Source organism: Glycine max, chromosome 16, assembly GCF_000004515.6.
Source record: "Glycine max cultivar Williams 82 chromosome 16, Glycine_max_v4.0, whole genome shotgun sequence".
NCBI classification, from domain to species: Eukaryota; Viridiplantae; Streptophyta; class Magnoliopsida; order Fabales; family Fabaceae; genus Glycine; species Glycine max.
In genome coordinates, this window is record NC_038252.2 from 27,814,080 (window position 1) to 27,958,258 (window position 144,179).

At 32.3% G+C, this 144,179-nt stretch overlaps 8 protein-coding genes and 1 pseudogene across 8 annotated transcripts; 3 read left to right on the top strand and 6 right to left on the bottom strand.

The window, feature by feature from the left end:
- Positions 1-9,830: 9,830 nt before the first annotated feature.
- Positions 9,831-47,352, bottom strand: LOC102668188 (pleiotropic drug resistance protein 1-like; annotated as a pseudogene).
- Positions 47,353-57,408: 10,056 nt separating this feature from the next.
- LOC102668329 (receptor-like protein EIX2) lies at positions 57,409-62,772 on the top strand. The gene is made up of 2 exons (XM_006599903.4): positions 57,409-60,818; positions 62,554-62,772. Exon 1 carries the CDS (start codon positions 57,467-57,469, stop codon positions 60,779-60,781), a length of 3,315 nt encoding a protein of 1,104 aa, XP_006599966.1. The 5' UTR covers positions 57,409-57,466; the 3' UTR covers positions 60,782-60,818; positions 62,554-62,772.
- Positions 62,773-81,857: 19,085 nt separating this feature from the next.
- On the bottom strand, positions 81,858-83,813 carry LOC102669207 (uncharacterized). Its single transcript, XM_014768549.3, has 6 exons — positions 83,596-83,813; positions 83,430-83,504; positions 83,029-83,261; positions 82,699-82,917; positions 82,511-82,603; positions 81,858-82,157 (listed from the first exon to the last, which is right to left on the bottom strand). Exons 1-6 carry the CDS (start codon positions 83,729-83,731, stop codon positions 81,858-81,860), a joined length of 1,056 nt encoding a protein of 351 aa, XP_014624035.1. The 5' UTR covers positions 83,732-83,813.
- Positions 83,814-84,077: 264 nt separating this feature from the next.
- Positions 84,078-86,178, bottom strand: LOC100805683 (uncharacterized). Its single transcript, XM_006599263.3, has 4 exons — positions 85,560-86,178; positions 85,130-85,468; positions 84,932-85,031; positions 84,078-84,853 (listed from the first exon to the last, which is right to left on the bottom strand). The coding sequence occupies exons 1-4, from the start codon at positions 85,895-85,897 to the stop codon at positions 84,137-84,139; spliced, it is 1,494 nt and encodes a 497-aa protein (XP_006599326.2). The 5' UTR covers positions 85,898-86,178; the 3' UTR covers positions 84,078-84,136.
- Positions 86,179-95,957: 9,779 nt separating this feature from the next.
- LOC102668471 (LRR receptor-like serine/threonine-protein kinase GSO2) lies at positions 95,958-97,271 on the top strand. Its single transcript, XM_026126107.2, has one exon. It carries the CDS (start codon positions 96,131-96,133, stop codon positions 96,887-96,889), a length of 759 nt encoding a protein of 252 aa, XP_025981892.2. The 5' UTR covers positions 95,958-96,130; the 3' UTR covers positions 96,890-97,271.
- A 4,243-nt stretch (positions 97,272-101,514) lies between these two features.
- LOC106796444 (uncharacterized mitochondrial protein AtMg00810-like) lies at positions 101,515-102,594 on the bottom strand. Its single transcript, XM_014768724.2, has one exon. The coding sequence runs from the start codon at positions 102,592-102,594 to the stop codon at positions 101,515-101,517; it is 1,080 nt and encodes a 359-aa protein (XP_014624210.2).
- A 2,261-nt stretch (positions 102,595-104,855) lies between these two features.
- LOC102668860 (uncharacterized) lies at positions 104,856-105,599 on the bottom strand. Its single transcript, XM_006599905.1, has one exon. The coding sequence runs from the start codon at positions 105,597-105,599 to the stop codon at positions 104,856-104,858; it is 744 nt and encodes a 247-aa protein (XP_006599968.1).
- Positions 105,600-106,706: 1,107 nt separating this feature from the next.
- LOC102669000 (receptor-like protein EIX2) lies at positions 106,707-117,257 on the top strand. The gene is made up of 2 exons (XM_026126108.1): positions 106,707-106,953; positions 114,007-117,257. The coding sequence occupies exons 1-2, from the start codon at positions 106,707-106,709 to the stop codon at positions 117,255-117,257; spliced, it is 3,498 nt and encodes a 1,165-aa protein (XP_025981893.1).
- A 12,907-nt stretch (positions 117,258-130,164) lies between these two features.
- LOC100790481 (proteasome subunit alpha type-7) lies at positions 130,165-133,641 on the bottom strand. The gene is made up of 3 exons (XM_003547875.5): positions 133,279-133,641; positions 132,631-133,045; positions 130,165-130,605 (listed from the first exon to the last, which is right to left on the bottom strand). The coding sequence occupies exons 1-3, from the start codon at positions 133,449-133,451 to the stop codon at positions 130,444-130,446; spliced, it is 750 nt and encodes a 249-aa protein (XP_003547923.1). The 5' UTR covers positions 133,452-133,641; the 3' UTR covers positions 130,165-130,443.
- Between the last annotated feature and the right edge of the window lie 10,538 nt (positions 133,642-144,179).

Genomic DNA, 144,179 nt, shown 5'->3' on the forward strand with positions numbered 1-144,179 from the left:
CTATGTTAGTAATACTTAGATAGTATTTGTCCAAGCTTATTATTAACTCTTCTTATCCTAAAAGTAAAAGTTTGGCCAAACACTATTAGAAAATACACTTTCAACATCGGTTATTTAGAACATTCTACATCGGTTCTAAAACCGATGTTGAAAGTGACGATGTTGAATGTATGAATATTAACATTGGTTTAGGAGAACCGATGTTAACATACATATGACAACATCGGTTCTCTAAATACCCGATGTTAAACACAATGAACATCAATAAAAAAAGTGTATGCATGATGAACGTTGACATCGGTTTTCCAGTAAAACCGATGTTAATATGTTAGTTTAACATCGGTTTTCTAAAAAAACCGATGTTAATATATGCCCTTAACATCGGTTTTACTAGAAAACTGATGTCAACGTTGATGATGCATACACTTATTTGGTGTAGTTCTTTGTGTATAACATCGGTTAATTATAAATAACCGATGTTAATATTCAAATATTCACATCGGTTATTTATAATTAACCGATGTTAATGTACAATAGTTAACATCGGTTATCTACAGATAACCGATGTTAAAATACAAACGCTGACATCGGTTATACACAAAAAACCAATGTTAATATACAAACGTTAACATCGATTTTCTATTATAACCGATGTTGGTTAAGATATTAACATCGATTTTTGTTAATAACCGATGTTGTTTTCAAGTATTTTTTTATATATACTTTCTATTTTTACAGTAAACTCAAAATTGAACCTGTCAAATGCAATTTCAGGAGGCCCAATTCCCAGCAAATAAACATTTTATTCTGCTTTCAAGCAGTTTTAATGATAATAAACATCAAATAATTGATTTATATATTATAAAGAACAATCATCAAATGAATTCAATGTTCATGTTACATAGAAAATGTAAAAAATGTTAAAAAATGTCCTTAAATCCTAGGTCTGATCTCTAACTCGGAGATAAAACTGTGCCCACTGGATCCGCAATGCTTTTAATCTCTCAGGCTCCAATGGTCTAGGATCGTTAAAATACTGCATGATGAAATAAATCATATTAAGTTAATAATGTAATACAAATTATAAATAAATCGATTTTCTTTGAAATAAACTTACCGCTTCCCAATTATTTCTAAAAGTTCCTAAAATGATGGTGGACATCCAGTGCATCACATAGTAGTCGCACTCAGTAGTTCCTTTTTGTCTATTACACTAAATACATAATGAAATTTGGATATTAATTAAACAACTAGTGTACAGACACATAAAAAAATATATATAAGTGGAAGTTTTATGTAAATGACGTACCTTGACGACAATCCACCTAGCAGGAGCCTTTGATTTAGGCTGTGGAGCATCATCAAGACCCTTGATAACACTGTTCCATATGAGTAACAATTAAAAACTGGTGTTGTACGTTGAGGTATTACAATGCAAATGTATTGAAAATAACACTAACCTATTAATAAAACCCTTAAGTTAGTTGTCTGGCCTGTTATGCAATGAACAAAACCAGACAGCTAAGTGTTCCTTGGGTAGGATGACCACCATATGCCAGTGTCCGCTGCAGTGGAACCTAAAATGGGTTAGTACATTATTAAACATTAATTAAATTTTGTTATTTTGTGACTTACCCATTTAGGTAGGCTCCAAGATACACATCGCATTGTGAACTCTGCATCCAACTCTTTATGTAACTTTCAGATTCAAATTGCGATTGCCCAGACCTCTGAATGGACTGAGGCTCGAGGAATCCATAGATATCAGAATTCCCCGCTCGCATACATGTTTCAGTGAGATGCCTGTTTATGTTAAGTCAAAGTTAAATATTTATGAATTGAAAGTCATAACTTAGGTAAATAAAAGCCTTTTATATAAAGACTTACAGAATCCACAACTGTAACACTGATATGCTGAGACATTGACCACCGTGTGCGATTTCAGAGATGTCTTCGTGCTTTATATACAAGGGGAAATCTGGATTAACGACCCCGAACACGGTGGCATCCCATCTAACCTGATAAGGCCTCAAGAAAAGCTCTGGGATGGCCAATGTCATCAGATAAAGCGGATCATCGACCTCCGGATCGGGCTTCAAAGGTGGTTTTGGTGTAGACACAGCTACCTGTTCATGAAACAAAGTTAAATAGCCAAATTTGAGGCACGCTTAATGAATTAATTTAAAAAGAAGAAACATATAGTAAGGACAATAAGTACCTGGTGTGATAAAGACTTGACCAGATGTGTCGGCCAAGCAAGGAAGGTGTGAAGTGCCTGCCCCACTAAGGAAACCTCATCAGTGGGTACAGGAACTGGAGCATCTGCATCTTTAACCTCGTCCACACTCACCTTTACTTGGCCAAACAACAAAGAAGTGTTATCAACAAGAGTGGATCCCTCATAAACTCTCCCCATGGCAACCAGGCGGGCAGGATCTGCTTCTATGTACAAGCCGCACCTGTCAGAGTCACTCGTCTCAGGATCGTTTCCTGAGGGATCAACACAACTCCCTTTTGTGCTCACTCGAGGACCGGAGGGACCAGGACCAACCAGAGGCTCAGGAGGCACTGCAAGTCCCTGAGATTGCATCTGTGACTAAAGCTGACTGAAGGATGCCATGACCTGCCTTGTCACTTTCTCTGTGATGGACTCCTCTAGCTGGTCCCTAATCTGCTGGGTTAGCTGCTGTAATTCATCAATAGGCAGGGAGGAAGCATTGTGGGATGTCCGTGGAGCCGATCCAAAATATTGCTTGATGGTGACACCGGCTCCAGCAGCACAGACACATCTAGGGTGCTCTGGACATCCAATAGCAGCGGCCAGAACATCCTGACATCCATGGGGGACGAACTATCCCTGTGTGGCCTGCTCCTCAAACGAATCCTGCACAGAAAACACACAGTGGTACATGGCATTCTCAAAATATTCAAACATAATTGTAAGGGTTAGTTGAAAATGACTTACAATCTTCTCAGCGATTTCCTTTACGGCCTCAGTCGTCATCTCCCCTGTCTTCTTTGTGCGGGCCATCTTCCACTTCACGTGGCGTCTGACCGGGGATGGAGGGTCGATGACGCCATCAATACTTCCTAATTATGCAGCTTCCTGCAGCTTCTTCTTTGTTTTCTCAGTCAGGAGCTTATGCTCCAAATAATCATAACCCCCACGAGACAAAACGTGGGGGGCTGTATTCTGCTTCTGGATGGCCTGTGCCTTGATGCGCACATCCTGGAAAAATTAAATAATAATGTTTGAAATGGGTAGAATGAAGTATAACAACATCGTGTTTAATATGAAAAACAACTTAAATGGCAAGGAACATACCTCCCAAGAAGGGTCTTTGCGAGTCTGGCAAAACTGGACCCACTTTTCCTTGCTGATGCCGTATTTGTCACAGACAGTGTCCTCGACACTGTCCTGATCGGCTGCAAGGGGCCATTTCCTCGTGAGATCTGATTTAAACTGCCTTCATCTCTCCCCCACGGTCTGTAGTAACTTCCTTTTCGTCCTACTGTTAGAAGCCTCTGGGATATCAAATTCTGTCTGACAACATGAAACAAAGTTTATTTGTTACAATAATGAAAATTTTTGGCTATTAATTACACAAAATCAAATAAGAAAAGAGAAATACCTGAATATCCTCCCAAATCAGGTCCTTCTGAGCAGTAGGGACCTCCTTCCAGTTCTCGTAAGTGATGTCCACCTTATCACGTGCCATAATCCCCAAATATGTTCTTAATTTCTTCCTGTGAGTACCGTCGGCCTTCCCGGTAGCAGGATCAACATGCACCACTGGTCTTTCAACACCAGGTGGTCTAGTGGACAACGATTGTAAATGTGAGGCTTTGCGTGTCCGATTCACGGCAGACGTTATCCTTTGATTTCTCTGACCAGATGCACAATCAAGTGAATCATGATGTCAAAGAAAGCAGGGAGAAAATACATCTCCAACTGGCACAGTATAATTGCGGCCTCATTTTCCAACTCATCAAACATGACTGGATCAATGACTTTGCTACATATAGCATGGAAGAAAAAGCACAGGCGAGTTATCATTAACCTGACTTTGTTTGGCAAGATGTCTCATATAGCCACGACTAACAATTGTTGCATGAGCACGTGACAATCGTGAGACTTTAACCCTACAAGCTTAAGCTCCTTCAACTGCACAAGGCTCTTAATATTTGAAGAGTATCCTGGTGGAACCTTCACCTGACGAAGACACTGACAAAAACTTATCTTCTCCTTCTTGGACAAAGTATGGCAGGCTAGGGGCAAGTAAATTTTCTTCCCATCAGACTTTGGATGCAACTGTGATCGTATACCCATATCAGCTAGATCTTGACAGGTATTCAAGCCATCCTTCGTCTTGCCTTGAATGTTAAGGAGCGTCCCAATCACACTGTCACAAATATTTTTCTCCACATGCATAACATCAATACAATGTCTAACGTCAAGATCACACCAGTACGAAAGATCAAAGAAAATGGACCTCTTCTTCCATATGCAACTCTGACTTTTATCCTTCTTTTGGGTCTTCCCAAATACAGTATTCAGGTGTTGAACCCGCTGATATACCTGCTCACCAGTCAATGGTATCGGCGCAATATCATGCTCTTGACTTCCATTAAAAGCTTTTCTCAGTCGTCTGTAAGGATGATTGGGTGTTAGAAAGCGGCGATGCCTACTGTAGACTGTTTTTCTCCCATGTTTAAGTTGTATGTAACTTGTATTTTCTTCACAGATGGGGCATGCATGATGACCCTTAACACTGTAACCGTTGAGATTCCCATATGCTGAAAAGTCATTAATGGTACAAAAAAGCATTGCACGCATTTCAAAGGTCTCGTTGTGAAACGCATCAAACACTACAACCCCCTCGTCCCACAACTTTCTCAGATCTTCAACCAACGGACTTAGATAAACATCAATGTCATTTCCTGGCTGTCTTGGGCCCGATATCATCATAGACAACATCATGTATTTTCGCTTCATGCACAACCAAGGAGGCAAATTGTAAATTACTAGCAGAACTGGCCATGAACTGTGTTGAGTGCTTAAGGTGCCATATGGATTCATTCCATCACTGGTTAGTCCAAGTCTAAGATTTCTTGGCTCATTCCCGAAATCCGGATACAAACCATCAATCTTCTTTCACTGGGAGCAATCAGTCCGATGACGGACCATTCCATCAAAAATCCTTCCATTTGCATGCCATGTTAGGTCTTTTGCGTCGTCCTCGTTAGCAAAAAGACGCTTAAACCTTGGAATGATTGGAAGATACCACAAAACCTTTGTTGGCGGGCCCTTGTTGGAGTTTTCATTAGAACTACTTTCTTCTTCATCCTTCACTTTGTACCGTGAAGTCCCACAGATAGAGCATTTGGACATTTCTTGGAATTCATGCATGTACAGTATGCAATCATTGGGGCAAGCATGAATCTTCTGATACTCCATACTTATCGGACACAATATCTTTTTCTTCTTATAGTAACTTTTAGGCAATGTGTTGTCCTCTGGAAGTAGATTGTGCACTACCTCAAGCAGTGAGGTGAAACTTTTGTCACTCCACCCATACCTGGCCTTCACATTAACCAGACTTAACACAGCAGACAACAAGGTTAAGGAATTCTTGCACCCTGCATACAAAGGCTTCTTAGAATCACTCTGCAATCCTTCATACACAAGGGCGTGTGCTTGCTGGAAAGACTCTTGTCCAAGGTCACAAATCATGTCCTTTAACCGATCTCCCATTTCTACATCAAACGGTTCAGATTGGGACCCACTCTGCATATCTGTGACTTCACCATGCCATATCCACGTCGTGTAATTCTTCTTAATCCCATCACACAATAGATGGTCCCGTATGTCAACGAGTAATTGTCGTCTTCCATTCAAACAGTTGATGCAAGGACAATAATATTTTCCTTCTTCATTCAGTCAACCTCATATTCTAGGCTCATGCGACTTTCATTCATCCAACTTCGATCCATCTAACCAATTCCGTGTGTGTGTGTGTGTGTGTGTGTGTGCGTGTGTGTGTGTGTGTGTGCGTGTGTGTGTGTGTTTTCGTAAAATTTTACTGAAATCAACCTTTGAGAAAGCTATTGGGTTTGTGTTAGATGGGTGTGTGTGTGTGCGTCTGTGCGTGTGTGTATGTGTGCGCGTGTGTGTGTGTGTGTTTTCATAAAATTTTACTGAAATCAGCCTTTGAGAAAGCTATTGGGTTTGTGTTAGATGGATGCCCTACATCTACATTGCTGCATCATTGTTTCCCACTCTGTCATGAGTTCAAACCTCTAACCTGAAATGAAGCAAACCTTAGATCAACAAATTGAAAGTGGTTCGCTTTCATCAGAAATCAATAGCAGTGCTAAGGGAAGAGGCAGCAGCTGGTATACACGAGGACTGTTTTGTGAAACTACGGAGAATAAGGATTCCAACTAGGTTCGCGGTATTTGCGTGGAGATTGTTGAGAGACAGATTGCCGACAAAACAAAATTTGAGGAGGCGTCAAGTACAAATCACAGATATCCTGTGTCCGTTCTGCACTTCTCAACAGGAAGATGCATCCCACTTATTCCTACATTGCACCAACATACAGCCCATTTGGTGGGACACTATGACATGGCTGCACATTAAAGGTGCTTTCCCATTAAGCCCAAAACAACATTTCCTACAACATTTGGGTGTACAACTTGCTGGAGTAAGGATGAACAGATGGAAATACTGGTGGTTAGCCTTAACATGGTCTATTTGGAAGCTTAGAAACAACATAGTGTTCTCCAATGCCACTTTCAATGCTAATGCACTATTTGAAGATGCGACTTTTCTACTGTGTTCTTGGCTAAGGGGTTTTGAGAAAGGTTTCACAGTCCATTTCAATCAATGGGCAAGCAGCTTTACACAAAGCTTTTTGTATCAGTAGTAGCCTACATTGTTACGAGCCTATTTAATGTAAATTTCATAGCAAATATATATCCATACTCTGGTTCCCTTTCAGAATATCAATGTCTGATTGTGGAACCATTTGTATGGTCCTTTATGTACTATTAAGTACCTCTGGTACTCCAATTAATATATAGATTACCTTTGCTGATAAAAAAAAATTTGGAAGCAGAAGGGAGATTAAAAAGAAAAATTGTTTGTAACAATCAGCTGTTGGAAGAGGCCCAACAATTATGGGACTTGGGAACAACCATAGGCTTGGAAGTAGACACATGTCACTTGTGTTTTATTCAAAGCTTTGCAGATATGGAGGCCAGAGACGGAAATGAAGCTACGGAGTTGGGAGAGAGGAAAACTCATACATGAATATTTTTTTCCTACAACATTAGAGGGCTGGGCAGTGGCATTCACAAAATATATATACAGAAGGGCAGTAGATAAAAATACAAAAACATTCAACACTAACAATTAACAAGTTCTGAGAGCCAAAATCACAGCCAATACTTCAAAGATATCAGTCCAGTAAAAAAAGGTCATGTAGAGAGGCATCAAGATATCAGTTTCATGAAAGAAAGGTCATGTAGAGAGGCATAGCATAAGTTACAAATATACCAGTAATGCATACAACAACAATTTCAAATTAGTTTTCGAATGAAACATATAAATACCTGAGTTCGAGGCTTCAGCACAATTGACTTTCTAGCAATGACCGCAAGACCAGTTTGAATTTCGAAACAGCAATGACCACAGAATCAACAATGGCTAAAATCGCTCCCAATGGAATCTGAAAATACTATGGCAGCATAATTTAGTGTTTAGAAAATTAAATAAAAAACCCATTCGTATTTTTGAAAAAGATGTTATAAATGGAGATGAAAGCAGTAAAAGAACATATGCAGAGAGTAGTAGTCAGTGAGTGAATCAGATCCAGATTGAGGTCAAATTAAAGCCATTTTGCTGCAGCACTTCACTTTCACAGCTAGTTAGCTAGCTCTATAGCTATGGTAGGAGCACTAAAGTGTGTCATAATTGCCATGCCAGCCACTTGTCTGAGCAATGGTTTTGGTTTGAAAACAAAAAGTAGTGTAATGTAAAAACTAAGTACTAACTAGTGTGTGATTGCTCTTGTTGCACATGGCAGCTCTACATTGAGTGCATACACAGAAGCAGTGAGGGAGCTGGCATGTGAGATATTGGAGCTAATAGCAGAGGGGTTGGGGGTCCCGGACACTTGGATATTCAACAGGTTCATAAGGGATGTTGATAGAAAATGCAGCAGAGAAATGCAGCAAAGAAAATGCAAGCATAGCTCTTCCTTGACATCATTCCTTTCCCCTGTTGTCTTTCCTAAATGCAGCAGAGAAATGTAGTAGATTCAGCATGAAATGACCCTTTTTGAATGTGCCCTGAAACTTGTTTCTTTGTGGTATTCGTATTTAATTTGAATTAATGTATTAATTCTTTGTGGCTTCTGATCAATTTGAATTTTGTTATTTTGTGAAAATTTTACTGCAACAGGAGATAATCAGGATATTGAAGAAAACCTAGAGAATGATGTAACAAATTCATCAAATGAAAGGTAAAATGGTAACTTAAATACAGTCTGATGATTCTCATCATATATCCTTGTTTCTATTACTATTGTACTTAAATACAGTCTGAGGCAGAAAGCAAGGATTAAATGGCTTAAAGAAGGTGATAGTAATACAACATTCTTTCATAAAACCATAAACTTCAGAAGACATTATAATGCAATTCAAGGCATCTTCATTGATGATGTTTGGGTTCAGCAACCTAAAGTGGTTAAGGAAGAAGCTGTTAAATTTTTTGCTAGTAGATTCACTAAGGAAAGCTTAAACAGACCTACCTTGGATGGGGTCCAATTCAACAGGATTACTCACACGCAAAGGGAGGAGATGATTGCCCCTTTTACAGATCATGAACTTATGGAAGCTGTGTGGAGTTGTGGAGGAGAGAAATGTCCTGAGCCGGATGGATTCAACTTTAATTTCATAAAGGAGTTTTGGGGGGTCTTAAAACCAGAATTTAGGAGATTCGTGGATGAATTTTATGTTAATGGAAGCTTCCCTAAGGGCAGTAATGCATCCTTTCTGGCCTTAATACCTAAATCACACAACCCCCAGACGTTTAATGACTATAGACCCATCTCCCTCATTGGCTGTATGTACAAAGTAATAGCCAAATTATTGGCAAACAGACTTAGCAAAGTGATGGCTGACCTTATTGATGAAAGGCAATCGACTTTCATAAAGGATAGACACATCCTTCATGGAGCTTTGATTCTCAATGAGGTAGTAGAGGAAGCTAAAAGGTGTAAGAAGCCAGCATTGGTTTTCAAAGTGGACTTTGAAAAAGCCTATGACTCGGTTTCATGGTCATTTCTGGAGTATATGCTGGATAGGATGGGTTTTTGCCTTAAATGGAGAAATTGGATCAATGCATGTATGCAATCAGCCACTGTATCAGTCTTAATAAATGGTAGCCCTACAAAGGAATTTGCCCCCTCTAGAGGACTAAGACAAGGGGATCCTTTAGCTCCTATGCTTTTTAATATTGTAGCAGAAGGCTTGACTGGTATGATGAGGGTGGCAACAAACAAAGATTTGTTCAGAAGCTACTTGGTTGGGAAGGAGAAAGAGCCTGTAAATATTCTGCAATATGCAGATGATACAGTGTTTGTGGGTGAAGTTTCATGAGACAACATAATTGTGCTGAAGGCAATGCTTAGGGGTTTTGAAATGGCATCTGGATTGAAGATTAATTTCTCAAAGAGCTATGTGGGGATATTTAGAGATGATACCAGTTGGGTTCATGGTGCAACTCAGTTTTTGAATTGTAGGCATATGGTGACACCCTTCTACTACTTGGGGATCCCTATTGGGGCTAAACCATCTAGTTGTATGGTGTGGAACCACTGATAAAAAAATATGAAGCCAAATTATCCAAATGGAACCAAAAAACTATATCAATGGCAGGGAAGGCTACTTTGATTAATTCAGTTTTAACACCACTAATCAAAAAATATGAAGCCAAATTATCCAAATGGAACCAGAAAACTCTATCAATGGCAAGGAAGGCTATTTCTATTTTTAACACATTAAAAACTCAAACATATAAAATAAAAAATATATAACAAACTAACAAAGATAAAGACAAAAAAAGGAAATATAAACTCACCTCAGTTGGTGCTGCTGCCCATCATTTCACTCTCACAACAAATAGGAATCATGTACCTACATGGAAGAAATAATCACACAACACACAATGATCAGAATAAGCAAATACATATAATTAAGCATGATACAATATCAATATTCATGGAAGTAACAATGACTTGTCAAAAATTTGGATGAAATTCAATATGTAAATCAAAGCTTTGTCCCTGAAACCCTCTGTGTAAATCAAAGCTTTATCCCTGAAACCCTCTGTGTAAATTTGACAACCTCGTCTCTCCCTTCCTGAAAACCCATTAAAAACTGCCTAACCCCCCCTATTGTTACTCCATAATTTATTCTGCAATAACTACTTAAGGCAGTTACATATGGTCCTAAATCACTACAGATTCAGTTACTATTAACCCTTTGTGCCTAACTAGGGTTTCGAAACATCACAACAGAGACATACCTTTGATGGAAGCGCAGACACGTCCACAAACGTGAACTGACAATGTGGTTGCAGTCACGGAAGCACAACCCAGTTTGTGACAAACACGAACTCAGGCAGAAGGAGAAACAACAATAACGCCCTGGGAGTACCCTTTCCGGGATTCTTTCCTTTCCTACTTTTCTTCGACTTGCGAAAGTGAGAAAATGTTAAAACGACGAACGCCCAATGTTAAAACGAAAGGACGTACCTCAATGGATAAGTGGCAAAGACGATCTCGAAAAACACGATCTCCACAATGTGGTTGCAGTCACGGAAGCGCAGACGACTTTGACACAAAGACGATCTCAGGCAGAAGGAGAAAGAAGAAGAACGATAAGGTTCAAGCGCGCGGGTTGTGAAATTTCAGAAGTTTAATATATAATGATAACAACATTGGTTTTTTAAAAATAACCGATGTTAGCATCAACTACGTAACATCGGTTATAATAAAACCGATGTTAACATCGACTCCATAACATCGGTTTTTACAAAACCGATGTTGACTAAGTGTACTTATTTACAAAAATGCCACCGCGCTTTTGTTAACATCGGTTATGTGAATAACTAATGTTAAAGGTCCGATGTTATATGTAAAATTTGTAGTAGTGAAACACTCAAAATGAAAATGCTTTTGCACCCAACATTTAACTTCCACCATTACATACTGATAATTGCTAAATAATTGTGTTTTTGATAATAAAAAGTAAAGCAAAACTGTCTTTAAAAATAATTATTTGTGCTTAATTGTTAAGAATTGATATTTTTTTTCAAATATTGACTGCAAATATAAAAACTGGAGGGACTAAAAGCAAAAAGTTGTAGAAATATATAACAAGGAAAAAAAGAACTTAACATCAGGCCTAGCCCAAAGGCTCACTGAGCGCGCAGCACGTGTTGAGCGCGAAGGAAAGCACTGGCACTAAGTGCGCAGCACGCACTAAGCGCACAAGACAGGACTGATGCTAAGCGCGCAGCATTCGCTAAGCGCAAAAATGAGCACTTGAGCTAAGCGAGCAGAGTGTGCTAAGCGCGTGTACGATGATCCAAGTCTATTTCAACAGCTATAAATAGAGAGTCAAGCCAAGGTAAAACACACATCAAGTCTTAGAGCACTCTCATACCTATCCAAAGCCTAAGAACTTTTCCTTAGGGAATTCTTTTCTCTCTTTCACCATTTTCTCTATTCCCTTCTTCCATCCCCCCTCTTCCACCAATTCTTATACCCCTATTCCAGTGTAAGGCCCTCAATGGCCATGAGAGACTAAACCCCAAATTAGGGTCTGACAAGCCTAAAAAGCCAAAGCGATGTTTGATGTACTCCCTATTTATCAATGCAATAGGTGTTCTCTATCTTATTATCTTTTCCATTTATATTTCATGCATTATTCATCTTTACATTATGTTAGGGGTTAGGTGCTCGATAGAAGGTAACTCTTAATAAAAATATAAAAAAGATATGTACGCATCAGTTTTAGGGGTTAGGCGTTCGACAAATGATAACTTCTAATAGAACAAAAAGAAAAGACATCATAAGAAAATCATTGATAGACATAGGATGATAACTTTATGCCCATGCATTCAGGTACACATCTAGAATCAAGGCTTCATACATTTTATCTATTGAATCTTTGCAAAGGCATTTGGAAGATATGTAGGTAAAATATGTTTGTCATCATGAGGCATCAAAGACAAGTAATTGAATAGATGTGGGTAGGATAAATTCACCTAAATTGATAAAGAAAAATCCAAAACTCATACATCCTAGGCAAACAAGGCATGTTAGGTTCTAACATTCCTATTCCATCGAATTCCCTACTTAATTATTTTGCTATCTACTATTTATAATTTTCTGTTATTGTTTACTATTCTTTCTTCTACACCTCTCTTTAATTATTTATTTTCTTATAAATTGAAAAGTATACAATAAAAATATAACACAAAATTTCTGTGAAATTCGACACTCGGACTTTCAAGTTTTACTACTTGGACATTTGGTTTACTTGTCAAACTGTTAACACATAATGTAGATAAATATAACAAAATTCAATCTTAGTTTTACTGACTTATCACATGACATAATAAAATATTGGAGCATATATTCACTGCCTAACATGTTGTTTATTTTATATGATATTATTGTTTTTTTACCAATAAAAAAGATCTACCAATAGAAAATATCTATGTATTATGTTAAGTAATTTCAAATTATGTTTTATTTATAATTAAAAAAATGTATTTTCTTGTCTCAATCAAAATAATTGAACTTAAATTTTAATTGATCTTGGGTTTCCTTCACTTTCCAAAGCAATCCCTTTCCATGTTGGGAATCTTCCTATCTTGCATACTCTTAGACTTGTTGACAGTTTTGATCTTATGGTTAACGATGCAAAGTGGCTATCTTCTCTCTCTTCCTTAACAAATTTTGGCCTTGATTCAATGCCAAATCTTGGCTCCTCTGGTCACTGGCAACTAATGATTGTTGAGCTTATTCCATACTTAAGAGAGCTGAGACTAGTTCGTTGTAGTCTTTCAGATCATGATATTTCATCATTGTTTCGTTCTCATTCCAACCTTTGTACTTCTCTTTCCATCCTTGACCTCTCTGATAATATGTTGACATCATCAACATTTCAATTGTTGTTCAACTATAGTCATAATCTCCAAGAGCTTCGTCTTCATGGTAATAATATTGATTTGTTGTCTCCTCTCTATCCAAACTTTCCCTCCCTTGTGGTCCTTGATCTCGCTGTTAATGACCTGACATCATCAATAATTTTGGGAAATTTCAACTTCAGCTCCACCATACAAGAACTTTATCTATAAGAGTGCGGTTTTACTAATAAAAGTTTTCTTGCTCCATCTACTTCCATAAAAAAGTCTTCATCTTCTCTTGTCACCCTTGATCTCTCCTCTAATCTATTGAAATCATTGGCTATATTTCACTGGATTTCCAACTTCACCGCCAATCTTCATACACTTTTTCTTGATCATAACTTGTTAGAAGGTTCCATTCCAGATGGATTTGGGAAATTAATGAACTCTCTTGAAGCTCTTACCCTTTCCTCTAACAAACTGCAAGGTGAGATTCTAGCTTCTCTTGGAAATATATGCACATTACAGGAATTAGACATTAGCAGTAACAACTTGAGTGGGAAAATTTATAGCATTATTCAAAATTCTTCAATTTTGTCATCTTTTAGGAGATTAGATCTTTCCAATAATAAATTAACGGGTGAAATACCAAAAAGCATTCGTTTGTTATATCAGTTGGAGAGTCTTCACCCAGAGAAGAATTATTTGGAGGGTGATATCAACAAATTGCATCTCACAAATTTGTCCAAATTGATGGAATTAGACTGAACAGACAACTCATTGTCTCTAAAGTTTACTACTTCCTGGATTCCATCTTTCCAAATATTTCATTTGGGACTAGGTTCTTGCAAGTTGGGACCTAGTTTCCCAAGTTGGCTCCAGACTCAAAGCCAGTTAAGCTTTCTAGATATTTCTGATGCTGAGATTGATGACTTTGTACCGGATTGGTTTTGGAACAAGTTACAGTCTATAAGTGAGTTGAACATGTCTAACAACAGTCTCAAAGGTACAATTCCAAACCTACCAATCAAGCTTACTGATGTTGATAGATTTATAACTCTAAATTCAAATCAACTTGAAGGTGAAATTCCTGTTTTTTTATCACAAGCTTACATGTTGGATCTTTCCAAAAATAAGATTTGGGATTTAAATCCATTCTTGTGTGGAAAAAGTGCAACCACAAAAATCGACACATTGGATTTGTCAAATAATCAAATAATGGGACAGCTGCCTGACTGTTGGGAACATCTAAGTTCATTAGAATATCTTTATCTAAGTGATAATAAATTGTCAGGGAAGATTCCACAGTCCTTGGGTACTCCTTGGGTACTCTTGTTAATTTGGGAGCTTTGGCCTTACGAAACAACAATTTAACTGGAAAGCTACCACTCACATTGAAGAACTGCAGAAGTTTATATATATTAGATGTGGGTGAAAATTCTGTCTTGTACAATACAAACATGGATTGGAAAAAGTCTACAACAATTGGAAATCTTAAGCTTGAGAGTAAATCGTTTCTTTGGAAGTTTAACATTTTATTTTTCATAAACTAATTTAAAAAGGATTGTATTTATAAATAAATAGAGTTTTAGAAAAAAATATGAGATTTTTATAATTAAATAAATAAGGAGAAATAACTTTATTAATTAAAATAATGGTTTGAGAGAAAATAAAAAAGATATTTTATTTATTCATTTGATAGTGAATAAAATATAGATTATTTTTATAAAATAATAAAAATAAATAAATAGAGTAAATAATTGATTACAAGTACCCTAACTATAAATAGAGACATGTTAGATTAGTTTTGACACTCCCAATACCTCCTCTTTCTCTCAATTTTATTTTCCCCGTTTTTCCTCTCAAAATCCTCTCTTTTCCCGCATACCACCAAATCTGTCTCAAGAAAAAGACGATCTTGGACTCATTCATCGTTAGATTGTTGCAAAATTTAAACACCAAGTTCACAACTCAATTCCTAGCATTCTCATCGTTGGGAATTGCAAAAAGATGTCGAAGCTGAGTGAAATACACTTCATATCGTAGCCTTTTCTTTTCCCGCAGAAACCCAAAACTGTCCCAGTAAAACTATGATCCCGGTTTCGTTAAGTATTGAATTGTCATGAAATTTTGAGCTGTGGTTCGAAATTCAATTCCTCACACCTTCACCATTAGGATTTGCGAGATAATATTTGTGGAGAGAGAAAACGAAATCTCACGAAGACAGTACAAATGGAGGCTTCAATCCCTTCTCATTCTCTCTAACGTTTGGGAATCCTAACAGAGCAACCGGAGGAGGAGCTCTAGATAGCATCAGAAACATCACAATTCATAACGGAGAACGCTTGAGCGACTACATCGAGATAAGGAATGAGTTTATCACAATTGAGGTTAGAATAAGCATGGGTAGGGATCCTTAAAAAATTAAATTGGATTTATTTTGAGATGTTTATTAAATTATAATTTTTCCTTTATTATTATAAATACATTATTGATGTCCTAATGCAAATTAGTTGATAAAATAGAGTGATATTGGTGTTTTTATTTTTTTTTATATCTATGATTTTGATTAATTGGTTTTGATATAATTGTGTGAAATTATTTGAGGGGTTTTACTCTCCATGTTGTGTGTGACACCCTCTACCCCTCACATATATATTAATAAAGGAATAAAAATTCAAATATTAATTAAAATTATTTTTAAAACATTTTTAAATACAAGCCTTTCAAATGGGTAAAAGGCTCACATTCACTTTTCTAACATCATCATAAATTTTTTCTAAATAAATAATAAATTCACTTCGGATCAAAGAAGGCCATCTAAGTTTCATACAATTAATATAGAACCTATATCCTAATGTCACATCCTATCAGAGCATGGTGTTCCCGTGTCCTCTAGCACGAGGTTCTTCATAGTCATCCACCTATTCATCTGCTCCCCCGAGCACAAAGTTCAAGATCATCACAGGATCCAAACACAAACAGCAAACCGGGAATGAGTTATCACATTTCTAACTACTAGAGAGAAACAACACAACATATAGTAGCCAAATACAGTTTACTTAGCATATCTCACATTATTTCATCACTTTGTCATTCATCAATCACACTTTTCATCCATCAATCACACCTTTCAATCATCAATCACAATACACAGGAATCACACACTCCGATCAAGACATAATAACACATCAATTTCATAATAAACAATTAGCAAGCGTATGCAACAGTTATGCTAAGACTCAAGCCTATATGCAATGTGGTACCATGTCAGTAAAAAACTTCGTCAGGCGCCTAGGAGTACATGACAAGACAAACCACACAATAGTAAGTCAAGTCACTCTCACTAGGTAATATCATAGGGAGACCAGTCAGGGTCACAGTGTTTTGCGAGAATGCTCCAACCATATAGGATCAACATAGGCTTAAAGGAGCACTCAAACCGTGTGACCCCCAAGGCCTACATTCCGAAGAGTCCGTCAGGGCCTCTCCCTCCTGATTCAGGTCAAACCCAAAAAACATTTTAGCACACAGACTCTATCTATGAACTGTACAAAACGCACGACTCCTCAATTGTTCTCAAAATAGTTTTAACTCGTCGCCCTAAAAGGGACTTAACATTAATTCGTCGCCCTTAAAAGGACTTAACATTAACTCGTCGCCCTTAAAGGGACTTAACATTAACTCGTCGTCTTTAAAGGGACTTAACATTAACTCGTCGCCCTTAAAGGGACTTATAATCGTGTGATTATACAATTCATAGTTCATACTCAATGCACACAATATCTCAATCACATACATACACAATTTATCACATACACTCGATCTCAATCACAATGGTATAATATCAAAATAGCATGTTATCACGCCTCATGGATCATATACACTTTACTTATGAACTATGCAATACACACATTTACTCAATTGTTTTCAAAATTATTTTAACTCGTCGGGTTCCCATAGTGGATCCCATCACAATACTCGTCGCCCTTAAAGGGTCTTACGATTGTGTGATTGCACAGTTCATAGTTCACAACTCAATACATACATCTCATCTCAATACACATGTATTTCATCATCTGTCACATGTTCCATTTATCACATACGCACAGTTTGAATCATCATTTCATAACTTAAACATAACAATTTATACAAAATATTTTATCACAACATGGGGTGTAAAACCTCTAAAATAATTTCTCACAATTGTATCAAAATCAATTAATCAAAATCATGGGTTAAACACAAAGACATCAAGAGCACTCAAGTTTATCAATCAATTCTCATCAGGACATCAATTGGTACATAGAACACAATAATATTGTATTTATAATCATAAGGAAAAGTTATAATTCAATAAACATCCAAAAATAAACCCAAATTTAGTTCTCTAAGGATCCCTACACATGTTCATTCTAACCTCCAATTGCGATAAACTCATCTCTTACCTCTGAGCGGACTCACGTGTCTTCAGCCAGCAATAGTAACATCTCTAGCGGTTTCCTGAGATTCCTTTAGTTATTCCTCCGACTGCTTCAATAGAATTCCCAAACGTCAGAGAGACGGAGAAGAGATTGAAACCTCCACTTGTACTGTCTTCATGAGATTCCTTTTTCTCCCTCCACTAATATTATTTCAAAAATCCCAACGGCTGAAGTTTGCGCAATTGAATTTCGAACAACATATCCAAATTTCATGAAAATCCAACGGTTAACGAAACCGGGATCGTAGTTTTACCGAGACAGTTTTTGGTTTCTGTGGGAAATTATAATGACACAATGCGAAGGGTTTTCCTCTAAGCTCAGATATGATTTTGAAATTCCCGACGTTGAGAATGTTTGCAATTGGGTTGCGAACACGGAACTCAAATTTCATGACGATCTAACGGTGAACAAGTCCGAGATCGTCGTTTTTCTGAGACAGGTTTGGTGGGCTACGGGAAAAAGAAAGGGTTTTAAGAGGAGAATGGGAAAAACGAAAATGAGGTCAAAGAGAGACATCTGACTTAACATAATTATTTATACCTAGGGTATTCAGTATATTATTTGCTCTATATTTATTTATTTATTTATTTTATAAAAACAAACTCTATTTTATTTTCTATCAAACAAATAAATGAAATACCTTTTTTATTTTCTCTCAAATCATTATTTTAATTAATAATTATATCTCCTTATTTATTTATTTATAAAATCTCATCATTTTTCTAAAACTCTATTTATTTATAAATAACAATCCTTTTTAATCTAGATTACAAAAATTGGGATGTTACATTGTGATAAACTTTTGGTTATAGATTGTTATATTAAGATTATGAAATGGTGATTCAAATTGTGAGTATGTAATAATTTGAACCTGTGATTAATGGTAAAATAGATGTGTATTGAGATGTGTGTATTGAGCTGTGAGCTATGAACTGTGCAATCACACAATTGTAAGACCCTTTAAGGGCGATGAGTATTGTGATGAGATTCACTGTGGGAACCCAACGAGTTAAAATGATTTTGAAAACAATTGAGTAGTTGTGTGTATTGCATAGTTCATAGATAAAGTGCATATGATTCATGAGGTGTGATAACGTGTTAATTGAGATTATACCATTGTGATTGAGATCGAGTGTATGTGATAAATTGTGTATGTATGTGATTGAGATGTTGTGTGCATTGAGTTGTGAACTATGAATTGTACAATCACACGACTATAAGTCTCTTTAAAGGCGACGAGTTAATGCTAAGTCTCTTTAAGGACAACGAGTTAATGCTAAGTCCCTTTAAGGGCGACTTGTTAATGTTAAGATCCTTTAAGGGCGATGAGTTAATTCTAAGTCTATTTAAGGGCGGCGAGTTACTGCTAAGTCCCTTTAAGGGCGACGAGTTAATGCTAAGACCCTTTTAAGAGCGACGAGTTAATGCTAAGACCCTTTAAGGGCAACGAGATAAACTATTTGAGAACATTTGAGGAGTTGTGTGTTTTGTACAGTTCATAGATAGAGTCTGTGTGCTAAAATGTTTTCTAGGTTGGACTTGAATCAGAAGGGAGAGACCCTGACGGACTCTTCGAAGTGTAGGCCTTGGGGGTAACCCAGTTTGAGTGCTCCTTTAAGCATATGTTGATCTCATATGGTTGGAGCATTCTCGCAAAACACCGTGACCCTGATTGGTCTCCCTATGATCTTACCTAGTGAGAGTGACCTGACTTGTTAGTGTGTGATTTGTCTTGTCATGTTCTCCTAAGCGCCCGACGTGATTTTTCACTGACATGGTATCACATTGCATATAGGATTGAGTCTTAGTGTATATGTTGTATAACGCTTGTGTATTGATCGATATTGATTGACTTGATGACATTGTGTTTTGATCCTTGAGTACGTGAATGTTGTGAAAATGAATGAAATGTATTGTGTGATGATGTGATATTGGATGATAAAGTGATGAAATGATGTGAGCTATGTTTAAGTAAGTTTTATTTTGTTTTTATGATATTTATACCTACATGTTGTATCGTTACTCTTCATTAGTTAGGAATGTGATAACTCACTCTTAGTGTATATTCGTGGGAGCAGATGAATAGGTGGATGACTATGAAGAACCTCATGCTAGAGGACACGAGAACATAATACTCTGATAAGATGTGACATTAGGGTATAGGTTCTATACTAATTGTTTGAAGTTTTGGACGTCCTTGTTTTTGAGCCAAAGTGAATTTATTATTTATTTAGACAAGTTTTATTGTGATGTTAAAAAGGTGAATGTGAGTCTTTTATCTTTTTGAAAGGCTTGTATTTAAAAAAATATTTTAAATACTTTTAATTAATATTTGAATTTTTATTCCTTTTATTATTAATATATATATGTCAAAAGGCACACATATTGGCTTTAGTAAAACCAACTCTTCTATTTCTTTAGTTCATGCTTTGAGTAATGATTATTTTTCTTATTGCAAAGAAATTATAAATGGCCTGTTCTGTTTAGAGATTTTTTTTTTTGTTGTTTTCAAATAACTTCCTGCAAAATTTAAACCTCTTTTAATAATGCTTAGATTTATGTACTTTTTTGCAATGGCTAGCTAGATTTTCAGTTTCAATTAGTTTATTACTGAAATTCAGTCTTTAACTTTTCTCTATCACCATTAATATTTGTATTCTGAATTGTAGCACAAAGTTTGTTGTTTATGGCTGATTAGCTTCAAAATTGCAATCTTGTATGAAAGCTTTATGGATTACTAGATGTGTAGGATATTTAGTATTGATGTTTACCATGTAATGTAAAATCTCTGTTTCAACGAAACTTTTTGGTTTGATTGTCTTTCATTGTATAATGTATTGTAATTTTATTTTGTTTCAGTGTGGCCATGATTGCCATTAAAACAGATTTTGAGAAAGGTTGAAGGAAGTTATGGTTAGAGTGTGACTCCTCTTTGGTGGTTGCTTTTTTCAAATCCCTTCATATTGTCCATTGGCAATTACGCAATCACTTTAAGAATTGTTTGCTGCTGACACATGAAATGGACTTCGTTACTTCTCACATCTTTAGGGAGGGGAATCAATGCGTGGACAAGTTGGCTAATTTTGGTATTAACTCACAGGGTTTCTTATGGTGCATCCCTACTTTTCTTTCTGAGCAGTTTGCTAGGATAGGGCTTGCCCAATTATGGATTTTCTTGATTGTTGTAATCCTTGTTTCTTCAGGACGGATATTATCCTCCTTTTACGTGCTTCAAATTTTTATTTTTTAATAAAGGGGCATGCGGAATTTGATTGAGAGTGTCTTAGCTGCCAACTTTGTTGGGATCTATGGCTCTAGATTGATGTTTTTCATGTCAGTATTCAGTAAAAAAAATAAAATAATTAAAATTGTATTCCATCTTGAATAATGATACCTGATAGTAGTCTGTCACATTGAAACTGATTAACCAAATTTGTACATGTCAACAAAAATGCGAGACGTCCAATAATGATGGTTGATCATACTAGTGTGACAACGTCCATTGAATTTCAACTTCATGACCATGTTCGTGTGCATATTGCAGATGTTCTGCTAAAAACCAAAACAGAGCATTAATTGACATTTGCATCCTGCCTTAATGCTGCTTCAATGGCAAGACAACAATATTGTATAATCTCGCATTTGCGTGAGTTCGTAACTGTTGCTTCTATGGAAAAGACAATCATAACAAGGATAACGCCCCATACAACTATAGCTATACCAGAGGCTGACCTTATCAGTTGTAAAAAGCAACTGTTAAGAAAGGGTGGGGGTTGAAGCGATTGGTAAGAATGTTTTAGTTAGTTGATTCTATTGTTAGCTACTCAGTTAAGAAGCCTAACAATTATAAATAAGCCTTAGATGACTAATGTAAATTCCTAATTGTGTGTTGCGGATAAACATTGTTTGTATTGGGATTTTTCTTTTCCAGACTCTAAGGAAGATGATGGTTTTCTGATTTACTGCTCTTGTTGAAAGGCTATCACAGCTGAAACGATTCAATTGATAGGCAAAGGAGGAATTAAGACTCCTGCTTTTTTATGGAGAATGAGTTTAAAAACGAATTTTTACAGTCAGAATTTTATGAGGTGTATGATTTTGGAACAAAGAGGCAACAAATTATTTTGACACCAACGTATCTAACTGGACTAGCATGTCATTTGGTGGAACACATTCAAGGTCAACAAGAGTTTGTTTTTTGCAAAAGAATTTTCAGAAGCCCTTTACTTTGATCAATTTGAGCATTTTGGATTGTAGAGGCAGAAGATAGGGGACAGGTGTCTATATAGTTGCTTGCTTAATTATGTTGTTGCAATGTTTAGTGATTATATTACTGCAATATTTTCTGATAATAACTTATCTTTGTAAAGATCAAGAATCATAAACATATTGATCTATTCAATTTCTTGGTTTAGTCAAAGATAAGTTGTCCGTTGCATGAAGAATTCTTACGATTATGATCTTTTTGTAACTTAACTCTCCAAAAATAATGAGACAGGCATATTTAAGAGATAACTGTTGGATATATAATAAGTTGCATATTGGTGGCTTAGGAAATTAAAGGATGCAAAAGTAAGATAATCATTAGTTCAAAGTTTCAATGAATTTTAATTTAAACATACAAACCACTTAAGTTGAAAGCTCGCTAACACATTCACTTTTTCACATTTAAACAAGGGTTCAATGTTCAAACATATCTAAGATAAAATTTGAAGCCCAAAATAGTGAAGAAAAAAATTACGGACGTACGGGCAAAAGAAGGCTCAATATATATATATATATATATATATATGTCAAGCTTAAAAAATTAAATAAAAAAATAGATTTGAGACCTCTGAAACTTTAAAAAAGAAGTAGGTACAAATCCAGATAATAAATAAAAGAAGCTTGGTTGCTTAAGCTAGAGATTGAAGGAATGAGATTGTTGGTGAATAAATCTCACATTTGTGGGTTAGAAACAAACAAATTAAAGGGTATATAAGTAAGAGGATGATGTGTTTAAAGCGTAAAGCTAGTCATTTTTAAATAAACAATCTAATAATTAAAGCTTAAACCTAGTAACATACACTTTTTATTACTTTTTGAAAAGTGTCCAAACATAAATTCTAATAATTAGTAACCATTATATACCTAACACATCACATGCATGTATTATTGCAGACATATATAGCTGATAGCTGCCGCTCGTTTTATAACTGTTAAGTGCCTTATCTTGTTGAATCATGCCTCTATCTAGTGCAAACATGTACACTTGCTGCTCAAGCTGTTTAATATTTAGGCATTTCTCATCGGGTTCAACCTTTGAAGAAATATGATAGATAAGTTGAGATATATATATATATATATATATATATATATATATATACACGCGCGTAGGGGATTTTACAGTTGTGTATCAGCTTTAATTTATAGCTTGTACTACTTATTAGCCTCTGGATATGCATCTTGTGCTTTGGCTCCTTGGCAATTAAATGTTTTGCTCATAGAATAAAATAAAAAATGCACGACACCTTTAATTTATTCTGCCAGGGAATAAACCATTTCTTGTTTGAACGAAATATATATAGCTATGTTTAATTTCTTCACAATGAAATCATGATTATATAAGTATAATGTAATTTTGATTGAAAATGTTATGTGAAACTCATTAACGTGGCTCAAGCTTATTGGGTGAAGAAATGCTTATAAAATGTGACAATTTCATATAAAATTATATTTCGAAGTGGATCAGTTAGTGATTAGAAGGAGGATTAAATAGTCACACACAAATTCACTAGGTCTTTTTTGCACAAATAAAAACTTCCTTTTGATATTTTATTTTCAAGTTACTGTATATGGAAATTAAAAATTTTAATTAGGAGCAAGACTTTTCATCTTAATTACTCAGATAAAATAGATAATCCAACAAAAAATCTCTAAGTTATACAAATGTTCTGTTGCTTCTGAAAATTGCTGCTGGAAATTAAAAAACAAAACCTATTATTACATATTCTGGTTTTTGTTTCAATAAAAATAAAGTCTAGCGCCCGAAGGTTGAAATAGTTGTAAAAAAAATTAATATAAGATCAGAGTTGTACTTATATAAAATGAGGTTTTCCAAAACTTAAAATATGTATGCAACATGTATAAGCAATTTAGGAGCAATAACTCAGAAATTTATATTAATTGGTTCATCCCAACCGACTACACACTTATAGGATTTTCCTCTAAGATCAAACACTCTTACAACTAGTATTCTTTCTTTTGAAATCTTCACAATATCCTGATATTCTAAACTTCTACAGGTTCTACTTAGTATTCATTGCTAGCTTTTGTAGTATAAACTACAACTCAGTATTTTAATGTTGTTAGATCAATTAATATATTTATTACGTCAACAATTTCAAATTTACATATAAAAAGGGTGGATGAAAATCCAGCGTTTTAATTGAATTGAAACAAAAAATAAATCCTTAATTGAGTTGAGTTTATAAACTAAAATATCTCACTTGAAAAAATGATGCCATTAGAGTGTTCAATCTATATACACATTAATACTATGTCTTGTCTGAAACCCAACTCCCAACAATAATGGCATTAGAATGATCAATCAATAGACATATAGTATTAATTAATACTGCCTTCGGAGGACTGAAATATATATAAAAAAATAATGAATGTTGAATTTAAATATAAGTAAATTTAAATTATTTTTCTTTTATTTAATAATATGTCTTTTATTTAATTAGAGTTTTATTTTTATCAATCTTTTTTGGTCTTATGTAATTAATGTAAAGGATACTTTAAGAAATGAATTAATCTCTTCATTCCATTATAATTGTTGTATAAAAAAAATTATTTCAAAATAACTATCATTTTATCTTTTCATTATAACATTAAGTCTTTTTTTTTTTTACTTATATCCCTTATAATATTAATTAATGATGAATAAAAAAATCTATAAATGAATTAATTATTATATAAGGTTAACTTTGTAAAGTTATTGTTCTTTTTTTTTATCTATTTATTATTTGAGTAAATTACACATGTCTCCCTTGAAATTTAAGTAAATTATACATGTTATTCTTTTATTTTTAAAATCTATATAAATTTCTTAAATGTTATCTAAGACATTTAACATTAACAAGTCATGTGTGTTGACAATTTTAATTATAAAAAATTAAAATATATTTTTCATCTTTAATATACGAAAATGTTTAGAATCCGTCATTGTAAAAAAATTATCTACTTTTTATATTTGTAAAATTTGAATCTGTTACTTTTTACTTGATATTAAGGTTGGGTATATTTAAACCTACACATATATTATTATAAAAAGTGTCAAATTTTTAGAATAATCTAAGATGAAAATTATTTTAAAATTGAGAAAGAAACTTTTTTATTGAGATTATCAAAGATTAAAATAGTTGATAATAAATTAAAAAACACTGTTTACAAAAAACTTGTTAATTGTTAATGTTATGATAAGTTATTTGACTATAAAGTTAACACTGTTACATCAGTTAATATTATTATTTAGTAAAGACTTTTGACCCATTAAAATTTAGATTAAAGACTAAAAATATAAATTTTTAAAAAATAGCTATAAAAAGATTGCAAAAGCTTCTTTTTTTTTCCATATATATTTTCATACAACTTAACGTATGACCTACAATATATTTAGTTTTAAATGGATACATCAACAATAGCTATAAAAAAAATTCCCATATAAATTTTTAAAAAATAGCTATAAAAAGATTGCAAAAGCTTCTTTTTTTTTCCCATATATATTCACATTTTATTATCATTGAGATGTCACTCTTGCGATAAAACTTAACTTATGAAATATTATCATTTAATAAACTAGGATCGCCAGATTTAGTTGCTAAGTGCATAACAGTCTTATGATGAAAGTCACGGAAAAGATCTTCAAATGGGCACATAGTTTGGTATTGAGAACTATGTGTAATATCTTTTTCTCAACCTTTCAGCAAAGTTTCGGGGACGAAACTTCTTTTAAGGAGGTGGAATTGTAACATCTCAATTTTCATAAACTAGGTTAAAAAGGATTGTTATTTATAAATAAATAGAGTTTTAAAAAAATGATGAGATTTTATAAATAAATAAGGAGATATAATTATTAATTAAAATATTGATTTGAGAAAAAATAAAAAGGGTATTTTATTTATTTGTTTGATAGAGAATAAAATAAAGTTTTTTTTTATAAAATAATAAATAAACAAGAGTAAACCTAGCTATAAATAGCGTTAGGTCAGTTTTCACACTGACGGTGCCTCCTCTTTTCCTCATTTTCGTTTCTCCCCTTCTCCTCTCAAAACCTTCTCTTTTTCCCGCAACCTACAAAACCTATCTAAAAAAAATGACGATCTCGGACTCATTCACCGTTGGACCATCGTGAAATTTGAGCACCACCTTTGCAACCCAATTCCGAGAATTCTCACCGTTGGGAATTGCAAAAACATGTCAGAGATAAAAGAAATACCCTTCGCACCGTAATTTTATCTTTTCCCGCAGAAACCCAAAACAGTCTTAGGAAAACTATTATCCCAGTTTCGTTAACCGTTGGATTTTCATGAAATTTGAATATGTTGTTTGAAATTCAATTGCACAAACTTTCACTGTTGGGGTTTGCGAGATAATATTCGTGGAGGGAGAAAAAGGAATCCCATGAAGATAGTACAAATGAAGACTTCAATCCCTTTTCATTCTCTCTAACGTTTGGGAACCCTATCAGAGCAACCAGAGGAATCTCGGGAACTTGTTAGAGATGTCTCTATCGCTGTTGGAAGACACGTGAGTCCGCTTAGAGGTAAGGGATGAATTTATCGCAATTGGGGGTTAGAATGAACATGTATAGGGATCCTTAGAGAACTAAATTTGGATTTATTTTGGGATGTTTATTGAATTATAATTTTCTTTTTATGATTATAAATACAATATTATTGTGTTCTATGTACCAATTGATGTCCTGATGAGAATTGATTGATAAACTTGAGTGCTCTTGATGTCTTTGTGTTTAACCCATGAATTTGATTAATTGATTTTGATATAATTGTGAGAAACTATTTCAGGGGTTTTACACCCCATGTTGTGATAAAATCTTTTGTATAAATTGTTATGTTGAGGTTATGAAATGATGATTCAAACTGTGATTATGTGATAAATTGAACATGTGATGGATGATGAAATACATGTATATTGAGATGAGATGTGTGTATTGAGTTGTGAACTATGAACTGTGCAATCACACAATTGTAAGACCCTTTAAGGGCGATGAGTATTGTGATGGGATCCATTGTGGAAACCCGATGAGTTAAAATAATTTTGAAAACACTTGAGTAGTTGTGTATATTGCATAGTTCATAGGTAAAGTGAATATGATTCATGAGGTGTGATAACATGCTATTTTGATATTATACCATTGTGATTGAGATCGAGTGTATGTGATAAATTGTGTATGTATGTGATTGAGATGTTGTGTGCATTGAGTATGAACTATGAATTGTACAATCACACGACTATAAGTCCCTTTAAGGGCAACGAGTTAATGCTAAGTCCCTTTAAGGGCAACGAGTTAATGTTATGTCCCTTTTTGGTCATCCGATTTGAGTGTTCCTTTAAGCCAATGTTGATCCCATATGGTTGGAGCATTCTCGCAAAACACTGTGACCCTGACTGGTCTCCCTATGATCTTACCTAGTGAGAGTGACCTGACTTACTAGTGTGTGATTTGTCTTGTCATGTACTCCTAGGCACCCGACGTGGTTTTTCACTGACATGGTATCACATTGCATATAGGATTGAGTCTTAGTGTAAATGTTGTATAACGCTTGTGTATTGATCGATATTGATTGACTTGATGATATTGTGTTTTGATCCTTGAGTACGTGAATGTTGTGAAAATAAATGAAATGTGTGGTGTTGTGATGTAATGTTGTGCGACAAAGTGGTGAAATAACGTGAGTGATGCTTAAGTAAGTTGTATTTTGTTTATATGATATTTATACCTACATGTTATCTTGTTTCTCTCCATTAGTTAGGAATATGATAACTCACTCCCTGTGTGCTGTTTGTGTTTGGATCCTGTGATGATCTTGAACTTTGTGTTCGGGGGAGCAGATGAATAGGTGGATGACTATGAAGAATCTTGTGCTAGAGGACACGAAAACACAACGCTCTGATAGGATGTGACATTAGGATATAGGTTCTATATTAATTGTATGAAACTTAGACGGTCTTGTTTGAGTCAAGATGACTTTGTTATTTATTTGGACAAGTTTGAATATGATGTAAAAGAAAGTGAATGTGAGCCTTGTACCCCTTTGAAAGGCTTGTATTTAAAAGTGTTTTAAAAATACTTTTAATTAATATTTAATTTTTTTTATTCCTTTATTAATATAATGTGAGGGTAGAGGGTGTCACAGTATTCAACATTTACTTTCTTATGTCTGAAATAAACATACAAAAAAGCATTTTGTTGGGAAAAACATAAATTAAAGTTAGTCTTTATTTTCTACGTTAATTGGGACTAAAATTTTATGTGCCAAGCAAAAATCATTCCACCTGGCCTATCTAACAATTTGAAGTAAGCCAAGTTTTTAATTTGAAATTTTGTATGTGCAACGCTTGGAATATAAACTACATGGACATTTTCTTCTTTCCGAGAGCACGTATGCTAAAAAAATGTGTAGTTTAATTATAAAAACATTAATAATAGGAGTCTAATTAATAAAGAAATAGACTCGTGAGGAAGTGTTTATGTGTGCGGGAATGTTTAATATATATTCAACTTTTAATACCGATAAAAAAAAGTTTGAAGTATGTATATTTTTGCAGAGATATTTCAACGACTAGAAGCATCAATTCAATTACTAAATTGTCATCAAGACAAGTACATAGTTTTTAATTTGAAACACTGCGTTTGATGCTTTTACAACATAAGATGATCAATGAAAAGTCGCAAAAAAATTGGGGAGACGCCAAGTGATATCAATATTAGTTTAAAATAGTACCTGCAGGCTTCTGCAACAACTTGTACCTGTGTTCCATCACCAACTTCCTTAGTTATAATCTGATTCACGTGAAGTAACCTACTATATTAATTATGCCTTTTTAATTATATTTTTTAAAAACAAATCAAGTTATAAATTCAGTCATAGAAGGACATGGTATAACAACTTAAAAAAATTGCCTGCATAATAGAGAACTCTCAAAGTTGCGAATACGCTAAGAATATACTATCTTACCTCACCCCTGTATTTGTTATCTCTATGGACCTCCAAATCCTTAACCAGGTTAAGCCACACGTCCTTGACTTTACCAGGTTCAAGTGCTGCATTGACGCATCTTCAATAATGAATTCAAAGTGCTCATTCCATACTGGATTCAACTGGTTGTTCTGAACATGCCCAGCAGTTGGATTACGACCACACAATAATAGATGAGTAAAAGTAAAAAAAGCTTCCATTGGAAACAAAGGTTGCCTTACCATTATTTTACTGGTTTTGGTTCTGTCACGGAGGGAGCGTACAAATATGACAGCATAAGGATCGGATTTCCCAATTATATCTTTATTTGTTAAGTTCTTAGCTTGCACTAGTTTTACTTCTAGTATTCCAACCGGTTTCAACTCTAGATTACTGCGAGAATAAGAACCAATCACACACACTCGAATTCAAAAATATGATATTGAAATGCTACAAATATATGATATGCATTAAAAACGTGTTAAAAAAGACAAAGAAAAGGATTTGGAACGAAAAAGAGACTTAAACTCCAATCCAGCAACCATGACATTAGTTTACCATGCCTAAATTGAATGAAATAAAACAACAAGCATGTTCAAACCAAAATAATTCTTCACAAATTCTTCAACCCTTTGACCATTCTCAAGTTTGTCCCTGTTGTCTCCATATTGCGAAGCCACCAATCCATTCAAGGTCCATGCAACAGGGCAGATCCAATAGTACCACTTCCACCATATGGGTATTCTCTGTAATTGTTTTCATATTCAAAGTTAGTTCATGTCATCCACACTAAACCAGAGAAAATGTCATGCACCCTGATATGATAATGTACTGATAATTAGTGTATAATGTAAGCTTAATTTCACTTTTTCGTCTCCCTACTTTTTAAAAAAAGATTTATGAATTTAGATCTTCATTTATTTTTCACAAATTTGATCTATCACTATTTTATTTGTACAATTTTGATCGTTCCATAACTTATCATCCAATTTTAATGAAAGATGCGGCATTACATTAGAGTGTCATGTAAGCATTTCCGTTAATAGATGTTAAATTATCAAATGAACCCAAAATTGCACAATTAAAATACTGTGAGATTAAATTTGCGAAAAAATGATTAGGGGATGAAATTTGAAAAATTTAAAAGGTGGGAGAACCACACTTGTGTGACATTGTTTTATAACATTTAAAGAGAAGATATAAGCAAGGTTGTAACTCACAGATAAGGGAATAATGAAGCCTGAGAAAAGACTCCACATTGCATAGAATGCACTGGACAATATGGCAGCAACATGTGCGTTGGGGGCAATGGCTAGGGTCATCATACCATAGAAGGTGAAATATAAGAAAGTGAAGTACATGAAGAAAAGATACCACAAGAACTTTGATGTGGTCCAATCGAATCCCATCATGGCATATACTATAATTCCATACATCAGGATCTGAACCAAGATGTGGGGAAGTTCAATAATAACCTACAAAAATAAACAAGTGTTAGAGTTCAACTCTTACAATTCATGAATAGCATTTTTTTTTTGTTTTTAGTTTTGGAATATGATTGGTAGAGATAAACAGAAATGCTACCAACACAGTATCTAATTAACACACTCTTTTTAACACTTTATTATTGACAAAAATTTATTAGAAAACACAGAATTTTGTGGTTTTTACTTTTTATTTAATGAGCTTCTCACTATTTTATAGTTTTTTTTTTTTTATCAATTTTAACCAAGTAGACATTGTTAGAAGAAGTGCGTTAGAGAGTGTGAGTAACACTCCTCAAAGAAACAATGTGTCATATGTCTTGTCTTCATTTTACATGTATTGAAGTTAGTACTTTACCTGTGCAAGTGCGTATGGCAAAGCTGAATACATTGCAGCAGCTCTCTCTCTGTAGAAGACGGTTCTCTCTACCGCTATTATAGGCTGCACCGAGGCACCATTTTGTACTCCAATGAAGGTAAATGCAACATACATTGAACCCATAGCATTGAAAAGATCTTGCTCTTTTCTCCTGTGATTTTCATTAATTTATAGTTATGAACCTACTTGGTAATAAGATTGTATAAATTCATTTTCACATCACTAATTTATTTATTATGTCAATTTATTGTTTGCTTTCACATACCTTTTCAGGCCAATTAATGTCCCAAAATATGATCCCAAATAATAATGCTATTAGCATGGTAAATAAGAGTCTAACTGTTGTATATGATGTGTTCCTCACGGTTCTCATTACAATTGCAGCTGCTCTAGCATCAAGGCCAGAGGTTGGCTCATCCATGAATATTATTGATGGGTTGGCTACTAGTTCAACTGCAATTGTAAGCCTCTTGCGCTGCTCGGTTGAAAGTCCGTTCTCTCCTGGCAATCCAACAAGCGCTTCTCTTATTGAGGTAAGCTCTATTAGCTCTATAACTTCCTCAATGAACATCTGCACCTCATAAAATTGAGTTCAACTTGATAAATAAAAGTACAAAATGGTGAGGACCGAGTTGTTTTCAGGTTTAAACTCATGAGTTCCATGATTCCATTCGGAAAGAAGAAAGTTGTACCTTTCTAGTTGCGTGATCAACTTCACGGGGTAACCGAAGCCATGCAGAATATAATAAAGATTCATAAACTGTAACATTAGGTGAGTGGATATCAAATTGTTCACAATATCCTGAGATGCGAGCAAATGTTTCTTGCCTCTTTGGACACCCAGATATTGTGATACCTCCTTCAATATATCCACCAGTTTTGCTTCCAGCTAAAACATCCATTAATGTAGTCTTACTGGCACCACTTACGTCCATCAGAGCTGTTAGTACTCCAGGCCTAAAGACACCACTAACACCCTTCAAAAGTTCTAGACGTTCCTCAAAAACTCCTTGCTTTTTCATTTCCTACAATCAAATAAACACTCAAATATATTTTAAATATAATCAATATATACCATACAAATAGAAAGGTTACATCTTTTAAAAAATGTGTAAAGTACCTGTGGCATGTCTACAAAATATTTGATCTCATCAAATGTGAGAGATAGAGGTTGAAAAGGAAGAACCATACCCTTCCTTCCACTTCTGTTAGCTTTATCATCACTAACTCTTCCAGAAAAAGATCTGGATGATAAGTTTGCTTCTTCTACAATCTTTGTTTCTGACTCATCATCAGATTCAATTGGTTATGAACATAATAAAAAAGCTCAAGCTAAAAATTTAGAAACTATAACTAGAGCTCAAGGACTCATCAGAAGAGATTTTTCCATTTGGTAACTGAATCAACTCTTCAGCTGTTGAAGCATTTCTCTCAATCAATTTCTCTTGGGATAGCCCGGCTTGATCCTTTCTGAATGCTGCACAAGATCCAAGTAAGTCTTTGGTGGAAAAAGAGATCGAGTAAAGTTCTAGGCTTAAAAGATAGATGAAGATTGAAGAGAGTACTTACGACTTAGATACTACAAAGCCAAGGTAAACAGGAAATTATACAAAAATACATAACCAATTAATGCTCCTAATCCAATCCAATACCAATAAGCTTCTGGGAAAAATCCACGAGTTTTCAGTATCAAAACTCCTAGTGTTTCATTGGAATTATGAGTAACCTACAGTAATAACAAATTATCTCATGAATATATCATTCCAAGGCTCATTATTTCTCACGAAACTTATTCACCATTGGAAACAAAGAGGATTGACCTTTCTCCAACTATGACCAAGAAATTCATTCACAGCTATAGCACTCTGTCCATACATCAGTGGTGAGGACCAGTAACCCCACACAAACCATTTGTGCACATTCTCTGGAACAGAAATATCATGATAAAGGTTCATTACACTAATCAACTTTGAAGTTACACTATACCATTGATTCGAAAAACTCTACCACATTTTCTCTTGGTCCTTGGTACATAATTTGGCCATCTGTTAGTTATCTATGACTAACTTTTGTATAGAAAAGTTTTACAAAATGTATACATTTTTTTCAATTTATGATTCTTTTTGTATGATTGTAAATATTTTCTTGTTTAGTTTAAATATTGCTCCGTAAATACTCTCCACACAGAATTATTGCAAATTTCACTTCAATTTCAAGTAAAAAGAATAAAAATTAGAAGGTGCAACAGCTGATGTCTCGCTAAGCCTGACACATGCGCTTAGCGAGTATCATCCGCTTAGCGAGGCATCAGCTCACTTAGCGAGTAAGAGGAATCACTACTAAAAAATAAGTTTTAATTAACATCGTCTTATTAACATCGATTATGATAAGAACCGATGTAACGTAATACGCGATAACATTTTTGAAAATAAAATATCTTTATTAACATCGGTTATTTTAATAATCGATGTTAATAAGACGATGTTAATTAAAACTTATTTTTTAGTAGTGATTCCTCTAAGATATTTTATTGCCACCACTTATTACATCAATCGCGTATTTTTTCCTCTGCAAACTCTTCCTGCTAAGTTCTAAACGCTCTTTCTTTCTCTCTCTCTCTCTCCATGTCTCCGTACTCGCTAATTGACCAGTTGCCTCGCAAAGCAACAAACAAAAAAATCCGTCGGTGTATCTGTCTAAATAGCTATATCCTCCCCTTCTCTCTCTACCACCTCTATTTTCTCTCTCTAGGGTTTCATCACGAACTCTCACTCTCGCTTTTGCTCTGCTTGTCACGATTGTAAGGTTCCAATCCTCGCGCAAATTGCATCACAGTCTGTGATTGACCGAGTTTTGATTCTTCCCCTTCCACAGGTTAGTGAATTTTGACTCTTCCCTGCCCTTGCTTTTGTTAAATTTGACGCTTTCAATAATTTTGATGTGTGTGAGAGTTTTGATTCTTCTTTAAAGTTGTTGCTCCTAGGAGCTTGGAGAATGTGAGACAAAGCGAAGCGAGGTGGGAATTTCATTTTTTTTTTAAATTGTGAAAATTGGTATTTGGATAATTAGGGCCTATTCCATGAAGTTTGAATTTTGAGTTATTTTATTAATTTTGTTGATTTTCATGATTACTTGAGCATTTCTTAGTGGAAGCCATTTTGCATTTTTGTCAAGGACTATAAACTGGTAGAGTTTTGAATGGTGGAAATTGTACCTAGCTGGCTTGATAGGATTGTTGTTTTGAATGGTGCAGGCTAAAGGATTGTTGTAATCACTAGCACAAACCAAATGTTGTTGTAGGGTGTTGAGGTTTATTTCATGGCAGGCTAATGTTGTTGCTTGATGCTTGATGATAGTTGCTATGAACTTAAATGCCCCGCCGGTCCGGAGCAAGATGAAGATTTTGAGAAGATACATGTTGAAGAGTTTCATGAACCTAAAGAATGCATAGAAACTGGAGCTGATATAGCATGCCGATTACCCTTCATATATAATTTTTTGTCTTTTTATCCCTCTTTAGCATCATGAAAGTGATAGTGTTTGTTGGCTATGTGCTTGGTGGCTTGGGCTAGGACTACTGTGACTGTTGTTTCCCAAATTATTGGATAAACTGGTGAAAATTCTTTTCATGATGTAGTTTCATTAGGTCAGATTGTGACTTTGTCAGCTTGCAACCTACATGATGATGGGATCCCATTTTTTTTATAATTTTAATTTTACTAGGGATGAAGTGATGCTTCAAAAAAATATTCTATGACCAGTCAGTATAACATACTCTATACTTTCTTTGTTTTGGTGTATAATAAATTGATCCATCCCGATATAAACATTTAATGCTTGAATGACAGATAGATGGATATATCATAGACTATCCATACTCTATTATTTGCACAATCTCATGATCTCGCTAGTTTTTTCTGGTATAATGATTTGAACATTTGATATTAATGCTGAACACAACAGCTACCATCACATCTAATGTAATTAGGTGCTGGTTAATTTGGAAATATATATCTTTCTGTTGTGACTTTCTGTGTTGCTGTTTGTGTAATGCCTACGTACACTCTCCTGGTTTAGTGAGAAAATTTCGTTTAATTGTTTGGTTTTTTATTTTTCGTTTTGAATAATTACCATTCCGAACACTAGATTCTTCATTAAACTAACAATGTAGAGGATTAAGTACCGAGCGCTATTGTGAATTTCTAGGGTGTGGTAATCTTGAAATGTGTCCTTTCCAAAAAGTTCCAAAACTGAAAGTTCTGAAATCTCCCCTGGCTAAGTTAGTGCTTAACATGTTCGTTTTTTAATATAGCTTGAAGCATAGTTCTTGCAAAGATGGATGCAAACCTTGATATCATAAACACTGGATACAAATTGTTACGTAGGTTCCTTTATTACAATCTGACATGACGTAATATCAAATTATATTATTTTTCTGGGGCTTGCAGTTTATATTTCTCCTTTTTCTTTGTTTTTAAATCCTAAAATCCACTAACACGTTACCCAAGTTTTAACTTAAAATAAAATGTTCTGCAATTACCAAATATATTTAATTTTAAATTTAAAGCTCCTTTTTAACTTCAAATTTTAAAAATTTAAAGTAACTTTTAAGTTCCAAAAAAGTCAGGCCAAACACTTCCTATGGAATTACGTTGATACCACAGAAGCATCAGCGATTGCGTCCAATACTATGCCCTTTTTTGAAATATTCATATATTCATGTTAAAACTTTATTTCAACTATTGGGCCTTCCCTTTCGTATGCTTGCCCTTTAACTTTTGCACCATTCTTTTTTCTCTCTAACCACATTGTCTTTTTTAACTATTAGTTGGAAAGAAACAACAACAAATTTATTTAATTTAAATGAGAATAATTTTAAAATAATATTTTAAATTAATGAAGAGGTGCAGATAAGAGTGTAATTGTTACGAGTAAATATTCAAAATTTAATATGAATTAATATCACCCATTTATAAATAATTAAAATTAATAACGAGATGCAGAAACTAAAATGTTCTAATATTCTAATATTTTGACTAGCAAGCCTCATATTCATGTTAGTTGGTAATACTGGATTTGGAGATCTTCTTCATTATTCTTGTGGTCATTGGCTTGTTGGGTATTCTAGTTTCTGTAGTCAATCAACAAATGTTCATGCATAATTAGTTGTCATTTATCAAGGTCTGCTTTTAACTTGGATTTATGGTTTTACTCACATTATTTGCGAAACAAATTTCATGACAGCTCTAACCACACAACCAATTTCATGAAAATTAAATAAAGTTGCACATATGCAGGAGAGGAATACCTTTTGTATTTTTGTTACTTGAGATTTGATAGCATAATTAAGTTTGTTAGCAGTTGAGCCTGTTTCTGTCTTGTTATTTTAATGAGTGATGGTGGTAATTGTTTTAAATACTTCATTTTGCCGTCTTGCTTGTTGCAATAAAGAAACTATGGTTTATGATTAAAGATGAATTTAGGGTAATTCAAATTTAGGCTTTGAATAGTAAAAATTGTTTTCCATCTATCTTGCAATTCCTTCACATTTTGAACATTTTTCCGTGTGTTTAAAAGAGTATAATCAAAATAGAATGAAAATTATATGTTGTGTGGCTGATTTTAAAATTTGCAGGTTAATTTTTGGTTTATTGAAAAAACTGACAACATATTAAAAAAAAGTTCTAAAAACAACATCGATTTTTTAAAAAATCGATGTTGTTAGTGACAGTTAACATCAGTTTTTAAAAAAACCAATATTGTTAGTGTTAGTTAACATCCGTTTTTTAAAAAACAGATGTTAATATGTAGATTTATGACTCTTTTTTTCATAATTTTTATCATATAACATCGGTTATTTAAATAATCAATGTTGTATTTATTAGTTAACATCAATTTTGAAAAATCGATGTTAACGATATTACTTTCAACATCGGTTAATAACTGATGTTCAAGGTCTTAAATAACCGATGTAAAAACCTTATTTTCTAGTAGTGAATCTTAAAGGGAATTTGTCATGCAAGCACGCCCCCAGGGCGTAATCAGCTTGTCCAGCAAGTCATTTGTCTCTTCTGGCGCTTAGCGCGCCTAGCTCGCTAAGCCAAAGTTCACTAATTCGCGTTAAGCGCGCTTTCAAGGATAGAAAGCCTTTTTTAAAGCCTGAAGTGGAAAATCAGTGGGGAGAGCGTAGAGAGTGCGAAGAATAAAGAACAAAAGGCACAAAACAGAGCAAGGAAACAAAAACCTCAACTTTCAAGAGGATCTTAGGTTTAGGAGTGATTTTTAGATTTCTAGAGGTGGAGGAGGCATCCACACCACTGTGTAATATATTATTTTCTCTCAAAACCCACTTCTTGTCTGTAAAAGGTGCTGCCTTGTGATGAAAGGCTAAACCCCTTTTGTTGGGAAATTCTGTTGAGAACTTGATGTAAATTCTTATCCTATCTATTTAAAGTTGTTTTTATGTATTCAATGTTTTTATCTGTGCTTAATTTCTGTAGAAGTAAGCTTCATGATGATAAATCAAGTAATTTTGATGATGCCAAAAAGCCCAAGTGATTTATTCAAGACTTTAAAATCAAGTATCAAGAATCCAATCCAAGATTCAAGATTCAAGATTCAAGAGAAGAAATCAAGAAGCAACAAGTCAAGACTTCATATAGGATAAGTATTAAAAGAATTTTTCAAAAACCAAATAGCACAGTTTTGTTTTACAAAAGAATTTTCTCAAATTTTCTAAGTTACCAGAGTGATTACTCTCTGGTAATCAATTACCAGTTGGCAGTAATCGATTATCAGTGACCAGATTGGTTTTCAAAATGTTTTCAACTGATTTGTAACGTTCCAAAATGATTTTCAAATAGTGTAATCGATTACACTATATTAGTAATCGATTACAAGTGAATCTAAACATTGGAATTCAAATTCAATTGTGAAGAGTCACAACTTTTCATAAAATGCATTGTGTAATCGATTACATCATTATGGTAATCAGTTACCAGTGAATAGTTTTGAAGAAAAAGTTAAGAATTATAACTCTTAACATGATTTTCTCAAAAGTCATAACTCTTCCAATGATTTTTTAACCAGACATGAAGATTCTATAAAAACAAGACCTTGGCATGCATTCTACGAGATTTTTTCAAGTATCCAAAAACACATATCTCTTTCAAATCTTTTCTAACCATTGCCATTGTTTTCTTTGCAAAAACTCTTGCCAAAAAGCTTTCAAAACTTTGGTTTCAAAACTTTATTTTTCTGCAAGTGGAAATTCTGCAGAAAACAAAAGTGTGCTATCTTTTCTTCCTTCTCCCTCTTGTCAAGAGAATTCAAAGGACTAACCACCTGAGAATTCTTTTGATTCATTCTCTTCCCTTTAAACAAAAGATTTCAAAGGACTAACTGCCTGAGATATCTTTTGTTTCCCCTTACAAAGATTCAAAGGACTAACCGTCTGAGAATTCATTGTCTTAACACATTAGAGCGTACATCTTTTGTGGTACAAGTAGAGCGTACATCTACTTGGGTTGTAATACTAAGAACAAGAGAGAGTACATCTCTTGTGGATCAGTTCAAGTGGAGAACCCAACATTTTTAATTATCTGTTTTTACACCCACTTGCTCATATTTTCTGTAAGTAGCAATTAGAATAGAAAACATCATTGCTTTTATTCATGATTTATGTTTCTTTATACAAATGCATGTTTATTGAATGATACTTCACTAAATGAAACAAGTTCCATGAGTTTGATACTCAGTTTCTTATCGTTATATTATTACTTGCACGACTCAGTACACTTGTCGATAAGATTTCGCATTATAGTACCAAGTTGTTGTCGAACACATGCCATATATCAACTAATTCATTATGCTGCCATTTTCATTAGATCTCATCCTTGTCTTCCTTTTCACCTTTTTATTGAGTTGACCTCCAACCATTCTCACAAGCCATTGAGGCTTTCCTATTAACAATACACAACATTCCATTCCTACTTCAAAAAGTTCATCCTAGACACACCATGTTAATTGAAAGTACTACTTATTTTACGGACATTATTGTCTACTTTGTAGTGATGGTTCTTCGCAGTTGTCCTTTTCCCACTAGACTCTTTGCATTGCTCAAGGTACTAACTCTGTTAGCTAGTCCTCTACTACTGAATGCCTCATTGGTAGTGATGGTTCTCACAGGGCTTTGCAATACTCCATTGGCAAAGTTACAGCATAAGTTTTTGACCAAACTTTTGGTAGCACAAGATGAGAGATTCAAGGCTGGTTCGGAGGCTCTACTGAATATATATGAAAGTGTTGAAGTTATATGCATGGGAAATCCATTTTAAAAATGCTATAGAAAGCTAAAGAAATATGGAAATCAAATGGTTATCTTTAGTGCTATTACAAAAAGCATACAACATCATTCTCTTTTGGTGTTCACCTATTTATTGAGTAAGATCATTTTGTATGCATAATTAAGCTAGTTAGTTTTTACTCCTCCAGTACTTATTTTATGGATATGTTCCTGTTACATTATTTATTTTAAAAGCAAAAGATAATAAATATGTTCCTATTAATTAATAAATATGTTCCCCTTAATTTATTTATTTTAATAAATAAATATGTTCCTGTTTGCATAAAAGAGTATAAAATGGACAATAATCTGATTTCACGCCAAGCTCATATTCAATTGTTGAATAAACTAATTTACCATTAAAAAAATGGACGACAAATTAAGAAATACCTATCAGGATATCCAACAAAAGGTGGTATATAATGGTTGTTGATGAGAGATATTATTTTAAGATAAAAATGATTATAAAAAAATTTATTTATTTATTTAATCATAATTTATTATGTATTTAAAAATTATTATTTTAAAGTAATTTTAAATGATAACATGAGATTGAATGCCATGTAAAACATTTCTAAAGTATCATAGTACACACGTTAAATTCTTTTTAATTTAAGTTATTAAATGATAAATTTTGTTACATTATTTGTGGTTAAATACATACCAAAAGCTCCCAGCCTTTGAACCAATTTCATATCCTCTCACGTTATTGACCGGCTTAATTTTCTACCCTATAAAGCATATTATATTAGATGTGTAGTGGCATATTGCCAATAGTGGAAAATGCAACTTAGACAAGTTGAGGAATGAAAAACAAGAACTCACTAAGCAAATTTTTAGGAGTATGCTATGGAGTGCAGGAACTGTGAAGTCGGGGTGTAAGCAGGTGCGGGTTATTTTCAAATCCAAATAGACTTAAATTAATTTAAATAGTTTAAATTGAATAATTTTTGTTTTGGATCAAATCTAAATTAATTAAATTGGTTGAATTTGGTCTGAGACATGAAATCTATTGATCCATTATTTGTATTACCTTATTATTATTATTATTTGTAATATATATATATATATATATATATATATATATATATATATATATATATATATATATATATTTGTTGTGTGTGTTTCAATTTTAAAAAAATTAAATATTATTGATTATTGATTACATAGATTTATTAACTTGAATTGAATAAATATTGATGTATTATTATCCTTTAAAATCAAAACGACAAAAATTTTATTAATTGAAACCACTTAAATAAAAATATTTTAAATTTATTTAAAAAAATAGGCTTGATAATATCTCATTAATTTTGGTAAAAAAAAATGTTACAAAACTATCCTGATGTAAAAAGCGTAAGGTAAAACAGGTGAAAAAAAACAAGGGTACATATGTAACAATGCATATGACCATGCATTGTTAGATTTTCATTATTTTGTTAAGCTTGCAAGTATTTGTAGTGGTACCTGTCTGCTGCCTTTTGTTTCTATTGATTCTTTTATTTAGTCTAACTTCAACTTTAGTTAGTGATCTTACTTTTGTTTTTATTGGTTCTTTTAGTTTAGTCCAACTTTAACTTTAATTATTGATTAGTGATGCTCACACGGAGTTTGTTCTTTTCAATTTTTCTTTTCGTTTTACCATATATACTTCCACGTAACAACTTTCACTTTTCACATTGCAGTTTTCGTCCTTTCACATCTAAATTTTGAAATTCTTATTAATACTAATTAAGCCTCTGTGATAGACAGAAAAGAGAATCACTAATCATTGTACATGGTTTGAGACCATGAGTTTATAAAGTAATTTTGAGGAAATTTTTTCATCATTGTACATGTTTTGTGACCATGAGTTCAACCCTACGTTTACGTTTAACTACATGACCACCTGAGCGAACTCGTAAATTATTATATTTTATTTTATTATCATCATGCACTACATGAAAAAAGAGAATAAACGGGAGTTTTATTTTTTCAACGTTTTATTGTTGATATAATAATATGCATATCAACTAGTTAAATATAATTTCAAATTATTAGTTTCTTAAAAGGATTTTAAAATTGTGACTTTATATAATCGGTAACAATAAATCAATCATTCTTGACAATATGCCACAATTATTACAATGACAATTTTATAAAATTATGATTGAATTTTTGTTACTTGCTAAAACATTTAACCTTTATTTCGTTTAGTAAACTATAATTTTATATGTTCTTTAGATAAAAAAATAATTTAATTTGATGTATTTAGTTACATTGATTTCATTAGTTGTAAGAGTTCAAGTAATAAAAAGTGCATATCTTATCCCTTGAAGTGAGAAATAAAAAACAAAAAGTCTGAGTGATTCTAAAAGAAATGATTTTTTAATCATGTTAATGAATAAGATAATACAAAGAAAAATAAAAATAAAAACGTAATATTATAGAAAAATGTCATATGAATATTATTATTTAAAACGCACAAATAACGTATCAATGGAGTTGAGATGGAGGGAGTGTCTCTTCTTTATATTTCGCTTATTGTGATGTAGAGGGAGTGTGCTCTTTCTTCTACTTCTTTTGTATGATGCAATGTCCATGTGAAAGCTTGAATGTTCATAAGTTTTATTATAAGCTAAACAACCCACATTAGTTGATCCACATAATCAAATTTCTCACACTCTTACCAATTTTACCTAATATTTAGGTACTGAACATAACTTACATTAAGCTCCTGCTATTTTACTATTGCTTTTCATTAAAATAATTTAAGAGAAATCATAGTAAATTTTAACAAGTGAAAAATATTTATATGTTATGAACAAATTAAAAATTATAATAAATATGATCTTTAAGACAAGTTTTAATTATAGTTTTGATCCTTAATAAGTATTTAATTTTTAATAAATTTTTTCTTTGTATTGAGTTTTAAATAAAAAATAATAATTTTATTTTGGTTCTTAACAAATTTCTTAGTTCATGATAAATTTATAAATTTGATGTTTACTTCCTGATCATTTTTTTCATTCATTATTAGCTGGAACTAAAATAAAATTGGTTAATTTAATAGGGAATAAACAAAAATTCGCTAATTTATCAGATATTAAAACAAAATATCAAGAATAAAAAATAAAATTATTATTTTATAATTAAGTAATCAAATAAAAATAAAAATTGATTAGAGAGTAAAATCAACTATTTTGTAAAATATTTAAAGATTTTATCAGAAAAATAAAAATTGATTAGAGAGTAAAATCAACTATTTGAAGATTTTGAGTTTGTTAAAAAAATATTTCAACTTTAATGTCTTGTTTATAAAAATAAAAATTGATGTTGTAAAAAAAGTTTCGACTTCAATGTAAAAAAAAATTCGTAACATATATAACAATTTTTAATTCAAAAGTGGTAGTAAATATTATGATTTATTCATTTCTAGATATTAATTAAATTTTATTCTATATGATAAATTAAAACAAAATATGACCAAATAGTCGTTTGACCGACCCAAAAGACATCACATGCATCACATTTCTTCATAGAACCAAACAAAGTCAACTGTAATGTGCTAGCTAAGAGAGACTCGCGGCCACGTGAAAAAGAAAATGGAGGATTGAACGAGTAGTTGGAATTTAATGTACTAAAACAAGGTTATGTTGACTTGGAATAAGCTATACTCCAAACGAAAACTCAGTCTTCGTATAATCTTAGTTTTCGAGTAGAAAAATAAAATAAATGGTGTTTGCTGAAAATGTGTTCCAAGTGAATTAGAATGGCGAGATGAGAGGATTGGAAAACAAATGTTCGTTTTTGAGTGATGGATGGGTTGTTGAAGTCTGCAAGCTGCTGGGACCGCTATCAATGCTTAATTTTGCATATAGTGTTTTGAATTTGGCTATAAATATTAATGTTTGGTTCCTCAGTATTTCATGTATAAACAGTTTTGAGTAGAATATGGAATCATGGATGTGGTTGTTGAAGTCTCCAAGGCTTAATTTTAATGTGATAAGACCAGCAACCTAACACTAGCTTCATGCAAATTTTAATGCTCTGCTTGCAACTTTTGGCGAACCAAAAGTGCATGTACTGAAGGGGTCTAACACAAGGACGCCAGACATTCTCCGTCATGTCAAAAAAATATATTAAATAAAATAATATACAAAATATTTTTAAAAATATTAAATAAAACAAAATAAAAAATATAAATTAAAAAAAACTAAAAGAAGAAAACATATATTAATTCATTATATAATTATGGTAAAGAACTATTCATGGTTTAAAAAATACATGTAAAAAAATTAAATCTTAAAATAATTTACGACTTCAATCAAAATATTTTTTTTACGATTTTAGAGACGTTAAAAAAATTATTATAACTTTAAAGTTGTATTTAAAGAATGAAAAAAAATGAAAGTTATAATTTTTTTTCATAATTTTAGTGTAAAAAAAATATGTTACAACCTTTAGTTCAGAAGATATAATATTTGTCACGACTTATCTCTTTTGGAATATTAATTTAAATTTTATTCTTATATGATAAATTTGATTAAAAAAAATCCTTGATTGGTCATTTGGCCCCTTTGGGTCTCATGTGGTCCCAAAAGCTTTTATATGTGCATGTTTGATTTTGTGTTGGAGAATTGATTTTGAATATATTTTTACTTGTTTGGTTTGATGTTAGAGAAGAATTCATAATTAATTGTGAGTCCATAATTTATTCTAGCTAGGTTTAAGCAACTTTAAATAGATTCTGTATTGGATCCAAAATTTTGTATTGAATTTTAATTTATTTTTAACTTAATTTTATAATAAAATATTTAAATATAAATCACATCACTTCAAAATTAATTTTATTAACACCCAACCAAACACACTTGAACAACCCATCTCTCATGCAAATCAACATTCATTTTATAACACTTTCATTACGCTATCTCAGGTTGTGCCCAGTATTCATTTGAATTATATTGGAACTCTCTGCAAACATGATTTATTTGATTTTTCTACTTCATGTATCAATTTTATTGTTTAGGTTTTTCTCTTTAAAATGCATTTTGTAATTTGTAAAAACCTTTAGACTTCAGTGAAGGGGATAATCAATCTTAGCAAGTAGTTGACTGGAGTTAGATAATATTGAATAAATTTAATTTGAATAAATAAAATTAATAAACTAAATAATTTGTCAATTAAAAAAGAATACACCTTAATTATAGTAATAGAATTATATAGTTTATATCATTTAGAACTTACATATATAATTGGTATGTGTATCCAAAAAAGTTTAGAAATCATAATCATATAAATTAGCCAAAGAAATCTTGCAAATGAGTTTGTTAATTGGATTACTAAAAAAAATTAGTTTGTCAATGGGGTGATTATAATTTGCTTATTTATTAGTATAAGACAAAGCAAATATCATCTATGGAGAGAATGAGAGGGATAGAAAGTGTGTTGTGGGTGATTATAATTTGTCTCACTTAGCAGATGTCAAGCTAAGCGCATAAGGCTCACTTAGTAAGACACCAGCTGCTTGAATTTTCTCTTCTTTTAACCTGAAATTGAAGTGATTTCAATATTAATTCACAAAATTGGGAGTACCTACTGTATAAAATCAAACTAGCATGAAAATATGTACAATTTCTACAAAAAAAGAACCATAAATTGGAGGAAATATGCTAATTTTATGAAACTATTCAATACAAAAGTTAGTCATAAATAGAGACTAACAAACTCCCCCAAATTTACAGTTTTGCTTGTCCTCAAGCAAAGAAATAACAACTTACTTGTCTTTAAGTGACAAAATTCACAGTGGTTAATCAAAAGATGTGTTTGTTCTAAAGCATTCAATCACATGACATAAGTGGGAAGCAATGTTTCAACCAACAACTCTTCATAAAGATATGCAGAATTTCCAAGATATGAACATGATTATTAAGTAACACAAATGAAATAAGCTAGCAAGCAAGACAAGTAACAAGGAAGGTTCATCAAGCCAAATCCTCACGGTCACTGTTTCTCTCATAAGCACAAGTGTTTAAGGCAATTCTTCAAATCAACAACCAACATAAGTCTCAACTTTTGCATTTCATCTCATGTCATACAATCACAAACACACAAATTGAATCTGAAAGACTTTCTTGGCTTGTAATGAGGCTGGACTACAAACAATTCATGGTTTTTCTAGGATGCAAAAGCTTAGGTTTTAGGAGAGCATTCATCCTTAGATCAACTTTTTTCTTTCATTCCCAGCTTCTATTGAAATGCCACATACATATAAGGCACTTAGCTTAAGTAACAGCACACACAAAATTTTATTCTTGAAACTTCTCTTTTTTTATTTTTTATTTTATCTACTACTATTTTTCAGGCTTAAGTGTGGGCAAAGCCAAGCTTAAGCGTGATCAGGCTTAAGCGTGGATTGAACTAGGCGTATGCTTGAGTAAGCTCAAGCATAAGTTAAGCCAGACTTAAGCGAGATTAAGCTTAAGCATTGGTTGAATCATGCTTAAGCGCCAGTATGAAAATATACAAAATGTGTTATGCATGCTTTTCGAATGACTTTCAATTGGAATTCCATTATTGTATAAGCCTTATGAATTTTTTTGCTAAGAAAATTTTAATGTTATGTTAGGAAAATTTACTTTTACTTAATTGTGATGGACAATGAATAAAGACTTAACAAGATTGTGAACCTGATGAATCATTAGACTTAGTAAACCTTAGATACCTTTGCACATTGAAGTACCTTCTCAAGAGTTGGACTTAGAATAAGCCTTAGGACCTTTTCTTGGAGAATATGAATCATGACAAACCTACATAATCCTAAGAGAAGGATAGATTGCATAAGACTTAATAAAACATACGATGGGATATTTGCTTGGGGTTTGTGTTGTGCTTGAAATAGTTTAATTCCTTGGTTGGAGGGAAAGGAAGGGGAGTCCTATTTTTCTAATGGTGTGAGAATTGTGGTGGACGCGTTATACTCATGATACAACAAGGTTGCATACATTTTGAGGAATGCAAGACAAATTATAGACGCCAATTGGAGAAGTAAGAATGGAAGTAACCGCTTAGGAATTTCTATTTGGGTTAAGCGTGGATAGTGCAAGGTGGGTGGGGTTAGAATAATCACGTAGTGTGGTGATTTTAGATCTTTGTGTTAAAGAGTCGAAGGCAAGACTTCAAGCTCATACTTTGTTCTCCAATCACTGCCAAATACTTGTGATTGAAAAATTCCACGCTTCAAGAAGACAAGTTGCGCAACCATCGCTCCTCACCACATCGGCCCACTAACCTGCCTTCACCGTCGACCCACCACACTCACCCAAACCCAAGACCCAAGCCTTTATACGTCCAAAGAACCCCAGATGAAATGGCCCTCCACCGTGAGAAGGGCCTTTGCTACAACTGCGATGAAAAATGAAGCCCCACTCATTGTTGCAAAGGTCGTGTACTGTTGCTCATAGCGAATACCCCAACACCAAAACAAATTGATCCCAACCCAGAACTCTCCCCTAGCTTGGTGCCGAAAACCACCCTAGAACTAGAATCACTTGCAGACTCCAACCCTCCTCACATTAGCCTCCATGCACTTTCGGGTCTTCCATCATTGAGACCTTTCGCCTCTTCGGTGTTATCCGCCATAAACGCCTCACTATCCTCATTGATAGCGGCAGCACCCACAACTTCCTCCAACCGCGAATCGCCCAGTTCCTCCACCTTTTCACCCAACCTACTTCCTCTCTTCACGTGCTAGTTGGTAATGGTTTAGTGCTCGACTGTAACCAAATTTGCCCAAATACACCTCTCACCCTCCAAGGCCACCCTTTTATGGTCACCTTCCACCTACTTCCGATTAGTGGCACAGATGTCGTATTAGGAATTGAATGGCTCAAGTATTTTAGGCCAATAACCGTTGATTACACCTCCTTTATTATGAATTTTAACCACCTGGGCCAAGCCGTACAACTTCATGCAGATGTTGTAATTAGGCCAGAACCCGCCTCATACAAACCGGGTCAACCTCAACCCTGTTTCACCTGAGCCTCATACCCACGACCCAACCTGACCCACAACATCATCTCCCTCACCTGATTTCAGCCATCAAAGCACTCCTCAACCAATTCCAACAACTTTTCCAAACACCTTTCCACCTTCCGCCGTAGTGAGCCATAGACCACCATATAACCTTCCTCCCCTCAACCCCTCCAATGAACGTCCAGCCATACCGCTATGCACACTTTCATAAGAACGAGATAGAAAAGCAAATCTCTGAGCTTAACTCCACAGGCCTTATCTAACCCAATAAAAGCCCATACTCATCACCAGTCCTCTTAGTGAAGAAGAAGGACGGAACCTGGAGAATATGTGTTGATTATCGTGCGTTGAATTCGGTAACCGTTTGCGATTGCTTCCCGATTCCGACAATTGATGAGCTACTTGATGAGTTAGGGCACGCCTCATGGTTCTCGAAGCTAGACTTACGCCATGGCTTCCATCAAATCCTTATGCACGAACCTGCTGTTGAGAAAACCACGTTTCGCAAGCATCAAGGGCACTACAAATACCAAGTGATGCCATTCGACTTATGCAAAGCACCATCTACCTTTCAAGAGGCCGTGAACAGCTTTTTAACTCCGTTCCTATGCCGTTTTGTTGTGATGTTCTTTGACGATATACTGGTGTGTAGTGATTCCTTATCATTGCATATCCAGCACCTGGAAACTGTGTTTCAAACATTGCTGCAGGGACAATTCTATCTTAAGCGAGCCAATTGCCTTTTTGCACAGACCTAACTGGAGTACTTGGGGCATGTTGTTTCGGGAAAAGAGGTAGAACCAGAGCCCTCCAAGGTCCGCACCATGGTACAATGGCCACCTCCAACCTTGGCCAAGGAACTTCGAGCTTTTCTTGGCCTCACTGGTTTCAATCACAAGATCATTAAGAACTATGCGGCCATCGCAACACCTCTCACTTCACTACTGTGCAAGGACGCATTCGAGTGGACTTCGACCTCTCAAACCACCTTCGATCAGCTCAAGATCACGATGACCAGTGCTCTGGTCTTAGCTCTACCAAATTTCGCGAAATCGTTCGTAGTTGAGATAGATGCTTTCGACACAGCCATGGGGGCAGTTCTCATGCAACATGGCCACCCCGTCATATTTTTCAGCAAATCCTTTGGGCCCAAATTACTCTGTGCCTCCACATACGTATGAGAACTCCACGCCATAGTTACTGCAGTCCGAAAATGGCATCAATATCTACTAGGGCACTCCTTCACCATTTTGACTGATCATAAAAGCCTTCGGGAACTGATGTTGTAGGTAATTCAGATGCTGGAGCAGCACTACTACCTATCCAAGCAGCTAGGATTCAACTACACCATTCAGTATAAGTCAGACGCTTCCAACGCCGTGGCAGATGCCCTCTCGCGTACACCACCATGAGAAACTGGCCAGTTTCTCATTCTCTCGATGTCGCAATTCGATTTTCTCGATGATCTTCGTCGCACGTTGCATGCTAACCCGAAATTTCAAGCTCTCTTATCTAAGGTTCGTGCCAATCCATCTAACCATCCTGATAGAAAATGAATCATTTTAAGTCCAAAATGTGTGTTTGACTTATAATTTGGAAACTGCCAACCTAAAATTGGTGATTGTAAATTGTTCTTGTTTACCAAAAATAATATATTTTGGTAAATCAAAATAAATTGTATTTGTAAATAATTTGAATCAAATCATGGTTTAGTAGTTCCATAAACCTAATAAATAGTCCTTTTGCATATCATTATGAAAACACTAGTAAGTAGGGTCGTGGTCACAATTAATTTAGCAATTAGCTAAAGGTAACCTATTTTTTCTTTTCAATTTCGATTTGCAAATCATTATGAATATTATTTGTAAATGAAACCTAGTTTACAAAGTTTAAATTGATCCTCCTCAAAGGAATCCGTCATCATCTCTCTGAGTCGAGGAACGTCATTGTCGTTAGCAATTCGCTCAACGTGTTTCTCTTCCTTTTCCTCCTCATGTGAGATCGAGATCAAAAACCCTAACACATCGACATAAGAAAAAGAAGGAATATTAACATCGATTTTTATAAAAGTCAATATTAACATATAGATACAACATCAGTTTTTAAACAATACCAATTATTATGAAAATTGATGTTAATATCGACACACAACATTAGTTTTAAAAAAATTGATATCAATGAACTCAACTTATTTATAATTATGTCACTGTATTTTTGTAACATCGATTTTTATTAAATTGATGTTAAAATAACAATATTAAATATATATTTTTTAGTATTATATAAAGGGTTGTACCAAGCTAGATTGAGAGGAATTCATAATCTGATTTGCTACTCTCATTCTCCTCATGCTATTCCGTTGATCAAGGGTCCTATCATCTAGTGGTGTGTCAGTTATTAGCTTTTATTGTTAGAAAATAGAATTCTCGTTTTGCCATTTAAAAAAATTATGTATTTCATTTTAAAAATAGTATAATATATAAGTTATATCAAACTAAAAATATTACTTAATATGTTTTTACCTAAAAATATTAATTAATATGTCACACTTGTACCCAACTAAGAATATATAATAGTAAATTTGTCGAAGTACTTTGCACACATAAAAATAAAATTATTAGAGATATTTATAAAGATAGTAAAATATACTGAATTAATGATTGTTTGTTGGTCCCCGAAAAAATAGAGTGGAGTTTGGAGATCAATAAATACATTATAGGAAATTTGTAAAAACGAATCTCTCAAACAATAATATGGTTGAAAATTTGATTTTTATTTGAATCTAATAGTAATAGAATATGAATATTATAAATGTTATTGTTATATAATAATGATATATATCATAATAATTGGATAAATTATAGTTTTTATTATATTCATTTTGATTGTATGAGTATAAATATTGATATTTTTGTATTGTAATATAAATATTATACTTTAAATAAATAGTGTGATACTTACATTATAATTTTTTTCTTAAATTTTCACATGTATCTTAATATATTAGTACTTTTAAATAATGATAAAAATTGATATTGTTAACTCTTTTGATGGGTTAGAAAAATAAGAACACAATTACATCAAATTTAAAAGGTAAACCGATTGGATAAACCTTGAAATTGTTAGTCTTTGTAGAAATTTTATATCAAGACAAATTAAACTTGTATTTTCTGTGATTTAGCCAAATGACAAATGATATTTATTGGTCTTAATTCTAGGTAGACTTTTATCAATCCTAGAAAGATTTAGAAATACTTTCGCGTGCAACTAATGATGTATGTTTTGGAAGAGAGGAAAGAAAATGAAAAAGAATAAAAAAGGGTTTAAAAATTAAATTTAAAAAATTAGAAGGAAAAAATTTAAATTGGCAGAAAGTAACACACATTCCCATCACTCTGCCTTTTATTTTTCTTTTCTTATACACCTTACACCTAATTTTATCTTTGAGGAAGACTAACAATACTCTTTTGTGTTATTTATTAAAATTTATAGAAAATCATGAATTTTAATAATATATATATATATATATATATATATATATATATATATTTTAGAGGTCAGAAATTTAAATTTATAATTTCTAACTAATTTTAGTCAATAATATACAACATTAAAAAATATTTTTTTCTTTATAACAAAAGAGGAGTAGTAGACAGTGTCACCAACAATATTTCTCTTCTTTTATATTTCCACCATCACAATCACTCTACCACAACAACTATCACGCTGTCCCACAATTTTCTTTTATTACATTGGCTAAGTGCATTCTTTGCTTTTCCTTCATATAACTTTTAATTTGGTTCACAATTAAGAGAATATGTCTTCTATGCTTGAAGGGAGCATACTAAATACTTAGGACTTTTTGTCATTTCATTTATTCTCTTGAATTAGAAAATATATCAGGACCTTAGTTTAGAGCATGCTAGTAATTTTAAACATTAAGATTTCCCTTATTTTTCTAAAATGTTTTTTATCATTTTTTTTTCAATTTAAATATGTTTTAGGTCCTTTAAATTTGGATTGTTTTTTTCCTCCCGGTTTAATTTTTCTTTTTTTAGTTCCTCAATTTTAAAAAATGTTTTTTTTTCCTCTTGAATGATTTTTGAAGATTTAAATGCATAACTTGTGGCATTTAGTTGTAGGAAGAGGACTAAAAAATACTTTTCAAAATTACGGGACTAAAAATAAATTTAAATTTGGGGGATCAACAACAAAAGTAATCTAAATTTGATGGACCAAAAATATATTTAAATAATTATTTCAAGAAACTATGAAATTTGATTGAATTAACATCTAATCTTTGTAAGTTCTTGATACAACCTAATAGGTAGATTCTGATTATAAAATAAGGATTAATTTGAGGAATTTATTATTAGCATAAAGCTCCTTATTTTGATTTCCATGATCAATGTTCTAATTGTGAGATTTAGGGATGACAAAATAAGTTCAACCCATGTGATTGACCCATTTGATATGCTAAACAGAGCAAGATAAGTTTAGATTTTAAACCTATTATTAAAATAGGTTCAACTTATATATTTGGTAGGTTAAGCACGAGTTTGGGTGGATCAACCTGTTGAGTCGACTTTTCTTTTGATTTTTGTTTTTGTATTTGTTATAACTCATCCAAACTTGTTGAGGAGGAGGGTTGTTTTGTTATTTTTGGTTTTTCTTTTTACATTTTGTGGTTGATTTGTTCCCTTTTATTTTTATTTCTTGAGTTTTAAGAGTGATTATTTGGATGGGGAAAAGAACATTTCAGGTGTGATTTTCATGTGGATGTTTGTTGATTATTGTGGGAGATAAATTGATGATAGAAAGAGTGGCCATGGTTGTTTCATAACTGATGTAGAAAAACACTTTTTATGTTGGTTACTGTTGAATGATAGACAAGTGCACCAAAATAGCACAAGTAATAAAGTTAAAATGGAAGTTCGAGTGTCCAATCTTTAGGGACTTTGTTTGTACTTAGGTAGATGAATTTTTTATTAATAAAATAATTTAAAGAAAATTTATTTAAAAAGGTTGTGAGAAAAATAGTAAATTAAATTGGTAGAAAAGTAAATTAAAATAAACAAGATAAGAAATTAAACATGAATTTAACTTAATTAATAAAAAATAGAAAAGAGAAGAAAACCAATTTTTATAGAAGTTAAATTCAGAAGATGAGAATGTTGAAAACTTAGCCTACCACAACTATACTTTGAAGTAATATTAATTATTATTTTTTATTTATAATTATTTCACTTTACACTTGCATCTACTAATATACTCTAACCAAGATCCTTCGAGTGAAAGAACCTAATTTATCTATCTTTTTTCTCAAATTCCTTTGTAAATAGCAAATACTTAAATTGCATTAAGAATAAAGATGTATAACATGCTAAATAAAATCAACCTATTCTTAGTGATGAACTTATTTTAGATACTCTTTTCTAGTTCTATTAGAAAATAATGTTTTCCAATGTCACCCCTAAAACTTACTATGCAAATTAATCCGTAAACAAAGAAATTAGGCACAGGAAATGATAATGCAAAAGTAATAATATTAAATAGATAGGAAGAAAAAATTACATTAAGAGTAGTTGGTTTGCCAAGTTCCCAAGAATGAAAGTTTAACCTCTCATAGTCATAGAAAACCTTACAATTGCAAAAGAGATGTAAATATAAAGGGAAGAAGATAAGAAAAGAGGATGGAGGGAAGAAATGACTCTTAATGATAACTTTTCATTCTTCTAACCTTTGTCTTCTTTAAGAAATTGTATTCTCTTGGAATTTATGTGTATTTTTTCCTTCTTCTCTCTCCTTCTTTTATAGGTATAGATCAACTTGATTTTTATGCAACATTTGTGCTTAGCGAGTATGACGTATTCGTGTTCAGTGCGTGTCTCGCGCTAAACGTGCCTTCACTTTCTTGATTTGACTTACTTTCCTAAAGTAGTCATACTTCGCTAAGCGTGTTGTACCCGTTAAGCGTGTGCGCCTCGCACTAATTAGTGTCTGAGATGTGCTAATATGCTCTTTTGGGCTTTACTTTATTCTCCCATGCTAATTATTTAGTAAGCATCATAAATTCATCAATTTTAATATTTTCTACACAAAACCTTAAATGATGTTAAAATAACAATTATTTGCATAAAAAGGAAGAAATAAAAGAGAAAAAATATCAATTCCTATATCATTTAACCCCTAAATATACTTATACATAGCAATTATCACTTGCAAAATAATTGATGTAAAAAAGGGAATACATTTTTCATAGACAAGATTTACACATTGGTTGTACACAAAACCTTAAATGATGTTAAAATAACAATTATTTGCATAAAAAGGAAGAAATAAAAGAGAAAAAATATTAATTCCTATATCATTTAACTCCTAAATATACTTATACATAGCAATTATCACTTGCAAAACAATTGATGTAAAAAAGGGAATACATTTTTCATAGACAAGATTTACACATTGGTTGTAGAATTGATTCAAAAAGTATGTTTCAACCAATGCAAAATATCTCCCCTCCATTGGTGAATTTAAAAATAAGTGGAAAGACTTTTTCATTTTTTGGGGACAAGTGCAAAGACTTGAAATTGTTAGTCTATGCAAAACATCCATGTAAAGACAAATTAGTCTTGCATTTCTTCTATTTTAGCCAAATAACACATCATATTTTTTGGTGGTGGGCTGAAGTAATTTTTTGGTCCCTATAAAATCAGGGATTCTTTTAGTACTTTAAATATTTTTTTTAATATTTTAGTCTTTCTTTTTGATATTTGGTTTTAGTACTTGTTATCAACTATCAACATTTATTTATTATGTAACCGTGATGTTGGTAAGTCCTTGATTTGTCACGTTACCAATGAATTTGATAGGGTGTCATGTGCAAAATAATTTAGTAAGCTGGATTGTTCAAAACAAAGAAAGATGTAAGATTAGTTGATGAGAGGGAGATTTAAAAACATAATTTATCCAAAATAATTATATATGAATTATAAATAAAATCTTTGATAACATGATAAGTCAATACACTATTAATGTAACTACATGTTATGTCATGGATTGATGTGCAGCTCACGTGTTATTTAGTGACATTACAAAAATTCCCTTGATAATGTAAAATTAAAATCATAGTTATATTTTTTATTTATTAAAATTATTAAATCATTTTTTTTGTCAAATTATCTAATGAAATTTTCGTTGTTACAACTTGCTGGTACTATATGAAGAAGAGCTTGATGAACCTATAATTAATATATAAAATAATTTTATTACACAATTATATAATTATTATTATAAAATATATTTTTCCCATGAAGAATGGTAAGATTTTATAAGAGTATTTATTTTAAAAGTCATGTTTTAATTAAAGAAAAAAAAAATCAAATAACAACTTTTAAGAAATATGAATAAATAATGGTACAATAAATCATACAAACAAAAAAGAGTTTAAATTGCTTATCACCGAGTGTAATAAAGGAGATTAAAATATATAAACCTCGTATATGGAGTCTTCATATTTTAATTTTATAAATAATTTTTTTTTTAAATTGCCACGAAATGTATATTTTCTAGTGTTATATAAAGGGTTGGACAAGCTAGATTTTAAAAACAATGAATTTGACAGGGTGTCATGAAATGTATATTCTCCTCATGCTATTTCGTTGATCAAGGGTCCTATCATCGTGGCTCATCGGTATGCTTCTCTTATTCAGAATATGTCTTTACCTAAATATATTAATTAATATGTAACACTTACACCCAACGAAGAATAGTAAATTTGTCGAAGTGCTTTCCATACTTGAAAAATAAAATTATTAGAGACATTTATAAACATATATATTATAGTATAATGAATTAATGATTATTTAGTCATCCCTGATATAATTGAGTGGAGCTTGGAGACCAATAAGTACATCATAGGAAATTAGTTAAAAGAATCTCTCAACGAATAATATAGTTGAGAATTTGATTTTTATTTGAGTCTAATAGTAATATAATACAAATATTGTAAATGTTATTGTTATATAATAATGAAATGTATAATAATAATTAGACAAATTATAGTTTTTATTATATTCATATTGATTGTATGAGTATGAAATACTGATATTTTTATATTGTAATATAAAGATTATATTTTAAATAAATAGTGTATATATTATAATTTTTTAAAATTTTCACGTGTATCGAAATATATTAGTACTTTTAAATAATAACAAAAAAAAGATGATATTGTGATCTTCATTGTTTTCTAACTCTTTTAATGGGTTAGAAAATTAAGCACACAATCACATCAAATTTTAAAAGTAAAACCATTGCATAGACTTTGAAATTATTAGTCTTTGTGGAAATTTTATATCAAGACAAAATAAGCTTGCATTTTCTGCGCTTTAGCCAAATGACAAATGATATGTATTCATATTAGTTCTAAGTAGACTTTTCAGTTTTCACGGTATGATATCAATCCTAGAAAGACGTAGAAATACTCTAACGTGCAACAATTTTTTTTATTTCTAGGGGACACAAGTGCAAAGACTTGAAATTCGTAGTCATTGCAAAACATTCGTGTAAAGATAAATTAGTATTGCATTTCTCGTACTGTGATAAAATAGCACATCATATTTTTATTGGGTTTAAATAATTATTTTTGTCCCTGTAAAATTAAGGATTCTGTTAGTACTTTAATAAAGATTTTTTTATTTATATTTTAGTGCTTGTAATTTTAATATTTGAATTTATGGTTTGCTATAAACTATCAATAGGTTATTATGTAATAGTGATGTTGGTAGTCTATTGATTTGTCCACAATATCAATAGTTTGACATGATATTATATGTAAAGTTTTTGGTAAATTGAATTTTTAAATTAAATTCTCATATGTTTAAAAGCCTTGTTTGTGTTAATTTTACATAAACTTTTTTCTAAGCATGGTGTGCTCGTTAAAGTGACAAACTCAAATACTTTTTATGGGAAGCTCACGTGTCATTTAATGAAATTACAAAAATTTCCTTGATAATGTAAAAAAAGAATCATAGTTATATTTTTTATTTATTAAAATTTTTAACATCATTTTTTTGTTGAATTATCTGATGAAATTTTAGTTATTACCACATGCTGCTACAATATGAAGTATATCTTCATGAACCTGTAATTAATATACGAAATCATTTTATTACACAATTATATGGTTATTGATTTTTTTATTATATATTCTATTTTTTCCCTGAAGAATAGTAAGATTTTGTAAGAGTAATTTTTTAAAAGCCATGTCTTGATTGAAAAAATAAATAAATCACAACATATAAAAATATGAATAAATAATTGGTACAATAAAACATACAAACAAAAACAAGTTTAAATTGTTTATCACCATAGTGTAATAAAGAAATTTCCTTCAAAAATAGCTGTGGAAAAATACAATATTTCTGACGGAATAAATTTGGTGGAAACTATTCCGTCAGAAATATTTTTTTTTGTAGTGATGGATTACTAAAAAAAATTAGTTTGTTAATGGAGTGATTATAATTTGCTTATTTATTAGTATAAAACAAAGCAAATATCAATGGAGAGGATGAGAGGGATAGAAAGTGTGGTGTTGGTGAGTAGAGGTTTCTTTAACCAAAAAGTTCGACACAAAGTTTCTAATTTTCTACCCCGTGCAAATCGTTGCTATAGTGTCTTTTGTTTTGCATTGACTTGGAAGTCAATTTATGCAAAGATGGAACGCAGATATCTCAAAGAAATTATTAAGGTTGTTACAACATTAGTTGCCATCGAAATTGATTTGCAGGTCATTATCAGAACATATGGCACTTAAGTTTTATTTTAGTTTAATTTTGTTATTGCCAACTTTGAAATTTGGTCCCCAATTTTTTTTCCTTGTAAATTTGATCTTTCCCCATCTTAACTTTTATTCATAATTAATTTGATATTTAATATTTAACAGAAATGGAGATGGCAACACTATTGGATCAATATTTTTTGTTAAATATTAGATGCATGAACAAAAATTATATTAGGAGATTTGTGCTCAAGTAGAGGAAATTAAAATATATAAACCTCGTATATGAGTCTTCGTATTTTAATTTTAAAAATAAAATTTTTTTAAAGAGAAAATTTACTTAATTTTTTGTCTTGGATAAGTGAACGAGAATAAACAACTCTGTCGTTTAGCAATATTATCAGCGATATATATAAATCCTGCCGCAGGCTCCATCTTTCATACTTGACAATTTAAGAGAAAACTGATCACAGTAAGCGATCTTTGTTTTACTCTTAGTCATTTCATATCAACAAAAATATAATGAGTTGTTATTTTCTGAAACTATTTTATGCACTTTTGCTGCTTTTATTGTATGCTGCAGGATCCATTCTTGGATTCAACAGCCTTCCCAATAGCGCAGAAATTAAGTGCATTGAGAGTGAGAGACAAGCACTCCTCAACTTCACACATGGCCTCATAGATGACTCTGGCATTCTCTCTACATGGAGGGACCATGACACTAACAGAGACTGTTGCAAATGGAAAGGCATTCAATGCAACAATCAAACTGGTCATGTTGAGACGCTTCATCTCCGTGGTCAGGATACACAATATTTGATAGGTGAAATCAATATCTCTTCATTGATTTCCCTTGAAAATATTGAACACTTGGATCTCAGCTATAATTTGTTTGAAGGGAGTCATATCCCAGAACTCATGGGCTCGTTCACCAATTTAAGATATCTCAATCTCTCTGATTCTTCATTTGGTGGGAGTATTCCTTCTGATATTGGAAAGCTTACACATTTACTGTCTCTTGATCTAGGTAAGAATTTTTATCTCCAAGGAAAAATCCCTTATCAACTTGGAAACCTTACACATTTACAATATCTTGATCTAAGTGATAATGATCTAAATGGGGAACTCCCATATCAACTTGGAAATCTCTCACAGTTGAGGTATCTTGATCTTGCGGGGCAGAATTCATTTTCGGGAGCACTCCCTTTCCAGGTTGGGAAACTTCCTTTGTTGCACACTCTTGGACTTGGTGGCAATTTTGATGTGAAATCTAAGGATGCAGAGTGGTTGACTAATCTTTCTTCCTTGGCGAAACTTAAGCTAAGTTCACTACACAACCTTTCCTCTTCTCATCACTGGCTACAAATGATCAGCAAGCTTATTCCAAACTTAAGAGAGTTGAGGCTATTTGATTGTTCTCTTTCAGATACAAATATTCAATCTCTGTTTTATTCACCTTCCAACTTTTCCACTGCTCTTACCATCCTGGATCTTTCTTCAAATAAGCTGACATCCTCAACATTTCAACTGTTGTCAAACTTTAGCCTTAATCTTCAGGAGCTTTATCTTGGTCATAATAACATTGTTTTGTCATCTCCTCTCTGCCCAAACTTTCCTTCTCTTGTGATCCTTGATCTTTCCTATAATAATATGACATCATCAGTCTTTCAAGGTGGTTTCAACTTCAGCTCAAAACTTCAAAATCTTTATTTGAGAAGTTGTAGTCTTACTGATCGAAGTTTTCTTATGTCATCTTCTTTCAATATGAGTTCTTCATCTTCTCTTGTTTCCCTTGATCTCTCCTCAAATCTGTTGAAATCATCAACTATATTTTACTGGCTCTTTAACTCCACCACCAATCTTCATCACCTTTTCCTTTATAAGAACATGTTAGAAGGTCCCATTCCAGATGGATTTGGGAAAGTAATGAACTCTCTTGAAGTTCTTTACCTCTGGGGCAACGAACTACAAGGCGAGATTCCATCTTTCTTTGGTAACATGTGCGCATTGCAGAGTTTAGACCTCTCAAATAACAAGTTGAATGGGGAAATTTCTAGCTTCTTCCAAAATTCTTCATGGTGCAACAGATACATATTTAAGGGGTTGGATTTATCTTATAACCGGTTGACTGGCATGTTACCTAAAAGCATTGGATTGCTATCAGAGTTGGAGGATCTTAACTTGGCTGGGAATTCTTTGGAGGGTGACGTCAATGAATCCCATCTTTCTAATTTTTCCAAATTACAATCCTTGGACCTATCAGAGAACTCGTTGTCTCTGAAATTGGTCCCGAGTTGGGTTCCTCCATTCCAATTAAAATACTTGGGAATCAGATCTTCCAAGTTGGGCCCCACCTTTCCTAGTTGGCTCAAGACTCAAAGTTCTTTGTACGAGCTTGATATTTCTGATAACGGGATTAATGACTCTGTACCAGACTGGTTTTGGAATAACTTGCAATATATGAGAGATTTAAATATGTCTTTCAATTACCTCATTGGTGTAATTCCAAATATTTCAGTGAAGCTTCCTATGAGACCGTCTATAATTCTGAATTCAAATCAGTTTGAGGGTAAAATTCCGTCATTTTTACTACAAGCTTCCCAGCTGATTCTCTCTGAAAATAATTTTTCAGATATGTTTTCATTCTTATGTGACCAAAGCACAGCTGCATATTTGACCACTTTAGATGTATCACACAATCAAATAAAGGGGCAACTCCCAGATTGTTGGAAATCAGTAAAGCAATTAGTGATTCTTGATTTAAGCAGCAATAAATTGTCAGGGAAGATTCCTATGTCCATGGGCGCCCTAATTAATATGAATGCCTTGGTTTTACGAAACAATGGTTTAATGGGTGAGTTGCCTTCTTCTTTGAAGAATTGCAGCAGTTTATTTATGCTGGACCTGAGTGAAAATATGTTGTCGGGTCCAATACCATCATGGATTGGAGAAAGTATGCATCAATTGATAATCTTGAACATGCGAGGAAATCACCTCTCAGGAAATCTACCCATTCATCTCTGTTATTTGAAGCGTATTCAATTGTTGGATCTTTCAAGGAATAACTTGTCAAGTGGAATTCCATCATGCTTAAAGAATTTGACTGCAATGTCTGAACAGACCATCAACTCAAGTGACACTATGAATCTTATATATGGGAATGGTAAGACTTACGTTGTATTAAATGGTGACATATTCGGAGGTTATACGCTAGACATAACATGGATGTGGAAAGGTGTGGAACGGGGGTTCAAGGATCCAGAGTTGGAGCTCAAAAGCATTGATCTTTCTTGTAACAATTTAATGGGTGAAATACCAAAAGAGGTCGGATATTTGCTTGGGTTAGTTTCTTTGAATCTATCAAGAAATAATTTGAGTGGAGAAATTCCTTCTCAGATTGGGAATTTAGGTTCACTAGAATCACTTGACTTGTCAAGAAATCACATCTCTGGGAGAATTCCATCTTCTCTTTCTGAAATTGATGATTTGGGAAAATTAGACTTGTCACACAACTCTCTTTCTGGAAGAATCCCATCAGGAAGACATTTTGAAACCTTTGAAGCCTCTAGTTTTGAAGGAAATATTGATCTTTGTGGTGAACAACTTAACAAAACTTGTCCTGGGGATGGAGATCAAACAACAGAAGAGGGTCAAGAACCACCAGTCAAAGGTGATGATTCTGTTTTCTATGAGGGATTATACATGAGCTTGGGGATTGGATACTTCACTGGATTTTGGGGCTTATTAGGGCCATTACTACTGTGGCGTCCTTGGAGAATTGCTTACATCAGGTTTCTGAACAGATTAACAGACTATGTATATGTATGCTTATGGTGAATGTGGGAAGTGTTGCTAATCGCTCCAAGGCAAAAAGGTATGTTCTAGATTTTATTTTTCTGGTTCATGGTTTATGTTTTGACTTTGTTTTATATCAACATATCAAAAATTGTTTTACCTATAAAAAAAGGTAATATGTATTTCGAACAGAAAGCTCATGTTAACCGTAAACCAATTGATAGAAGTTAATAATTTATTTCTTCATCCAATTGAGATTTTTTTTTGGTTTTGTTTAAAAGAAATTGTTTCCTACCTAGCTGCAACATATGGCACTCTTAATTTATTATGTGTCATTTTTTGTGTCTTCCTTACGAAATTCCCTATTTTGACTCTTAATGAGTGATGAATTAAGTTATTGAAAGCTTTTTCTCATAGAAAATTTGGGAAATAATTATTATTCTCAAATCACATATTCTTCCATTTTCACATCTTTTTATGATGCAACCATCTACACTTTAAGAGCGATTTCTTGTAACATATTTTAGTTCCTATGTACTGTTTCTGCATATATGACTACCTTGTTCTATGGCCCATGCTTCTCTTATACATGTTACTACATTCTACTCAAAGGCAATGATTACTATAATTTTTTGAAACAGATACAGTTTGTTTCGATTCCTTAACACCACCAACTCCTGCCCAATCCCTCAACTGCAAACACAATTCCCCTGTTAACTATGTCAAATATGAAGTGTTTGTTGTTACAATATTATCATATACAGGGTCAAAGCTAGGAATTCACTTAGAGGGGCCAAGAAAAATAATAATAATTCAAATTTTTACAGTATAGAATATATATATATATTAGTTTTTTTAGTTATAAGATTGACTTAATAATTAAATAAAGAAAGAAGGAGAGACATGATGAATTTGAATCTCTTTTACTAAAAAAATAATAATAAACTAATAGTTAATATTTGAATAATAAAAAAACTGGATATTTGTTATAAAGAAAAAATATACAACTATATTAAGCATAAAGACGTTACTATCTAACTAATTTTATCAGAAAGAAATAGATACATTATTTTCTTCCTAATTATTACCAACATAAACTCGTTCAAATATATTTATTATAACTACTACTTAAACTCATCACAAATTAGACAATCAATCATTTCATATACAAGTGGATATATTTATTGGTTTATAAACCAATAAATATTATAGCTGAAACAATTTAAGTCAATCTTATAGGTGAAAAAATTATTCACTACTTAAACTATTTAAATCTATGAGTATTTTTAGAATAAAATTTTAGTTTATGACATTTTTAATTAAAATAGTTAACCTAATTATTTTTATTGATTTTGATGAATTAATTATTTATTTTTTAAATATCTGAATAGAAGTGCTATATGAGAAAAAAAAACAATTAGATATGTAAAATGATTTTTCATAATTATACATGTACACTTCAACGTTACAATTACTTTATTATTATCTTTAATTTCTGCTTATCTCATTTTACTATCACACTATCATATTATATTACCTATTATATCTACACTTCTCTTTTTTTTCTTTTTGTCTCCCCAAGTTTCAACTAACATGACATGTATTATTTTTCAATATATTTTTTTTCCATAAATTTTAAGGGGACCGTAGTTCTTTTAACATGGTATTTTAAATACACTTTGTGAAAAACTTTGGGGCCATGGTCCCTGCATGTATACTTCCATTTTCAATTTTATATAAACAAATATAATTCTGTTTTTTATCTTGTAATCCACCACATTAATTGTTGTAAAAAAAAATGATGATTGTTGCAGATGTGCCGCACGCTTCTGATCAGAGAAGAAAGCATTGTTGGCTGCTACAAGTGCGAAATATTTCTTTAGTATAGGAGTTTACAATGTTTTGTATTTAAGTAATGAACTGCAAAATCTTGTCTCCGGAAACTTGGTATGATATTGTTGTATTTTATTGTATAATATATTTGTAATGCTGTTTATTTTTCATTAATGTGCTTACATCTGTGAAATCTAAAATTTGACCACTTCATATTTCATCTTCATCAATGCCTTCTGCTATATTTGCATCCTTGTGTTAGACCCCTTCAGTACATGCACTTTTGGTTCGCCAAAAGTTGCAAGCAGAGCATTAAAATTTGCATGAAGCTAGTGTTAGGTTGCTGGTCTTATCACATTAAAATTAAGCCTTGGAGACTTCAACAACCACATCCATGATTCCATATTCTACTCAAAACTGTTTATATATGAAATATTAAGGAACCAAACATTAATATTTATAGCCAAATTAAAAACACTATATGCAAAATTAAGCATTGATAGCGGTCCCAGCAGCTTGGAGACTTCAACAACCCATCCATCACTCAAAAACCAACATTCATTTTCCAATCCTCTCATCTCGCCATTCTAATTCACTTGGAACACATTTTCGGCAAACACCATTTATTTTATTTTTCTACTCGAAAACTAAGATTATACGAAGACTGAGTTTTCGTTTGGAGTATAGCTTATTCCAAGTCAACATAACCTTGTTTTAGTACATTAAATTCCAACTACTCGTTCAATCCTCCATTTTTTTTTTTTTCACGTGGCCGCGAGTCTCTCTTAGCTGGCACATTACAGTTGACTTTGTTTGGTTCTGTGAAGAAATGTGATGTGATGTGATTATTTAGGAATATTTTGTTTTAATTTATCATAGTAAAATTTAAATTAATATCTAGAAAGAAATAAATTATAATATTTATTATGATTTTTTAATTAAAAATTATTATATATGTTATGAATTTTTTTTACATTGAAGTCGAAATTAAACTTTTTTTACAGCATCAATTTTTATTTTTATAAACAAGACATTAAAGTCGTAATAATTTTATTTTATACGACTCAAAATCTTAACAAAAATTCATATGATTTTAAAGTCCTATTTTAATTTTTTTGCACATAATGTATTTTTTTTAATCATAAATAATTTTTTATTTTAATTATTTGATAAATTAATGTATGTTTTCTCTTTTTTAGTTTTATTTAATATTTTTTATATTGTTTTATCTAATATTTTTATATTATTTTATTTATTATATTTTTTATATTCAATATTTTTTATATTATTTACTAATGTTAAGGATTAATATTTATTTTGTAAATTATAAATTATTAATATTATTTGATAAATTATAGCTTAATTTTATTTTTTAATATTAATAACAAAACATTTTAATATTTTTGTTAAAGAAATGTATGGTAGGTTTTTTTTATTTAAAATTAAGTCTTTTGTATTATTTTTTTTAATTTATAAAACAAATAATAATTCTTAATTAACATCAGTAAAAAAATATAAAAATATATATTAAATAAATAATATACAAATATTTTTTAAAAATTATATAAAACCATATAAAAATATAGAAAATATTAAATAAAACTAAAAAAAGAACCCATACATTAATTCATTAAATATTTAAAGTAAAGAAATATTTATGATTTAAAAAATGCATGCAAAACAATTGAAATAGTAAAATAATTTACAACTTTAATAAAAAAAACTTCTTTTATGACTTTAGAGTGTGAAAAAAAACTCTTAAAACTTTGACATTGTATTTAAAAAAATGAAAAAATGAAAGTCGTAAAATTTGTTAGAAGTTCATAGTAAAAAAATTGTAACAGATCTCACAACTTTCAATTCAAAAGTTGAAACATTTGTTAAAACTTATTTCTTTTGGGATATTAATTTAAATTTTATCTGCAAATGATAAATTTGAAAAAATAAATTATCCTTGATTGGTCGTTGGTCCTTTTGAGTCTCATGAAGTCCCAAGAGCTTTAAGACTCGATGCGTGTTTGATTTAGTATTGGAGAATTGATCTTGAATACATTTTCATTTATTTTGTTTCACGTTAAAGAAGAATTCAGAAAATTAATTTTGAGTTGTTAATTGATTCTAGGTTGAAACAACTTTGAATAGGTATTAGATCCAAAATTTTGTATTGAATTTTACTTCTAACTTTATTTTATAATAAAATATCCAAATATAAATCGCATCATTTCAAAATTAATTTTACGCTATCTCTGGTTGTGCCCAGGATTTTCATTTGTATTAAATTGAAACTCTTTGCAAACATGATTTATTTGGTTTTTTCTAGTTCATATATCTATTTTATGGTTTTAGCTTTTCTCTTTAAAATGTATTTTGTAATTTGTAAACCTTCATACTTCAGCGAAGGTGGATAATCAGTTTTAGCAAGTAGTTGACTGAAATTAAATAATATTGAATAAATTAATTTGAACAAATAAAATTAATAAACTAAATAATTTTTCAATTAAAAAAGAATACACCTTTATTATAGTAATAGAATTATATAGTTTCTATCTTTTAGAACTTACATATATAATTGATATTTGTATCCCAAAAACTTTAGAAACCATAATCGCATAAATTAGCCAAATAAATCTTGCAAATGAGTTTGTTAATGGATTACTAAAAAAATTAGTTTGTTAATGGGGTGATTATAATTTGCTCATTTATTAGTATAAGACAAAGCAAATATCATCTATGGAGAGAATGAGAGGGATAGAAAGTATGTTGTGGGTGAGTAGAGGTTTCTTTAGCAAAAAAGTCAGACACAAAGTTTCCAATTTTCTACCCCATGCAAAACGTTGCTATAGTGTCTTTTGTTTTGCATTGACTTGGAAGTCAATTTATGCAAAAGATGGAACGCAGATATGTCAAAGAAATTATTAAGGTTGTTACAACATTGCCATCGAAATTGATTTGTAGGTAATTATATATCAGACAATATGGCACTTAAGTTTTATTTTAGTTTAATTTTGTTATTGCCAAATTTGAAATTTGGCCCCCCAGTTTTTTTTCTTGTGAATTTGGTCTTTCCCCCATTTTAACTTTTGTTCATAATTACACAATTTTACTCCATATTTATTTTTCGATATCTCCTTCATTGTCAAACTTTTTTTTTTCGGACATAATTTACTCTTTCTCCTATTTATAAGATCTTCCAATAAAGCTACACCTTCAAAAGTGCTTATGATATGGTATGTTTAATTTCTCAATCTCTATTAATAGATAGATAGGAGTTAGAACAGTTGAATGAGATGTGATAACATCTCAAAACTTTTTTTTAATAAAAAATTTAACAAGAAATAATAATATCTGATTTATTTAATAAAAAATTTATTTATAAATAATATTAGATTTTAAAAAATAAAAAATAAAATTAAATATTTTGATCGACCCAAACTGTTCAAAAAAAGTTGATTTGGGTTACGTTTTATTTTTTATTTTCTTAAAAAACCTAACCAAACTAACTCATTCAAATTTAATTAGATTATATCATGAGTTTAACTAAACCTAATTCAAACAACTCACTTACATTCCTAAATTGAAGGCCAAAAGGTGCCCTGGAAACTTCATTTGACCAAATTAGGCAACCCCGACAACTACTCAACATTCCATTAATTGATAGGGAGTACTGTTGATCAGTTGTATAGGACTGTAGATATCCTAAATTGAGAAATTTAAGTTTATTTATGGAAGATAAAGGTTTTTGTCATGGGTTGAGGTGATCTTCTAATCGGAGTTGTGTCTAGAAGTTTGAGTTGTTAGGAGTTGAAAAGCAATGTCTAGATAAATACTAGGTCCCGATATATCATTGAAGCTTTTTTTTATGCTCATTCAACCCTGCTCTTAGACATTAACAGTAAATAATTTATTTATTAGTAAAAATCAGAAGAATGCAGGGGAGAATGAATATGATACGACTTACCAGTAGGAATAGGACTTCTTAGAACACCTGAGAAGTGTAATGTTAATGTAGAACCAGAATACAGTTTCGTGGGAATCAATTTTCAATTTCACATGAATGTAGGTAGCGAACTAGTAATTATTATAATTTCGAAAACAAAAGTTGTCAGAAGATCATCAGCATGTTCTCACTTATACAAATTCAATCGTTGGCACAAAAAAACAAATTCCTGTTCAATTTCCATTCCATGTCTGGAGCAAAAGTACTTCCGCAACAGCAATGGGAACAAAATAGCGTGCATAATGCAAAAGGGTATTAATGACTGCTACAATTTTGTAATCTGCAGCATATAACAAAGCTTTGGAGGATGCTATTGCTGTTCTTATCAAAATAGCAATGCGTATTGATTCTTGGGATTGTAATTTCTTTTTGCTTGATTAGTACCTTTTTGTGCTGAGAATTTCTTCCTCTCAATACTTGGCAAAAGTTTACATTGTGTTGAGAATTTCTTCCTCACAATAATAACAAGATTGATTGTTGACAATTTGGCAACTCTTATTTTAATCTATGATAACATATTCTGATCCACGTGAGTTAAGGGAGAAAGATTAATTAAAATTTAGGTGTGCTCTATAGTAATAGGATTTGGTGCTCTGTTTTATTCAAATTCAGGTGAAAAGTTCATGATGTGACATTTTGTTGTTAGGTCCAATCCAATATTGTTCTAGAGGGTTCTAGTAGTTTCGGTGATGTCTTATGTGTTTTACAACTTCTGTTTTTATTTTATATTTTCGCTTCTCTGAACTTGTCTTGGTTTTTAACTCAAACGAGATGACTTATTTATATTTAAAAGAGAAAAAATTCTTATCTGCTCAGTTACAGACATTGGTTATGATATCTACTGTGAATAATAAATTCAGTTATCAAGATGATTTTGTATGCTCTTTTTCCAATCTACTCTTCATGTCTTATCAATAAATATTCTGGAAAGGGATATCACATAGATGCCAAGCATTTTAATTGCATAATTTTAACATCATGTTTTAGAGTTGACTCTTTTTGTTATATTTTTCCCAGTGCAAGTAAACCTCCCGGAAAGAGCAATAGAGCAATATTTTGTTTCCACAAAATAAAAACCATATATATGACAGAAAGGTTTTTTTTTTCTTTATTTGGAGCTAAGGATAGTATGACAAAAGTTTCTGTAACAAAGTGTAAAATTCGTAAGCTCTTTGATATTAGACCTTAAAAATGGTTGGACAAGAAATAAAACGAAGTGAAGATAGCTGGATGTTAGACCAACTTCATTTGCACACCTTTGTTGATAAGAAGTATAGCTGAATCAAGGTAGAGCCGTACAGAACGAGGAGAACCTCAATAGACAGCTATGACACCAGCATGTTGATGTAATAATAGTCTAATTTGCACTGAACACTTTGATGATAAAAACAAAAGCATTTTTAATTATTCAATTACGAACAAATCAGTGTAATTAAAGAGAAATGCTAATGTAATTATAATCATTATTTTGTAGGTTGTAAAGCGAGTATTTAAATTTTCCAGGCTTAAATAAGTAGTCGGAACATACTAGCCTTTGGGAATATCAACTTAAATTGTATCTCCAAATGATAAATTTTAAAAGAAAAAAATATCCTTGATCAACAGTTTTGAGATTTCTTATGTGTTAGGTTGACGCTGGAAAATTAAAGAAGAATATAAAATTGATTTTAATTTCATAATTGATTCTAAGTTAAAATATCTTTAAATAATTTCAGTATTGGATCCAAAATTTTATAATAAATTTTACTCCTAATTTAATTTTATAATAAAATATACAAATATAAATTATATCATTTCAAAATCAATTTTATTAACACTCAACGAAGCATACACTTCAACAACCCATCCCTCGCGCAAACCAACATTCATTTCCTAACTCTTTCATTATTATCTCGAGGTTGTGCCCAGAATTTTCATTTGAATTAATTTAGAACTCTTTGTAAACACGATTTATTTGGTTTTTCTACTTTGTACATCTATTTTATCGTTTTAATTTTTCTCTTTAAAATGTATTTTGTAATTTTAAAACCTTCCAACTTCAGCAAAGGCGGATAATCAGTTTTAGCAAGTAGTAAACTGAAATTAAATAACACTGAATAAATTAATTTGAATAAATAAATTAATAAACTAAATAATTTGTCAATTATAAAAGAATGCATCTTTATTATAGTAATGGAGTTATATAGTTTCTATCTTTTAGAACTTACATATATAATTGGTATTTGTATTCCAAAAAGTTTACAAATCATAATCGCATAAATTAGCCAAAAGAAATCCTGCAAATGAGTTTGTTAATGGATTACTAAAAAAATTAGTTTGTTAATGGGGTGATTATAATTTGCTTATTTATTAGTAAAAGACAGCAAATATCATCTATGGAGAGAATGAGAGGGATAGAAAGTGTTATGGGTGAGTAGAGGTTTCTTTAGCAAAAAATTTCGACACAAAGTTTCCCATTTTCTACCACATGCAAAATGTTGCTATAGTGTCTTTTGTTTTGCATTGACTTAAGTCAATTTATGCAAAGAAGGAAGCAGATATGTCAAAGAAGTTATTAAGGTTGTTACAACATTGCCATCGAAATTGATTTGGAGGTCATTATTAGATACTGTGTTATTGCCAAATTTGAAATTTTATTTTATTTTAGTTTAATTTGTTATTGCCAAATTTAAAATTTGGTTTCCCATTTTAACTTTTGTCCATAATTAATTTGATATTCAATATATAACAGAAATAGAGACGGCAATACGGTTACATCAATATTAGAAATGAACAAAAATTATATTAGGAGATTTGTGCTCAAATTGAGAAAACGAATAGTTTATCTATACCATATACATACAAATAGATGTGCTCACAGCAGGTAACTCTACTATATAACAATTAACTATATTTTCTGATAAAAAATAATACAAATCGACTTTTAGGATCATATTAAATTCATGCAAAGTGAACAAGTAGAATTTGATCATAATCGCGATATGTTAATGGAATCAAAGTTATAAAAGAAGAAGAAACAATAAAGAGAATACTCAAATTATTATCCAAATTCAACTTATTCTAGTTATCTATTACATATATGACTTCTTATTTACAAGAAAGATCTTGTTAACCGGTACTCTCAGGGCAAAATTAAGCTTGGGTCCAAACATTAATATTTATAGCCAAATTAAAAACACTATATGCAAAATTAAGCATTGATAGCAGTCCCAGCAGCTTGGAGACTTCAACAACCCATCCATCACTCAAAAACCAACATTCATTTTTCAATCCTCTCATCTCGCCATTCTAATTCACTTGGAACACATTTTCGGCCAACACGATTTATTTTATTTCATTTAGAATACCAACTATATATAAGTGAAATTACATTACGGAGAGCATTTTGTAAACCTTGAGTGGATCGGATGATCAGTTTTAGCAATTAGTTGAGTGGAATCAAATATTGAATGAGTTAATTAAAAAACTTAAAATAAAAATGTTTTCATTCCGAAATAGAAAATTGCGCTGATTATACCTTTTCTTAGGTCTGCTATGATTCTGACATTAAATACTAAGTACACTAGCTAACAAAACTCATATATATATATATATATATATATATATATATATATATATATATATATATATATATATAATCTTTTTCAATTACAAATGCTTCTATTGTCCTGAAACTTCATGACATTAAATACTAAGGAATGGCTCATTGTGGCTACACAAGGTTATTTATCCAACATTGTGGTCAAAACAAAGGATTGCATTTGATCTGGATAGGATATTTTGGATGCTTTGAAGGTAGAAATGTACTGATTAATGTATTATATGGGTTGAAATCATTGTGGGTTTCAACAAGTGAAATAAACCATCTGCACCTCCTTTTATTTTCTTTTTTGGGAACACAGCAGCTGCAACAACGCACCCTCCCTTTTAGTCTCTTTCTTCAAAACATAGCATCTGCAACCAACGCTGTGACACACGAAGGGCAAGTGGTGAACACCATAACCACTTGCTAATGAGGACTTCTATACCCTAACTTGGTATACCCCTGAAGTTCTAATTAACCGAGTTAGAACAAAAAATCCTTTGACAGCTTAAGTATTTCACCAAGACCATGACTCTATGTGAAGAAAGCATAACCTAGGTATTGTGAAGTTTTTAAGAATGCTTGACAATTTATGACTAAAGATTCTGAAGTTTTTATTTTTTAATGTATCATTAAACTTTATCAGATGTCAAATTAAAATGAGGGAAATCTAATTAAAATGCATACTTCAAACACTAAAAATGCTGAAGTCGACTGATATCCAGAATACAGATTGATAGTTATTGTTCTGCAAGTACATTTAATTGGGAGGTTCTCTGTATACTTGAGAGGTGATGTATTGCTTCTGACTTCTGGGTTTGCAGAAATTTTTCTATTATTTCTTTATGTTCTTGTTTATTCTTAATGGTCAAGCAAAACGGTTTTCTGTATTTCGAATAAAGGTATTCCTAGAAAGCCTCAATAGAGGGAACATGGGCATTGGAGCAGTAGAACCTATAATTTCTGTCCAAATAAATTACAATAAAGCAATACTTTTGGCATTATGAATTTAATACTATGAATAATATGATAGGTAATTGCTGTTTTTATTAAGACACTTTTAATGGAGTGGGAAATGCATGGTATTTTTTTTCCTGTCACCAACGAAATTTGCTAGTTGATAGCAACGGACTAATTCCTTTTGAACATCATACAGATCACAAACGGCATTGGAGCAGTAGAACCTATAATATCTGTCTAAATAAATTGTAACCAAGCAATAATTTTGGCATATTAATTGAATGCGATGAATAATATGGTTGGTAATTGCTGTTTTTAATAGACACCTTTAATGGAGTGACAAATGGTATTTTTTTTTTGGGAAAAATGTAAATTATATTAAACCCAAAATGATACAACAATAAACTGGGCATACCCGCAACTAGAGAAAATCAAAAGTCTCCCTAATGCAAGAAGGCTTATATCAAAATGTTAAAACAAATGTAACAGGTGTGTTTGTCTATACATAAGAAACTTAATCTTGCTAATAATTTCTATTATAGAAAATTGATAATCTTCAAAATTAGTTTGTTCCTAGACAGTCAGATGCAATAGACTGTAATTGTTATAGTCAGACAATGGAAAGGAACCAAATCTCGAATGTGAGCCCAAACTTGGAGAGATTTCCGACAAGAAAAGAACAAATGAGTATTTAACTCAGCCTCATTTTTATTTGAGCATCAACATGACTAATTTCTTTTAAAATATCGAGATCATCCAAATAAATTTTGTTTCTTTTCGTAAAGTCTTTCTTAGACACATGGTCATTAAGGATTATTAGGCATGATTGCAATTGAATGGTCGGTAATTGTCAATGGAAAAAAATATATATTGATGGATAAATTATTGATAACTTAGTTAAGATTGTCACGAGATCAAGTCAATGTGTAGTGCATAGAATCATCATAAGAAAATATAATGGTTCATCATTTTGGAATTCAAAATGTATTGTGGGGAGTTGTTGGAGATTTCAAATCATGACCAGAAAAAGTAAGTAGTAATTGTAAGTCATGATCTAATAGAAGGATCCCTACAACTTTATATAAACTGTCTATTAACTTTAAGATGTATCTAATTTCTTGTGCTCCATATTTTAGGAAGATAATAAATCAAATACAAACTTATTATATCTTATATTTTATCTTTTACATTTAATTTCAGCCTTTATTATTTTCCTTTATTGTCTTTTTTTTACTACTTTAATTTCTTGTTTTCATTTCATATACTTTTCATTTACATTTCAAACCTTTGTCGATCTTTTACACAATCCTATCTTCTACATTCTTCTTCATTCACCTAAACCTAATTTCTTTTAGGACTGGTTTGAGAACCCATAATCAAGAAGCATATTCCCCCTTCTTGCACAAATCGTTTGATTATTCTGGCCTTTCCAGATCTTGTTGAGATAAGACTAGGGAAAACATATTTCGTCTGATTTTGAATTTTTAAGCGACATCAATGATAAAATTGTTTTTACTTTTATTTTAAATGAGACTTATAGTAATTATAGCAATTCTTGACATCAATTCCTGATATCTTGCCTTACCTACAGTTGAAGCTCCAAGTCAATCATAGTCTCGGCTTCTAAAATCTCTAATGTAAAGTAAAAACTCTTGCAGACCTTTCATGTCATGTGTTCCACCAAATGATATACGTACATGTCCTGTCAGATTCTCTTTGCAATTGCCTTGCCATTGAAGCAGCAGTTTAACATAATTACGCTCTTAGATGAGATCATTTAAATTGTATTAGAAAAAATGGGTGTGCAGACCAACGAGATGCAAATGTTTTGGGATTTTGGCAGTGCATATGAAAATAGTAAATAAGTTGAAACTCAACGGCTGGTAGAAACAAATGAAAAAAAAAATCGAACGTATCTCAAAATAGGAAACTCCGTCTTCAGTGGCTCCAAAAGCCTTGGAAATTGAGAGAGAGAAAGTTTTGCAGTTTTTAACAGCATAAAACTTAAATTTGATTTTGAAATGTACTTTGTTGTTCAATCATCACAAATGATGTTATTAAATATTAAATGGACATTTCATTATTCTTTCCAAATATTAGGAACAAATAAGATATGAAGCAAAAATGAGAAGCAAATTATTTAATATATATATATATATATATATATATATATATATATATATATATATATAATATTTTTTTAGGTATAAGATCGACTTTATGATTAAATAATGAAGGAAGGAGACAAATGATAAATTTGAATCTCTTTTACTAACAAAAAAATAATAAACTTACAGTTAATATTTGAATAAAAAAACTTAATATTTTTTATAAAAAACTATACAACTATATCAACCACAAACACATTACTATCTAATTAATTGTATCATTTATATGAAAAATAAATAGATACATTTTTTTCTTCCTAATTATTACAAACATAAACTCTTTCAAATATATTAATTATAGATTTATAGAAGAAACAAATAGATGCATTTCTTTTATGCTCTTTATTGTGAAGTTTACAAATTAGACAATCAATCATTTCATACAAAAGTGGATATATTTATTGATTTGTTAACAATTTAAGTCAATCTTATAGGTGAAAAAAATTATTCAGTAATATTATCAAATATAACTACTACTTAAACTATTTAAATATATGCGTATTTCTAGAATAAAATTTTAATTTATGACATTTTTAATTAAAATAGTTAACTTGATTATTTTTATTGATTTTGATGAATTAGTTATTTATTTTTTAAATATATAAATAAAAGTAATATATCAAAAAAGAAAAAAGTAATTAGATATATAAAATGATTTTCGATAATTATATATGTACACTTCCTCATTACAAATACTTTATTATTATCTTTAATTTCTTTTTATCTCACTTTATACTATCACCCTATCACATTATATTACCTATTATACCTTCACTTCTCTTTCTTTTTTCCTTTTGTCTCCCTAAGTGTCAACTAACATGGCATGTATTATTTTTCAATATTTTTTTCCATAAATTTTAAGGGGACCGTAATTCTTTTAACATGGTATTTTAAATACACTTTGTGAAAAACTTGGGGGCCATGGTCCCTGCATGTATATACTTCCATTTTCAATTTTATATAAACAAATATAATTCTGTTTATATCTTGGAATACACCACATTAGTTGTTGTACGGAAAAAAATGCTGATAAGTGCAAGATATTTTTTAGTATTACAGTTTACAATATTTTGTATTTAAGTAATGAATTGCAAAATCTTGTTTCCAGGGACTTTCTATGATTTGATTGGATTTAACTTGTAATCCACTGTTAACTCTTTGGCAAATATACCAAATTTATCAAGTAGTAAAATAATGAAAAGTCCGAGTGTAGAATCCACAGGGACTTCGTTTGTACTTAGATTAATGTAAATTCAATTTAAAAACAATAAATTAAAATAAATATAAAAAAATATAGTAGATAAGATAAAGATTTAAAGATGAAAATAAAAGATTTAAATTAAAAGATGATAAAGATAAAATATAAAGGAAATAAAATTAAAAGATAAGAAAAATAAAAGATAAAAAAATACTGATTTTATATAAACAAATATATTTATGTCTATATCTTGTAATCCACCACATTAATTTCTGTACAAAAAAATGTTGATTGTTGCAGATGTGCTGCACGCTTCTGATCAGAGAAGAAATCATTGTTGGCAGCTACAAGTGCGAGATATTTCTTTAGTATAGGAGTTTACAATGCTTTGTATTTAAGTAATGAACCGCAAAATCTTGTTTCCAGAAACTTAGTATGATGTTGTTGTATTTTATTTGATAATATATTTGTAATGCTGTTTATTTTTCATTATTGTGCTTGGATCTGTGATATCTAAAATTTGACCACTTCATATTTCATCTTCAACAATGCTTTCTACTATAGTCTCCTAGTGCAGCAATACTTACTGTGAATCAAATTTGTGCATGAGAAGAAGAATGCAAGATATCCTATTTGTTCCTACTAACTATCAATATATTTGCACCCTTGTGTTAGACCCCTTGTGTACTTGCACTTTTGCTTCGCCAAATGATGCAAGCAGAGCATTAAAATTTGCATCAAGCTAGTGTTAGGTTGCTGGTCTTATCACATTTTATGAATTTATCTCACAATTATCATGAAGATAGACAAGGGATCTGTAAATGAAATTCACCCAATGAATGCTAATTTTACTTTTGAAAAACTTAGTTTGTTTTCTTGTCTTTGAACAGGAATTAACAACATATTCGTATAGTCGTACTATCATCACTGTTCCTGATCTTCATTTTATTGAGTTGTTTCATATCAGCAAAAATATAATGACCAATAGTTGTTTTCCAAAACTAATGTATGCACTTGTGCTGCTTTTATTGCGTGCTTCAGGTTCCATTCTTGGATTCAACTGGCTTTCCAATGGTGTAGAAATAAAGTGCATAGAGATGGAGAGACAAGCACTGCTCAAATTCAAGCAAGGCATCCTAGTTGAACCTGGCATTTTGTCTACATGGAGTGACGACGACAGAAACAGCGATTGTTGAAAATGGAAAGGCATTCAATACAACAATGAAAAAGGTCATGTAAGAATCCATGATCTCCGTGGTCAGAATACACAATATTTGAAAGATGCAAACAATATTTCTTCATTGGTTGCCTTGCAAAATATTAAACATTTGGAGCATTCCTTCTGAACTTGAAAAGCTTTCACATTTACGGTATTTCGATCTAGGTGACAATCTTCTTTATGGAGAAATCCCTCACCAACTTGGAAAGCTTACACATTTACGATATCTTGATCTCAGGGGTAATGATCTCCAAGGACAAATCCCTTATCAACCTGGAAAGATTATACATTTAAAGTATCTGGATCTGAGTACTAATGATCTCCATGGTGAACTCCCTTAACAACTTGGAAATCTGTCAAAGTTGAAAGTTGAAGTATATTGATCTTACTGGAAATTCATCTTCTGGAGCACTCTGATAGGTTCCAACACTCAGAATAATGCTGGAAATGAAAAAAACAAAAACAAAACAAGAATACTAAGGTAAATTGGATAAATTTTTTCTGTGTACTCTTCTCATTCATACTTCCTTATTTATACATAAACTTCTATACCAAAGATGTAACTAACTTTGGCCTGTAGGACTAATAACAAATTCATAACAGAATGTATATATTCTTTTATTACAGTAACTAACTAAATGGGAAGGATAGTGAAATAGGTAGTGGGGATAACAGAATGGATTTAGTGCTTGCTTAGTAGCTTCAAATAAAGTCCCAGAAGCGTGTGGGTTTTCTGGTATTCCTTCTGGGCCTGCTATGGTCCAATTCCCTGTCGCTATTATGCTCTTCATGTTCCTGTATGTCTGAATTGCTATCACACTCCCTTTCCAGGTTCGGAATCTTCCTATTTGCACACTCTTAGACTTGCTGGCAACTTTGATCTCAAATCTAAGGATGCAGAAAGGTTGTCTAATCCCTCTTCCCTAACAAATCTTGACTTTAATTCTTTGCATGATCTTGACTCCTCTCGTAACTGGCTACAAATGATCACCAAGCAGCTATTCAAAACTTAAGAGAGTTGAGGCTAGTGGATTGTAGTCTTTCAGATAATGATCACCAATATGCTGACATCCTCAACATTTCAAGTGTTGTTAAACATTAGCCTTAATCTTTAGGAGCTATATCTTTCTTCCAAAAAAATTGTTTTGTCATCTCTAATAATATGACATCATCTGTATTTCAAGGTAGTTTCGGATTCAGTTCAAAACTTCAAAATCTTTATTTAGGAAATTGCAGTCTTATGGATGGAAATTTTCTTATGTCATCTACTTCCAATATAAAACTCCATACCCTTATTGTCTTCCTTGATCTCAACTAAAATTTGTTGAAATCTTGGGTTATATTTTACTGGCTGCTTAACTTCACTATAAAACTCCATACCCTTGACCTTGTTGGCAAGATTCGAGGGGTACACCTGTGGACCACGAGTCACCACATAAGGAGATCTGACACCACACTCTAACCCAAAACCTTAAGGCTCAGGTTTATGGGTCTTCTCCTCACTTATATGGTGCTCAACCTTTTCACTTCTACCCGATGTGGGACTTTACCTCACACTTGTAACCCAACAAATCTCCCCCTCAAGTGTGAGTCTCTTTCACATTGTAGCCTCCCCCTCGAGCGGAAGTCTTTATCATCCACGAGTATAGTCATGTTCACCTGCGGTACTTGCCCTGCCCGCTAGCCATTTTGGCTACCCCGCTCCACCTGCGGTACTTGCATACTCGTCTGAGCCGATCATCAACTTGAACCATCGACTCTGATACCAATTGTTGGGGAGATTCGAGGGGTACACCTATGGACCACGAGCCATCACATAAGGAGACCTGACAGACCTTTCTGATAACATGTTACAAGGTCCCATTCTAGATGGATTTGGGAAAGTAATAAACTCCTTCTCTATCTCTCTCTCTAAACTATTCTAATAGCTAGTAAAGGCAAGCATGTGACGCGCCTTGAGGGGGTGAAAATGTGTGGGGCGAGGGTTCTTACTTTCGATCAGATTGAGGGGTTGAAGAACCCTGATGTGCAGTGTTGGGGCACTGAGGAAGGTGATGATGCTGACCCTCTAAAGTTGTTCGGGCCAACCATATTTGAAGCCTCAAAGCTTAGGTTTTGTTCTTAGGAGTGGACGAAAATCAACACCTAGGAAATCTCCCAAGGACTTATACTCTAACCCATACGGATATAACCGCTAAGCTCACCTTGGCAATCTCTCAAACCATAAATAATTCTCAGGTATTTTTTTATCTTTGATCTTACAATTTTGTTTTCATATTCTTTTGGAATCGTTGTTAAGCAAAAATTTAGTGAAGAGGATGCAGATGTTGTCGCAAAACAAAAGAAGCCAGTGTATCTTACATTCTTGCTGTGCAAGAGAACACTTTTTGGTCCAAAAGGGTAGCATATCACGATAGATGGTAACATGTGAATCATACTGCCGACCAATTAGATGGGTCCTTGGTTGAATTCATTGAATTTATTCTGTAAAAATAGTCGTTTGAGAAAGTGATTATTTTGCATAATTAATTTGATACGCAACACCCACAGAAATAGGAATGGATTGTTCAACACTCCAACCTGATAGAAAATGAATCCTTTTAAGTCCAAAATGTGTGTTTGACTTATAATTTGGAAACTGCCAACCTAAAATTGGTCATTGTAAATTGTTCTTGTTTACCAATAATAATATATTTTGGTAAATCAAAATAAATTGTATATGTAATTAATTTGAATCAAATCATGGTTTTTGTAGTTCCATAAACCTAATAAATAATGCTTTTGCAGAGATCATTATGAAAACATTAGTAAGTAGGGCCGTGGTCACAATTAATTTAGCCATTAGCTAAAGGTAACCCATTTTTTCTTTTCAATTTCGATTTGCAAATCATTATGAATATTATTTGTAAATGAAACCTAGTTTACAAAGTTCAAATTGATCTTCCTCAAAGGAATTAACCCGTCATCATCCCTATGAGTCAAGGAACGTCATTGTCGTTAACAATTCGCCCAACGTGTTTCTCTTCCTTTTCCTCCTCATGTGAGATCGAGATCAAAAACCCTAACGCATCGACATAAGAGAAAGAAGAAATATTAACATCGATTTTTATAAAAAAAAAATCAATATTAACATATAAATACAACATCAGATTTCAAACAATACCAGTTATTATGAAAATTGATGTTAATATCGACACACAACGTTAGTTTTCAAAAGAATCGATATCGACAAACTCAACTTATTTATAATTATGTCATTGTATTTTGTAACATCGATTTTTATTAAATTGATGTTAAAATATTGACATTAAATTTATATTTTTTAGTATTATATAAAGGGTTGTATCAAGCTAGATCCAGAGGAATTCAGAATCTGACTTGCTACTCTCATTCTCCTCATGCTATTCCGTTGATCAAGGGTCCCATCATCTAGTGGTGTGTCAGTTATTAGCTTTTATTGCTAGAAAATAGAATTCTCGTTTTGCCATTTAAAAAAATTATGTATTTCATTTTAAAAATAGTATAATATATAAGTTATATCAAATTAAAAATATTACTTAATATGTTTTTACCTAAAAATATTAATTAATATGTCACACTTGCACCCAACTAAGAAAATATAATAGTAAATTTGTCGAAGTACTTTGCACACATAAAAATAAAATTATTAGAGACATTTATAAAGATAGTAAAATATAATGAATTAATGATTGTTTGTTGGTCCCGGAAAAAATAGAATGGAGCTTGGAGACCAATAAATACATTATAGGAAATTAGTAAAAACGAATCTCAACGAATAATATGATTGAAAATTTGAATTTTATTTGAATCTAATAGTAATAGAATATGAATATTATAAATGTTATTGTTATATAATAATGATATATATCATAATAATTGGATAAATGATAGTTTTTATTATATTCATTCTGATTGTATGAGTATAAATATTGATATTTTTGTATTGTAATATAAATATTATATTTTAAATAAATAGTGTGATACTTACATTATAATTTTTTTCTTAAATTTTTAAATGTATCATAATATATTAGTACTTTTAAATAATGATAAAAATTGATATTGTTAACTCTTTTGATAGGTTAAAAAAATAAGCACACAATCACATCAAATTTAAAAGGTAAACTGATTCTATAGACTTTGAAATTGTTAGTCTTTGTAGAAATTTTATATCAAGACAAATTAAACCTGTATTTTCTGTGATTTAGCCAAATGACATGATATTTATTGGTCTTAATTCTAAGTAGACTTTTATCAATCCACTACAAGAAAAATGACTTATACCTACACTCAAAATCTGTCACTAGAAGTTCAAAATCCGTAGGTAGATGTATAAAGGACTTTGTCCTACAGACGTTTTTTGCGTCAACTTTGAGGGGGTATACAGTGACAACTAATAGTCTGTCACTATAGGCTTTACCTACGAATATATTTTTACCTACAGTCAAATTTAACTATCACTATAGGTAACACCTACTATTTCAAATGTGTAGGTAAAAGATATTAATTTATACCTATAATCTCTCACTGTAGGTAAAAGTCAATTTACTTGTACCTACGGTCTTCTGTAGGTAAATGTCATATAATAATAATAAAACTAGTTCCTAATTACATTCTTTGTTGATTATAGTTTTTAATTAAATATACATGAGCTTAATTAAATTTGAAAAGTTACAACAACCTGCTACATACAATTAAATTTTTGTTAGCCTAATTTGTGATTATTGTAACTAGATTGTGTGCTTTGAATGGAAGAAATCCAAACATATCTTTAGTGGTTGAGCTTAGAATTTATTTGCTCTCAATTTGAAATTCAAATTAAATGTATATGTTGTGTGCTAATCACGTGGAGTTATGACTAATGACTAACATATTAACATCACTTTTGCCTAGAACATATTAACATCACTTTTGCCTAGAAAAAGGTTACAGTGACAAGATTTAAGAACAAAAAAGGGAATGTTTTTAAAACATGGTTCTTCTATATGTAATATCATGTAATATCATGGAACAAAAAAGGGACAAGGCATCTTGAAATAGCTGTTTCTTCCATCATAAGCTTGTTGCATGTGCAGCAATTATTTTGGAATCTTGTTTTAACTAGTTGTTTCTTCCATCATAAGCTTGGCATGCTCCTACCTTTTTCTCTCAGAAGCAACAAATTATAGCAAGTCCATGAAGCCTGTTTCACAGCAAGAAAGGTATTTGTTCTTAGCTTTTAGTTTTACTAGATATGGCATACTTCAAAGGGCTACGTGACAACTGTAATTAAGATGACCCTAAAGCCAAATTGATTGTGTTTTCTGTTGAAAGTTCAAAAAGATTACTTTATCTAGCATACTTCTGCATAACTAATTAATTACATCAACTTATAATTAATTAGAAATTGCTGAAGGGTTACATTTTATGAAGTTAATATGCAGATGAGAATAATTAAAACCTGGGAAGGACATGGAATGGTCAAACAGAATGAGTATGCAACAATAATAGTCAAACATTCACATGAAAATAAGGTTGCTTTTCTGCTTCACATTTTTCCCACCCTCATTCCAATTGTAAAATACTCTTGCTTTAGCATAGGTCTTTCAAGTATGTATTTAACAAGTATTATCACCCAATAACATATACGAGAAAACAAACCTCAAAAAAGAAAAATGGGACGTGTAAATTTAACAATATATTATCACAAGCTGGTCCAGTTAATCAATAATTCATTTAGGTGATCCCATCCAGAAAAGATCAATTAGATGACCCAATTATATATTTATAGTGGGGACACAAACTGAATAACCATGTGGTTGATGCTGCCATCATCTTTTCCTTGACCGTGAGAGCCTAAAGAAGGGTCCAATTGCGCGAGGGCTTTCCAAATCGTCATTCAAGTAAAAGGAACAAGATTGAAGCATAAATTATAACATTCAACTGCTATTAAAATAACATAATGATGATATATTCTATATATCTATATATATATAGTTAAAATATAGTACTATATTTCAACTCACCTCTAGCTAAGATTGTTTGTAGTTTGATGATCTTTATTGGTAGAATCATTTGTAGGTACCTAAATTAAAAGAATGTTTTTTCTTTGTAAAGTATCATATCATAGTTAAATCGTTGAATAAGTAGAATTATAAATTCATACCTCTTGATCTATAGCTTCTAAGACTTGATTAATTTGTGGATCTTCTGCAAATCGTACTTTAAGCACAGATACAAGGTTTCCAAGCAAATTCTCCAACTTTTGAATTCTATTGTTTGTATAAGAGCTTTGAGATGAACTTGCTTGATGTGGAAGCTTGCCAAGACAACGCACACGTCCTCTTTTTTCAGGTCCTTTGACTTTTGAATATATATCATTTGTCCAATCAGTAGAATCTTGGGTGCTTTGCAAATTTTGCGAACTCTCTGCTTCAACCATTTTCTTTTTTAGTTCATCCTACATAAATACACCTTATAAATTATTATCATACATCAATATCCTGAATACTTCAATATCACTAAACAAAACTCATCTCCACATTAGTTACTCCCCCTCACCCCATAACCTTCTATTAGAAAATTGAGCAAAACAAAGAAAAAGTATTGAAATAAAAATTAAAATTCTTACAATTACAATAGCAGCCTTTTCAGTAATAATGCTTCCATCTTTTCGAGTTCGAGTGTCAATATAAATTTCTGCCCTAGAAGGTTGCACTCCCTTAGCCTTTGTAGTCTAACATTAGTTAAAAAAATCAATCATCCTATTTGTATTAAGCAATTTAATAATAAAAAAATATAAAAAATGCAAACCATCTCATGAATCCGTCTTGGAAGATTATTGGTTCCCATGCAATGCAAGTCCTCATATTTTGAGCGGCTCCTTTTGTTGATGTTGCTTATTTTCTATAACCAACAAATATAAAAAGTCAATAATAAAAATAAACATATAATATATAATTGTTATGTTAGCAAAAGGTTTGTGACATTGTCATGTATACCTGTCCTTTCTCAGAACACCAATAATGTACTAAATCACGATATTGAGAAGGATCAACCCTTGGATCTGGGATGTGAGCAATCATTTCCTCCTTAGTTTTGCTCTCATCATATCCTTTTGATTTCAGTTCATATTTAAATTGCCTCCATTTCAGACTCATGTCATCAATCAATATTTTCTTTGTTTGTTCAGTTAATTCAGGAACAAATCGAAACTTACTCTATTATGAGTATCATTAACAAACAAAAAAGATCATTTTGTTAGACATTAGAAGACATAAAATTTTACAAGAAGCAAGATGAAACAACACTTATAAAGTTTTATACCAGACCTGAATTAATTCAACCATGTCAGTAATATAGTCCTTAGGCATGTCTTTCCAGCTAAGAAAATTGATAGGAGCACATTGGTGTCTCCTTACCAAGCTCCCAATTGCATTCAGTAGAGTTTTCCCTTCCCAACCCATAGGATTGCCCCAATGATCTACTTCAACAAGTATGAATTCTCCATCTGGCAAGTCCCACACATCTAGCATATGTGTATAACCTCTAGTTCTCTTTTTATCTAAATCATTCATGGATATAACATTTATCAAACACACACACAGATTTGAACTATATGGAAAAAAGAAACTCACTAGTAAATTTAATCTTATCATATTCTAAAAGATATTCAACTCAAACAGAATTGTACATATAATTCTAACCAAAAAAAGTATATGTGTATAAATACCTTTAGTTGAACTTTCACTTGCACTTTCAAGAGAAGTATGAGACTGAACATGACTATCTTCTTGTATGTGTTGTTCTGTTTGTGATTGTTGATTTAGTTAATAAACAATTGTGTTATAAATAATTTAATATAAAATAAAGAAATTAAGTTAATAAAATCTTTATACCTTCTTCAAATTGTGCATTTTCTTCAAGTATAGAGTTGTTATTTTGGTTCACTTCAGTAGAGCTTTCAATTGATTGCTCTTTTGCTTGTGATTGACCATCATTCTGAATGATATTCAACTTTCTGCGCTTTCCCATAGTATGCTGAATAAACCAATCCAAAAAATAAAATAAAATAAAAATTAGATATAACTACATTATTGACTATGATTTTTTTAAACACCATGCCAAAAAATAAAAGAAGAATAAAGTAATTACCTAAAATGCAAATTTAGATTGCTTGTAAGCTATTTTTTCACCAATCTCCAATCACAAAGAATCAAACTATTGAGGAAACAACGAAACAGATTTTGATAAAAAAAACGGATAACATCATTATATTGTGAGTGATTTTTATACATAACAAAAAATAAACACAAGAGTAGTGAATAATAAGAACAAAAATCTAAAGAAAGGAATAAGAGTATATAAATGTGACAAAATGTTCAATACATGTATACTCAAACTATAACCAAATGTTCAAATAGAACAAATAAAAACAAATCAAAAGAAGTCTGCATCGCTCTCATCATCATCTATATAATTATCATCCTTGTTATGTGGTAAAATGTTCTCCATAGGTATTGTAACTTCAATGATATCATCACTATCATCGGCTTCTGGTCTGATCAAATCATTATGATTTATCTCTTGTAAGACTTGTTCATTCCCTTGATCCGTGTCATTGGATTGCTCATCACCCATATCATATACATCTCTGATTTTAGCATGCACAACAACAAGCCAACCATTTTGTGTTTTATTCTCCACATAAAATACTTTCTTAGCTTGAGATGCAAAAACAAATGGATCGTCACATATATCATTCCCTGTATGTTGCAAATAATTGAAATTCACTAATGTCATACCGAAGTTATCAATTTTGCAACCCCTGTTTATATCAACCCAATCACACTTGAAAAGTATAGCCTTATATTTTCCAGAATAATCCAATTGAATTATATCTGTTAGTGCACCATAGTAGTGGATTTCTCCCTCCTTTAGGTTTTTATCTCTTGAACTGGCATAACTTAATGTCTTAACAGTTACAACAATGCCACTGTTTTGAGTCTTCAAGCACCTTTCACGTGTCTTTGTATGAAATCTAACTCCATTAACAATGTACCCGCTATATCTTCTCACTATTTCTAGTGGACCACGAGCTAACCACTTGATATCATTTGTCACTAGAGTGCTGTCTTGCTCTTCCAATCGAGCAACCTACCACAATTTTATTTCAAATGGTTAAAATTTTAAATGAATGCAAAATTTAATATTATTGATGCTTCTTAAACTTACTCTTTCACGGAACCAATCTGGAAATTCTTTACTATGAATTTTGTCAACTTCATATGGAGATAATCGACGATTTTGTCTCTTGATAAGATCAGTATGGGCTCTATGTAAAAAAGGTTAGAAAAAGTAAGCATTATCATTGATAGAAAGATATTATACAAATATTCAATAACTCAATGAACATGAAAAAAATTGTATTACTTTCGAAAGTGGTCAACATTGTTGCTATTGAAAAGCACATATCTATGTGCTTGAACCAATGCTTTCTTATCAAGAGAAATCCGAGAAGCTCTTTTTCTCTTCTTCACATTGAATCCAACTTGCTTCTTTCTCCCCAATGGTCTACCTCTAGGATTTAAAACACTTACATTTTCCACAAAACATGAGTCATCATTTCGAGCAAATTGATTAAAATGAGTCTCCACCCTAGATAGATATCTTGAACAAAATATCAAGCATTCATGAGCTAAATATCCTTCTGCAATAGATCCTTCTGGATGTGCTCGATTACGAACAAATGACTTTAGAGTCAAAAGGAACCTAAAAAGAAAATTTTAGGTTACAAATTAAGATAATATCATTTTACTTTATAACTCTATAATGTTTTAAAATGATTAAAAAGTATTCATACCTTTCAATAGGATACATCCATCGGTAATGTACAGGACCTCCAACTCTTGCTTCATGTGCCAAATGGATTACCAAATGTACCATTACGGTGAAAAAAGATGGAGGAAAAATCTGTTCTAATTGGCATAATGTTAGAGCTACTTGATGCTCTAGGTGCTCTAAATTACTCTCATTAAGCACCTTGCCACACAACTCCTTGAAGAAACAACAAAGATCGGATATAGCTAAACTCACTTTGTCTGGCAAACAACCTTTCATAGCTATAGGAAGAAACTCTTGCATTAAAAGATGACAATCATAACTTTTGAGAGGCATCAAATGACTCTTTTTTACATGCATCAAATGTTTTTACCCCAATTTCCCATAATTCCTTTAATTCTTCCACAAGAGGCTGCATATAAACATCAAGGTTCATACCTGGACCTTTTGGACCAGGAATAAGCAATGAAAGTATAAAATTAGGTTGCTTCATACACATCCATGGAGGAAGATTGTACGGAATCAAGATAACAGGCCAAGTGCTATGGGAAATTGCCATAGTTTTGAAAGGATTAAAGCCATCAGTAGCCAAACCTAGTCGAACATTACGAGCGTCACAAGCAAAATCAGGATACTGACAATCAAAATCCTTCCAAGCAAATGAATCAGCTGGATGCCTCAAGAGTCCATCTTTAGTTCGACCAACCTCATGCCATATCATAGAACAAGCTGTTTTTGGTGATACAAAAAGTCTTTGCAATCTAGGTATAAGAGGGAACCAACGAATAATCTTTGCTGGTATCTTTTTTCTACATTCAACATCATCAGAGTTATATTTCCATCTTGACAAATTGCATTTAGGGCAAATTTCAGCATCAGCCAAATCCTTCCTATACAATATGCATTCATTGGGACAAACATGAATTTTTTCATAAGATAGACCCAACCTGAAATAATCTTCTTTGTATCATAAAATGATTTGGGCAAAGTATTTTCCTCTGGTAATGCATCACTTAACAACTCTAACAACATCGAAAAACTTTTATCAGTCCACCCATTTAGACACTTTAAGTGATACAAATGTACAAGGAATGACAATTTTGTAAACTTCTTACAACCTTTATAAAGACTTTGCTCTGCCTCCCTTAACATCTGATAGAACTTATCTGAATTATTATTGTCTTCAGATTGTTGAGCACTAGGTCCAACTCTTATCCATTTGATAAAATAAACTGAAAAAGTAGAATGAAATAGACATAATAAATTAGTGCTTAGTATAACTAAAATATCCAGGTATAAGTCAATCATAGTCGTGTTAGCAACTATAAAATAGAATGACATTTTTTACTATCACTCAATTATGCAAAACTACATCAACTACTACTCACAATTATTTCACAATTATATTGTTGGGCTGCAGACTAAAATTTGCATATTTCATTCAATATATTTATTTAATCATTGAAGTTTCCATATTTTTGGTGAACTTAATATCTCGATCAAAACTCAAAAATCAAAAACTAATATCAAGAAATACTGAAATTCATTATCAGGGCAAACATTTTTCATGTAGGCACCAAAATGTAAAGTTTTTTAAATGAAAAGAGTAAAACACAAATGTGTCAATTATAGGAGTCAAAGTTTTATATTAACATATAAAATTTATTTTGACTGAAACGTAAAATACTTAAGCATGAAAGTGCAAATCAATAGGTACAGTACAGGTGTGTCATCTTAAGAGGGAATAATATGATTGTCAAATTGATGCTTTTCCATTAATCTTGAAGTCTGTAACGTATATAGTGTGATCGGAAAGCCAATGGTGGGTGTTTGATATAAAAACCATAATGGGCCCTTACACGATTGTAGAGCTATGTTGTGACATGGTATTATAAATTCTATGATTATGTGGGGTAGAGCCTATCCTTGTTATCCTTATTCTTATAATGGGCCAAATTGTGACATGGTATTATAAACCACTCATTTTAGTGTTATTCAAATCACATCCCCCCAAGCTTCATTACACTTGAGCAGTGTCGGAACGTTACTACCTACAATTTCAATGGTAAGCTTTGTTGCAGTCCTTCAAAGCTCCCCTACATCTTTTTTTTTTTTTACATATGAAATTAAAATGAAGAGTAATGTATTTCTTCTTATTATTATTATTATTAATTAAAATAATAAATGGTGAAACTAACTCATTATATAAAATTAAGTCAATAGCATGATAACTCTTTCACTTTCTGTTCTTCTACAAATTTTGGATGTATTTATTTCACTTTCAGGACGAGACGTAAACTTCTGTCTTTTCCCTCTTCCTTTTTTCTTTCTTTCTTTTTAAAATGGTTTAAAGAAAATGTTCTTCGCTAAGTACGCCTTAGGTGTTAGGACTACTCTAATTTGACCATCTACACGTGCACAACACCTTTTAAGATTAGAATCATGTTCATTGCTCATATTGCATCAAATGATATTCCTTTATTGCCAAGTCACTTCTCAATAAATATTTTAAAGGTAAAATCATATTTTTTCTTAAACAATCTAACTTGAAGTTGCTAATGTAATAATTTTTTATAGTTCATAAATAAGAGACTAACTCATATAGTTGTAATAACAAATACCAGGTTATTATTTAACTTAAACTAAAATACTCCAGATTCACCCAAAAATTTAACAAAAATAAATTGAATATTGGTAACTTTATAATTATTAATAAGTTTATCAAATCAATCACACTTAAATTCACGGATTTGGTCTGTTTTAGTGTGTTCCCTGCAGGTTTTTTAATTATAATTTCTAATTTGATGAACACACATCATTTAGTTTACTGGATCTATTTACTTACTTAGGGGCAGAGTTATTTAAAATTACGTTTTTATATTTAGGTTGAATTGTTCTAAAATTTTATACTTTTATATCTTAATTTAATTTTAACATATGTTGTTATTTGACTAATGTTGTTGTGCAGGGTAATAAATTCTATGATTAAGAGGGTCTAGAGTGACAACAACTTTTTACCAGCATATGTTCAGTGCAAATTCTCATAACCAGAAAGTCATAACCAGGCAATACTCACATGAATTGGATTGAATCATATGATTCACATCAAACACCAATGAAATCCAGAAAACATAGAATGCTTATAATGTCTTATGAAACAAAATAAAGCATAAAGCACATTCTTATATGAATGCAGAGACTGGATTTTGTTAGAACGCAACATACATGGCTTGGAGGAATATGCTTGCCACTTCGAAGATCCAGAAGAACAGTTCCATAACTGTAGATCACACTCTCTGGGATTATCCTGCCTGCAGGTGTTGTTATTTGTTAAGTATCATATTATCATTAATAATAGTTGGCAAAACTTCTAATAAGACAGTTCTGAAACAATCAATGGAATATCAGGTAAAACAATGTCGCCAATGAACCCAACAAACATTTTATTCTTTTTAGACTAACACATTGAGAAAATCAAAATTCTGCTCTACTATTCAGTATATATGAACAGAATAAGCCACACCATCAAATGTATATAAATCCATGTCTATCATTGGGACTTGTAGTTGCAGTTGCAGGGCTTCTAATTTGGCTTTCATGAGCTTAACTCAAACACTACCTATATATTACCATTTTCATATCACTGCACTGCATTAAATTCAAAATGGTGCTTGAATTTTTAGAGATTTACCAGAACCTCCAAGAAGATTTGATGAAAATGTATACCCCTGCACTGCATTAACTTGCCTGCCACATACGTTTAGGTAAAAAATACTACCTAAACAAGTTTTTTTATTCAGAAGTAGAATGTGTAGACTGTTTTAGCACCTAATTTGGGCTGGGTGGGGAAAGTAGAATGTGGCTTACAGCTTGGCACACCGAATTATTCTTATTAATCAATCACATGGACTAGCCAAGACAAAGAGACAGGCTAATCAGACTAAACAGAAATGAAAATTCATTTCACCACCATTTTTCTTACTGCAAGAATTAGAAACTATTTCACGTGCTTAATTATATATAGTTCTACCATTAAACGCAGTATTTAAAATAAGTGTTTTTATCTGGTAAGATATATAATTTACATTTTTCTTACTGCAAGAATTAGAAACTATTTCACGTGCTTAATTATATATAGTTTCACCTTTATTTTATTCATCCCTCCCCTGTACCCTTTTCCTTTACATGTAAAGCTTGATAAATGTACGGATCGATATTTTATCATCATGGCTAGGTTCTCATATACACAAATATACATAGACAAATCACAAGCGCATAGGATCAAATATATATAGATATATCTTATTAAAGATATTTCCATCATGTACAATCCAACAAAACAAAGGCATCAATTGTCCACAAGTTTGGATCATCAAGAACCAACAAAAGTGCCCAGTTTTGGAATTAATGCCGATTCTTGTGAATTAACTACAATTATTCTACGATTGGGCGAGCTTGACTAAGAGAAAGTCTACATATATCTACTTTGTAAAATTGACTTGAGTGTCTAAACTCTAAAGGGGCTGAACTATGAGTGGAAGTTCATGACTTGGCCTTAAGGAGAGCATAATAGAATCTCACATATTCTATTGGATGTTTGTGTGAAAAAAAAAAATTCTATTGGATGTTTTTGTGAAAAAAAAAAAATTAGGCTGATGGAGTATATAAACTAAACTCTATTAAAAATCCATTTTAAAAGAAAAAAAGGTAAAGTAAAAAGACCCGAAACTATATTAAACACGGAGATATGTATACAATATATGAAGTTTTTTTTAAAAAAAATATATATCCAAGCGGACCATGCCTTTGTTTGACAATCAATGGCTATAAACTTTAAATTAATAAAAAAAATGGTTATAAACTTTATATCTTTTTCTTTTGGAATATATCCCTCACACGAATATATCTTGACCCGAAACTATATTCAACACAGAGATATGTATATATCTCTCACACGAGAGAAGTAATTAAAAAACGTTTAATTTACACTGAACTATTCTTTATTTTAAATATTCCACTATATTTTTTTGTAGTTTTTCTTTCTTAAACATAAATAATTCTTTTCTTTTCCCTTATAGGTGGAACTATCAAATTAAACATTGGACTTGATAGTTTAGTACTTGGAATTTAAAAGATATCACTCTGAATTGAGATCTATCCATAACTTGATTCACTTAAGCATTGATTCACTTAAGGTCAAATTCCTTCCTATACACATTCTCCCTCACCGCTTCTAAGAATCTCACATAGATACAGAGCGCTTTACTCAACAGAGCATAATACTACTGCAATGGGAAGCTTTTCTCCTCTTCAATTAACCCGAAATAGTTTAATAATGCGTTGCAAAGTGGATACCAAAACCCTAAACTAGAAATAACAAGAAAAGGGAAAACTAGTTTACCATACATACACAATCACAAAAACTCCCTTCCGAAAAAAGTGAAACGAAACCATGGCTTCACACGTGGTGTTCTATTCCACACCAGTCCTTTCCGGAAAGCACAATGCCATAAATATAAACACGAATTGCCAGCCAACATAAAAATAAAGGTGCTTAACACAAACAAGTTTTCCCTCAATTCACTCCAACCAAACACTACTCAGTGTGATTGTGATTCCTAACAACAGGATTTTCAACTGAAGAATTAAAATTAAAACTCACAACGATTCGGTCTCCAATGCTGAAATCTTTCTGCTCGCTCAGAAGAAACCCGAGAATTAACTGGGAAAACGGGAAGAAGAAGAAAAAAGCGCAGTTAGGTTAGAGCAAAATAAAATTGAAAGCAAAAAAAAAGCGAATGGTAGAAGAAGATGCTCGTGAACAGGAGATTGGGAAGAGAGACTCACGGTCACAGTAGTAAGAATGGGGAATGAAGATTGAGAATTGAACCCTAACTAAGATGAAATGTACACTTACGATATTGAATACTAATGCCGGTGATGTGCGTGCCTCTCCTCCCAAACCCTGCTCCTTTACTTTTTTCTTTTTAAAAAAATATTTCAATTTTAATAAGATTAGGTTGATTAAAATATTTCAATTTTTTAAAAAAATTATTAACTAAAAAATTTGCTTAATTTTTTATAAGGAAAACTTTTTTTTTGTAATGAGTGTTTTAAAAATATTACTTGAAATAGTATTTTTTAAAATGTTAACTTATAACTTTTTATGTTTTTTTACTCTAAATAATTTATTAGTTATTCTTATTTAATAAATTATGATTTTATAATTTAATAAATTAATTTTTTAGTTTTAATTAACTTTTAAGTTAATTTTATTCCAGGTAACTTATGTTTAAAGTTCCAAATGTATAACTTTTATATTATTATAATTTTTAAACTATCATTTGAAGTTATACCTACACCAATCAATGGTAGGTATAAGACTTTTTGAGGTTATACCTACACCAATCAATTATAGGCATAAGTTTTATGAAGTTTTATCTACACTTTTATTTTGTAGGTAGTAATCCTTGAGTTCTACCTACACTAATTAATCTAATTAATCGTAGGCACAAGTTTTGTTGGAGTTTTACCTACACAATGTAGTTGTAGATAGAAGTCTTTTTTTAATTTTAATGAATTTGCCTACACCAAATAATGGTAGGTAGAAACGGTTGTGCTTTACCTACATCAGTCAAGTGTAGGCAGAGATATTTTTGAGATTTACCTACACTAATTCATGTTTGTAGGAAAAGGCGTCCGTAGGCATAGGTCATTTTTCTTGTAGTGATCCTAGAAAGATTTAGAAATACTCTAACGTGCAACTAATGCAACTAATGACGTATGTTTTGGAAGAGAGGAAAGAAAATGAAAAAGAATAAAAAAAGCGTTTAAAATTTGAATTTAAAAAATTAGAAGGAAAAAATTTAAATTGGCTGAAAGTAACACACATTTCCATCACTTTGCCTTTTATTTTTCTTCTCTTATACACCTTACACCTAATTTCATCTTTGAGGAAGACTAACAATACTCTTTTGTGTTATTTATTAAAATTTATAGAAAATCACAAATTTTAATAGTTTCACATTTAAATATATATATATATATTAATTAGAGGTCAGAAATTCAAATTTATAATTTCTAACTAATTTTAGTCAATAATATACAGCATTAAAAATTTTTTTTTCTTTATAACAAAAGAAGAGTACTAGTTTCTGTTATTCAGAATATGCCTTTACCTAAAAATATTAATTAACATGTGACACTTACACCCAATGAAGAATAGTAAATTTGTCGAAGTGCTTTCCACACTTGAAAAATAAAATTATTAGAGACATTTATAAACATATTAGAATATAATGAATTAATGATTGTTTGTTCGTTTCTGATAAAATTGAGTGGAGCTTGAAGACCAATAAGTACATCATAGGAAATTAGTTAAAAGAATCTCTCAACGAATAATATAGTTGAGAATTTGATTTTTATTTGAGTCTAATAGTAATATAATACAAATATTTTAAATGTTATTGTTATATAATAATGATATATATAATAATAATTAGACAAATTATAGTTTTTATTATATTCATATTGATTGAATGAGTATGAAATATTGATATGTTTGTATTGTAATATAAAGATTATATTTTAAATAAATAGTGTATACACTATAATTTTTTAAAATTTTCACATGTATCGAAATATGTTAGTAATTTTAAATAATGATAAAAAAAAAAGATGATATTGTGATTTTCTTTGTTTTCTAACTCTTTTAATGGGTTAGAAAATTAAGCATACAATCACATCGAATTTTAAAAGTAAAAGGATTACATAGACTTTGAAATTATTAGTCTTTGTGGAAATTTTATATCAAGACAAATTAAGCTTGCATTTTCTACGCTTTAGCCAAATGACAAATGATATTTATTCATATTAGTTCTAAGTAGACTTTTCACGGTATGATATCAACCCTAGAAAGACGCAGAAATACTCTAACGTGCAACGATTTTTTTATTTCTTGGGGGCAAGTGCAAAGACTTGAAATTCGTAATCTGTCAAAACATTTTCGTGTAAAGATAAATTAGTATTTGCATTTCTCGTACTGTGATAAAATAACACATCATATTTTTGGTGGGTTTAAATAATTGTTTTTGTCCCTATAAAATTAAGGATTCTATTAGTACTTTAATAAAGATTTTTTATTTATATTTTAGTGCTTATAATTTTAATATTTGAATTTATGGTTTGCTATAAACTATCAATAGGTTATTATGTAATAGTGATGTTGGTAGTCCATTAATTGGTCCACAATATCAATAGTTTGACATGATATTACATGTAAAGTTTTTGGTAAATTGAATATTTAAATTAAATTCTCATATGTTTAAGCCTTGTTTGTGTTAATTTTACATAAACGTTTTCTAAGCATGGTGTGGTCGTTAAAGTGACAAACTCAAATACTTTTTACGGGAAGCTCACGTGTCATTTAATGACATTACAAAAATTCCCTTGATAATGTAAAAATATAATCATTGTTATATTTTTTATTTATTAAAATTTTTAACATCACTTTTTTGTCGAATTATCTGATGAAATTTTAGTTATTACCACATGCTGGTACAATATGAAGTATATCTTCATGAACCTGTAATTAATATATATACAAAATCATTTTATTACACAATTATATAATTATTGATTTTTTATTATATATTTTATTTTTTTCCTTGAAGAATGGTAAGATTTTGTAAGAGTAATTTTTTAAAAGCCATGTCTTAATTAAAAAAAATCAAATCACAACATATAAAAATATGAATAAATAATTGGTACAATAAAACATACAAACAAAAACAAGTTTAAATTGCTTATCACCAGAGTGTAATAAAGGAATTTCCTTCAAAACCGTGGAAAAATACAATATTTTTTGACGGAATTAATAAATTTGGTGGAAAATATTCCGTCAAAAATATCTATTTTTTTGTAGTGATGGATTACTAAAAAAATTAGTTTGTTAATGGGGTGATTATAATTTACTTATTTATTAGTATAAAACAAAGCAAATATCAATGGAGAGGATGAGAGGGATAGAAAGTGTGTTGTGGTTGAGTAGAGGTTTCTTTAGCCAAAAAGTTGGACACAAAGTTTCCAATTTTCTACCCCGTGCAAATCGTTGCTATAGTGTCTTTTGTTTTGCATTGACTTGGAAGTCAATTTATGCAAAGATGGAACGCAGATATGTCAAAGAAATTATTATAAGGTTGTTACAACATTAATTGCCATCGAAATTGATTTGCAAGTCATTATCAGAACATATGGCACTTAAGTTTTATTTTAGTTTAATTTTGTTATTGCCAACTTAGAAATTTGGTCCCCCATTTTTTTTCCTTGTAAATTTGATCTTTCCCCATCTTAACTTTTATTCATAATTAATTTAATATTTAATATTTAACAGAAATGGAGATGGCAACACTATTGGATCAATATTTTTTGTTAAATATTAGATGCATGAACAAAAATTATATTAGGAGATTCGTGATCAAGTAGAGGAAATTAAAATATATAAACCTCGTATATGGAGTCTTCGTATTTTAATTTTAAAAATAAAATTTTTGTAAAGAGAAAATTTACTTAATTTTTTTGTCTTGGATAAGTGAACGAGAATAAACAACTCTGTCATTTAGCCATACTATCAACTATATATATAAATCCTGCCGCAGGCTCCATCTTTGATACTTGACAATTTAAGAGAAAACTGATCACAGTAACCGATCTTTGTTTTACTCTTCGTCATTTCATATCAACAAAAATATAATGAGTTGTTATTTTCTGAAACTATTTTATGCACTTTTGCTGCTTTTATTGCATGCCGCAGAAATTAAGTGCATTGAGAGTGAGAGACAAGCACTCCTCAACTTCAAACATGGCCTCATAGATAAGTATGGCATGCTGTCTACATGGAGGGACGATAATAAGTATGGCATGCTGTCTACATGGAGGGACGATAACACTAACAGAGACTGTTGCAAATGGAAAGGCATTCAATGCAACAATCAAACTGGTCATGTTGAGATGCTTCATCTCCGTGGTCAGGATACACAATATTTGAGTGGTGCAATCAATATCTCATCATTGATTGCCCTTGAAAATATTGAACACTTGGATCTCAGCTATAATGCTTTTCAAGATATCTCTATCTCTCTGATTCCAGAACTCATGGGCTCGTTCACCAATTTAAGATATCTCTATCTCTCTGATTCTTTATTTGGTGGGAGTATTCCTTCTGATATTGGAAAGCTTACACATTTACTGTCTCTTGATCTAAGTGATAATGATCTCCATGGAAAAATCCCTTATCAACTTGGAAACCTTACACATTTACAATATCTTGATCTAAGTGATAGTGATCTAGATGGGGAACTCCCATATCAACTTGGAAATCTCTCACAGTTGAGGTATCTTGATCTTCGTGGGAATTCATTTTCGGGAGCACTCCCTTTCCAGGTTGGGAATCTTCCTTTGTTGCACACTCTTGGACTTGGTGGCAATTTTGATGTGAAATCTAAGGATGCAGAGTGGTTGACTAAGCTTTCTTCATTGACAAAACTTAAGCTAAGTTCACTACACAACCTTTCCTCTTCTCATCACTGGCTACAAATGATCAGCAAGCTTATTCCAAACTTAAGAGAGTTGAGGCTATTTGATTGTTCTCTTTCAGATACAAATATTCAATCTCTGTTTTATTCACCTTCCAACTTTTCCACTGCTCTTACCATCCTTGATCTTTCTTCAAATAGGCTCACATCCTCAACATTTCAACTGTTGTCAAACTTTAGCCATCATCTTCCGGAGCTTTATCTTCCTTATAATAACATTGTTTTGTCATCTCCTCTATGCCCAAACTTTCCTTCTCTTGTGATCCTTGATCTTTCTTATAATAATTTGACATCATCAGTCTTTCAAGGTAGTTTCAACTTCAGCTCAAAACTTCAAAATCTTTATTTGCAAAATTGTAGTCTTACGGATGGAAGTTTTCTAATGTCATCTTTCATTATGAGTTCTTCATCTTCTCTTGTTTCCCTCGGTCTCTCCTCAAATCTGTTGAAATCATCAACTATATTTTACTGGCTCTTTAACTCCACCACCAATCTTCATAACCTTTTCCTTTATGATAACATGTTAGAAGGTCCCATTCCAGATGGATTTGGGAAAGTAATGAACTCTCTTGAAGGTCTTTACCTCTACGGTAACAAACTGCAAGGCGAGATTCCATCTTTCTTTGGTAACATGTGCGCATTGCAGAGTTTAGACCTCTCAAATAACAAGTTGAATGGGGAAATTTCTAGCTTCTTCCAAAATTCTTCATGGTGCAACAGATACATATTTAAGAGTTGGATTTATCTTATAACCGGTTGACTGGCATGTTACCTAAAAGCATTGGATTGCTATCAGAGTTGGAGGATCTTAACTTGGCTGGGAATTCTTTGGAGGGTGACGTCACTGAATCCCATCTTTCTAATTTTTCCAAATTAGAAATGTTGTCCCTATCAGAGAACTCGTTGTCTCTGAAATTGGTCCCGAGTTGGGTTCCTCCATTCCAATTAAAATACTTGGGAATCAGATCTTGCAAGTTAGGCCCCACCTTTCCTAGTTGGCTCAAGACTCAAAGTTCTTTGTATAGGCTTGATATTTCTGATAACGGGATTAATGACTCTGTACCAGACTGGTTTTGGAATAACTTGCAATATATGAGAGATTTAAATATGTCTTTCAATTATCTCATTGGTTCAATTCCTAATATATCATTGAAGCTTCGTAACAGACCGTCTGTACTTCTGAATACAAATCCGTTTGAGGGTAAAATTCCGTCATTTTTACTACAAGCTTCCCTGCTGATTCTCTCTGAAAATAATTTTTCAGATTTGTTTTCATTCTTATGTAACCAAAGCACAGCTGCAAATTTTGAAACTTTAGATGTATCACACAATCAAATAAAGGGGCAACTCCCAGATTGTTGGAAATCAGTAAAGCAATTAGTGTTTCTTGATTTAAGCAGCAATAAATTGTCAGGGAAGATTCCTATGTCCATGGGCGCCCTTGTTAATATGGAAGCCTTGGTTTTACGAAACAATGGTTTAATGGGTGAGTTGCCTTCTTCTTTGAAGAATTGCAGCAGTTTAATTATGCTGGACCTGAGTGAAAATATGTTGTCGGGTCCAATACCATCATGGATTGGAGAAAGTATGCATCAATTGATAATCTTGAACATGCGAGGAAATCACGTCTCAGGAAATCTACCCATTCATCTCTGTTATTTGAACCGTATTCAATTGTTAGATCTTTCAAGGAATAGCTTGTCAAGTGGAATTCCATCATGCTTAAAGAATTTGACTGCAATGTCTGAACAGACCATCAACTCAAGTGACACTATGTCTGATATATATCGGAATGGTAAGACTTACGTTGTATTAAATGGTTACATATTCGGAGGTTATACGCTTGACATAACATGGATGTGGAAAGGTGTGGAACGGGGGTTCAAGGATCCAGAGTTGGAGCTCAAAAGCATTGATCTTTCTTGTAACAATTTAATGGGTGAAATACCAAAAGAGGTCAGATATTTGCTTGGGTTAGTTTCTTTGAATCTATCAAGAAATAATTTGAGTGGAGAAATTCCTTCTCAGATTGGGAATTTAGGTTCACTAGAATCACTTGACTTGTCAAGAAATCACATCTCTGGGAGAATTCCATCTTCTCTTTCTGAAATTGATGATTTGGGAAGATTAGACTTGTCACACAACTCTCTTTCTGGAAGAATCCCATCAGGAAGACATTTTGAAACCTTTGAAGCCTCCAGTTTTGAAGGAAATATTGATCTTTGTGGCGAACAACTTAACAAAACTTGTCCTGGGGATGGAGATCAAACAACAGAAGAGGGTCAAGAACCACCAGTCAAAGGTGATGATTCTGTTTTCTATGAGGGATTATACATGAGCTTGGGGATTGGATACTTCACTGGATTTTGGGGCTTATTAGGGCCATTACTACTGTGGCGTCCTTGGAGAATTGCTTACATCAGGTTTCTGAACAGATTAACAGACTATGTATATGTATGCTTATGGTGAATGTGGGAATTGTTGCTGATCGCTCCAAGGCAAAAAGGTATGTTTTAGATTTTATTTTTCAAGTTCATGGTTTATGTTCTGTCTTTGTTTTACATATATCAAGAATTGCTTCACTCATCAAAAGGGTAATATGTATTTCGAACAGAAAGCTCATATTAACGGTAAACCAATTGTTAGAAGTTAATAATTTATTTCTTCATCCTTACTTGACAAATTCATGGGTGCTACTCTAATAATTATTATTTTAACTAGAGTACTACTTTGAAAGAGTTTAAAAAAATATCTCATATTATTGAAATGTTTAATTTTGTTTAATAATTCGTTGATGGAATATGTTTTGTATTAAATAACTTGGGTAATTTTTTACTCAGGTGCATGCTTTAGTACACTGTCTTAGATGTCTTTATCATGAAAGAATCAGCAGAAAGTTTTCCAATTGAGATTTTTTTTATTTTGTTTAAAAGAAATTGTTTAATTCTTACCTAGGTGCAGCATATGGCACTTTTAATTAAAATATTTAACATCTATTTTTATTGATTTTGATGAATTGATTATTTATTTCTAAATATGTGAACAAAGGTAATATATGAGAAGAAAAAATAATTAAATATGTAAAATGATTTTGAATAATTATATATGAACATTTCAACATTTATATCTCATTTTTTACTATCACATTTACCTATTATACTTACCCTTTTTCTTTTTTTTCCTCTCCCTTGTCAACTAACATGGCATGTAGTATTTTTCAATATATTTTTTTCATAAATTCTAAGGGGACTGTAATTGTTTTTACATGGTATTTTAATTACACTTTGTGAAAAACATGTGGGGGGGGGGGGGGGGGGGGGCATGGCTCCTGCATGTATATTTCCATTTTCAATTTTATATAATCAAATATAATTCTGTCTTTAATTATCTTGTAATCCAGCACATTAATTTTTGTACGAAAAAAATGCTGATTGTTGCAGATGTGCTGAACGCTTCTGATCAGAGAAGAAAACATTGTTGGCTGCTACAAGTACGAAATATTTCTTTAGTATAGGAGTTTACAATGTTTTGTATTTAAGTAAGGAACTGCAAAATCTTTTTTTGCAGAAACTTAGTATGATATTGTTGTATTTTATTGTATAATATATTTGTAATGCTGTATATTTTTCATTAATGTGCTTAGATATGTGATATCTAAAATTTGACCACTCCATTTTCATCATCAACAATGCTTTCTGCTATATTAATTCCCCTAGTTCAGCTATACTTACTGTGAATCAAATTTGTACATGAGAAGAAGAATGCATCTAATTATAAAATCTAGTTGTTTTCTTATTTTTCAGAATGGAAGTCAACAACTGTTATATCAGCATCTAATTATAAAATCTAGTTGTTTTCTTATTTTTCACCTTTCTTTTTTGCTTTCTATTATTCATTATTGTTCTTACTCTTCCATCCCGTGAGCCCCAATTACATTCCATGCATACATGCAAACTCTCTTATAACATCCTATATTTATCTGCACCAAAATTTACAGGATGCTTCAGCGAATTTTTCTAATTTTTGTATAGTTTGAATGTAGCAAATTACTCTTTTTCTCTTTCCATTTCACAACATCCAACTAATTTGTTTTAAACAAACAAATGCACGAAGCACAATTGGTTGAATAATTTATTCATAAAGTTTACGGTTCATGTTTGAATTCTCATCACTCCCTTAATAATTATGGTTGAATAAATTAAATTCAATAGCTCAATGCACCAGGAAATAAATAGATAGATAAAGTTTTTAACAACTTTCTACACCACTGTCGAAAGTAAAAAGTATAAAATAAAAAGGAGACCACTTTCAAATTTGCTTTGGTAATTAAAGAAGGGCATATAATATTTTTTCAGTCAAGTCTTCATCTTTGTTTGCTATGTACAACAACAACGTGATTCACAAATTTAAACGTTGGTGCTTTAGCCACTGAGATTGAAACTCTTATTAGTTGGCATGATTACTAATCTTTGGAATTACGACTATGATATCTAAATACCAGACTAGGCATTTAACTAAGTAAGTTGAGTCAAATAAAATCAGTATGGATGACAGCTAATGCAATAATTGATTAAATATGAGCAGCATAAAAGGTAAATTTTGAAGGAAAAAAATTCCAGGCAAATATAAATACTGCATTTTAGGTTATCATAAAAAATATTCCTATGAATTTATTATTAAAATGGATATGATGTCTCATCTTTGACTAAAAAAATAGCAATAGCAGACAAATATAAATACTGCAATTTGAATTTGTCAAGAGGAAGGGAATGTAATTTTTAAAACTAAAGTAGAGAACACATCGGAACTAATAAGAAATATGATTAAATAATAATATAAAAGGCATAAACCAAAACAAGTTTAACTTGCCATTTGCCAATCACGTTAGGCTAATCAAGGAAATTGAGAGATATAAACCACAATGTTTTTTCTTTATTCTACAAATTTACTTTTGAAAAACTTAGTTTGTTTGCTTGTCTTTGAACAAGAATTAACAACGTATTCGTATAGTCGTACTATCATCACTGTTCCCGATCTTCATTTTACTGAGTTGTTTCATATCAGCAAAAATATAATGACCAATAGTTGTTTTCCAAAACTAACGTATGCACTTGTGCTGCTTTTATTGCGTGCTTCAGGTTCCATTCTTGGATTCAACTGTTGGAAGAAGAAGAAGATTTTATTTTATTTGCCACCCCAAAATACAAGAGTATGTTCCCCTATTTATACTATAATAGAGTGACTACTCATATAATTGCTTATTCAAGAATACTGAATGCTCACATAATTGCTTATTCAAGACTTTGTAAGTTATAACTTTACAACTTTCATCTTCCACAATTTAAGGCTCATAAAACTTGTTATTATTATTTTTCTAATTAATATCTAACATCCTCCCTTAATTGGAAAATTCTTCTGCACACCAAGTCTTGCTCGCAATCTTCTAAAATCTTCAAATTTGAGAGGCTTGGTGAAAATATCCGCAACTTGATCTTGTGTTTTCACATGAGTCAATTCTACTTCTTTCTTGGTAATGCACTCTCTAATGAAATGATACCTTGTATCTATATGCTTACTTCGTTCATGGAACACCGGATTCTTGGCAAGCTCTTGTGCAGATCTATTATCAACATAGATCTTTGTGCTTTCCTTTTGCAACAACTGAAGTTCCTCCAACAATCTTCTTAGCCAAATGGCATGACATGTGCAAGAAGTTGCAACTACATACTCGGCTTCACAAGTAGAAAGTGTTACAATGCCTTGCTTCTTAGAACTCCATGTAAAAACACAATCACCCATAAAAATTACAAATTCGATAGTACTTTTTCTATCATCAACATCTCCAGCAAAATCACTATCACAAAATCCCACAAGCTTATAGTTATTGGAGGGAGAATAAAACAATCCAAAATCAATTGTACCCTTCAAGTAACGAAGAATTCTTTTTGCGACTTTTAGATGAGGAGAGGTAGGAGTCTCCGTAAAGCGACACACAACTCCCACCGCATATAGAATATCGGGCCTTGTATTGGTTAGATACCTTAAACTCCCCATAAGACTCTTGAAGACCGTGGAGTCTACCTTTTCTCCTTCATCAAACTTTGATAACTTCAAGCCACCTTCCATAGGTGTGTTCACGGGATTGCAATCAAGCATATTAAATTTCTTCAACACTTCTTTTGTGTAGCTTTCTTGTGAGACAAAGATACCATTCTCTGTTTGCTTGACTTCCATTCCCAAGTAATATGACATGAGTCCCATATCTGTCATATCAAATTCACGAGACATGGACTCCTTGAAGTCTTCAAACAAATTTGGGTTATTGCCGGTGAAGATAAGGTCATCCACATAAAGACAAATAAATAAGACATCACCATTATTAAAAGCTTTAACATAAAGAGCATACTCATTTGGACAACGAACAAACCCATTGTCTTGGAATACTGTCAATGCCGAGTATTTCATGCCCTCGGTGCTTGCTTTAGACCATACAACGCCTTGTTCAATTTCAATACTTTTCCTTCTTGACCTTCGATGACAAAACCCATTGGTTGTTCAACATAGACATTTTCTTCAAGATAGCCATTTAGAAATGCTGATTTTACATCAAGCTGAAAAATTCTCCACTTCATTTGAGCTGCCAAGGAAATAAGAAGACAAATGGTCTCCATGCGGGCAACCGGTGCAAACACTTCATCATAATCAACTCCATATTGTTGCTTGTAGCCTTTAGCTACAAGTCTTGCTTTGTGTCTCTCAACCTCTCCTTTTGCATTCTTCTTGATTTTGAACACCCATTTGACTCCAATTGCTTCATGACCTTTGGGAAGGCTTGATAACTCCTAAGTGTTGTTCTTCTCAATGGCTTTGATTTCTTCTTCCATGGCTTGTCTCCACCTTTTGTCTTTCATTGCTTCATCAAAGTTTAAGGGTTCACTGTCAACAAAAAGATAAAACAAATCATATATAACTTCAATTTCATCATATAATTCTTGAATATTTCTCATTCTTCTTGGCCTTTCACTTGAACTCCCTTCGGAAGATGATGAGGCTTCATTGGTTGAAGGAGTTGGTGAAAGTGCTGGAGTTGAATCATTTGGAGTCAAGGCTTCTTCATCTATTTCTTCAAAGTACGGGAAAAAATCATAAGTGTCTTCTTTCTCCTCCCAATTCCATGTGCCTTCTTCAGAGAACTCGACATCTCGGCTCACAATTGTCTTTCCATTGTTTGGATTGTACAATTTGTAGCCTTTTGAGCTTGCATCATAGCCAATGAACACATGTTTCTCACTCCGATCATCAAGCTTGAATCTTCCTTGGTCGGGTACATGAGCATATGCAATGCTCCCAAATACTCTCAAGTGATCAACTCTTGGCTTCACTCTACTCCATGCTTCTTGTGGTGTTTGATCTTTGACATTCTTTGTTGGGGAGCGATTGGACAAATAAACGGCACATGCAATAGCTTCGGCCCAAAATTCCTTTGGCATATTTTTAGCCTTCAACATACATCTAGTCATATTAAGAATAGTTCTATTTTTTCCCTCCGCTACCCCATTTTGTTGTGGAGATCTAGGAACCGTTAGAAGGCGACGAATCCCATATTTGTCACAAAATTCATTAAATTATTTTGATGTGAATTCGCCACCTCTATCGGATCTTAGAGCTTTGATTACATAACCACTCTCATTTTCCACAAGAGCTTTAAAATTTTTAAAAACTACAAATGCCTCAGATTTTTGCTTTAGAAAATAAATCCAAGTCTTTCTACTATAATCATCAATAAAAAGCAAGAAATATTTATTGTTACCACATGAAGGAGGATTGATTGGGCCACACACATCGGTGTAAACAAGTTGGAGAGGTTCCTTTGCTCTAGAATTAGCTTCTTTTGGAAAACTCCTTCTTGCATGCTTTCCAAGAAGACATGCTTCACACAATTGATTAGGATGGTTGATGTGAGGCATCCCTTTCACCATCTTCTCCTCTCCTAAGGATTTTAGTGCTCCAAAATTCAAGTGCCCAAATCTCACATGCCAACACCATGATTCATCTTTTATGCTAGCCTTCAAACATTTTGCTTCATTGGTTTTAATGTTCAAAGTGAACATTCTATTTCTTGACATAAACACCTTGGCAATCAAATTAGAATTTTGATCTCGAAGCCATAAACAACAATCTTTCATATGAATTTCATACCCCTTTTCAACAAGTTGTCCCAAACTCAAAATATTGCTTTTTAGTTTAGGAACATAGTAAACATCCGTGATTAATTTGTGAGCACCATCTTTTAAAGAAATTAAAATGGTACCTTTTCCTGGGATTTACATCTTGGAAGAATCTCCAAAAGAAACATTTCCTTTCACCTTCTCATCAAGTTCCACAAATTTCTCTTTGCATCAACACATGTGATTGCTTGCTCCATTGTCAAGATACCATAAGCATTTGTCTTCCTTCTCACCATTATTAAGTGATAGTAGTAGTGTTGGCTCTTCAACTTCTTTATCTTCTTTATCATCAACAAGATTGACCTTCTCTTCAACATTTGTTCTACACTCCCAAGAGTAATGGCCATATTTATGACAATTAAAACATTCAACATTAGATTTATCATACCTCCTTTCATATGTTTTTTCATAATTGTTTCTACCTCTTCCTCTTCCTCTTCCACGACTTCTAGTGGATTGATGGCTCCTCCATTCATTATTGTCAAAATTATCACGATCTCATCTTCCTCCTCTACCTGGGCCATGACCACGTCCACGACCACGTCCACGTGCTTTTTGACTACTTTCTCCTCCATTTTCTTTCAAAGAAGCTTTGGCTTTGAGGACTTGCTCCAATGGCTCATCATGTCTTCTATTGAACCTCTCTTCATAGGCTTGAAGAGAACCCATCAATTGGTCTACGGTCATTGAGTCTAAATCCTTAGACTCTTCAATAGCACAAACCACATAATCAAATTTAGTGATTAAGGAGCGAAGGATCTTTTCCACCACACGAACATCTTCCATATTTTCACCATAACGCTTCATTTGGTTCACAATAGCCAACACCTTGTTGCCAAAATCTGAGATACATTCGGATTCCTTCATATGCAATGATTCAAATTCTCTACGTAGAGTTTGTAGGCGCACCTTTTTTACCTTATCAACACCTTCAAGGGAGGTTTTCAAAATCTCCCATGCTTCTTTGGATGTGGTTGCATTTGACACCAACTCGAACATAGCTTCATCCAAACCTTGATGAATGAAAGTAAGTGTTTGTTGATCCTTCTTCTTCGACTTCAACAAAGTCTCCTTCTCATTTGGTGACAAAATAGCCTCATTTTGAGGTTGGGTATAACCTTTCTCTACAATCTCCCATGCATCTTGAGAACCTAACAATGTTTTCATGCGACGACACCAATTATCATAATTCCCTTTGGTAAGACGAGGGAATTGAAACACACTCAAGTCATTGCTTGCCATCTCTCAACTCACAAAGTGTTTCTCTCTCAAAAATACAAGAGTATGATCCCCTATTTATACTAGAATAGAGTGACTACTCACATAATTGCTTATTCAAGAATACTGAATGCTCACATAATTGTTTATTCAAGACTTTGTAACTTATAACTTTACAACTTTCATCTTCCACAATTTAAGGCTCATAAAACTTATTATTATTTTTCTAATTAATATCTAACATCAACGGGCTTTCCAATGGTGTAGAAATAAAGTGCATAGAGATGGAGAGACAAGCACTGCTCAAATTCAAGCAAGGCATCCTAGTTAAACCTGGCATTTTGTCTACATGGAGTGACGACGACAGAAACAGCGATTGTTGAAAATGGAAAGGCATTCGATACAACAATGAAAAAGGTCATGTAAGAATCCATGATCTCCGTGGTCAGAATACATAATATTTGAAAGATGCAAACAATATTTCTTCATTGGTTGCCTTGCAAAATATTGAACATTTGGAGCATTCCTTCTGAACTTGGAAAGCTTTCACATTTACGGTATTTCGATCTAGGTGACAATCTTCTTTATGGAGAAATCCCTCACCAACTTGGAAAGCTTACACATTTACGATTTCTTGATCTCAGGAGTAATGATCTCCAAGGACAAATCCCTTATCAACCTGGAAAGCTTATACATTTAAAGTATCTGGATCTGAGTACTAATTATCTCCATGGTGAACTCCCTTAACAACTTGGAAATCTGTCAAAGTTGAAAGTTGAAGTATATTGATCTTACTGGAAATTCATCTTCTGGAGCACTCTGATAGGTTCCAACACTCAGAGTAATGCGGGAAATGAAAATAAAAAACAAAACAAAACAAGAATACTAAGGTAAATTGGATAAATTTTTTCTGTGTACTCTTCTCATTCATACTTCCTTATTTATACATAAACTTCTATCCCAAAAATGTAACTAACTTTGGCCTGTAGGGCTAATAACAAATTCATAACAGAATGTATATATTCTTTTATTACAGTAACTAACTAAATGGGAGGGATAGTGGATTAGGTAGTGGGGATAACAGAGTGGATTTTGTGCTTGCTTAGTAGCTTCAAATAAAGTTCCTGGAGCATGTGGGTTTTCTGGTATTCCTTCTGGGCCTGCTATGGTCCAATTCCCTGTCGCTATTATGCTCTTCATGTTTCAGTATGTCTGAATTGCTATCACACTCCCTTTCCAGGTTCGGAATCTTCCTATTTGCACACTCTTAGACTTGCTGGCAACTTTGATCTCAAATCTAAGGATGCAGAAAGGTTGTCTAATCTCTCTTCCCTAACAAATCTTGACTTTAATTCTTTGCATGATCTTAACTCCTCTCGTAACTGGCTACAAATGATCACCAAGCCTATTCAAAACTTAAGAGAGTTGAGGTTAGTGGATTGTAGTCTTTCAGATAATGATCACCAATATGCTGACATCCTCAACATTTCTAGTGTTGTTTTCATATTCTTTTGGAATCGTTGTTAAGCAAAAATTTAGTGAAGAGGATGCAGAAGTTGTCGCAAAACAGAAGAAGCCAGTGTATCTTACATTCTTGCTGTGTAAGAGAACACTTTTTGGTCCAAAAGGGTAGCAAATCACGACAGATGGTAACACGTGAATCATACTGCCGACCAATTAGATGGGTCCTTGGTTGAATTCATTGAATTTTATTCTGTAAGAATAGTTGTTTAAGAAAGTGATTATTTTGCATAATTAATTTTATACGCAACACTCACGGAAGTAAGAACGGATTGTTCAACACTCCAACCTGATAGAAAATGAATCCTTTTAAGTTCAAAATGTGTGTTTGACTTATAATTTGGAAACTGCCAACCTAAAATTGGTGATTGTAAATTGTTCTTGTTTACCAATAATAATATATTTGGGTAAATCAAAATAAAATTGTATTTGTACTTAATTTGAATCAAATCATGGTTTAGCAGTTCCATAAAACTAATAAATAGTGCTTTTGCAGATCATTATGAAAACACTAGTAAGTAGGGCCGTGGTCACAATTAATTTAGCAATTAGCTAAAGGTAACCTATTTTTTCTTTTCAATTTGGATTTGCAAATCATTATGAATATTATTTGTAAATGAAACCTAGTTTACAAAGTTGAAATTCATCCTCCTCAAAGGAATCCGTCATCATCCCTCTTGAGTCGACGAACCTCATTGTCGTTAACAATTCGTCCAACGTGTTTCTCTTTCTTTTCCTCCTCATCTAAGATCGAGATCAAAAACCCTAATAGATCGACATAAGAGAAAGAAGGAATATTAACATCGATTTTTTATAAAAATCAATATTAACATATAAATACAACATTAGTTTTCAAACAATACCAGTTATTATGAAAATTCATGTTAATATCAATACACAACATGTTTCAAAAAAATCGATATCAACGAACTCAACTTATTTATAATTATGTTTCTGTATTTTTGTAACATCGATTTTTATTAAATTGATGTTAAAATAATGACATTAAATGTATATTTTTTAGTATTATATAAAGGATTGTACCAAGCTAGATTGAGAGGAATTCAGAATCTGACTTAATTCTCCTCATGCTATTTCGTTGATCAAGGGTCCTATCATCATCTAGTGGTGTGTCAGTTATTAGCTTTTATTGTTAATAGAAAATAGAATTCTCGTTTTGCCGTTTAAAAAAATTATGTATTTCATTTTAAAAATAGCATAATATATAAGTTATATCAAATTAAAAATATTACTTAATATGTTTTTACCTAAAAATATTAATTAATATGTCACACTTTACCAACTAAGAAAATATAATAGTAAATTTGTCGAAGTACTTTGCACACATTAAAATAAAATTATTAGAGACATTTATAAAGATAGTAAAATATAATGAATTAATGATTGTTTGTTGGTCCCCGAAAAAATAGAGTGGAGCTTGGAGACCAATAAGTACATTACAGGAAATTAGTAAAAACGAATCTCTCAACGAATAATATGGTTGAAAATTTAATTTTTATTTGAATCTAATAATAATAGAATACGAATATTATAAATTTTATTGTTATATAATAATGATATATATAATAATTGGATAAATTATAGTTTTTATTATATTCATTCTGATTGTACGAGTATAAATATTGATATTTTTTGTATTTTTATATAAATATTATATTTTAAATAAATAGTGTGATACTTACATTATAATTGTTTTTCTTAAATTTTCACATGTATCGCAATATATTAGTACTTTTAAATAATGATAAAAATTGATATTGTTAATTCTTTTGATGGGTTAGAAAAATAAGCACACAATCACATCAAATTTAAAAGGTAAACAGAATGCATAGACTTTGAAATTGTTAGTCTTTGTAGAAATTTTATATCAAGACAAATTAAACTTGTATTTTATGTGATTTAGCCAAATGACAAATGATATTTATTGGTCTTAATTCTAAGTAGACTTTTATCAATCCTAGAAAGATTTAAAAATACTCTAACGTGCAACTAATGACGTATGTTTTCGAAGAGAGGAAAGAAAAAGAAAAAAAAATAAAAAAGGGTTTAAAATTTGAATTTAAAAAATTAGAAGGAAAAAAATTTAAATTGGCAGAAAGTAACACACATTTCCATCACTCTGCCTTTTATTTTTCTTCTCTTATACACCTTACACCTAATTTTATCTTTGAGGAAGACTAACAATACTCTTTTGTGTTATTTATTAAAATTTATAGAAAATGATGAATTTTAATAGTTTCACATATATATATATATATATATATATATATATATATATATATAGATATATATATATATATATATATATGTATATATATATTAGAGGTCAGAAATTCAAATTTATAATTTCTAACTAATTTTAGTCAATAATATACAACATTAAAAAATATTTTTTCTTTATAACAAAAGAAGAGTACTAGACAGTGTCACCAACAATATTTCTCTTCTTTTATATTTCCACCATCACAATCACTTTACCACTGAAACCACAACAACTATCACGCTGTCCCACAATTTTATTTTATTACATTGGCTAAGTGCATTATTTGCTTTTCCTTCATATAACTTTTAATTTGGTACACAATTAAGAGAATATGTCTTCTAGGCTTGAAGGGAGCATACTAAATGAATAGGAATTTTTGTCATTTAATTTATTCTCTAGAATAGAAAATATATTAGGACCTTAGTTTAGAGCATGCTAGAAATTTTAAACATTAAGATTTCCCTTATTTTTCTAAAATGTTTTTTTTATCATTTTTTTTCAATTTAAATATGTTTTTAGGTCCTTTAAGTTTGGATTGTTTTTGTTTTTTCCTCCAGATTTAATTTTTCTTTTTTTAGTTCCTCAATTTTTAAAAGTGTTTTTTTGTCCTCTTGAATGATTTTTTAAGATTTAAATGCATAACTTGTGGCATTTATTTGTAGGAAGAAGACTAAAAAATACTTTTCAAAATTACGGGACTAAAAATAAATTTAAATTTGGGGGATCAACAACAAAAGTAATCTAAATTTGATGGACCAAAAATATATTTAAACAATTATTTCAAGAAACTATGAAATTTGATTGAATTAACACCTAATCTTTGTAAGTTCTTGATACAACCTAATAGGTAGATTCTGATTATAAAATAAGAATCAATTTGAGGAATTTATTATTAGCATAAAGCTCCATATTTTGATTTCCATGATCAATGTTCTAATTGTGAGATTTTGATTAGGGATGCCAAAATAAGTTCAACCCATGTGATTGACCCATTTGATATGCTAAACAAAGTAAGATAAGTTTAGATTTCAAACCTATTATTAAAATAGGTTCAACCTATATATTTGGCGGGTTAAGCGCGAGTTAGGTTGGATCAACCTGTGAAGTCGACTTTTCTTTTGATTCTTTTTCTTGTATTTGTTATAACTCATTCCAACTTGTTGAGGAGGAGGGTTGTTTTGTTCTTTTTGGTTTTTCTTTTTACACTTTGTGGTTGCTTTGTTTCCTTTTATTTTTCTTTCATGAGTTTTCAGAGTGATGATTTGAACGCGGAAAAGAACATTTCAGGTGTGATTTTCACGTGGATTTTTGTTGATTATTGTGGGAGAGAATTGAAATTGATGATGAAAGTGTGCCATGGTTGTTTCATAACTGATGTAGAAAAATATTTTCTATGTTGGTTACCGTTGAACGATTGACAAGTGTACCAAAATAACACAAGTAATAAAGTTAAGAATAGAGATGTATAACATGCTAAATAAAATCAACCTATCCCTAGCGATGAACTAATTTTAGATACTCTTTTCTAGTTCTATTAGAAAATAATGTTTTCCAATGACACCCCCAAAACTTACTATGCAAATTAATCCATAAACAAAGAAATTAAGCACATGAAAGAATAATACAAAAGTAATAATATTAAATAGATAGGAAGAAACAATTACATTAAGAGTAGTTGGCTTGCAAATTTTCCAAGAATGAGAGTTTAACCTCTCATAGTCATAGGAAATCTTACTATTGCAAGAGAGATGTAAATATAAAGGGAAGAAGATAAGAAAGGGTGTGAAGGGAAGAAATGACTCTTAATGATAACTTTTTCTTCTTTTAGCCTTTGTCTTCTATAAGGAATTATATTCTCTTAAAATTTATGTGCATTTTTCCTTCTTCTCTCTCCTTCTTTTATAGGTATAGATCAACTTAATTTTCATGCAACATTCGCGCTTAGCGAGTATGATGTATTCGTGCTCAGTGCATGTCTCGTGCTAAGCGTGTCTTTACTTTCCTAAATTAGTCCTGCTTCACTAAGCGTGTTGTGCCCATTAAGCTTGTGCGCCTCGCGCTGAGTGCTTGAGATGCGCTAATATGCTCTTTTGGGCTTTACTTTATTTTCCCGTGCTAATTCTTTAGTAAGCATCATAAATTCATCAATTTTAATATTTTCTACAAAAAAACCTTAAATGATGTTAAAATAATAATTATTTGCATAAAAAGGAAGAAATAAGAGAGAGAAAAAAATATCAATTCCTATATCATTTAACTCCTAAATATACTTATACATAACAATTATCACTTGCAAAACAATTGATGTAAAAAAGGGAATACATTTTACATAGACAAGGTTTACACATTGGTTGTAGAATTGATTCAAAAAGTATGTTTCAACCGATGAAAAATATCTCCCCTCCATTGGTGAATTTAAAAACAAGTAGAAAGACTTTTTCATTTCTTGGGGACAAGTGCAAAGACTTGAAATTGCTAGTCTATGCAAAACATCCATGTAAAGACAAATTTTCACATGTATCAAAATATATTAGTACTTTTAAATAATGACAAAAAAAGATGATATTGTCATCTTCTTTGTTTTCTATCTCTTTTAATGGGTTAGAAAATTAAGCACACAATCACATCAAATTTTAAAAGTAAATGATTGCATAGACTTTGAAATTATTAGTCTTTGTGGAAATTTTCTATTTACACAAATTAAGCTTGCATTTTCTGCGCTTTAGCCAAATGACAAATGATATTTATTCATCTTAGTTCTGAGTAGACTTTTCACGGTATGATATCAACCCTAGAAAGACTTAGAAATACTCTAACGTGCAACGACTTTTTTATTTCTTGGGGATAAGTGTAAAGACTTAAAATTTCTAGTTTGTGCAACACATTCTTGTAAAGATAGATTAGTATTGCATTTTTCATACTTTGACGAAATAACACATCATATTTTTTGTGGGTTTAAATAATTGTTTTTTGTCCCTTTAAAATAAAGGATTCTTTTAGTACTTTAATAAAGATTTTTTTTATATATTTTAGTGCTTGTAATTTTAATATTTGAATTTATGGTTTGCTACTCCTTATCAATAGGTTATTATGTAAAAGTGATGTTGGTAGTTGATTGACTTGTCCACGATATCAATAGTTTGACATGATATTATATGTAAATTTTTGTGGTAAATTGAATTTTTAAATTCTCATATGTTTAAGCCTTGTTTGTTAATTTTACATAGACTTTTTCTAAGCATGGTGTGCTCGTTAAAGTGACAAACTCAAATACTTTTTATGGGAAGCTCGCGTGTCATTTAATGATATTATCAAAATTCCCTTGATAATGTAAAAATAGAATGATAGTTATATTTTTTATTTATTAAATTTTTTAACATCATTTTTTTTGTCGAATTATCTGATGAAATTTTAGTTATTACAACATGCTGCTACAATATGAAGTATATCTTCATGAACCTGTAATTAATATACGAAATCCTTTCATTACACAATTATATAATTATTGATTTTTTTATTATAAATTCTATTTTTTCCCTTGAAGAATGGCAAGATTTTGTAAGAGTAATTTTTTAAAAGCCATGTCTTAATTAAAGAAAAAAAATCAAATCACAACATATAAGAAATATGAATAAATAATTGGTACAATAAAACCTACAAACAAAAACAAGTTTAAATTGCTTATCACCAGGGTGTAATAAAGGAATTTCCTTCAAAAATACCCGACAATATTTCGGACGGAATAAATTGCGTGGGACAAATTCCATCAGAAATATCTTTTTTTTTTTGTAGTGATGGATTACTAAAAAAAAATTAGTTTGTTAATGGGGTGATTATAATTTGCTTATTTATTAGTATAAAACAAAGCAAATATCAATGCAGAGGATGAGAGGGATAGAAAGTGTGTTGTGGGTGAGTAGAGGTTTCTTTAGCCAAAAAGTTCGACACAAAGTTTCCAATTTTCTACCCCGTGCAAATCGTTGCTATAGTGTCTTTTGTTTTGCATTGACTTGGAAGTCAATTTATGCAAAGATGGAACGCAGATATCTCAAAGAAATTATTAAGGTTGTTACAACATTAATTGCCATCGAAATTGATTTGCAGGTCATTATCTCAGAACATATGGCACTTAAGTTTTATTTTAGTTTAATTTTGTTATTGCCAACTTTGAAATTTGGTCCCCCATTTTTTTTTCCTTGTAAATTTGGTCTTTCCCCATCTTAACCTTTATTCATAATTAATTTGATATTTAATATTTAACAGAAATGGAGATGGCAACACTATTGGATCAATATTTTTTGTTAAATATTAGATGCATGAACAAAAATTATATTAGGAGATTTGTGCTCAAGTGCAGGAAATTAAAATATATAAACCTCGTATAATTTTAAAAATAAAATTTTTGTAAATAGAAAATTTACTTAATTTTTTGTGTTGGATAAGTGAACGAGAATAAACAACTCTGTCACAGGCTCCATCTTTCATACTTGACAATTTAAGAGAAAACTGATCACAGTAACCAATCTTTGTTTTACTCTTAGTCATTTCATATCAACAAAAATATAATGAGTTGTTATTTTCTGAAACTATTTTATGCACTTTTGCTGCTTTTATTGCATGCTGCAGGATCCATTCTTGGATTCAACAGCCTTCCCAATAGCGCAGAAATTAAGTGCATTGAGAGTGAGAGACAAGCACTCCTCAACTTCACACATGGCCTCATAGACGACTCTGGCATGCTCTCTACATGGAGGGACGATGACACTAACAGAGACTGTTGCAAATGGAAAGGCATTCAATGCAACAATCAAACTGGTCATGTTGAGACGCTTCATCTCCGTGGTCAGGATACACAATATTTGATAGGTGAAATCAATATCTCTTCATTGATTTCCCTTGAAAATATTGAACACTTGGATCTCAGCTATAATAGTTTTCAAGGGAGTCATATCCCAGAACTCATGGGCTCGTTCACCAATTTAAGATATCTCAATCTCTCTGATTCTTTATTTGGTGGGAGTATTCCTTCTGATCTTGGAAAGCTTACACATTTACTGTCTCTGGATCTAGGTAACAATTATTTACTCCAAGGACAAATTCCTTATCAACTTGGAAATCTTACACATTTACAATATCTTGATCTAAGTGGTAATTATCTGGATGGGGAACTCCCATATCAACTTGGAAATCTCTCACAGTTGAGGTATCTTGATCTTGGTTGGAATTCATTTTCGGGAGCACTCCCTTTCCAAGTTGGGAATCTTCCTTTGTTGCACACTCTTGGACTTGGTGGCAATTTTGATGTGAAATCTAAGGATGCAGAGTGGTTGACTAATCTGTCTTCCTTGACAAAACTTAAGCTAAGTTTACTACACAACCTTTCCTCTTCTCATCACTGGCAACAAATGATCAGCAAGCTTATTCCAAACTTAAGAGAGTTGAGGCTATTTGATTGTTCTCTTTCAGATACAAATATTCAATCTCTGTTTTATTCACCTTCCAACTTTTCCACTGCTCTTACCATCCTGGATCTTTCTTCAAATAAGCTCACATCCTCAACATTTCAACTGTTGTCAAACTTTAGCCTTAATCTTCAGGAGCTTTATCTTGGTGATAATAACATTGTTTTGTCATCTCCTCTCTGCCCAAACTTTCCTTCTCTTGTGATCCTTGATCTTTCCTATAATAATATGACATCATCAGTCTTTCAAGGTGGTTTCAACTTCAGCTCAAAACTTCAAAATCTTTATTTGGGAAATTGTAGTCTTACTGATCGAAGTTTTCTTATGTCATCTTCTTTCAATATGAGTTCTTCATCTTCTCTTGTTTCCCTTGATCTCTCCTCAAATCTGTTGAAATCGTCAACTATATTTTACTGGCTCTTTAACTCCACTACCAATCTTCATAACCTCGTCCTTTATAATAACATGTTAGAAGGTCCCATTCCAGATGGATTTGGGAAAGTAATGAACTCTCTTGAAGTTCTTGACCTCTCCGGTAACAAACTGCAAGGCGAGATTCCATCTTTCTTTGGTAACATGTGCGCATTGCAGAGTTTAGACCTCTCAAATAACAAGTTGAAAGGGGAAATTTCTAGCTTCTTCCAAAATTCTTCATGGTGCAACAGATACATATTTAAGGGGTTGGATTTATCTTATAACCGGTTGACTGGCATGTTACCTAAAAGCATTGGATTGCTATCAGAGTTGGAGGATCTTAACTTGGCTGGGAATTCTTTGGAGGGTGACGTCACTGAATCCCATCTTTCTAATTTTTCCAAATTAGAAATGTTGTCCCTATCAGAGAACTCGTTGTCTCTGAAATTGGTCCCGAGTTGGGTTCCTCCATTCCAATTAAAATACTTGGGAATCAGATCTTGCAAGTTAGGCCCCACCTTTCCTAGTTGGCTCAAGACTCAAAGTTCTTTGTATAGGCTTGATATTTCTGATAACGGGATTAATGACTCTGTACCAGACTGGTTTTGGAATAACTTGCAATATATGAGAGATTTAAATATGTCTTTCAATTATCTCATTGGTTCAATTCCTAATATATCATTGAAGCTTCGTAACAGACCGTCTGTACTTCTGAATACAAATCCGTTTGAGGGTAAAATTCCGTCATTTTTACTACAAGCTTCCCTGCTGATTCTCTCTGAAAATAATTTTTCAGATTTGTTTTCATTCTTATGTAACCAAAGCACAGCTGCAAATTTTGAAACTTTAGATGTATCACACAATCAAATAAAGGGGCAACTCCCAGATTGTTGGAAATCAGTAAAGCAATTAGTGTTTCTTGATTTAAGCAGCAATAAATTGTCAGGGAAGATTCCTATGTCCATGGGCGCCCTTGTTAATATGGAAGCCTTGGTTTTACGAAACAATGGTTTAATGGGTGAGTTGCCTTCTTCTTTGAAGAATTGCAGCAGTTTAATTATGCTGGACCTGAGTGAAAATATGTTGTCGGGTCCAATACCATCATGGATTGGAGAAAGTATGCATCAATTGATAATCTTGAACATGCGAGGAAATCACGTCTCAGGAAATCTACCCATTCATCTCTGTTATTTGAACCGTATTCAATTGTTAGATCTTTCAAGGAATAGCTTGTCAAGTGGAATTCCATCATGCTTAAAGAATTTGACTGCAATGTCTGAACAGACCATCAACTCAAGTGACACTATGTCTGATATATATCGGAATGGTAAGACTTACGTTGTATTAAATGGTTACATATTCGGAGGTTATACGCTTGACATAACATGGATGTGGAAAGGTGTGGAACGGGGGTTCAAGGATCCAGAGTTGGAGCTCAAAAGCATTGATCTTTCTTGTAACAATTTAATGGGTGAAATACCAAAAGAGGTCAGATATTTGCTTGGGTTAGTTTCTTTGAATCTATCAAGAAATAATTTGAGTGGAGAAATTCCTTCTCAGATTGGGAATTTAGGTTCACTAGAATCACTTGACTTGTCAAGAAATCACATCTCTGGGAGAATTCCATCTTCTCTTTCTGAAATTGATGATTTGGGAAGATTAGACTTGTCACACAACTCTCTTTCTGGAAGAATCCCATCAGGAAGACATTTTGAAACCTTTGAAGCCTCCAGTTTTGAAGGAAATATTGATCTTTGTGGCGAACAACTTAACAAAACTTGTCCTGGGGATGGAGATCAAACAACAGAAGAGGGTCAAGAACCACCAGTCAAAGTTGATGATTCTGTTTTCTATGAGGGATTATACATGAGCTTGGGGATTGGATACTTCACTGGATTTTGGGGCTTATTAGGGCCATTACTACTGTGGCGTCCTTGGAGAATTGCTTACATCAGGTTTCTGAACAGATTAACAGACTATGTATATGTATGCTTATGGTGAATGTGGGAAGTGTTGCTAATCTGTATGCTTATGGTGAATGTGGGAAGTGTTGCTAATCGCTCCGAGGCAAAAAGGTATGTTCTAGATTTTATTTTTCAGGTTCATGGTTTATGTTTTGACTTTGTTTTATATCAACATATCAAAAATTGTTTTACCTATAAAAAAAAGGTAATATGTATTTCGAACAGAAAGCTCATGTTAACCGTAAACCAATTGATAGAAGTTAATAATTTATTTCTTCATCCAATTGAGATTTTTTTTTGGTTTTGTTTAAAAGAAATTGTTTCCTACCTAGCTGCAACATATGGCACTCTTAATTTATTATGTGTCATTTTTTGTGTCTTCCTTACGAAATTCCCTATTTTGACTCTTAATGAGTGATGAATTAAGTTACTGAAAGCTTTTTCTCATAGAAAATTTGGGAAATAATTATTATTCTCAAATCACATATTCTTCCATTTTCACATCTTTTTATGATGCAACCATCTACACTTTAAGAGCGATTTCTTGTAACATATTTTAGTTCCGATGTACTGTTTCTGCAATTCTGCATATAAGACTACCTTGTTCTATGGCCCATGCTTCTCTTATACATTCTACTCAAAGGCAATGATTACTATAATTTTTTGAAACAGATACAGTTTATTTCGATTCCTTAACACCACCAACTCCTGCCCAATCCCTCAACTGCAAACACAATTCCCCTGTTAACTATGCCAAATATGAAGTGCTTGTTGTTACAATATTATCATATACAGGGTCAAAGCTAGGAATTCACTTAGAGGGGCCAAGAAAAATAATAATAATTCAAATTTTTACAGTATAAAAAAATATAAAAATATTTATTTTATATATATATATATATATATATATATATATATATATGTTTTTTGAGTTATAAGATTGACTTTATGATTAAATAAAGAAGGAAGGAGAGACATGATGAATTTGAATAAAAAATAATAATAAACTAATAGTTAATATTTGAATAATAAAAAAACTGGATATTTGTTATAAAGAAAAAATATACAAGTATATTAAGCATAAAGACGTTACTATCTAATTAATTTTATCAGAAAGAAATAGATACATTATTTTCATCCTAATTATTACCAACATAAACTCGTTCAAATATATTTATTACTACTTAAACTCATCACAAATTAGACAATCAATCATTTCATACACAAGTGGATATATTTATTGGTTTATAAACCAATAAATATTATAGGTGAAACAATTTAAGTCAATCTTATCGATGAAAAAATTATTCAGTAATATTATTAAATATAACTTCTACTTAAACTATTTAAATCTATGAGTATTTTTAGAATAAAATTTTAGTTTATGACATTTTTAATTAAAATAGTTAACTTAATTATTTTTATTGATTTTGATGAATTAATTATTTATTTTTTAAATATCTGAATAGAAGTGCTATATGAGAAAAAAAAAAAACAATTAGATATGTAAAATGATTTTTCATAATTATACATGTACACTTCAACGTTACAATTACTTTATTATTATCTTTAATTTCTGTTTATCTCATTTTACTATCACACTATCATATTATATTACCTATTATACCTACACTTCTCTTTTTTTCTTTTTGTCTCCCCAAGTTTCAACTAACATGACATGTATTATTTTTCAATATTTTTTTTTTTCATAAATTTTAAGGGGACCGTAGTTCTTTTAACATGGTATTTTAAATACACTTTGTGAAAAACTTTGGGGCCATGGTCCCTGCATGTATACTTCCATTTTCAATTTTATATAAACAAATATAATTCTGTTTTTATCTTGTAATCCACCACATTAATTGTTGTACAAAAAAATGATGATTGTTGCAGATGTGCCGCACGCTTCTGATCAGAGAAGAAAGCATTGTAGGCTGCTACAAGTGCGAAATATTTCTTTAGTATAGGAGTTTACAATGTTTTGTATTTAAGTAATGAATGAACTGCAAAATCTTGTCTCCGGAAACTTGGTATGATATTGTTGTATTTTATTGTATAATATGTTTGTAATGCTGTTTATTTTTCATTAATGTGCTTACATCTGTGAAATCTAAAATTTGACCACTTCATATTTCATCTTCATCAATGCCTTCTGCTACTGCTATATTCTCCTAGTTCAGCTATACTTACTGTGAATAAAATTTGTGCATGAAAAAAAGAATGCAAGATACCCTATTTGTTCCTAGCTACTACCAGTATATTGGCATCCTTGTGTTAGACCCCTTCAGTACACGCACTTTTGGTTCGCCAAAAGTTGCAAGCAGAGCATTAAAATTTGCATGAAGCTAGTGTTAGGTTGCTGGTCTTATCCCATTAAAATTAAGCCTTGGAGACTTCAACAACCACATCCATGATTCCATATTCTACTCAAAACTGTTTATACATGAAATACTGAGGAACCAAACATTAATATTTATAGCCAAATTAAAAACACTATATGCAAAATTAAGCATTGCAGCTTGGAGACTTCAACAACCCATCCATCACTCAAAAACGAACATTTATTTTCCAATCCTCTCATCTCGCCATTCTAATTCACGTGGAACACATTTTCGGCAAACACGATTTATTTTATTTTTCTACTCGAAAACTAAGATTATACGAAGACTGAGTTTTCGTTTGGAGTATCGCTTATTCCAAGTCAACATAACCTTGTCTTAGTACATTCAATCCTCCATTTTATTTTATTTTTCACGTGGCCGCGAGTCTCTCTTAGCTAGCACATTACAGTAGACTTTGTTTGGTTCTATGAAGAAATGTGATGCACGTGATGTCTTTTGGGTCGGTCAAACGACAATTTGGGCATATTTTGTTTAAATTTATCATGAGTAAAATTTAAATTAATATATAGGAAGGGATAAATCATAATATTTATTACGATTTTTGAATTAAAAATTGTTATATATGTTACGAATTTTTTTTACATTGAAGTCAAAACTTTTTTTACAACATCAATTTTTATTTTTATAAACAAGACATTAAAGTCGTAATAATTTTATTTTATACGACTCAAAATCTTTAAAAAAAAATTCATATGATTTTAAAGTCGTAAATTATTTTATGAATTTAATTTTTTTCACATAATGTATTTTTTTAATCATAAATAATTTTTTGTTTTAATTATTCAATAATTTAATGTATGTTTTCTCTTTTTTAATTTTATTTAATATTTTTTATATTTTTTATCTAATTATTTTATATTATTTTATTTAATATATTTTCTATATTTAATATTTTTTATATTATTTACTAATGTTAAGGATTAATATTTATTTTGTAAATTATAAATTATTACTATTATTTGATAAATTATAGGTTAATTTTATTTTTTAATATTAGTAACAAAAAAATTTCATATTTTTCTTAAAGAAATGTATGGTAGATTTTATTTTTTATTTAAAATTAAGTCTTTTGTATTATTTTTTAATTTATAAAACAAATAATAATTCTTAATTAACATCAGTAAAAAATATAGAAAATATATTAAATAAATAATATACAAAATATTTTTTAAAAATTATATAAAACCATATAAAAAATATAGAAAATATTAAATAAAACTAAAAAAAGAACCCATACATTAATTCATTAAATATTTAAAGTAAAGAATTATTTATGATTTAAAAAATGCATGCAAAACAAATGAAATAGTAAAATAATTTACAATTTCAATAAAAAAAAAAAAACTTCTTTTACGACTTTAGAGTGTGAAAAAGAAAAACTCTTGCAACTTTGACATTAAAAAAATGAAAAAATAAAAGTCGTAAAATTTGTTAGAAGTTCAGGATAAAAAGAACTCTAACAGATCTTACAACTTTTAATTCAAAAGTTGCAACATTTGTTACAAATTATTTCTTTTGGGATATTAATTTAAATTTTATCCGCAAATGGTAAATTTGAAAAAATAAATTATCCTTGATTGGTTGTTGGTCCTTTTGGGTCTCATGCAATCCCAAGAGCTTCAAGACTCCGTGCGTGTTTGATTTAGTATTGGAGAATTGATCTTGAATACATTTTCACTTATTTTGTTTCACGTTAGAGAAGAATTCAGAAAATTAATTTTGAATTAATAATTGATTCTAAGTTGAAATAACTTTAAATAGCTTCTGTATTAGATCCAAAATTTTGTACTGAATTTTACTTCTAACTTTGTTTTGTAATAAAATATCTAAATATAAATCGCATCACTTCAAAATTAATTTTAAAAAATCAATTACATTCAGAATCAATTTTACCAACACCCAACCAAACACACATTTCAACAACTCATCCCTCACGCAAACCAACATTCATTTTCTAACCCTTTTACAATATCTCAGGTTGTGCCGAGGATTTTCATTTGTATTAAATTGGAACTCTCTGCAAACATAATTTATTTGATTTTTAATTTTCTACTTCATATATCTATTTTATGGTTTTAGCTTTTCTCTTTAAAATGCATTTTGTAATTTGTAAACCTTTAGACTTCTGAAGGTGGATAATCAGTTTTAGCAAGTAGTTGACTGAAATTAAATAATATTGAATAAATTAATTTGAATAAATAAAATTAATAAACTAAATAATTTTTCAATTAAAAAAGAATACACCTTTATTATAGTAATAGAATTATATAATTTCTATCTTCTAGAACTTACATATATAATTAGTATTTGTATCCCAAAAACGTTAGAAATCATAATCGCATAAATTAGCCAAAGAAATCTTGCAAATGAGTTTGTTAATGGATTAGTAAAAAAAATTAGTTTGTTAATGGGGTGATTATAATTTGCTTATTTATTAGTATAAGACAAAGCAAATATCATCTATGGAGAGAATGGGAGGGATAGAAAGTGTGTTGTGGGTGATTATAATTTACCTCACTTAGCAGATGTCATTCACTAAGCGCATAAGACTCGTTTAACGAGACATCAGCTGCTTAAACTTTTTCTTCTTTTAGCCTAAAACTGAAATGATTTCAATATTAATTCACAAAATTGGGAGTACCTACTGTATAAAATCAAACTAGCATGAAAATTTGTACAATTTCTAAAAAAAGAACCATAAATTGGAGGAAATATGTTAATTTTATGAAACTATTCAATACAAAAGTTAGTCGTAAATAGCGACTAACAAACTCTCCCAAATTTACAGTTTTGCTTGTCCTCAAGCAAAGAAATAACAGTTTATTTGTCCTTAAGTGACAAAATTCACAGTGGTTAATCAAAAGATGTGTTTGTTCTAAAGCATTCAATCACATGACATAAGTGGCAAGCAATGTTTCAACCAATAGCTCTTCATAAAGATATGTAGAATTTCCAAGATATGAACATGATTATTAAGTAACACAAATGAAATAAGCTAATAAGCAAGGCAGGTATCAAGGAAGGTGCATCAAGCCAAATCCTCATGGTCACTATTTCTCTCATAAGCACAAGTGTTTAAGGCAATTCTTCAAATCAACAACCAACACAAGTCTCGACTTTTGCATTTCATCTCATGTCATACAATCACAAACACACAAATTGAATCCGAAGGACTTTCTTGGCTTGTAATGAGGCTGGGCTACAAATAATTCATGATTTTTCTAGGATGCAAAAGCTTAGGTTTTAGGAGAGCATTCATCCTTAGATCAACTCTTTTCTTTCATTCCCAGCTTCTATTGAAATGCCACATACATATAAGGCACTTAGCTTAAGTAACAGCACACACAAATTTTTATCTTGAAACTTCTTTTTTTTTATTTTATTTTATCTACTACTAGTTTCCAGGCTTAAGTGTGGGGAAAGCCAAGCTTAAGCGTGATCAAGCTTAAGCGTGATCAAGCTTAAGCGTGGATTGAACTAGGTGTATGCTTGAGTAAGCTCAAGCATAAGTTAAGCTAGACTTAAGCAAGATTAAGCTTAAGCATTGGTTGAATCGTGCTTAAGCGCCAGTATGAAAATATACAAAATGTGTTATGCATGATTTTCGAATGACTTTCAATTGGAATTCCCTTATTGTATAAGCCTTATGAATTTTTTTGCTAAGAAAATTTTAATGTTATGTTAAGAAAATTTACTTTTACTTAATTCTGATGGACAATGAATAAAGACTTAACAAGATTGTGAACCTGATGAATCATTGGACTTACTAAACCTTAGATACCTTTGCACATTGGAGTACCTTCTCAAGAGTTGGACTTAGAATAAGCCTTAGGACCTTTTCTTGGAGAATATGAATCATGATAAACCTACATAATCTTGAGAGAAGGATAGATTGCATAAGACTTAATAAAACATAGGATGGGACATTTGCTTGGGGTTTGTGTTGTGGTTGAAATAGTATAATTCCTAGCTTGGAGGGAAAGGAAGGGAAGTCCTATTTTTCTAATGGTGTGAGAATTGTGGTGGACGCGTTATACTCATGACACAACAAGGTTGCATACATTTCGAGGAATGCAAGACAAATTGTAGACGCCAATTGGAGAAGTAAGAATGGAAGTAGCCGCTTAGGAATTTTTATTTGTGTTAAGCGTGGATAGTGCAAGGTGGGTGGGGTTAGAATAATCACCTAGTGTGGTGATTTTAGATCTTTGTGTTAAAGAGTCGAAGGCAAGACTTCAAGCTCATACTTTGTTCTCCAATCACTGCCAAATACTTGTGATTGAAAAATTCCACGCTTCAAGAAGACAAGTTGCGCAACCATTGTTCCTCGCCACATCGGCCCACTAACCTGCCTTCACCGTCGACCCACCACACTCACCCACACCCAAGACCCAAGCCTTCACACATCCAAAGAACCCCAAATGAAATGGCCCTCCGGCGTGAGAAGGGCCTTTGCTACAACTACGATGAAAAATGGAGCCTCACTCATTGTTGCAAAGGTCGTGTATTGTTGCTCATAGCAGATACCCCAGCACCAAAACAAACTGATCCCAACCCAGAACTCTCCCCTAGCTTGGTGCCGAAAACCACCCTAGAACTATAATCACTTGCAGACTCCAACCCTCCTCAGATTAGCCTTCATGCACTTTTGGGTCTTCAATCACCAGAGACATTTCACCTCTTCGGTGTTATCCGCCAAGAATGCCTCACTATCCTCATTGATAGCGACAACACCCATAACTTCCTCCAACCGCGAATCGCCCAGTTCCTCCACCTTCCCACCCAACCTATTTCCCTTCTTCACGTGCTAGTTGGTAATGATTCAGTGCTCGACTGTAACCAAATTTGTCCAAATACACCTTTCACCCTCCAAGGCCACCCTTTTATGGTCACCTTCCACCTACTTCCGATTAGTGGCGCGGATGTCCTATTAGGCATTGAATGGCTCAAGCAGTTTAGGCCAATAACCACTGATTACACCTCCTTTATTATGAATTTTAACCACCTGGGTCGGGCCATACAACTTCATGCAGATGTTGCAATTGGGCCAGAACCCGCCTCATACAAATTGGGTCAACCTCAACCCTGTTTCACCTGAGCCCCATACCCATGACCCCACCTGACCCACAACATCATCTCCCTCACCTGATTCTGGCCATCGAAGCACTCCTCAGCCAATTCCAACAACTTTTCCAAACATCTTCCCACCTTCCACCGCAGCGAGCCATAGACCACCATATATCCCTCCTCCCCTCAGCCCCTCCGATGAACGTCCGGCCATACCGCTATCCACACTTTCAGAAGAACGAGATAGAAAAGCAAATCTCTGAGCTTATCTCCGCAAGCCTTATCCGACCCAGTAAAAGCCCATACTCATCACCAGTCCTCTTATTGAAGAAGAAGGATGGAACCTAGAGAATGTGTGTTGATTATCGTGCGTTGAATTCGGTAACGGTTCGCGATCGCTTCCTAATTCTGACAATTGATAAGCTACTTGATGAGTTAGGGCACGCCTCATGGTTCTCGAAGCTAGACTTACGCCAGGGCTTCCATCTAATCGTTATGAATGAACCTGACATTGAGAAAACCATGTTTCACACGCATCAAGGGCACTACGAATACCGAGTGATTCCATTCGCCTTATGCAATGCACCATCTACCGTTCAAGAGGCCATGAACAACATTTTACTTTGTTCCTACACTGTTTTGCTACGATGTTCTTTGACGATATATTGGTGCATAGCGATTCCTTATCGTCGCATATCCAGCACCTGGAAACTGTGTTTCAAACATTGCTGCAGGGACAATTCTATCTAAAGCGAGCCAACTGCCTTTTTGCACAAACCCAACTGGAGTACTTAGGGCATATTGTTTCGGGAAAATGAGTAGAACCAGAGCCCTCCAAGGTCTACGCCATGGTACAATGGCCACCTCTAACCTTGGCCAAGGAACTTCGAGCTTTTCTTGGCCTCACTAGTTTCTACCACAAGTTCATTAAGAACTATACGGCCATCACAACACCTCTCACTTCACTACTGTGCAAGGACGCATTCGAGTGGACTTCGACCTCTCAAACCGTCTTCGATCAGCTCAAGATTGCGATGACCAGTGCTCCGGTCTTAGCTCTACCAAATTTCTCAGAATCGTTCATAGTTGAAATAGATACTACCGGCACAGCCATGGGGACGGTTCTCACTCTGTGCCTCCATATACATACGAGAACTCCACGCCATAGTTACTGCAGTCTTAAAATGGCGTCAATATCTACTAGGGCACTCCTTCACCATTTTGATTGATCATAAAAGCCTCCAGGAACTGATGTCGTAGGTAATTCAGACGCCGAAGCAGCTCTACTACCTATCCAAGCTACTAGGATTCGACTACACCATCCAGTATAAGTCAAGCGCTTCCAACGCCATGGCAGACGCCCTCTCGCGTACACCACCAAGAGGAACCGTCTAGTTGCTCATTCTCTCAGTGCCGCAATTCGATTTTCTTGATGATCTTCGACGCACGTTGCATGCTAACCCGGAATTTCAAGCTCTCCTATCTAAGGTTCGCGCCAACCCATCAAACCATCCCGACTATCGCATCCATAATGAGTTACTCCTGTTCCAAGGGCACATATGGTTAGACAACACTAACCCTTATATTCCCACCCTCTTGCTCGAGTTCCATGCCACGTCGTTGGGGGGTCATCTAGGCGTCGCAAAGACTACCCACAGACTCCAATCCAATTTCTACTGGCCTAACCTCCGACAGGACGTTAAGCGCTTCGTTCGAGAGTGCAAGGTTTGTCAGCAGACCAAGATGAGTACTCGTCGTCTGGAAGGTCTTCTGCAACCTTTGCTGATTCCGATTGGGGTATGGGAGGATCTCTCCATGGATTTCATCACCCATCTTTCGCAGTCCCACGGGTTCACAACCATTCTTGTTGTCGTCGACAGGTATTCAAAGGGTGTTCACTTCGGTGCACTTCCCTCTAGTTACTTCGCTTACAAGGTTGTGTCATCATTTATGGACCTGGTTTGCAAGCATCATGGGTATCCCCGGAGCATCGTCTCGAATAGGGATCCTGTTTTCCTGAGTTCTTTCTGGCGCGAACTCTTTCGGCTCAGTGGGACTCGTTTGCGAATAAGCACGGTGTATCATCCGCAAATCGATGGCCAAACCGAAGTTATGAATCGTGTATTGAAACAATATTTGAGCTCCTTTGTGCACTTACAACCGACGAATTGGTTCCGTTATCTCTCGCTAGCATAATGGTCATATAATACATCTCTTCATTCGGGGTCAGGTTTCACTCCATTCGAGATTATCTACGGCAAGCCGCTGCCAGCGATACCTCACTATCTATCAGGAACAACCACTAACGAAGCCGTGGATTCGCTGCTCACATCTCGCCAACAACTCCATGAAATGCGTAGGTAACCATGAAGAAACACGTGGACATCATGCGCAAAGATGTCACCTTCAACGTAGGTCAGTGGGTCTACGTTAAACTTTGTCCCTTCCGACAGCATTCTGTCACCGGCTTAAACCACCCCAAGTTATCAAGAGATTTTTTAGCTCGTTCCAGATCACAAAATGCATAGGACAAGTTTCCTATCGTCTCCAATTACCAGACCACGCGCATATCCATCCTGTATTTCACTGCTCCCTCTTGCGCGCACATCACAAGCCACCTCCCTCCTCCCCGAACGACTGGCCCTTGCAACTTGTTGATCAGATGCCAGTGCCTTGCCCAGTTTCCTTCTTGGGCTCCAAGCTAGATGGATCCACATCCCCACCAACCCGTTTGATTCTTACCCAATGGGTAGGACAACCTCCTGAAGACACCACCTGGGATCCCTGGCAGGAACTCCGCGATGCATACCACCTTGAGGACTAGGTGGTGTTTGGGGATGGGGGTGATGTTAGCATAACGTACCAGCAAGAGGCCCACATAGGAAGACCAAGGAGAATCACTGCAAGGCCAAGCTACCTACGCGACTACACTACCTAACGGTGACCAAGGAGAATCACTGCAAGAGGCCCACGTGTAGTTAGTTACGAAAAAGTTAGTTAATTCTGTTATGGGTTGTTAGAAGCTGTTAATTCTGTTAGTTGTTAGTTAAGCGTGTAAAATGAATGTACATGGCAGTATATATACACCGCATGCAGATAAATAAAACCATGCAAAAGCTTTAGCTCAGTTCATTTTTTCTTAGGAGGCACCTTACCTCGAATTAAGGCACGTACCCCCCTCCCTCGATACCCTTAACCCTTTCTGTCATCCGCATCGTGAGATTGGTTTGTGCATGAACCGATAAAGTTTGTTAATGGAGAAGGACATGTTTATTCTTATAAGATTCAAATATTGGAGTGCACCAATGATTTTTCTATCTTGTGTAGTCATCATGAGGTGTAAAGGGTGGCAAGGTTAAGACAGTGGTGTGGGTGATGGTTTTGTCCCCCAATGATTTTTCTATCTTGTGTAGTCATCATGACGGGAGACAACTCTGACGTTGTTGTATTGTTGGTATTAAGTTGACCCAGGAAGCAACGAGGTAACCTTGTTGTTGTTAACATCATCAACATGTATCAATAAGTAAACCTTGACACTATGAACAAGGGGTTTGTTATCTGGTTGAATACTCCCACTCCGTCTATCATTTCATACAACTTAATTAGTTAATTATGTTTGTAAAAAAATATTTAATTTTATAAATAAATATATTTCAAACATGCATGAAAAGAAAAATAACCCATATGAATGCATACCTCAGTAATTTATATGGTAGATTGCAACATTTCAAATTAATTAAGTATATATATATATATATATATATATATATATATATATATATATATATATATGGGAGATTTGTTAATCTATACACCTTTATTTTTTTTAGTATGAGTACATTAGCAAGTTACACGGTGATATGTTTTAAGATAACCTTTAATTATAATTTGCTAACATACTCATGCTATAAAACAAGGGTGTGGAATTTAGCAAACCCCAATAGCATTTGCTAAGTGTAATAGCAAACTAAGTGTTTAAATTCAAATCGATCCAAAATAAAAATTGAAAACAACTAAAAAAAAAAATCAAAAACTAAACCAAACTGATTTTTTCTTATTTGTTTGAATGATTTTTTTTTCTCAAACCGGTTGGTTTGGTTTGGTTTTATGTGTTTTATGAATATAGTACTTGAGTTTCATAATGTTTTGTAGTGTTATGTATATCGAACTTACACAATGTATGACACTTTTTTTTTTCAGATGACTTTTTTTAGATTTATTTGGTTTAAAATAGATGAAATTTTGACAGATTTTTATTTAGAAGGTTTAACATATTAATAAATTTCATAAATTGTTATCAATAATTTTTAATGTAATTTAATTTAAAAAATGAAAATAAATATATAAATTTTTTAAAAAATAATATTTTAATTAAAACTGCAAAAACTAAATTGATCTAAACTGTAAACTACTGATTTTGTTTTGATTCAAATTTTATTTTAAATGAAAATTAAATCAAACCGACCTGCAAACATTCTTACATGCTACACAACGACATATTTTAAGATAATTTATAATTATAACTTATTTAGGCATTCATACTAAAAAAACAAAGGATGTCTACTCAACAAATTTGTGTGTGTATACACACAACTAATAGATTATTTTGAAACAAGATAAAAATTAACGTGACATGTGTAGCCGGGTATCCTGATAGCATAATATAAATATGTTTACAACTAGTATATTATAAATATGTTTACAACTAAAAATAAATGATAATAGACATATTAGTTCAGTTGGTTAAAGTGTCGTGCTAATAACTTGAAGGTTACAAGTTTGAGACCTGCATGGGCCAATTTTACAGATTTTTTGGTTAGATTTATTATGCCTTTTTCTCTTACTATTAAGTATTTGTATGTGCCTCACAACTCATCAGGAATCTTTCATGAATGAACCTGGATTAATCAGAAAAATTTCAACCCTTTTTCTGTAATTTTTTTTGGTTACATTTATTATGCCTTTTTTTTCTCTTACTATTAAGTATTTGTATGTGCCTCATAACTCATCAGGAATCTTTCACATGTTCTTACAGATTTCTAGTCTACCCGCTGAATGAACCTGGATTAATCTGAAAAAATTCAGCCCTTTTTCTGTTATGTAAAGAGCAGCGTTGTCAAAGTTGGGCTCAAACTGACCAGTGATAAATCCATAAGAATTAATTGTTGGATAAAAAATTGTTATGGAACCAGTGACCCCGTTATGAAATTTTTAAAAATGATTTTACGATGTATTATGATTTTTGTTATTATATACCAATTTACATTATTCAACCAACATGCATCTTACTAATTTGACTAATGACCGAGTTACTTAACCAAGTTTATAATTAGTCCTAATAACAACACCAGTATTTCCATTCCACGTCATTTAAATTTCTTCTAAACTATGAAAATATATTAGTCGTATTGGCCACAATATAAAGAACCAGCTCCTGTCTATGAAGATGTTGTGTATCACCCTACTCAATTGAACTTCAATAATAATGACATGCAATTAAATATGACCAACACTAATGGCAGTACCCAAAAACAATAAAGCAGTCATTTTAAGTTAGGCCAACATCTAGCAAGAACAATTCACGAGCTAAATAAAAGTAACATAAAATCATGTCTCCTTAGAAAGGGTATTCTTTGCAGCCTCAGCAGCCGTTTTCTTTGCATCAATCTCAGACACAATGGCATCAATTTTTAGCTTCAGTGAGTACAGCCAATACCTAGCAAGAACAATGCTCGCATAACACAAAACAGAAAATTATGTCTCCTTAGGAGGGGCTTTCTTAGCAGCCTCTGCAGCTGCCTTCTCCGCTTCGATCTCAGCAACGATGGCATCAATTTCGGCTTCCTCCAGTTGACGCAGACCCTGCTCCTTAGTCATCACCGCAACTTCTATGTTCTTCCCTCCACTCTCAACAACCTAATTAAAAAGTCAAAAGTGAAGTATATTAAACATATTCCTGTTGAGACGCATAACAAGCTATTAGCAAACAGAAATACTGTAATTATGCAACAGGAATAAGCAGAACTACTTTATCTATGTCACTGTTTGATTGTAGTATTCTACAAAGCCAATATAAAATCATCAGATTTATCATGTAGCCAAATTTTTTACTTTTAAGATGTAAAAGACACACCATGTACATAAAGGCTTTAAAGGCAAGCAAACAAGTCATGTACAGATGTACATGTACTTCAAGATTCAATAATAAATATTTTCTTCAAATAAAAAAAACAGAATGCAGGACTGCAAATGTCAGTCTTCATTGGGATAATACTGCCCCCAGATCTTTCCCAAGTATTGTATAACAAAACCTAAAAAAACAGACCAGTTAAGAGTTCTTGGGCTGGGGCATAAAAGTTACAAAGGACTAAAAGCATAATAACAACACAAAAATTCCATGCAAAAATATTTTTCTATTTAAGAACAATTAACCAGGTAAGTAGTCATTTAAGCAAATCCATTAACCAATCCTACAACATTGTTAACCATTTGTATGGTTTATTGTTCCCAAACAAGAATTATTTTACCAGAAATTCCTAAATTATAATTCTGTCAAACAAAAATGAGGAAATTAAGCTCAAAGGAATTCCAGTGGAATACAGCAACATAAGCTCCACTTTTGAAGTTGCAGACAATACTAGATCATCCATAAATAATCTAATACTAGCATATTACTGTCTTTATAATTTAGTTATTTGTAAAGATGACATTAGCTGGCATCTATGCAAAAGAAATTTACAAAAAAGAAAAGAAAAAGTACATCTTAAGTAAACCCCATCCCCTCCACAAGTCTGCCCTAACTCACATCTATTTTTCTATTAAATTTAACAAATATAGAGATTTTCAGCCAAGTGAACCACAAATATGACATGAATATCTTACATAGTCTTCCTGTTTTTCATATACTCACTTTTGGCTTAGGGTACACTCCTACATACAAGAAAAGATCACAAAGACTTCAAAGTCAATATTATATATTGATACTAAAACAACTGAAAGATGGGAACTATTAGACATCTGAGAAGTTATCATGACATTCAACACAACCATTTAATTGATTAAAATGAATTTAACGGTTAAAATTGAGGTTGAAGGATATGTTTATATGCATAAAGTATAGAATAATGTATGAGATAATTTAAAAACATGCCTCAATGAACAAAGACTTGTTGAAAGCTAGGAATATCATCATAAAATGTAATTGAAAGTTTAGGCATGAATGAGTCATATGCTGAAAGATGGGTTTAGGCACATTATATGCGTATCTATCTTATATGCAGGTAATTTATCCAAAGGTTCATACTAATTTGCAATCAACTCCAGTTCATAAACTTTGCGAACTTAAAGAACACAATGCACTTGGGTAGCTTTTGGTAGACATGCTAGAACAAGACAGAACATAGCATATAATAGATTTAGTTCTATGTTTGATGCATTTCAAAAATAGAACAGAAATGAACATAAAGGTTAAAAGACAGGTATGTTTTGGTTCCACTAAAAAAAATCGAACCAAAGAGAGAACACATCAAGGTAGACCATTCCCTTCCATTTTGTCCGCCTATCAAATGCTACTTTAATATTCCTCCCAAGCCATTAAGAACATTAAAAGAAAGACACATGCAAAAGCAAGACAAGAGAGTGCCAATGTCCTTTAGCAAGGAAAAAAAAAAACCCTGCACAGGATGCAACCAAGAGTTCTAAAGAACAATCCGCAGCCACAATTGCAGCCACAACATCAAGAACATCAAGATTTTTAGGGGGTTTCTATGATTGCAATTGTGGCCACCACATTTGTTCGCAATTTTCTAATATATTAAGGATTGCCACAAAACTACTACAGCCACGACCACAATTTAAAACCTTGATTGCAACAAAGAAACTTGATAAACAATAAAATCAGGTAATCATTCACAAACGCAACAAGAACAACACGAAACTCACTTCAAGCAATGCGCGAATAGCCAACTTGACAGTCTCCTGGCCAGAAGTGTCCTTATAGTTCTTCTCCAGGAACTCCCGAATCGAATTCGAGTTCCTCCCGGTGGCGTTCGCCTTCCACGCCGAGAACGTGCCAGAGGGATCCGTCTGGTAGAGGGAGGGCGAGTGAGTGTAGGGATCAAACCCGACAATCAGAGTCGAAAGCCCAAAGGGCCTCACGCCGCCGCTCTGCGTGTACTTCTGCTGGAGCCCCGCAATGTACCGCGTTATGTACTCAACCGTGACGGGATCCTCCACGGTGAGCCTGTGACTCTGGCACTCCACACGTGCCCTGTTTATGAGCACGCGTGCGTCGGCCTTCAGCCCCGCGCAGGCCAGCGCAATGTGGTCGTCCAGATTCACTATCTTCCTCACCGACCTGCGAAAACGACACAAAATCAGGGTTCGATTTGAAACGACGTCGTTTTTTGTTATTTTTCTTCTTTGATTGCAAATGTTAGTTGTTAGTATTCGTTAGCAGAGGATTCGAACCCCTGACCTCTCCCTCCTTGCCTTCTCCTTATAACACGTAGTTTTCTTGGTTAATCCCTAGTAATCGAAGGGGAAAGGGATCTGAAACGGAGGGAATTGAATTGAAAAGAGTAGTAGTACCTGGAGTCTTGGAGTTTGGCGGTGGATTTCTTCTCGACGCCGAGGACAACATTGTCGGTGCCGCGGACGCCGACGGCGGCGTTGCCCTTGCGGACGGCTTCGAGGGCGTACTCGACCTGGAAGAGATGGCCGTCAGGGGAGAACACGGTGATTGCTCGGTCGTACCTAGCCATAGCGATTGTGATTTGTGTTTCTTTCTACTTCTGAGTTTCGATTCGAAGCTCTCTCTCTCTCTTTCTCTAGTCAAGCCTTTTGTTTTTACGCTTCTGTGAAGAGAAGAGTAAAGACGAAGAAAACAAGGTTAGTGTTGGTGTTGGTGTGTTCTTTACTTGCAGCTGCTTAGGGAACAAGTAAAATAGCGTCTTGGACTGGCCTTTTGGAGAGCTGCTATTCTCACCCACAATTGCTATTTTCACCACCCACGCTGGTGGCTTTTTTTCTTTATTCCAAAAATGTCTTTCTCACATACTCACGATTCCATTCAAAAAATACACAATGGAATCATGTTTCTGGGGTGTAAAGGGTGCAAAACAAATATCTGAAACGGGATTTTGTTGTATATATTGTCAATGAAATCATGTTTTAATTGTGTAATTTTTTTATACCCCTCTTACACAACAAAAACATGTTTCCATCGTTTATTTTCTTTCCAATTATTTAGAGATATAAGTTACCTTTATAAAAGTAATTAAATTAATTATGATATAAAACTTTTTGTAAATTGAAGTTAAATTAATCAACATACAATTTATTAACAATAGTCAATAATCATATAGATTATCTTTTTAATTAAAATTGACTTAATTAGTATTACCTCTATTATGTAAAATTTATCTAAGTTATGAAACTTGTATATAATTTCTATGAACTTGTTTCAAGAGAAACATAAAAGTGCATTCAAAAGTGATCAATATATGAAACAAGATTCAAGAAGTTGAATGCACCATCAAAGAAATTCATTTCGATAAAGATCCATGTTTCGACAATTTATCAAAGCACGCATGAAACTTAAAGACGCTCAGGAGAAAGGTTATTCCAAATTTTGAAACATAAGTTGATACAGTTATAAAAGAAGTTACACAAAGACATCAAATAATATTATATTTGTGTATTTAGGAATATTATTGTACACATGCCAAAATCATAGAATTCGACTGTTACTATTAGAAGTTTATAACTAAGACCTCTCTCACGGCCAATTTTCGGCGGAGTAAATCATATCGCTTAACTACTCAAACATCGGCAACGCTTCACATCAAAATTGGCTACTGTTCAGAAGGTCATCGTACATGTATTCATTCTCATCTTTTATGAATTCATGTTTTTTTACGTTACAATATCTTTCTAAATCCTTTACTTTTTTTATATCCATTTCTCCTGGAAACCTATTCTTTTCCAATCTCTACGTCTAATTACTTATAAAATCACTATCAAAATAATTATAAAAATAACCTTTAAATTGTCTTATAGATCATTATACAATATTACTATAATTAAAAATGGGTATCTTTATTGAAATCACTATTATTATATGCATTAAGTATTAAACAATTTCCTGATAAATTGAAAACTATAAACTTGTTTGTTTGATTAAAAAGAACTTACAATCCAAAATGAATTTCATGTCTCATCTTCAAACATTTATTTGTTAGTAGAATCATTTAGTAAAAATTACTTATTTTGTTATGAAAAATATATTCCAATTTTCACAATTAACCATTAGATAGAAGTTATTGTTCATAAGGCAATCGAATTAATTATGATAGTAATTTGTATTATAATTAATTTAAGTACGACTGAAAATAGTATTTTCTGTTGTCAATAATTCAAATTTAAATGTAAAAGGTTATTTATATCACAAATAATTATATTACTATTAAAAAGGTAACTTATATCTATAGTTAGTTATAATTTTTTTCATGAAATTTAACAAAAAAATGAACAACAAAATCAAGGTTAACAAAATAAACAATAGGATCACATTTTCGTTGTGTATTTTATTTTGCACCCCATTACACAATGAAAATATAATTTTATTGTGTACTTTATCAACAAAATCATGATTGTGTCAAAAGGATATTTTCAGAAAAATAAATTTTAAAGCACATGGGAGGTGTAAATACCATTTTGAAGTGAAAATATCATCTCCCTCTTTTTGTATGTCCCTTTATTTATTTTTGCACATTATTTTGTGTTTTTATTATTATTTTCTTGAAAAAAAATACTTTTTTCAAAAACTTGTTTCCAAAGTTAGATTATGAAAGTGTCATGTGATAACCTCATGTTGTGTCACATATCATCACATGAAAGTGTCATGTGGTGCCACATGGAGTTAAGGTGTTGAGTGTCAACCTTGTAATTGTGTCACGTCACATGGCACAATATTTTTTTGTCATTTTTATTCCTTAAAAAATTGTGAAATTTGATTTTTAGTCTCATTAGATTTTAGCTTTCAATTTAGTCTCTATAAAAACTTTGTTCTTCTATTTTAATCCCAAAAAATTTTAAATTCTACTTTCCAGTCCTTAATTAATTTTTTGTTTTACTTTTGTCATTGTTGAAGCCTATCGACAAGTGTACCGATGTGCACAAGTAGTATATAAAACAGTAAGATCGAGTATCGTATCTATAAAGAATTTGTTTCACCTAGATTATGTATATTCAATATGTAAACACTTTTTAACATGGAAATAAAATAAAGATTCAATGATAGATAAGTTATATGCAATGTGTTAAACCACTTAGACAATGGAAAAATAAACTCAAAGCTGTAAAGATGCAATAAATATCAAGATAAAAGCGTCGGAGAATTTTCTACTGAATCAAGGAGTGTGGATATGAAATGTTAGTGGCTTGGACATTCGGCACGGTGGAGCTAGAATAATCCTCAAGAGTTACCCTTTGTGGTTGATCGTCTGCCATGATGTGAGCTTCGGATGCACCAACTTTGGACTTTCTCAAATTTGCTGGAAATGATGATGAAGATTCAGATGAAAGTGTTCTCTCACCACTTGGATTCGTTGTCCTGTCTTGTGTCACTTTCCTCCTCTTTTCTGCATTGTTTCTCATGCACGTAGCTTAAATCTCCAAATCTAATGAGCTAAATCCCTTGCTAGAGTTTTACCTCGCATACAAGAAGCAAGCTAAACAGAGCAGCACTTAACCAAGTCAAGAGATAAAATTTGAATTGAAAATATTCACAAGAAAAATCAAAGAATAAAGAATAAATGTTTCCAAACTGACTTATACAATCTAAGTGGAAAGAAATTCCCCGGCAACGACGCCAAAAACTTGTTGAAGCCTATCGGCAAGTGTATCGATGTGCACAAGTAGTATATAAAACGGTAAGATCGAGTATCGTATCCACGGGGAATTTGTTTCACCTAGGTTATGTATATTCAATATGTAAACACTTTTTAACTTGGAAATAAAATAAAGATTCAATGATGGATAAGTTTTCTGCAATGTGTTAAACCACTTAGACAATGGCAAAATAAACTCAAAGCTGTAAAGATGCGATAAATATCAAGATAAAAGCGTCGGGGAGTTTTCTACTGAACTTTCTCTTGCCGTATAAAAGTTTTTTCTCTATTTAACGTTATTCTAGCACTCTTGCACTGAGTAAATACTCAGACCATGATTCCTCATAAGAATGAGTCTAACTCTCTTAGCTTTTGTTCTTGATTCCTCAACAAACTCGTTCTAAAAGAGTTGCAATAAGCATACAGTGCAAAACATACTAGATTATTGCATTCTATTCCTAGATATACAGGCCTCTAGCTTGCTTTATCAAGTTCTAAGGTTTTAAAGCATTTTCCAACACTAAAAAGCCTAACTAAACATACAAATGGGTGATCAAGCCACAACCATGTAAAATAAATGCAGATAGAAGCAAAGAACACCAGAAAATAACATTAAATAGATAGTTAGAAGTTTACATCAAGAGTTTTCAGTAGACTACTCCCCAACAAGAAGTTCTAGCCTTCCATTACAAGAAAAGCTTCATACAAACAAGAAAAGGAATATTTTTTGTGAAAGAAAATGGAAAAGGGTGAAGCCTCTCTGCCTTCTTCTCTCTGTTTTCACGTAGCAAAATGGTTGGCTAGACTTGGTAACCTTTGGTTTCCCACCAACTTAGTGTTTTAAAGGCTCTTGGACTTCTCAGCACACGAAGGCTCGCTCAACAAGCATGTCTCGCTCAGCAAGCATGTCTCGCTGAGCGAGAGTAAGTGGAAATCCACTAAGCGAGTTTGGGCACGCTGAGCGCGAGAAGAGACAACGTCTTTGCTGGGCGGGTTGTCTACGCGCTAAGCATGCTGATTTCTGACTTATCCTCTTCTAGGGTTTTGCATCCGCTAAGCGAGCTGGCTGCCTTGCTAAGCGAATGAGGCTCACTTAGCCAATCTGCCTCGCTAAGCGAGTTCATAAGCAGCTTTTTACACCTTCTCTTCTTTAGCCTACAAACTGAGTGGAATTCAACATTAGATCACAAAAATATAGTTTCTACTCTATAAATTCACACAAGAATGAAAAATTTTCAATTTCCACAAAAAGAATCATAAATTGGAGGTACATTGCTATTTTCTTACAAATTTTCAATGCACTAAGAACTCATGAATATCAATTAACAAACTCCCCCAAATTTACAGTTTTGCTTATCCTCAAGCAAACAAAATAATAGTTTACTTGTCCTTAAGTGAAAGGAATCAATAGTGGTTAACCAAAATTATGTTTGTTTCAAATGTATGAACCACACAAACAGAGATGACTAAGCATGCAACAATCAATAACCTTTCAAAGTGAAGTGCAACATTTTCAAAGATATGAGCAAGTGCATTAAGCAGCAAAAATGAAATAAGCTAGCAAGCATGACAAATATCAAGGAAGGTCAATCAAGCTTAATCGTCATGACCACTGTTTCTCTCGTATGCACTTGTGTTTATGGTAATTCTTCAAATAGACAACCAACACAATTCCCAACTTTTGCAATTCATCTCATTCCATACAATCATGAACACACAAAATGAATCTGAAGGACTTTCTTTGGCTTGTAATGAGGCTGGGCTACAAACAATTCATGGTTTTTCTAGGATGCAAAACTTAGGTTCTAGGAGAGCATTCATCCATAGATCATTTTTTTTCTTTAACCTCCCAGCTTCTATTGTCATGCCACAAGCACAATGAAGTTACAACATAATTAACAGCACACCGAGCTTCACTTATTTTTTATATTCTCTCTCTTTTTTATTTTATTCTATTTTAGCAGTTTATAATTATTGCTAATAGTTATTACTTTGGCTCTCTGTGTGGCTATTACTTTCATTCCTGCAACAAAAATCACCCAAACACACTCCCCCAAATTTGGGACAAATTTGTCTTAAACCGTACAATGCTCTCCTATAACCTAAGGTAGGGTAAGCAGAGATCGCAATTACATTTAGGTTCAAGGTTCAAAGACTCATTCATTCATATTCAAGCTCAAAAAGGGTGCAAGTGTTTAATCATTCATGAACATGGTGAGGCTGTTTGGCTAAGTGGCTAAATCAATTCAATCATGGCCTTCATCATTTCCAAATCATGCATTCATTCAGTATTCAAAGATTCATACAAAAATTGATACTTGATGCTAGTCGTTCTCTCACAGTTTAAGATTCACACAACTCATACAAGCTGGTTACATTCACTATTTATTTGTCATACAAGCTAACATTTTCACTCACGCCTCTAATTTTCATGTTATTTCTCTTCTACATACAACAGACTTATTCGAGGTATATGATCTAGCATTGCAAGTCACTCAAATCATGCAATCAATTCAGTTCAAACCAATATCAAAATAAACAAACTGCTAAATAAAACCAAAAAGTGCATCGTAAAACCATTGTTTAGACTTCAAAACCAGTAAACTATTCAAAAGCAGTAAAATTAATAAGTAAATAAATAAAAGCTAAACTAAAAATTGTCCATAAAGCAGCATAATTAAATGGGGTCCTGTCATTAGTCTTCCTGAGTTGGAGCGGGCTCGTCCTGAGGTGCAGTTGGGTCATCCTGAGCTGAAGTGGGTCATGGATCCCAAGTCGCCTGCATCGTAGTGACATCCACCACATAATCCTCATCGATGCCTGCCTCTATTGCGTCCTCCTCCTTAGTGACCTACATAGGTGTGTCTACAGGGGTCTTCTCTGCCTCCCCAGCCTCCCCAGCCTCCCCAGCCTCTAGATTATCCTTTGTGGCATCATTCGCAATTGCGTCGGCCAGGGTGTCTTCAGCACCTTTAGGGACCTAAATCTGTGGCTCTTGGGCCACAGGAGCCTCACCTCCCCCCGAAAAGGAAGGCTGGACACCGGGCCAAGTCACCTGCACCATGAAGTCCTCCATGCTAATAATCGGCCGCTGCTAAGCTAAGTTATGAATGCTCTGCATCACTAGGCAAAGGCCTTGGTGAAGGCTCTGCAACATCCGCACTATGGCATCAGTGCTCTACATAGAAGGACCAACTAGAGATGGAGTCGATGCTGGTGTCAGAGGGAATGGTGCTGCTGTGGGAGCGGGAACTGAAGCTGAAGCGTTTGAAGGAGCCCTAGCCCTGGCCTTGCGGGACCCAGGAAATGTGATAGTGGGATCATTTGGGTTCCAACAATTCTTTCTGATATAGGCCAAGCTAATGGCCGGGCTGAGGGACTCGAAGGTGAGTGAGTCTGAGACAACTCCTCTGGCGATGCATAGGGCAGTGATAAGAGCAGGGAAGCCCAACCTAGAGGAGTTGGACTGGGCCATCTGAGAAATTTGTGTAGAGATGATGGAGCCCACGTCCATGTCCATCTTCATAACCAGGTCGTACACCAACCTCGCCCTGTCCATATTCATATCAGAGGTGTGAGAAGTAGGGGTGATGTTGGAGTAAGAAAGGACACTCCATGTTTGTGCGAGAGTGGTCAAGTCCTTCCTACATTCATTTTCTAACCCTTCCCTCACGCAAACCAACACACATTTCAACAACCCATCCCTCATGCAAACCAACATTCATTTTTTAACCCTTTCGTTATGCTATCTCAGGTCATGCCCAAGATTTTCATTTGTATTAAATTAGAACTCTCTGCAAACATGATTTATTTGATTTTTTCTACTTCATATATCTATTTTATGGTTTTAGCTTTTCTCTTTAAAATGAATTTTGTAATTTGTAAACCTCAAATACTATAATTTAATGACAAATTGGTCACATCAATTTAACGACAAAACCAATCTTTTGTACTTTTTGCACATTTGAGTACAAAATTTGAATTTTTCATCAAGGAACAATTTGTCACCATTTGACGCTTACTTTCAGGACCGAAATCGATATTTATCCTTTTTTATAAATAAAAGTTAGACTTAATGTCACTTTTTATTCATTTCATTTTGATACATTTAGTTTTAAAAGTTTTACTTTGATAAAAATGTCTCATTTTAGTCATTTCTTTCAAGAAATGTTAATATTCTATTAACTTTAGATTTTTGAAATAATTGATTTAACGTAATAGCAACTAAAAATAGTTATTATCTTTATTTTATTTTTAAAAAATAAAATAAAAACTTAAAAAACCTATTTGGAAAATCATTTTCAAAAAAGCTTTAAGTTTTCCTTAACACAATATTCAACATCCTTTCTATTATTTCATTAAGTTTTGTAATCATTTCCAAAAAATATTATATTCATATTTTTACAGAATATTTTAAAATTATTACACAATCCCAAACTTGTAAATCTAATAATTTATATATATATATATATATATATATATATATATATATATATTTATAATATGTAAATATTTGATTTATGTGCTAACTTTAGTTCTTCAAAAGATATTCCAAATTATTACCAAAACATGCAAGTATTTAAAAAAGTAACTTTCAAAAATAATTATTTAGACAAAAATAAAGAAAATAATAAAATTTACTTATTAAAAAATAGAAAAAAATTAAAACAAAATCAATTCAAACAGATGCACAATAAAAGTTAAAAATTATTTATTTTATTAAATAAAAATATTTTAAAAAAAAACAAGCTTAAACACATAGATCCGTCGCACATTAGAAAATCACTAAATTTATACTTATAATTGAAAAAGTAGAGAAATCTAATTAAATTGTTTAAAAAAATGCATGAACTAATTAAATCTTTTAATAATTTCGGTATAGAAAATGGTAGAATGGGAATACCCTCCCAATACTATTGGGCATTAATGACATGTTAGGACTGTTACTAGAAACTCACCTAAAGGATTATGGGTGTTGCTAGGTGCACAAGCAATATTGCTGGTGCACCAAGCAATTTCTCATTTTTCCAATTTTGCCCTTTACTTTTACGGAAGAAGTTCTTTCATAAGAGTTTTTTTTATGGAATAATCTCTTCTGTAAGATTTTTACGGAAGAGGTTACTCCGTAAACTCTTACGGAAGAAATTTTTTAGTAATAATTTTTTTTATAGAAGAGATTCTTCCATAAAGTCTTATGCAAAATTTAATATATATTATTGATGTGTCATTAATTTATTTTAACATTACAAAATTTAATATATATTAAATAAATATTTTTAATTTTTTTAAAAATATACGGATTAAATAATTCGTATGATTTATATCAAAATTAATTATCACAAAATTTATTTAAATTTACATGCGTATTAAATATATATTAGAAATTTTAATGTTATGTATAACAACATTATTTATTTTATAACGTAATTGACTCATTAACTCAGTTGGTTAGAATGTTGTGTTAATAATCTGAAAGTCACAGGTTCGAGTCTTTCTTAGATCATTAATTTTAAATTAATTCGTCACAAATATTAAAAAAAAAACTTTTACATAAAAGTGATGGATAAAATTAAAAAAATGGGAAATTACTTGGTGCACCAGCAATACTACTGGGTGCACCTAGCAGCACCCGAGGATTATTGCTCAAGTCCAAAGTGTAAGCAAAAGTTTCATCCAAATACAACTATTCAATTAGCCCTCAGATAACAAGAGATCTCCATGAAGACGTTTGTCCATCAAGCCGGAAAAGTGACCAACAAAGTTTGACTCCACATCGCAGGGAATTAAAGCTTTTAATTATAAGAGGATGAAATTAAACCAAAAAATAACCTAGAGTACCATAGCATAATCAATCAAACACATTTTTGGTAATCGTTGACATATAAATTAAGAATGATTAAAAACGATAAATGAGAAACAACCACAATTTATGTGTGTTTAATTGTCGCATTAACTTTTCTTAAGGTTTTATATTATTTTAGATTTATTGGTAGTGTCAGAATAATAAAATTTTCTTATATTTATAAGTAAAGGCGTGTAAAAGAATGTTTTAAAAAATGTGTCATTAAAATTTTCTTTGTAGAATATATTTATTCACTCTTGCAAAGTTATTAGTGAATATGACATGATACCAAAATCTAGATTAGTAAGTTGATGGAATGGGACAAGGACTCATCCGAATAAACAAACTAATATATCAATTAAAAACATTTTAATTATTTTCTTAGCAAAATTCAAAAATAAAATGAAAATAAGATAAATTTACCTTTATAATTATTAGCAGAAGCATATTCATCAAAATTATAAACATAAATTGAATTGTTAACTTTATAGGTTGTTATTATTTAAAAATGATTTATAATCAAAATCTGATTTTTTTTTCAAAAAATTAACTTTATACATTGTTTTTATTTAAAAAATGATTTATAATCAAGATCTGATTATTCATAGTTATAATATACTCATTTTTTTCCAGTTTGCTACCTAATTTTATTTTATTATCTGACATTTTTAAAATTTTACTTTTTGATAATTACGTTTAGTATAAGTCTTTTAAATGATGATATGACATTCTATTAACTTATCATATCATCACTTTACTTAACCGATGATGTGATATTTTGTTATTTTGTCAGCTTATCACTTAACACATCAATAATAACAATAGGTATCGAAAGCAAAATTTTGGGAATGCTAGATAGTAACAAAAAAAAGGTAGTAAACTTAAAAATGATATATTATAGGTATAAAAACATATTCAAGCCTAAAAAAACAAATTGATCCATGGGTGTATCTCAATTGACAACACACACTAAGTTTGTGAAGAGAACCTGAGTTTGATTTGGGAAGGGACAAAGAGCTTTAAGTCCTAAACCAATAATTAGCCCAGAGCTATCCAAAGGACTGAAAGCTTGTGAGATGCCTACGGTCCCATCGAGGAGTCAAAGGTGGTTGAAAAAAAGACTTAAATATATTTTTCATCTTTGTAAAATACTTCTTTTTCATATTACTACCTAAATTGCTTCTTTTTTTTTGCTTTTGGTACCTATAATATTGTTATCTTTGTTTTTCATACTGATCGTTAGTGTCTATCTATTAAGTGATAGCATGACTGACAGAGTGTTATGTCATCCATGCCATGCCATCTTGGGTTGACAAAGTTGTTGTCCTTTGCCTTTTCCATGTCATTATTTTCTTTTAATTTAAAAAATTTGTAACCCTAATATCTTTTAATTCGCTTACATCCTTAGAGTTGTCTGCAAAGACAACAACGTTGTCGATGTTTGCAACATCAACAATGTCATCCTCGACATAATAAGAATATCTTCACAGCATCAACAGCATACGCAGCACCACAATAGGTCATGGGTTTTGCACGCGATGTTGATGGTGACAAATAGAAGGTTGTGTGTAGGATTTTGCGTATGGATGGAGGTGGTTAAGAGTGAGGTAGTGGTTTTTTATCAGGATGACAATGATGGGCGGGCTGATTGTCAGCCCCCCAAATTTGGTGAGGAAGGATGGAGATTTCAGTCCACTAGTCCATTTTGACTCGTCATACCTAACCCACCAACCTAGTGTGTCACATGCAGGTTGGCC

What these genes read in the sequence shown, in the direction of transcription:
- LOC102668471 (XM_026126107.2), top strand. Translation starts at nt 96,131, where the DNA reads ATGATCAGCAAGCTTATTCCAAACTTAAGAGAGTTGAGGCTATTTGAT.
- LOC100805683 (XM_006599263.3), bottom strand. Translation starts at nt 85,897, where the DNA reads ATGCATGTAAAAAAGAGTCATTTGATGCCTCTCAAAAGTTATGATTGT. An exon ending in TGGATGTATCCTATTGAAAG is followed by an intron (nt 85,469 to 85,559) that starts GTATGAATACTT and finishes TTTTCTTTTTAG; the next exon opens with GTTCCTTTTGACTCTAAAGT. An exon ending in AATGTTGACCACTTTCGAAA is followed by an intron (nt 85,032 to 85,129) that starts GTAATACAATTT and finishes TTTTTTACATAG; the next exon opens with AGCCCATACTGATCTTATCA.
- LOC106796444 (XM_014768724.2), bottom strand. Translation starts at nt 102,594, where the DNA reads ATGAAATACTCGGCATTGACAGTATTCCAAGACAATGGGTTTGTTCGT.
- LOC102669000 (XM_026126108.1), top strand. Translation starts at nt 106,707, where the DNA reads ATGTGGGTTTTCTGGTATTCCTTCTGGGCCTGCTATGGTCCAATTCCC. An exon ending in GCATGATCTTAACTCCTCTC is followed by an intron (nt 106,954 to 114,006) that starts GTAACTGGCTAC and finishes TGCATGCTGCAG; the next exon opens with GATCCATTCTTGGATTCAAC.
- LOC102668860 (XM_006599905.1), bottom strand. Translation starts at nt 105,599, where the DNA reads ATGGCAAGCAATGACTTGAGTGTGTTTCAATTCCCTCGTCTTACCAAA.
- LOC102669207 (XM_014768549.3), bottom strand. Translation starts at nt 83,731, where the DNA reads ATGGGAAAGCGCAGAAAGTTGAATATCATTCAGAATGATGGTCAATCA. An exon ending in ACATGGTTGAATTAATTCAG is followed by an intron (nt 82,918 to 83,028) that starts GTCTGGTATAAA and finishes TACTCATAATAG; the next exon opens with AGTAAGTTTCGATTTGTTCC. An exon ending in GGTGTTCTGAGAAAGGACAG is followed by an intron (nt 82,604 to 82,698) that starts GTATACATGACA and finishes TGTTGGTTATAG; the next exon opens with AAAATAAGCAACATCAACAA.
- LOC100790481 (XM_003547875.5), bottom strand. Translation starts at nt 133,451, where the DNA reads ATGGCTAGGTACGACCGAGCAATCACCGTGTTCTCCCCTGACGGCCAT. An exon ending in GCCAAACTCCAAGACTCCAG is followed by an intron (nt 133,046 to 133,278) that starts GTACTACTACTC and finishes TCGTTTTCGCAG; the next exon opens with GTCGGTGAGGAAGATAGTGA. An exon ending in CTATTCGCGCATTGCTTGAA is followed by an intron (nt 130,606 to 132,630) that starts GTGAGTTTCGTG and finishes CTTTTTAATTAG; the next exon opens with GTTGTTGAGAGTGGAGGGAA.
- LOC102668329 (XM_006599903.4), top strand. Translation starts at nt 57,467, where the DNA reads ATGAGTTGTTATTTTCTGAAACTATTTTATGCACTTTTGCTGCTTTTA.